This window comes from Ictidomys tridecemlineatus, chromosome 3 (genome assembly GCF_052094955.1).
Source record: "Ictidomys tridecemlineatus isolate mIctTri1 chromosome 3, mIctTri1.hap1, whole genome shotgun sequence".
NCBI lineage: Eukaryota > Metazoa > Chordata > Mammalia > Rodentia > Sciuridae > Ictidomys > Ictidomys tridecemlineatus.
The window spans coordinates 192337932-192459827 of record NC_135479.1 but is presented as its reverse complement, the minus strand read 5'-3'; the positions used below and the strand labels follow the sequence as shown (position 1 = coordinate 192459827).

General features: G+C 35.2%; 1 pseudogene; it reads right to left on the bottom strand.

Moving 5' to 3' along the window:
• Positions 1 to 1646: 1646 nt before the first annotated feature.
• LOC101967468 (glutamate dehydrogenase 1, mitochondrial-like) lies at positions 1647 to 72672 on the bottom strand (annotated as a pseudogene).
• Between the last annotated feature and the right edge of the window lie 49224 nt (positions 72673 to 121896).

The following is a 121896-nucleotide window of genomic DNA, read 5'->3' as shown; positions in this document are numbered from 1 at the left end:
CTTTGATATTTTTTCCCATTGTATTTTCTCTTCTATTGTTATATATGGTGGATGTTAGATAACTAGAGTTGACCCTTTAGAACTCTCAAATTTTCTTTCTTATGATATATTTTTCTTCTAAATATTTTACCATTTATAGTTTTGGATATGAATGAAAATTTTCTTTTATCTCACCTTTGTTCATCTCATGATCATGTTATTCTCAGTTCTTCAAATGACAGAACTGGTAGAAACTCAATGAATGGATAAATAAATAAAATTTATATATATGCTTGGAACCATAATGCATGGAAAAATTCTCCTGGGTTACGTTGCTAGAATTAAGCACTCAGTGATCCAGTGCCTGTTATATGTCAGGCATTGTTAGTAAAGCTGGGGATGTAGTGGCAAGCTTCCTGTTCTTTTCTTCTCTTTCTTTCTTTCTTTTTTTTTTTTTTTGAAATGGTAGACTTTTAATAACTGCTTTTATCACCAGGTAAGTCATGCAGTTACAAAGTAGATAGAAATTTTTGAAAGGGCATTATTATTATTATTATTATTATTTTAAAAAAGCACTCATTCTTACATAAATATTTAGCACTTCATTGGGACACAACTGCTCAAAAGGCCTTGCCCCCCCAAAATCTCTAAACACTAGAACCCATGTTGTTTTCAGCCTGCTGTTCATGAAGCTGAGTGCAGAATGCAAAACCTCCACGTGGAGAGGATATATAGTCAGGCTGGGTCAGGGCCACCGGCAGTGCTCAGAGCAGCTGGACTTCAAACAAGGAGCTCAGTGGGTTTTCTTGGGACACTCTACTTGAATTATGGTTCAATTGGTCAACACAATAGATCTTCAAAAGGGAAGGACAATTAATTAACTTGATAAAGGGGTTACTGCATTCTTTGGACTATGTGTCATAATGGTAGTTAGTGAATTCTGATAATCTTAACAAAAAATAGCCTCCAATGTTTCCAGGTATGAAGACAGACCTCCATCAGGCTTTTTATTTTTGCTGGATAATACATGACTGATAAGCTCTAAATGATACTGTTTTATGTTATAAAAATACTAGCTTTCTTCATTTACTATGTTTATAGGCATTCACTACTTGAGTCAAGGTTAGACTTATTAAGTGATTCAAGGCAATTTTATTACAGCAGCATGTAATAAAGAAACAACTTTTATTTTTGTTTGTTAACTTGTAAAATTGAGTTATTATGCAGATGTAAAGTATCACTAACTCATTTGAGGACCATGCCACCTTCTAAAAATATCATACATTTAATTCTCATATGTGTCAAAGTTACAGCACATACCAGACTTGTCTAGAGCAAAAATGAGTGACTGTTCTTGACTGACTGTTGGGAAGAGCCCTGGTGCAAGGCAACACAGTAAGGTGGAAGAGACTTCATATTTTAAAGCAAAAGGCCTAAAGGGCTTTTTGGAATAGGTAATTTCTACTTTCACACTCATCAGATTGTACATGATCCTCTAAGCTTAATTCCTTTCTTCTTAAGAGGCTGAATCAGGTTGACTTGTTGAGAACAGTGTCCATTGTTTAATGTGTCATGAGAGAAAGATATCTGCAGTTGCATCTAAACTTGTGATAGGTCAGCGGAAGTTACAGGTGAAGAGGGTGGTGAACAAGTTAACAAAGATCTATTTATGTGAAGGTCATGCCAGCTGCATTGTACACTTTGAAGACTTTCTCAATGGCATTGACAGGTAGCTGTTCTCAGGTCCAAGCCCAGGTTATACTTCATGGTCCAACGCACAATTTGCATGGCTGAATGCTCCAGGTATAGGCTAAGCCAGAATGCACAGGGTCTTTCTATCATGCACTCACTATCCTATCCTGGAACACTGTGGTGAGTACAACGGAATTATTCCACCATGCTTTCCAAATTTTCATTCAAAACACTCTTGAACAGACATGAACAAGGGGTAGTTAGAATCCCGTTCATATTTGAAGGTTAATCAGCCATAGCTGACATGATTCAGATTCTTCAGCCTCTCAAAGTAAGATACTGTCACTCCACCAGCATTTAAGTAGAGATCTGGAATAACCATGATGTTCCTCTCCAGGAGAATCTTATCAGCTTCTGGCGTAGTTGGTCCTTTTGCACCTTCAGCCATAATCTTGGCTTTGACTCTGGGTGCATGGGATTTGGTCAACTGCTTCTCACATGCAGCAGGGATCAGTATTTCACAGTCAGCCTCCAAGATACTTTCTTCATATACCTTTGCCTTGGGGAAGCCCAGAATTGATCCATGTGACAATCTGAAATTTTCTAGTTCCTTTGGGTCAATACCATCTGGATTCCGTATATCCCATCAGATTCACCAACACCAATACATTTAGCACCAAAACAATGTAAATACCTCATAAAGTGCTGGCCCATGTTACCAAGTCCCTGAACCACAAATGTTTTATCTCCAAATCCTTGTGTTATTCCTAAAATGCTCCTGTAAGAAGCTTCATTAATGAAGTTTTCAATCCCATAGAAAACATTCAGGCTAGTAGCAGAGATGACTCTGTGGATGCATTCTTGACTGATGAATTTACCAGTAACACAGGCATGTGCATTAATATTATAGTGCCCTATGGTGCTGGCATAGGTGACAGTGATAGAGGACATCTTCCGATAGCCTGTGCTCATGTCTGGGACAGGCACATCAATGCCAGGACCAGTAAAACCTTTTTCTGCACACTCCATGGCAAACCTTCTTGTGATCTTCTCCAATTCATTATCTGTATAGTTCTTGGGATAGATCTGAATACCTGCTTTAGCACCCTCAAAGAACACACACATCAACCACTGCACACTTACAAGTCAGCAGAGAAGCCAATGCTTTTACTTCATCTACACTCACATCCGTGCTGTAAAGGATACCTCCCTTGCAGAACGTGTGGTGCTGGCTGTGCTGGAGTTCAGTAGCCCTCCATAACCTCCAGGAACGGTGGTTGCGCCAAATGAGAAAGGAGAGGCTCGGCACATGGTTGCAGGGTGTATCCACCACGATGCTAGTGCCATGGTGGAAGACGACCTCCATCATCTTGAAGAAGCTGGGGGCGTCTTCAAGGTCAGCTGTACCCTCGCTGTAGTGGCCCTGGGTGGGCTGCGTGAGCCCTGGCTGCAGGGAGTCAGCGGGCTGCCCGCGTGACCAACCCAGCAGTGCAGCCCAGATGTCAGCCGCTTCGCCCAGGAAGCACTACACAGCCGAGTAGAGGTCAGAGGCTGCCTGGGAGGCCCAGCTCTGAGGGAACTCCCTGTTCTTATAAATTTAAACTCTCTGGAGTGGATGGAGGGAGTGGAAAAACAAAGAAATAAATACTAAATATGTGCCAACAAGCACATCTATGTTGAAAAATGAATGTATGAAATATTGAACAAGTAAATAAGGAATGAATTACATTGTAATAGTGCAGTATAGAGAATTAAAGCGAGAACGTTATGCTGGAGATTGGTTAGGTAGTCCCTTTAGATTGGGTTGTCAGGTTCAGACTGAACAGGTGGCATTTAAGTTGAAATTTCAACAGATGTAGAGAGTTTTTGAGGCAGATGGAACAGTTGGGTAAAGCCCTGTTGCGCAAATAGATGATCAGAATGGTCACTGTAGGGTGTGTGTGAGAGAATGATATGACTAAGATAGAAGCATAGGCAGGTGGCACATTCCTGTAATTCCAGTGACTCAGGAGACTGAGGCAGGAGGATTCAAAGTTCAAAGCCAGCCTCAGCAACTTAGTGAGGCCCTAAGCATCTTAGTGAGATCCTGTCTCAAAAAATTAAAAAAACTGGGTTGGGGGTGGGGGTGCAGGATTGGCTCTGTGGTGAAGCACTCTTGGGTTCAATGCCTGGTACCAAAAAGGAAAAAAGAAAGAAAGAAAGAAAAAGAAATAAGAAAGAAAGAAAGAAAAGAAAGAAAGAAAGAAAGAAAGAAAGAAAGAAAGAAAGAAAGAAAGAAAGAAAGAAAGAAAGAAAGAAAGAAAGGGAGGGAGGGAGGAGACAAATTCCCCATGGCTTTGTAGGTCATGGTAGGAATCTGGATTTTCTCCTGATTTCTTCCCTGTGATAGAAAGTCTTTAGGGGATTTTAAGGAGGAATTGGTACAATCTGATTTGTGTTTTAAGATGACTGCTCTTGTCACTGTATGAAGAATGGGTTGAAGGGGATTGGAGAGAGCAGGGGAGCAAGTAAAAAGGTTTTTACAGTAGTTCAGATAAGATATGAAGTTGGCTTTACCAGTCCTAATAAAGATGGAGTAAGTGGTTCATTGAAACCACTGGGCCAGTGTGCATGTGGTTTTCCAATTTTACAAGTTGTTCTTCAAAAAGATTTTTTTTGATTTACCCTCTTCCAATGGTGTATGAGAGTATAAAATAATAATATAAAGCTGGAATTTATCTTAGAGATCCATATTTCAGTTTTATAAAAGATGAAAACAAGGCCAACTGATCTTATATGCATTAGTCCAAGACGGCAAGTACTTTTCCTAGGAAAGAGTCTCAGGGGTCTTCCAAATTCTGGCAATCTATTAAATATCACAGTACTTTCTCAGATTTCTCTTTTGTCTGACACCCCTCTCTAGCACCTCTACATGTAATTTAGGTACAGGTACATGTTCACCAATGCCTTTAGGTTATGAGTTCTGAAGGCAGGCAGTACCTGTGTCATGGTACTCAGCAAGAATGGTGTTGAAAATGGTGTTTAAAAATGGTACTTGAAAGACCCATCCATGTTCAATTGAATAGACCCTGAAAAAGATAAGAAACTAATCATCACGTCTATTTTCTCTGCCACAATCTAATCACTAAAAGGAGTGAATGACAATCCTACCATAATTATTCAATATCTATGCTTACATTTTACAAACTATTAGGTGAAGTAGCCGAAGAATTCCTTTCAGCTATATGTAGAGGAAAGAATTTGGAATTCAGAAAAAAAACTTGAATTCAAGTTCTGCCTCTGCTCCTGTCTGGTGGTGTGACCCTGGGGCCTGGTTTCTTCAACCTTCAGTTAGTCTAATAATATGTACATGTCTTCCTTGAGTCAGGAGGTTTTATGAGATTCTGAACATTGTATGTGAAAAGGACTTGTAAACTTTGCAGTACAAAGAAAGACTGCTATTTAATAATAGCTGTGATTGATTGGGTTCTGTTATGGACACTGTTCTAAAAGTTTCATGTGCATTAATTCAATGTTCCTTATCACATTTCTGTGAGGACTGGACTGTTATTATACCCATTTTTCAGTTGAAAAAATGAAGAAGAAATTATGTACCAGGAATTGCCAGAAGCAAGACTTAAACCGGGGGTATTTGACTCTATAGTCAAACACAATATACAAAATAATATAATGTGATACAATATCTATGTTGAGCCATGTTAATGCTTTGTAAAAGTGGAATTATTAGATCATCCAGAGTGCATAAATCAATAGAAAATATGTGCCAGGCATACTGCTAAACATTGATGGCACAATAAAGGAAAGGGCAGGATTACTCTTAAATAATTGTGTAGAGAATTTCTTTTTTTCTTTTTATTTTCAGGAATTGAACCTAGGGCCTGGTACATGCTAGGCAAACACTCAACTGCTTAATTACACCCCCAGCCCTAATTTTTCTTTTTTAAAATCAGAAAAAAATCTTCCTGCTTGAACAATATTGTGGAAATATTTTATTTCATTCATAGATAATGTTTCAATATTGTAACATAGACTAGTTTTCATTTTATTACATATTTATTTTATCAGGAAATATTAACCTAGCTACATTTTTTTTTCAGAAAAAATAACTTTGTCCTTTAATGTTTCAAAAAGATTAATTTTCTTTCAAGTAAACAATTATTTTATTTTTTTTCTTTATATTTGTGGATATTCAATCATATCCAAGAGTTTAATCATGTTTAAAAATTTGAGCTACTGGAACACCAATTTCATTTTCAATTTAGTGGATAAAGTGACTTTTACTTCAAGAATAATAAAAATAAACAGTCTGTGCAGATGGGTTTACTAACATAAATTTTGATAATTATAGTACCATGGAAATTGGAGTTCTACAGCTTGACAGAACACCCCATCTTACCTGCCAAATGGAGGTATGATGTCTTTGTATATTTAAAAGAATTCTCTTTAGTTCCCTATTATATAAATTCAATCTTTTCTTCCAAAGAGTTTTCCATGACACCACAGATGATTATCCAAGGCCATTTATGTAAGTGAATTGCTCAGTGATATTATCAGCCAAAATTGTAGGTTGAGGTCAAGTGATGTCAAGTCATTATTTAAAGAAAGAAAGACAAAGGGAAAAAGACAAATTGTGGAGAAGAAATTTAATACATTTTGGCAACATAAGTAGGAAGGTCAATAAAGGACATGAGGCTAGAGTGATGTCATTGTAATTGGCTTCAGTTCAGAAGTGGCAGAGTGGCAGTTAGCCAAAAAGGCACTTTGATGTTGTTTGTTTATATACTGCTACTTAGCTATCCACATCCAGAGTGGAGATTGCAGCAGATAATTTTACGGTGGATGACTGAATATTGTGGTTATGCCATTATTTCAAACTTAGTTTCTAAAATGCAATGGCTTTATCTTAGAGCTTCATTTTTAAGAGGCATTTCCTCCATGCATGTAGCCCTGTAGAGATGAAAAGGTTCAACTGCTGCACAGGTATTTTTTGGATGGGGTGATTATGGATATACGTTTTGAGTTCAGATAATACATTTAGGAAGGATTCCCATGATATTTTAAAATTGTGAAATAAAATTATGAAAATTATGAATATGAAATAGGCAAATTTGTGCAGCCTCCATGTCCTGTTTCATGGATGGTGTTTATACTGTTTATACTATTCTCTGAAGAGGGAGAAAGGAATGAGCTTAAGGGATGTTTTTCTTTCTCAGTTTCTCATTAGCTTGCATTGTATACTTTACTTCCCTGCAGCTCATGAGCATCTAAGTAGCTTTTATTCTATGAGCTATATCATATGTATTTAGATATCTAAGGCCCTTTATTGGTTAGAGGTTTTAACCAACAAGGAGTGATTTTTTTTTTGCATGCAAATATTGGAGAGCAAACCTGTCCAATAGAAATATAATGCAATCCACAAATATGAGCCACATGTTATTTTAACATTCCAAGTAGACACAATGAAAAAGTTAAAATTATTTTAATAATATATTTTCTTTAAAGATTATATCCAAAATACTATCATTTAAATATATAATGGAAAACAGACCTAATGCTGTTACTGCTCTGGAGGCTACAACAGATGCTGTCTTGCTTCTACCCATTCTATATCCTTATCACCCTTGATTAGTACCTTTCTTAGTCTCAGTGGCTTTGATCCTCACTTTCACCCTGTGGAGCTATGACTGCTGGTTACCATGACCTTCTCAGATCATGCACCAGCCTAACTACTTACTATAAAATCTTGACAGAGGCATACAGTGGGTATCTCAATAATAGCTATTACTTCCAAAGTCAAGCAACTCACCAGGGGTCAGCCTGGGGTCTGCAAACTACCAAGTATATCTTCGAATGTAACATAATAGATAGAAATAATGATGACTGGATTGTTCCACCTCCTGTTGCATGGTGGATTTACTTATTACCCTATGCCGTACTCTGATATGAAGTCCCAAATGACTTTGCGTTCCTGAAAAATCAACTTTAACTTGAAATTTCTGAGTACATTTTGAGAGGGCCAAGTGTTGTCTTGAAAGGTAGATGCTTCTGTATCATCTAAAAGTAACGCAGGCAGCTCTAGTCTCTAAAAAAGGAGAAATGGACCATTTCTTGAGGGTCTGGAATGTTCAAGAAAATCTGGGTATTTAAGATTTTTGAGTGCAAAGACCTGAACATTCCCATTTCAAGTTTACTAATCCTGGTATTAGTCTTGGCATTGTAGAACTGCCTACATTAGAATTTAACCTTCTCTGGAGTTCTGCTACATTTATAATTCAGTTCTGGGAAAGGTCTTAGCTTTCTTTGCCCTTCAGCTATGGTAGAACAAAGATTCTTTATGTACTGCCAGGGAATCCCTCTGGCTTTCACAATTACCTTGAACTAGTGATTAATTATTTCCAACTTTTTGTTGTTTTTCTCTAATGAAGTCATAGCCCTTAGCAACAGATGTCTCTTCCACAGTCCCTATAATTACTATTTCCTTCAAATCTCCCAAATGGTTGAGATAGATGTTGCCCCCAGACAGTGTTTTCCCTTCTCACTCTATCCAGCTTAGGTGAAAGTGTTAACAATTGCACTGTTACCAGGTGTGCTGCAGGCTAGCATTGCTCCACCTACCACCCATGAGGCATTACTGAGCGCTAGCCATCAACAGATGATTCACCTCTAAAATCCCATTTCAGAATCTGAATTCAACTGCTTTAGGATAGTGTTCTTGGAAACAGACTTTGAGATGGAGATGCAGGAATTTTATTGGAGAATACATGCAGGGATTAGACTTAAGGGATTGATAGAAAGAAACAAGTAGAGGGAGAAAATGAAACTACTTTTTAGTTGCAGCAAGGAAGTTCAGGAATTTATGTGTTTTTTCAGAATTGTCCCAAACTGAGGTATGGGAGATTGGTCATTTTACATTAATCCCCTCACTCTTCCAGAAAAACTTGTCATTGGATGTGTGTGTGTGTGTGTGTGTGTGCGTGTGTGTGTGTGTGTGTGTGTGTGTGTGTGTTTGTCCATATTAACTGTCATACTTTCTTATTTGACGATTGACTTATTTTAATTTCCCAAACATGCTGGTATATTTTATGCCTATTTCACTCATTTATGGTTTTGCTAGAATGCCCCACCTGCCTTCACTGCCGTCTTTTCCTGGTAGTTTCTTTCATAGTTTAAATAAAATCTCTTTGGTTATGCTTTTCCCAGTTTCTCCCCCAAAGAGCCAGTGGCTTTGTCCTCTGTGCATCTGTACCACATTCTACAAGCTTTTGCTGTAGACACCATTAATTTGTTTTGTAATTACAGTGGAAAAGCATGAGATGGGCATTTGACTTATACAAATTCAAATACATCTGCTTGTCAATAAGAAGGAAAATGTAAAAGGTGGAGCAAAAGTGTTCAGCTGTGGATGCACTCCTGTCTGCAACAGTCTATGGATACCTAACAAAAGAGAGTTGTGGATTGAGGATTGTCTTTTTTCTACTTTCCCAAGGAAAAATAATGTGGTGTTTAAGTTATTAGGTAGATGGAAGATGATGGATTTCTGAAAGTAGTCTAGGAATAAACATTTCACAGAAAATAGTTCAAAGCATTGGTGAGAGGAAGTATACAGAAAAAAATTCCCTATTAGATGAAAATGCATGTAAAAATAGCGGGATCTAGCAGGTTGATATTTTTATGATTTTGATAAAGTTTTTAAGTAGTTTTCTATAATTTCTAAATATGATCTAAAAAAATAGATGCCTTAGAGTACCAAATACATAGCATGTTACTATGCATGTATTACAGAATAATATACACATATTACAGAATAAAGCCATTTATACTGTATTTTGCAGAGAATTTACATTTTTTTGGTCTTATGCTATGACTTTAGAATTAAATCTAGTATACAAGTTGATATGTTACCCTCTGCTGCTTCTTCTATTTCTTAGTCCCTCCTGAACTTGTGGTTTTCAACTGAGGAGAGCATATTCTTAGGGGGAGGCATATCAGAATTTCAAAGTGAACTTACCAAAATACCTCACATGCAAAGATTTCTCAAAGATTCTGATATGTACTCTTGGAGAGTAGGGGAAGAGTCACAGAAGTCACTTTCTGTAAAGACTGGTATTACTGATGGGATGGTTATTTTACATGTACACTGTGTAACAAACAGTGGTCCCTTCACCTCTGCATATAGCCCTCATTGCCCTGAGGCTTATTTAAAAAAATATATATTTTTTTCTCTTTTCTCCTCTCTCCCCTTCCCTAACAAGATCAGGGAGACAGTGTTATCTTTTCTTCCTCTAGTTAATTGCCCTTGAACACACCCACTGTAAAGGTAAAATTTCTAAGCTGACTCTAAGCTGCAAGAGTCTGAGTTAAAGTGTAAAAGACTGGGGATTGTAAGGTTTCTAAATTGAAAGGCTTGGGCTAAAAATAATAATAATAGGCCAGGTATTGTTAAAATTCCTCCGCTACCCCCAGAACCTGTAATCTCTGTAGCTGTTAGAACAATACCTGAACTGCCCAGTAAATATTTCCATTGATTCCCTGGTTGTTTATTAGCTAAGGGCTCCAAATAGCTCAGACGTAAGCATCCAGGCCACAAAACCAATCAGTTTAAATGTTACCCCACTCAGGGGTGACCAATCACCCCTGCCCAGACTGTTCCCGCCAATAGATGTACTAATCATGGCTCAGGGTTGTTGTTCAATTTTCCCGCGCCTCAAGATGATTTGTTCTGATGTATGCAAAGCCCCCCACCCTCTCCAAAAAGTGTACTTCCTGAATGAGCCTTGAGCCCCAGCATGCTGGTTCAATAAAACTTCCCCCTGCAATTGCATGAGGCTGGTCTCTTGTGTGGTCTCTCCCTCCGATGCTCCGCCGGACCCTTACACCACTACAGGAAGGAGATGCCTGCTGAGGATCTGGGAAGTGAATGAATATCTCCCAAATGAACAAGTGAATCCTAACACACCATCAGGACACCCACCCTGGGACCCCTTACCAGAGCACATCTGGAATATAACCCTTGAAGAGTTCCTTTTAAACCCCTCTGTCTCTCCTGATAGAGAGAGTCACAGCCTATGGGACAGGAGTCCCCTGTGTTTCTTCTTTGCTAGCAAAGCAAAAAACCTTATTTTTCCTTTTTCTCAAAACCGTGTCCTTATTATTAAATTGGCATTGATTGGCATTGGGGACAGGGACAGAGCTTTCAGTTACAATTGTATGCAGTAAGAGAAAAAAGGCTGGGTTGGGGTTGTAGCTCAGTGGTAGAATGCTTCCCTAGCACAGTTGAGGCTCTGGGTTCGATCCTTAGCACCCCATGAAAACAAATAAAATAAAGGTTAAATTCTTTAAAAAATAAAAAGAAAGAAAGAAAAGGCTGAGACACAGTATCACAGACTTAGCAGGGATTCTAGCTTGTTTTTGGCAATTCTTTTTCCCTAGTATCCACTGTGGTACCTAACATAGAGAAAATATTCAATAATATTTGTTAAGTAATGTCCTTTGGCTCTATTTTTCACAAAACTGCAATTGGGATTGTGTCACCATTTGCTTAGTGGAACATGACTTCTAAATTGGCCTGATGACTTTTGGAACTGTTCTCTCAGCAGTGAATAGGCTTGTTGGAAAAACTTAATTGGTTATTTAATGGGAGAAGAGCATTTTGAGAATGCTACTTAAAACTTGCATTTTTCTCTTTTCTTTTTCCTTTTTTTTGTTTAGTACTGAGGGTTAAAACCAGCACCTTGTATATGTGAGGCAAGTGCTCTACTGGATCTCTGTTCTTTCTTTAATGGAAGTTATCTAGTTAAAATTCTTTTAAAGTTTTTTTTTTTCTTTAAAAAATTTTCCCTTCCCTTCTGTGTCTAGAGCTCTGGTTGAATGTGGTTCTGCCTCTGCTAGTCCTGTCCTGTCTCCAGCTTTCCTTGGGGAGGCTCTCCACTATCAGGCCTTTCCTCTAACCTCTAACCATCATGTCGACCATGCCTGGACTCCTGTCTGCCTTTTCCATGTCAGTCTCTGCCTAGAGCATTAATGATGTGGCATTGTATCACATAACTTATTTTTAAAATTGATAATATTCTGTTATTTCTTATCTATTTCCTCAGTAATTCCCTCATGTAAGTACACAGATCTTCTTTGACTTCTAGAAAAATACATATTATTTCAACCCGTATGTGCAGCTCATTGTATACCTGTAAACATAATGAACATCATTTCTCCCATAACATCTAGACCAGGAGTAGCATACTCATTTGCTGAAAGAGTTAGCCAGGTAACAGTTGGACATAAAGTTGCCAGAGAGGAGAAAAATGGGTGATGTCAGGACTTTGGAAAGAGTATCTATCTGCCTTATCTAAAGACACTAAAATTTAGCTTAAAAATGGAAACTCTTCTCTGGCAAAAATCAACTTAAAAATTGTCTACAGGCTTGATTCTGATTCTTGATTTAATTCACAGACAAAAAACATTACTAACATGGAGTACTAATGAAACCTTTGTTCCTTTATCATTTAACACATTTATTTAATACTGACTGCAGAGTTCCTGTTATCCAGTAACTACTACTAATACTAATAATAAGTATTTGTCTCTGACCTCCAGATTCTCTGGATCTAGAAAAACAGGTGGCAAAATAAATGCCTACTCAGAGTACTATGGGGTAAATATAAGGAAGTGGTAAGTTTCCAGGGGGCCTAAGAATACAGATCAGGAGGTGGTGATACTTGAGGACTCAGTGCCTAACAGAATACTCTTGCTTAAATGTCAAAAAATAAATTTATGACTTTGGTGTATGGAGAAGAGAAGGTTGGGAAATGAAGGCAGAAAACAGATTTTGATAACAGGTCACTCAGTGATTTTTTTAAAAAACAATTTTACATAGTTATTCATAATTAAGTGGAATACTGGTTGTTCTGGTGGTTTCTGAAAGGCTAGGAAAAACTAACTAGTGGCCCACAGGAAAAAAATAGAAGGAATTCATTCATGTGTTGTTTTGGAGTTTCATAATTCACATTTACATATTAAATACCCTTTCCCCACTCTTTGTCCTTATAACTATCAACATTTGTGGAACAGTGTTATGCAGAATAGTGGGTTATAAATTGTTGATCTGTCCTACAACAAAACAATTATTGAAGAGTGAGAAGTCATGGTCATCGAGGGTCCATTTGGGTTGTATTGGCTCAAACAATAGCCCATTTTTAATTCTTTCTTTTTCTTCTGTTATTGGCAAAAACATATTAAGCATTTTATCAGTTAATTCTGTTACTGAGTTAATTTTTTATTGAAGAAGCTGAATTGAATAGTAGTTTTTGAACTATAATAGTCTTTGTTTAAGTAAAGCCAAATGAAAGGTACTTGCAAGGATTGCATAATAGTACTATGATAATGACTAATTGTACTCCAGTGCTATTAGAAAACAGGTTATTAGATGTTCCAAAAATATAAATAAAAAATAGATATTACTGAATATTGTTGAGTATCCATTCAATAAAATACAAATTAGATCTCTGCCTGCCAAGAGAAAATGTGCTCAAAGGCAAGGAAACCACTAAGAAAATAATAGGTGAATCTTCAGGATGGTATGGGCTTCCAAACAGAGCTCAATAAATTTCAGAAAGTAGGATTTTAAAAAGGCTTTTTGTTTTGTTTTGTTTTTTAACTTTGGCAACCACATTTTAGTATTTTTGCTGTGTTACTTGTTACAACATTAAGTCTTGATTGGGGTTGGAGGTCCATTCTGTAAGTGCAACATCTAAACCACAAAATACTTGCTTACCCATATTGTTCTTAATGCTCTGTTTAGAACACCTGCAAAACTCTCTCCAGAGATTACTTTTTCACTAATCTGCATCAAGCAGTAGGCAGGGTCTGTGTGGTATCGAGATGAGCAGCTGGCCCAGAGAAAAGGCAGAACAAAACCAGAACTCAAATGTATGAAAAGTTGCATTCTGCTTTAATTACATATCAAAAAATTAAAAGAAATCCTAAAACCTATTGATAGGGAACTGGTTAAATATATTAATACATACATATAAACTGCTAGCTAAACTGCTTATTAAAGAGGTACTGAGGAAAAATGTCCACAGGAAGTTTGCAAAAAGAGAGTTAAGAAATATTGACAGCTATTATCCATGAAGAATGAGACTAGTGTTCAGCTTGGAAATAAAACTTATTTTTCAGTGTATAAATCCTTCTTTTGGTGTGTATGTGTGTGCGTGTGTGTGTGTGTGTGTGTTCAACAATGACAACAATGAAAGCAACAACATGAAAACAGTCAGGCCACGACAAACTCAATTTGGTGATGGTACTCAGCTGGGTGTCAAAAAGTTTTTCTTCTGTATACTCTGGATGTCCACTGCCAAAAATATTGTGAGCATGCATAAAAAAGACTGTTGAGAGCAATAGACAATGCATGGACTTGTATGAACATGTTTGAACTTGTTAGCATGTGGACTTTCGTTAATAGTAATTAAGTTAGTACAGCTGAGACTTGGATTCCTCTTCTGTAAAATGGAAATATTCTTGCCTTCTAGATTATTATGAAGGAAGTGTCTGGCAGAGTGCCTGTTGTTATGATTTCTATGTATTAGATGGCCTCCCCCACCTTGACTATTTTAATTTTCATTTTATTATACAGATCTCATGCCCTATGCTACTTTTTTTTCTTTTTGGAAATTTAGGGCATTATTTAGAAGATTTTTTAACGTTCTATTTTTTTGGAGGCTCTAAAAATAAATTATTTATTTGACAAATAGAAATTGTGTGTGTGTGTATAATATATGGCATACTGTATGATGTTTCAAAATATGTAAACATGTAAGCTAACATAAGCTAATTTAATATGTATTATCTCAAATACTTGTCATTTATTTCCAGTGAAAACACTTTAGCAATTTCCAAGTATATAACATGTTGTTATTGGCAAGAGACTGTACTATAAATCTTTTGAACTTATTCCTCCTGACTGAAATTTCAATTTGACCAACATCACCCTGTTATTTCCTTCTGACCCCAGCTCCTCATAATCATCATTTCACTCTCCGATTCTATGACTCATTAAATTCTTAATATGTGATATTTTCTCAAGATTTTCTTCCTCCATGTGAGAAAAAAATTTATTATCTTTGTTATTCTCTGTATCTGAACTAGGCCACTAGGTCCAAGAGCACCTTTTGTTATTGAATCACCTAAATTATGAATCCTATGATAACTTCTCTTTCCTCCTCCCCCCCCCCTCCTTCCCCTCTTTCATCCTTAAAATCATTCTTTCTATTCTTTGCTTTAGTAGAACTATGACCCGGAAACCCATTTTCATTTGAGATTTCTGTCCTGAGAAATTTTTAATGTAAAAAACAAATCTGTTCCAGAGATACATTTATGTTCTACTGTCTCATAACCTAAAAATACAACTTTAATACTTCATACATTTTATAATTTCAATGTATGTAATTGTTAGCTTAATGTGGCAATTTTGCCAGGCCCAGTGTCCAGTTATTCAGTCAAAACAGAGCTAGGTGTTACTGTGAGTATACCTTGCAGATATGGTTAATTATAACCAATTGACTTTACATAGAGGAAGTTACCCTTGACAGTGTGGATAGGCCTCATTTAATCAGTTGAAACACTTCAAGAGGAAAACCCGTTTCCCTGAGGAAGAGGAACTTCAATCTGTAGACTGTAGTCTCAGCTCCAGCTTAAAAAGTTCCTGTCCATAGACATCCATTACAGATTTTTGGAATTGCCCAACCCAGAATCCACAATCACAGAAACTAATTCAGTGAAATAAATCTCTTAATGTGTACATATAAATCACACTGGACTGTTCTTTAGAATCCTGGCTTACACGTATTTTGGTTTTGAGAGTAGTAAAGGTTAGAGGCTGGAAATATTTGATAGAAAAAGTCTCAAAGACAATGTTGGTGGAAATATGAATATTAAAACTATTTCTGGTAAGGTCTCAGAAGGAAGCGAGGCACAGATTATCTTTAGAATCTTCAGAGGTACCAACTCTGCCATCACCTTGACCTGATTTTTTGGCTTAGAAGTAATAAGAAAATAAATTTCTGGCATTTTAAGTCATGCTTATGAACCACTAATTCTGTCTCAGAGTTATGTCATGCTTCCGGAAAGTCCTTTTGCTGAAAGTGTGTTTTATCATTTGAACTAAACAATAATTTTGCCATATCTCATGTCTCCTATACTTTGCCTATATTAAGTTGTAATACTTTGTAATGATTGTAATCATTTCTCAAGAGTTTCTGAAAGGGTTTCTCTTGCCAAAGGTTGTTTACTTTCAAACTTGTTTGAGACAATTTAGCAGGTTTGCAGCTGAAAAGATCCAAGGAGATGATGTAATTCTGTGGCTCAAACATTTCCTTCATTGGGATAATCACTGAAGACGATCAAGCTTGTATTTCAGAACACTCTCAGAATCTTTTGATGTCAGAAGCTTTTCAAGGAAGTAAAACATATAGAGCAACAGGTATTTTTTTTTTAACCCAAATAAGCTTTATCTTTTTCCCTTTAGAAACATAGGGACAAAGATAAAATTACAAAGATACAATTACTAAGAAATGTCCGGTTGGAAGTATAATTGAGAAACGTAATTCATAATCATCCAGTTATTGATGGCACATCAAGGCTATTTCGTGAGGTAGACTGTGCTTTGAGTAACTCCATTTTTGCTGTCGACTTCATTTACTCCACACAAAAGCAAATGGTAGTGCTGGTGACTGATTTTCACATTTTGATAAGGATAAACTTGGGATAATTGTATATTTTTAAAAGAAAATTATTTGTATGTCTTGGTAATTTAATTATTATGAGGTAGAACTACTTGCAAAACATTGCCTGGTTGCTCATGATATAACCATGTGTCATAATACTGGGGCTCTGCATTGTTGAACTAGTTTAGCTGCTTTATTTCTGGGAAATAAAAGCTGAGACCTACACTAATAACAGAATTGGGACTAGGGGAGGGAAGGAAATCAAACTAGAACTTTTTTTGTACCTGATACTGTCCTAGTCATTCTATATATTCTCCCAATTTTCATAGCTCTTCAAGGAAGATGTTAATTTTTCCATCATATAGAGGAGATAATGGAGTTCAGAGACTTGAATGATATATGTCAAGTAAGAAAACCAGCAGAGATTTAGCCCAGGCCTAGATGTCTTATTACTCCCATGTACTTAAAGGTAGAACGCTGATATTTTTCTTCAGTTGTGTATACAGCATATACAATTTTCTCCCCTTTAAAGAAGTTATAAAAAAGCAAATATGTGCCTTGTTTAGTGTATTCAAGACATATTACTACTACTTACATTAAATTAGTTTGTCTCTATAATTTGTTACATGTTTTGTTGATTTTCTTCAGAGCAAATATCACTTCTCCTAAATGTTTTTGGGTCAACTATTGACAAACAAACAAACAAACAAACAAACAAAAACAACCTTGGACTCATCAGAAAGGTTTTACAGTAATAGTGACCAAATCAAATGATTGATCATATCTTCCTTCTTTGAAATAATTGAAAGAACTGATTATTTAAGGTTATTTAGGAAAAATTGCTATTAAATAAATTACATAAAGCTTAAGTAAAATTTTAAAAACTTGAATACCTTACCTACTTTGGTATAGTGAATTAGACAATTACTGAACAGCACCCATTGTTTTATCTATACAATCTTTATAATAGGCATGAATTATAATTCCAGTGATATGAGATTTCTTTCTTCTGCTATACCCCTATATAAATAGCCATTATCCAACTTATTTTGGAAGATGAATGGCAAGCTATGATATTTCTAGTTTAACATTGTACTCAGTTATCTTGTTTTTATATAGCAAGTTGTGGCCAAAGCTGTCTACTTAACTGTGCTTATTTCATTTATAAACCTTCCATTGTGCTATTAGCCTCCAAATTTTATTAACACAAATGGCTGAATCATATTATTCTTCAACAGATTCATTTTTCATCTGGAAGTCTGAATTGGCTTAGCTTACTTTTACAATCTAAATCAACAATTATTTTCTCATAAATGTGTTATATTTAACAATCTAACCTAATTTATTCTCCTATCCATAAATAATTGCTGATTTGGAAAAAGCCCCCACCTCCTTTTATTGAGACAGAATCTTGCTATGGTGTTCAGACTGGTCTTAAACTTGTGGGCTTATGTGATCCTCCTACTTCAGCCTCCCATTTAGGTTTATAGATGTTTGCCACTGCACCAGGCTAAATCATCTAATTTCTACTTTCTAAAATTCACTTTAGAAAGTTCAGTAAATCCTAAGAGGCTGCAATTTATTTCAATATAGAATGGAGGAGGGTTACAAGTTAATAGAAAATTCAGTTTTTGCTTAGGAATTATGTTGAGACTGTTGAGTTAACAGAAATAACTTTTTAAGCTAAAATTTTGAGTTCAGCTGCCATAGACCCAGCCAGTTATAGAAAAATATTTTGAATTATAAATAGAATTTACATATTTTTCAGAATAAAACTATAAAAAATTAAAATGAATATTGTTTTTGTTGCAAGGAAGGAAGGACATTATGTCTAACTACTCATATATTTATTTTCCTATATAAAAGCTACCTCGAATCATTTGTGTATTTGTTTAGTTAGAAGAAAGAAAAGAAGGAAGGAAGAATAGAAGGAATGAAAAAGGTCACGGGACATGCTAAGGTTCAGCTTCTCAAACACTATTGGTAGTTCACAGGAGTCCTTTTGGAAGCAATTTTGTTGAAGTCTTGAAGGAAGCAGGTTTGGGAGAGAAAAGTAAACCTATTAGGTTGCAACAGAGATCTTAGCTGCTACATCAGGATCTAGAATTATGCTCTTCAGAGCATTTCTAACTTGAGTCAGAAGCTGGGTCTTCATTCTTCTGCACCATTCACTGGTTGCAGGCTATCCCTGAGCAAACACTACCTTGGTTCTGGTGACTTAGCTCTACTTCCCATGGGCTACCACTCCCCTCACTCCTTGCTGCAAATTGAAGTTCTAGGCCACGGCAAGATGGAAATCATATTCTTAAGAAAGAAAAGGGAAAAATAATTCAATATAAAAAGAGTTGCATATACAGTAGTGTTTCAATAGGACAGAACGTTTAAACACTTTTAAAAAAAGTGTAAATAATAAGAACAAACCAATTGTTCTTTATTTTCTTAAATATATCGATACAAAATTATTGCCTGTCACAGTCTGATTGTACCGTTTTAACAAAATACTTAAGACAGAGTAATTTATAAAGAACAGAAATGGATTTCCTGTGGTTCTGGGGGCTAGGAAGTCCAAAATCCAGAGGCTGACTTTTCTGGTGAGGGTCCAGTTTCTGTTTCCAAGGTGGTGCTTTACACTCTATGTTCTCACAGGGCAGAAAAGTGAAAGAGAGAGAATTTAGTCTCGCAAGGGCTCTTCTCTCATGACTTAATCACCTCAAATTTATTATTGGGTTTCATCACATAAATTTTAGAGACACATTTAGATCACAGCACTGTCTTTCATTATTTTTAAGAGTTCTACCTTCTCTTATAAATTCTGATAAAATAAGGCTACCTTTGCTCTCAATTTGAATTGCTTTACTTTTCTTTATTCATGTTTAAATACAAATTCTATAATCTCTACAGTTTCTTCCCAAATGTGGCTATGTCAAAAATTTCTTGCCATATTACCATGGTCTGCTACAGAGAGAATTGTCTTCTATTTTGTCTCTTTCTTTTCCTTTTGTTCATAATCTTTCTCTTCTCCTTTCTGCCTTTTTCCCTTTTACTGCCTCTCCTTCTCTCTCTTATTTATTCAAAAATTTATTTGTATGCTTCTATCTTTTTCATTATCTTTTTCTCTTTTTCATATTTTGCATTAATTTTCCTACTTCTTTTTTTAATTAAAAATGAGTCATATAAATGGCACAGTATCTTATAAATCACACAAAGTTGATAAGACAGGATTATGGCCCATATCAACTTATATTCTTGAATAGTAAGTCCCCCCCCCCAAACAGCTTTTCTAGAAATAAAAAAAATTAAAATTATGTAAAAATGAAAATTTCCACCAAGACAACAAAAATGAACAATATTATTCTGAATAATGCTAGGTAATTTTTAGAAAAACAAGATTAGTAACATTTACTTTTGTATTTTAGATTCCCACGCAAATATTTAAATTCATTTAACAATGTATATGTATTCACCAACTCTAAATTTTGTGTACTGCTTAAAATCAAATGTTCGATTCCACTAGAAGAGTTTTGTTAAGTCAATTTTCTATTTTGCCTTTTCATGTAAAGGAGCCACCTATGAGTATTATCACACACATATTATGTAAAAGACTTTAGTTCTATTTTCTAACATAACAGGTTGTCAAAAACCGTGAAGGGTTTAAGAGTCTACCCTATTTGCAAGCTCAGAATTTAGACTGTAGACACATAAAGAATTTGACCTTTGTCCCGAGTTCCTTGAATGGAGTCCTAAAACCCTTAGAATTTCTTGAGTAACAGGAACATCTCTGTTGTGAAAATATGATGACAAACATGGGGCCCTTTACAGTTTTAGAATGAAGGTCAGCAGAAAAGCCAGCCTGACCTCTAGGGTGAATGAGAATTTGGAAACTGGGTTCATTCATGTGGCCAGTGATTTAACAAATCTTGCATATGTAAATAAAGCCTTAATAAAACCTTAGGATGCTGAAAGCTCACTGGAGCTTCCTGATTGGTGAACACATTGATATGTTGGAAAGGTGATATCCTCTGACTATGGGAGATGACACAAAAGCTCCCTGCTAGACCTTGCCATTTAGAGTCTCTTCATTTGTCTTATTGTGAGATATATATATATATATATATATATATATATATATATATAATAAAACTGTTATAAGAACAGGATTTCCCAGCAACTTGGGAGGCTGAGACAGAAAGATTATAAGTTTGAGACCAGCCTTAGCAACTTAGTGAGACCCTGTCTCAAAGTAAATAAATAAATAAATAGATAGATAAATAAATAAGTAAAAAGGGCTGGGAATGTAGCTCAGTAGTAAAGTGCCCTTGGGTTCAATCCTCAGTACAAACAAACAAAAAGAATAGCATAAAAATAGTATTTTCCTGAGTCCTGTGGGTAGTTCTAGCAACATGTTGAACTTGAGGGAGGCAATGGGGACTCCTGGGTTAGTGCCTAGATTAGTACTCCTGGTACTTGTGGGCAACTGGGGACCCCTAAGTCTCGAAGCTGGCCTTAGAGGTAAGAGCAATCTTGTGGCAAACTAAGCCCCAAACCTGTGGAGTCTGATGCTAACTTACTGTCAAAACTGGATTTCAATATACCCAATTGTTATTAACCATTGTGATGGAAATACAGTCGTACACAATTGAATAAATAAGTAATCTTCATAGACTAAGTTGGAAGGACATTTCTAGCTGCCTTTACTGGGCAAACATAGGAAGCAGTAACTGAGAAATATATTTCTAGTAGAAACAGAAAAAAGTAAAGAGAAATCTAAATTCTTCTCTTTTTAGAAAGCATTATTCCACTTATGTACGATGTGTCAAGTGCATCTACTGTTATGTATAACTAATTAGAACAAATAAAAAGCATCCTATTAAAATAAAAAAATACATAAAAATAATAAATGCTATCTTATTCCCTTAAGGATTTTCACAGTATTTTCAGTTCAGAAACATACAACATGATCTTAGTTTTTTTTTTTTTTTTTTGTGTGTGTGTGTGTGTGTGTGTGTGTGTGTGTGTGTGTTTACCTCTGTTTCAGCCTCTTAATGACTAATACTTGCTAGGAGTGTAAAGCTTTAATTAAAAAAAAGAACTTAGGATGTATTTTAAGTATTACAGAACATTTTATAATTGACATAATTTCCCCAGATATTTCACAGTTAGATGGAGAGAGGAAGAGATGTGTATTCAAAATTCCTAGCAGAATACTGGCAGAGGCTTCAATCACTGGAGGAATTTTACTCCTTTTTACACCTGGAGCTATATAAAGCAGTAGTTCCCTTGCTAATTGAAATAAAATAATATCAAATGGCTAAAGGTGAAATGTTCAAACTGAATACTTAGCAGCTGAAAAAATATCAGCAGTATTTCAGATTTTTAAATTTTATTTGTTTCTAATAGAAGAACAAATTTTGCCCATCACAGATAGCAAGAAGAATAGAAGACAAACATCACCAATCTCTTCCTAGAACATGTATAGAAATTGAAGAATATTTTATATTTATCTTTTGTCATTAGCACAAAAACTGAGAAAACATAGGATGAAACCATCTTCCTTTATTGACTCTTGTGAATATGTATCTCTATTTGTGGAAATGGTTTGAAATCAACATCTAAGTTATTTTCCAGATAGAACAAAACTTGTAAATAACCTCATAACTCTTGCCATAATTATTCATTTGTACCACAGAAAGTGTTCCCTATAAAATGCTGCATGGCTTTACAATTTAATCGTCTTTATCCTTTTATTGCATTGTTTGATGTTTTACTCAGCTTTTTCATTGCTGTGACCAAAAGATCTAACAAGAACAATTTTAGAGGAGGACAAGATTTTTTGGTGATCATGGTCTTAGAGGTCTAAGTCCATAGATGGCTGACTCCATTTCTCAGGGCCTGAGGTGAGAAACAACATCATGGTGGAGGAGTGGTGGAGGAAAGTGTCTGAGGACATTGCACAAGGAGCAGAGATTGGGGGGTGGGGAAGGAGAGGGCACTCCTTTCACCACAGACAAAATATATACCCCCAAGTCATATTCCCATTGACCCAGCTCCTTCAGGTATACCCTACCTGCTCATAGTTGCCTACCAGGTGGTTAATGCACTGATTAGGTTAAGGCTCTCATAACTCAATCATTTTATCTCTAAACTTTCTTGCATTGTCTCACACATGAACTTTTTGGGGCTATCTCATATCCAAACTGTAACACTTAATTTTTTATTATTGAGTTTTAGAGTTCTTTATGTATTCTGGGAATTCTTGCTCCTATCATTCATATATATATATATATATATATATATATATATTTATTTATTTATTTATTTATTTATTTCATTATGAAGACTGTATTTTCATTTTTTAATAGTCTGTTAAGAGCAAACATTTTTATTTTGATAAAATAAGGCATAGATATGTTCTTTTATGGATTGTTCTTATATACACAAAATTTTGCTTAACTCTAAGCCTCCTATATTTTCTTTTATGTTTTATCCTAGAGGTACCTGCACTTATAGATGTTAAACTTAACTGTATAATTCATTTGACTTAATTTTTGTATACATGTGAGATGTAGACCAAATAAAAATTTTGCATATTAAAGAGTAACATGTAATGTTTTGATACATGTATATATTGTGTAATGTTTGAATCAGGTTAAACATATCTATTCTTCAACCATTTGTCATTTTTTTATGGAAAAAAATTTAAATTCTTTCTTCTAGATATTTGTTACTTGTATTCATTCTACTATGCAATAACACACTAGAATTTCTTGTTCCTATCTAACTTAATTGATAAACCCTTCCCTTCTTCTCTTTCCCACCCTACTTTCCTGACCTGTGATAACTACCATTCCACTTCCAAATTCAATAAGATCAACTTTTAAGGGTTCACAAATGAGTGAAAGCATGTGGTATTTGTCTTTTTGTGCCCAGTTTATTTCACTCAACATCATCATTTCTAGTTCATTCATATTGCTTAAACAACATAGTTTTGTTTCTTTTCGTGGCTAAAAAGCATTCCACTGTGTAAATATACCACATTTTCTTCATTTGTTTATAAGTTGATGGATACTTAGATTTTTTTCCCATTTCTTGGCTATTGTGAATATTGCAGCAAAGAACATGGGAGTGGAGATGTTTCTTTGACATACTGATTTCATTTTCTTTGGCTATATGCCCAGTAGTGGGATTGCTGGATCATATAGTAGGTCTATTTTTAATTTTTTTGAGACATTTCCATCTCAATACTTTTATCCATAATGGCTTTACTATTTTACATTCCCAACAAGAGTACAACTATTCCCTTTTTTTCTAAATCCTCACCAGTACTTGTTATATTTTGCTTTTTGGTAATAGCCATTCTTACTGGGGAGAGGTAATATCTCACTGTGGTTTAGAATTGGATTTATCTGATGACTGGTAATGTTAAACATTTTTTTTCGTGTACCTATTGGCCATTTGTACGTCTTTTTTTCTATTCATATAATTGTCCCTTTTTAAATTTTATTATTTATTTATTCATTGTTTCGAATTCTTTACATATTCTGGATATTAACCCTCTGTGAGATGAATAGCTGGTATACATTTTCTCTAATTATGTACATTGTAGCTCTTCACAAAATTGTTTTCTTTGTTTCCAGAAACTTTTTAGTTTCATAAAACCACATCTTTCAATTTTTGCTTTTTGTTTCCTGTATTTGGAGGATTAAATTCAGAAAACTACATTTGTCTGTACCCATATCCTGAAGTGTTTCCTATGTTTTCTCCTAGTAGTTTCAGAGTTTAAGGATTTACATTACATTTTTTTAAAATGTTTTCTCTTCCCTGAATGGGAAATTTCAAAAGACCCTTCTTCAAATTCAGTCTTTCTTCAGTCAATCTTGTCTGCTGTTGAGGCTTTCAACAGAATTTTTAAATTTCACTTCCAAGATTTCTGTTTGATTCTTTTTTATTTGTTGAATTTTGCATCCATACCTGCATTGTATTCATAATTTTATTTAACTTTTCATCTATGTTCTCCTGGATCTTATTAAGATTTTAGAAAATCATTATGTTAATACTTTGTGAAGCACTTCATTAATTTTGATTTCTTTGGAATCTATTACTAGAGAGTTATGATCTCTTGAAAGTGTCATACCACCTCTTGTTCATATTTCTTGTGTTCCTAAATTCAGATTTGCACATGTGATGGATCAGGCATCTCTACCATTTTTATGTGATGGCCTTCTTAGTAAGTGGCTTTCTTCTGAAGATATCTTGGAGTATTGGTTTTTTTTGCAAAGACAATTTTATTTCCAGCTGGATGATGTAGTAGGGTCTCCCTGTAGCTTCTTTGTGATTAGTGAGTTTGGGCACAGTGCATAGCAATGTCACAGTCTGAAAGACCCAGAGTCTCTGCAGGCCATGCAAGAGTGGGGATATTCTAGCTTTATGTCTTTCTCATTTCAAAGTAAAAAATGACATCATCTTTGAAATTAGGCTTTTTAATTTCTGAAGAAAAAGTTATGTTCTGTTACAATAGAAGTACATTAAAAGAAAATTGATTATTTGGGAAATTCTTTTGTTCATTATTACTATGAAGACGATTTGGTTTATAGGGTTCTATAACTTACTAAAACACTCAAAATATAAGAATATTGAATTTAATCTTTAAACATTAATTTGTAATACCTGGACTTATCCCTTTGATAGCTCAAATTCTTAATTACTTTTGTCCTGTTTTGTTCCAGGACAGATAAACTAATTTATATAGAGTGGATTTCTACCAATGACCTTTCTAAAGCAAACTTGAAATGCTTTCCCTTTTTGTAAATCAGTTTCCTTAGAATTTTTTTTTAATTTTAAAGACAAGCCTTGTCCATTTGTGCTAACCTAGTAAAATGTTCTCAGCATTATTTTTTTTGTAGGGTTGCTTACCTTTTCAAGTGCCAGTCTGATCAAGTTTGCAAAGTTTTGGCATTCTTTGGCGGGAAAACAGCTTTAAAAAGGAACCCCAATAATGTATTGCAAATCCTCCATTTGGAATATTCCTTTTCTCACTTCAAACCCAACTGCAACAGAACACAGTAAGGTTGCTCTTCAGAACTGCAGAGATTGGAACAGTGGAAATTTGTAACTCTTAAAACTGCATCAATTTTAGTTTAGTTTTGATTGATTTCATAGAAGTGTTCAAACTTTTCTTTGATGCAGGGTTTTATTTGGAAAGTTCCACACATGCAGCAGTGAGCTTCAGTGGATTTACTACTTTGTCTTCTGGCAGCTGTTTGGCTATTTTCACTGAAATGATATTGGCATCTTTTTTGGATATTTTTACTAGCTTTTGCCGTGTACAAAAAATAACTTCTATATCATTCGTGAGTCTACTTACAGAAAAAGGTTTTATTTCTCTCTTTAATTAAAAAAGTAATAGATCTTTCAAAATGATTCTGATTTCTACTGTAATTTTATAATAAAGGAGAAGCTGTGCGAGAGATTTTGTGTATGCTTCCTAAAATTAGATTTAGATACAAAAAAGCAATTACTGTCTTTTCTTGAGCATTTGTTAAGTGGAACTTTGTGAGAGTAAGAGACAGTAAGGAATCATAATAAATACAATAATAAATGTGGGGTAGATTAATTTTTTGAGTACTACCATGAGTTTCCTGGCTAAGCTAGATGGAGATGTCAAATAATAAACTGAAACCAAACTAGAATTATAACTTACTCATGTAAGGATGTATGTTAAGTTTGAGTGAAATAGTTGTTGCTTTGGTGGACAAACTGTTCTCATTTTTTTTTAAATTAAACTAGAATAAACATGTTGACATGTACCCAGACATACATATACAGTTTTTCAAGGAAACTTTCCCTAATACTGCAAATTCTTGGCTATTTTCCCATCTAAGGAGAGGTTAGCCAGAGACTAAACTTTACTAAGACCACCCAAAGTATCAGACTCCACCTCTTCTCTGAATCTGTGCCACTGTTCTGCAAATGAAGAAAACTTAAGGGGTGGAGGGAATGAAGCAGAGAGCAAATGGGGAGATGCAGGACAAAAAGAGACAGAAAAGAAACTGCAACTTTTAAATTAAAGATGAGGTTAAAATTTCTTTTTTCTACTTTCTGGAGGGATGAAAGATACAAAACAGCTACATCAGTCACTTCTTAGCATGTGTTTTTTGTTTGCTGCTTTAGCTACAGCACTTGCAATGTTTTACAATAGTCACAGTTCCAAACTGCAGTAAGTGTTATTTGGTCCATCTTAGATTTTAGATTAAAGTACATACACTATTTTTAGAATGTTCTACAAGATTAATCTAGTTCCATATTTGTACTGTAGCATGTCATATGGCAGGGAAGTATAAATGTCCACTCTATGACAACCAAAGTTTTAAAGAAAATCCTCACTCATTTTAACCAATCTTGTTTGGAGACCTTTGGATTTAGATGCTAGGTCCTGCAGAGATTCACTTGTTCTCTTGTTCTGAGACACTTTAAAAGATTCCCACAAATGTTTATGAGAATTATTCAAATGTTTATGAACATCAAAACTTTCCTTTTAATAACTGATTTTTTTTTTTTTTTTTTTACTGGAGATTGAACCCAGGGGTGCTTAACCACTCAGCCACATCCCCATCCATTTTTATTTTTTTATTTTGAAACAGGGTCTCCCTAAGTTGCTTAGATGCTCAGTAAGTTACTTGCTGAGCCTGGCTTCAAACTTGTGATCCTCCTGCCTCAGCCTCCCATGTTTCTGGGATTACAGGTATCCACTATCATGCCCTACTAAATTATTATTTTAATTGTGCAATTTGACAATATAGTATGATAATTCAATACACGTGAACAGTGTATGATGATTAAATCAGTGGTAAACACTTCCATCTCCTTAAACGCTTAAAAATTTTTTTTTGATTAACATATAATAATAGCTGTGTATTCTTAACTATCCTTACTAAGGTTGTGTGGATTCTTTCCTATAAGACTCCTTAAACATGTTTTATTGGGTTTCATTTTCAATTAAATGTAGGCGCTAGCAGTGCACACGTGCTACATCAGGATGCACTGGGTGAGGGTGTCTGCGCTTGAAGATGACCTAGTGAGTGTTCAGGAGGGTGTTTGTTCCTGTGTCTGAGTGACATTTGCCAGTCACTCCTTGCAGAAGCAGTTTTCAGAAATGTTGCCACTGATCAACATGTTTCAGATAACTGGGCCATTGACTGCACCACTGCTTTAGATTGGAACATTGGCCTGGCCCGGGGCCCAAGAGCTGTGAGCAATCTAAGAAATCATGGCATCAACACAGCCATAAGGGAAGACAGGTTTACCAAAGACTTCACCACATTTGACTATGGGCTGTGTACGGAAGAAGGCAATCTGAGATTTTAATAGAACAAGTAACCAAGTTAAAAACTGCAAAGTTAAAATTGAACTACTTGGGAGCTATGATCTACAAAACAACTCATTGAAGATCCCCATCATGAATGACTCTGACTTTGAGATGGTGTACTAGGGATGTGGCAGGTGCTGCAGAGCCTTCCTGGAGACTGTCCCCTGTGGTTGACTGTTCCCAACCTTCTCCCCATCAGAACTCTGCCTCTGTCATCCTGTGTTGGGATGGGATGTCATTTCTGAGTCCCAGACCCCACCTATTCTTATTGTTTCTTATTTTAAATATTAAGGTGAAAATTCATTGTATTTACAAATAAATAGTAAAACAAATAAAAATGTTTGGTTCAGTTTGGGATGGCATAGTAAGCACTTTTAGACTTGTTGAACTTTCCCCTACTTACAAACAGAGGAACAAGTAAAACTAAAACAATGAAATAGACACAGGGAAATAACACAGGGAAGTAAAAATGACCTGAAGGCCCAGATCAGCCTCTGAGCCTAATGAGACTGGGGTACGTGCTCTATCTCCAGCGTGGGCCAACGGCAGACAGGTACCTTGGCTTGCCTGTGTACCTCTTTCTGGCCCTGGCCTCTTGGGAGTCAGAATAGCCTGTCCACAGCAGCTTTCTGTCTATAGTGGAAGTGTTTTTAACTCATACACACTTATAATGTGCACTTGTATATTAAAAAGCTAAGAAAGAGAGAAAGATTGGTAGAATTACTCTTTAGCTCTTTTAATACTTTTTTTAAGTTATATCATGAGGAGATTAGCTTATTTCCTCCCATTTGAACTACTTTGCCTCTAAAACTTTAATTGCATCTAGAAAGAAAGATATTTGTATGCAGTTTATCCTAAGTTCTTTTGAGAGATAAGTCTGTTTTATCTGTACATGTAACCCAAATATCAATTATAAATTGGATCAAGTGTGAAAAAAACAATTTAAAAACTTGGAAAATGTTCTATAATATTGGTGGGCTTAAACATTGATCTGTTAACAAGTAGTCTCTCATTAGCTTTTAATAAAATTATAGGCAAATTTTAAGGCAATCTCAAATTCATATGGTAATATGCCAGAAAAGATCACTTTCAAAATAAGTTGGGGAGTTATAAAAATACAACTGATATATTAAAAGAAAGTTAAATGTGAGCACACTGAAAGATGGGGGGCAGGTCCCTGTGCTGTGTAGGAACTTACAGTCATTTTTTCAGCTTGATATGAAATGAAGAGTATACAATTGTGCTTCAGAGCATCAGAAAATATTCCAGAAGATCAAGGTAGATCCCCTCAAAGAGATCAAAGGAAGCAATTAAGTAAGAGACAATGTGAAGACAGTCTGAGGGGACATCTGAAAGAAAAGACTGATGGAGGGGTCGCGGGCTTCAGTGTGAGGACTTGGAGAAGAGGACTTGATGGCGATTCACTCCAGAAGACATGTGCTGTTGTCCATTGCTGGGTGGAAGAAGGATGGGAGGAGGTTGTAAGAGTAATGACAAGAAGAAAGAAATGAAACACAGCGATTAATGTGTCCTGCACATGGTCACTTGGTTTTTTTCTTGTTCTCTGTGTGCACACTCCCAAGCTTCTACACTGCCATGTGCATAGAATTGGTTGATTCACTCTTTGGGACTCCTGTTCATTTCATATAAACATTCCCTTAGTGGTTTAAATACTTCTGGGAGCAATTATGTTTCTTAGAAGTAATTCTGTGCTTTCCAGTCAAGATACTGTGAAAAATGTTGCCAGTCTTAAAAGTCAGACATTTTTTACCGTTACTGTGAAGGAACTTTAAAATTTTCATGAAGAAATCACTCTCAAGGACCTAAGGTCTTGGAAACTTCTACTTGAATACATCTAAGTACCTATGTACCTATCTATGTATCCAAGTATCTTTAGATGTTTACATTTTGATACAAGATGGCCTATAATACTCTTCATACATTCATACTTTAACATCTTAAACTTGGGGAAAACATGAGAAATGTTTTCTTCTTTTCAAGTACAAGAGGATTGTTTGTAAGATTCTCTACAAACAACAAACATTTCAAGTCTCCATTTCTTAAAATCAAAAGAAAAATCCAGTATTTTAAATATCTGTCACTTTAAATTTTGCATTTTACAAGAACACAGTTAAATTAAAAATTCTAATCCTCAATTCATTGACAATGCAAATTATTTGCCAGCATTTGGAAGTCAAACAGGGTGAGAGGGGAGAGCCTTTACATATTCCAGGTTTAATATCTAAGCACCAGATGGAAATAATTCTACAATGAAAGAAAGAAATCTGTTAGGATATTTTGGAGATCTGTTCAGTTCAGCAGCACGTCACTGGTTATGGAGGCCAATTTCTCAGAGGACTTATTTGAATTGCAGATACTGAAGTAGTGCACTGATTTAACCCAGAAAGTGCTGAATTTTAGGACTACTTAAATTTTAATATTTCTTCAGTTTAAAAAGTGTTTTGTTTTCAATAACAAATTTATCTACTTGAAACAAAGAATTTTGAGACAGAAAAGAATGAAGGGCATACTTTTTCATGTAAAACTAGAATAACAAGAAAAAGTTTCACTGCTTGTATCTGTAACTCCAGCCATTTTAAGGGGATTTAAAAATTGTTTCCGTGCATTTTTGCTATGATTTTTTTTTTAATCCAGGACAGTTTATGGCATTTAATGTTAAAGGATTAGAATAAATTGAAAACTAAGAATAAATAACTTAGCTTAAAGTGGATCTTTCAACCGATGATTTTAAGCAAATCTGAACAGAAACAAAGGGCAAAAAAATGTGCTTTGTAAATAATGGATAGTTGAGTTTGACAATGAAAGATGGAGGAATTAATGGGACACTAAGCCAATAAATCTCAGAGGGGGCCTCTTTCATATTCATACCTGTGTTTTCTGGCAAAATAAGTGTCAAAATTTGCAACTGTATGACAGCAAAATTATGCATCACATGGTGAGTTATAGATTTCGGATGAACTCCAACTCAAACACTTTCATAAGAATTTGACACGATAAAACACATTGCTTTTCCAAATTGCATTTTAAAATAAAAACCAAAATGCTACTATATACTAGAGGATTAGAATGTCAGTCCTCCCCACTCCTATTGTTGAATTTTTACTTCATGAGAAATTGTGAGAGGCTGTATGACTATCTTATTGTCATCCATACACAAGATGCTGAGATATTAAATGGGAAAAAAGATAATAGAAAACAGGAAATTGGCTGCAGTTTGTACATGTATTTTGGGTTGGGAGAATGGGGGTCTTCACCAAGGGGACAGAACATTCAATCTTCAACTCTCTGACTTAGTCCCATCTTTTCTGCTGCATATTTGAGCCAGAGAGATAGAAGCAAGCAAGGAGGAAATAGAATGGGGTTTAAAAGCAGCAAAAAGGGACAGAAGAAACAAGAAAGAGGGAATAATAGTGGGGAAACTGTATTCTTTTGAGGTGGAGTTCTTGGATTCTGGGGAAAGGACCTTGCCCAGTGACCTTTGCTGTCTTCTCAAGAGCATCTTCGGGGTACTCTACCTACCTCCATATTACTAAATTGAAGGGATGAACTGAGACTAACTACAAAACACATTGCATAGTGCTGGGATTGACTCTGAGTAACTTAAGGAAGGGGTCAAGAAGAGTAAACCTCCTCATATAGACTTTACCTATAATTTGTACACTTTGTATTGTTAAAGAAGGTGGGACAACTTTTTCTAGGGACAGTAGATGATGGTCCATGAATTATAAAACCTGCATTCAAGTCTCATATCTCATCTAACTGGGACTAAGTAGAGAGGAACTGAGTCACTAATAACCATATAATAATAATCTCATATAATAGTTGGGAATTTATTTATTTTTTAAAATGGAATGGTTTCTGAGAACGATTTGTCCAGAAACACGTTCTCACAATGTATATTCAGAGAGTTAGTTCTTAATTCTGATTTTGAATAAAAGTTACTGAGATCTGTTCTTCACAATATACGCTTAGTTTTATATTAATAAGGTCTAAACTTACACAGTCTTTCTGCATTAAATCATAGAATGGAAGGATTTTAGGGACAGAGTACATCTTACTATTGATCTTTTCCAATTTCCTACCTAAAGATGGCTACAGAACAATAATATGAATATTAAACTCGGACTGACAAGATGAAGTGTATTCCCCAGCTTCTTTGCTTTCTAACTGATGACTCTGGATTTGGGGAATTTATTTTGGGAGGAATTCAGCTGTATTTATTTACCTATTAACAATTTAAATATCATATTGAGGTAAACTTCACACATTAAGTTTACCTCTTAAAAGTGTATATTCCCAGAGTTGTGCAACCATCATCACTATCTAATTTTAGAATACTTTCATCACTCAAAAGAAAAAGCTCCTGCCCATTAACAGTTCTCTCTATTCTCCTCTACCTCCCAGGTCCTGGGAACTACCTTATGTTTGTATGAATTGCATACTCTGTACATTTTATATAATGCAGTCATACGATATCTGGCTTCTTTCAATTAGCATCAAGTTTTCAAGATCATGCAAATTACAGCATGTCATGTCACTTTTTTTTATGTCACTTGTTTTTATTGCTGAATAGTAGTCCATAATATGGAGAAATGTGAATATGCCACATTTTTAATTTAATCCACATTTAAAAAATTTTTAATACATTCATCAGTTCATTGACATTTGTATTATTTATCACTTGGCTGTTATGAATTATTCTGCTATGACATTTTTGTGCAAGTTTACATGTGGACATACATTTTCAGTTCACTTGGTTATGAATGTAGAAGGAGAATTTGCTAGGTCCAATGTTAACCCTGTTGAACTTTTTGAGAATATAGCAAACAGTTTTTCTAAAATGGTTGCTGCTGTGACTTGAATGTGTTCCTTAAAAGTTCATGTGTTAGAAAACCCAGAGAGTCCTGTGCTCTTGCTTCAGAGCTATGCCGGGCAAGGAAGCACTGCCTAGGCTGGGACCATTAGGAACTTATGGGATGTAGTTTCCATATGGATTTTTGGAAATATGCTTATCATGGTTACAAAGGAATTTTGAACTTGATTCATGGAATCACTGTAAGGCTCAAATTAAAAACAAGTATACATGTGTATTTGGAGGAAAGATTAGAGGAAAGATGCACTTTCCAGAAGTTCTTTTGCACCAGGTGTAAAAAGCAGGAAGATTGATCCTCAGCAAGAGGGGTAACTAAGGGAACTACTAAAGTTCAGTACTGGATAGCAAAAGAAACCATAGAGATCCAGAAAGTTTGAAACTTTGAACATAGTATAAGAAATAATATGTTAGAGACGTTCTAGTTTGGCTGGCGGGGGGTGGGGTCGGGGGTGGGGTGGGGGGGTGGGAGGGCGGGGATATTGGCTTGGGGGAACTTGTGGAATAAAGACAGACTGATCTTAATGGGCCCAGAGTTGGTAGTGGGGTAAGTAGGTGAGCAAAAAGCAACCAAAAGCACTCAGTCATGGATGGATATGGGAACCAAGGTTACTGGCATAGGAGCCATTTATATTAACTGTGCTGTTGGGAGCAGAGACAGGTCAGGACTTTATAAAGGAAGTTGCTAGTTGGACCAAGCAGATTTTCAGTGTGGGTCCCAGAATGTGCTTGGACTAGTGTGACTATACTAAAGGCAAAGAGAATTGTGCCTAGGGCATCCAGGCTCTGGATACTAAGGAGAGAGAGCTTCTGTTATTGCTGGTGCCCCATAAGCTATACCGGAAATAATAATAGGCAGACAGGAATATCTGCACTTCAGGGGTGATCCTGGGTAATTCATATCTAAAGAAGTGACTGTGAGACCTGTAGAGGTTTGGACTCTGTTTAGAGAGTTATTAAAATCAACTTCTTTGGCTCCTAGCTATAATGACTGGTAGTTAGGTGAGGAACAAAAAGATGATGGACTTAAAAAACCTTCAACCCTTGACCCAAGGGTTACTGAGCCCCAAAGCAAAAGTATAAACAATTAAAACCAATCCTTGTCTACAGTTTTAGCCACCTCAGTGGAAACAAGCCCTTTATTTCTTACTAAGAGTGTTTTTTTCTCTTTGTTTTCATAGTCCCATTCTCCATTTTTTACACTTTATTTTAAAATTTAAATTAAAAAAATTTTCAAATATTATTTCATTATATTTGATTATTTTTTTTACTTTTTTTTCTATTCTGTAAGATTCTCTGTGTGTGATCTCATTGTGCAGATTAGTTGAAAAAATATGTATATCCATATAATTTTACTTTTATTTTAATTGCTTTCTTCTTCAGCCATTTATTATTTAGTCTTGGTTTGACTTAGATGTGGTGTAATTATATGTGGGTTTCAGTTGTTTTGATCTTACATTTGCTTGTTTTTACCTTTTTTCCCCCTTTTATTGCCCCTTCTTCACTCTCTTTATTCACTAACAAGTTTTCTGTTCCCCTTTCCTTTATTGTTTACTTAAAACTTAATTTTAGTTCTTTTTTATTCCTCCTGCTTTATAGCCATCACCTGCTATTTATCTCTTGCCTCTTCTCTGTTCACTTTTTAAATATTTCAAAATTTCTCTTTCCTTCCTACCCTATTTTTCTTCACTTAAGAAATCATAATCCCACTATCTGATAATATTATGTAGTTTATGTAATTCCTACTCATTCATGTTGTTGTGATTATTAATACAATGAGTACCTGTTGTTTAATGTCTGATCTAGTTCACAGTTCTATATTATTGGTACTGATATTGAAAGCTGACTCCGTTATTCCTATATAGGTGGCAATTAGTGTTACAGTTGTCAAAGTAGACGCTAGACATTTATCTTAAAGATTGTACACTTGTTCCTAAAATGAGTGTTACCCCTGGCACCCTCTTTCTCTAAGAAGAGCTGGAAAGTGATTGGGACACTTGATCACAGAGTAGAGATTCTGTTGCTGAGAAATACAACTCAGCCAAGTAATAGTGAATCTCACTTCACACTTTATATATTTTCACCCAAGCTTCAACAACACATTAATGCATAGAATTGGGGAGGAAAAAACTCCAAACCAACAACCAGGCCCCAAGGGAGAACAACCAGAAGGGGACCTCACATCTTACTCCTGCAAATCTATTCCTACATCAAAAACAATGAGAAGTCTCAGAATAAAAAAAGATCACAGAAGGACACACATATAAAATAGGAAAGGGAATCCTTCTTGATTAATGTGTAAGTTCAAAACTTCTGAAAAAAATGCAGATACAAGCAAACAGATCTCCCTCCAAAATTCATAATCCCCCAACAAAGTATCCCTCAGATATGGAAATAGATGAAATTCCAGAGAGACTAGAAAGAAACCCCAATTATTAAAATGTTCAATAAACTAAAAAAAAAGATCTAAGAAATAAATTAAGAGAGCAAATACAGGAGATGAAAGAAAAACCAATATAGAAATAGAGATAATGGAAAGAATCCAATCAGAGCTCCTAGAAATGAAAGAGACAATGAATCAAATTAAAAATTCACTTGAGAAAACCACTAATAGACTAAATTACAAAGGAAATAGAACTTCAGGCCTGAAAGACAGAACTTTAGGCCTTGAAGACAGAGTATATAAGCTTGAATACTTAATATGTAATAAAGGAAAAGCAAATAAAAGACCCTGATCAGAATATGCAAAAACTCTGGTACAGAATCAAGAGAACAAACTTGAAAGTCATTGAGATAGAAGAGAACATAAAGATATAGACTAGAAATTTCCCCATATTAGAAATGAGATAGACATCCACATATAGGAACATATGTATCCCAAATATATAAGATCAGAACAGAATCTCTCCAAGACACATAATCAAAATGCCTAACAGAAAATAAGAAAATAATATTAAAAGTTGTGAGAGAAAAACATCAGGTCACATTTAGAGGTAAATCCATAAGGCTCACTTCTGACGTCTCAATTCAGATCCCAAAATCAAGGAGGGCCTGGAATGACATAATCTAAGCTCTTAAAGAAAACAATTTACAGCTAACATTTTTTTAAAAAAATATTTTTTTCAGTTGTAGATGGACACAATACCTTTATTTAATTTTTTTATTTTTATGTGGTGCTGAGGATCTAACCCAGTGCCTCATGCGTGCAAGGCAAGCACTCTACGACTGAGCTACAACCCCAGCCCCTACAGCCAACATTTTTATGTCCAGAAAAGTTATCTTTCAAATTTGATGAAAAAATAAAACATTTCATGACAAGGATAAACTAAAAGAATCCACAACCCTCAAACCAGCACAACAAAGAATACCCAACACACAAAGAAACTCAAAAACAAACTCCAAAGCTCCAAACTAGACGAAGAACACTAGAGGAACAACTAACTACATGAAAACCAAGACAGAATTAAATATAACAAAAAAACTAAAATGGCAGGAAACAACAAACCCATAACCTTAGTAATACTGCATGTAAATGGTCTCAACTTCCCGATTTAAACACAGATAAACAGTATGGATTAAAAAAAAATCAGACTCTTTGATGTTTTCAAGAGTGTCATTACATAGGCAAAGACATTCAAAGGCTGAAAGTAAAAGGATGGGAAAAAATTTCCATGCAAATGAAGTTTGAAAACAAGTAGGAGTAGCTACTCTCATATTTGATAATAGAGATTTCAAGCAAAACTTAACCAGAAGAGACAAAGAAGACCTCTATATCCTGGTAAAGAAAACAATCAAACAAGAAGCTATAATGATTGCAAATATATATGCTCCAAAAGTCAGTGCACCAAATTACAATAAAACAAAATAAAACAGAACAAAATAAAACTTCTTGACATTAAATTCTAGATAGACTACAATATAATAATACTGGGTGGTTTCAACACACACTCATCACCAATGGAGGGCATCAAAACATAAAATCAGTAAAGATATTTCCTACCTGAATAATACTATACATTAAATGAATCTAACAGACATCTATGCAACATTTCATGCCAAAACAACTGAATTTATTTTCTTCTCTTCAGCTCAGGGAACCTTTTTCAAAATAGACCATATTCTAGTTCACATTTTAAGTCTTAATAAATATTTTTTTAAAATAATTAATAAAATCGTATGCATTCTATCCAATTATAAGGAAATTAAAGTATAAATCAACAGCAGGAAAAATAATAAAAACCACATAAAGAAATGGAGATTAAGCAAATCTCTTTTAAATAAAAAATGGATAATTGAATAAATTAAAAAATTTTTAGAAACAAATGAGAAGAGAGATACAACATATCAAAATCTCTGGAACAGTATGAAAGCAGTTCTAAGAAGAAAGTTTGTAGCATTCAGTGACTACATTAAAAAATAGAAAGATTTCAAATGAATAAGCTTATGTCTACCTCAAGGCCTTAGCAAAAGAATAATAAACTGGGTTGGGGATGTGGCTCAAGTGGTAACGTGCTTGCCTGCCGTGCGTGCAGCCCGGGTTCGATCCTCAGCACCACATACAAACAAAGATGTTGTGTCTGCTGAAAACTAAAAAATAAATATTAAAAAATTCTCTCTCTCTTTAAAAAAAAGAATAATAAACTAATTCCAAAATAAGTAGAAGGAAATAAGTAAGATCAGAACCAAAATTAATGAAATTGAGAATAAAAAAATTACACAGGATCAATGCAACAAAGAGCCAATTCCTTGAAAAGATAAATAAGATTGATAAACTCTGAGGTAAACTAAAAAAAGAAAAAAACAAAGATAAAGAAGACCTTCATCAGTAAAATTAGAGATGAAAAAGTAGATATCACCACAGGCATTTCTGAAATACAGAGTATAATTAGAAACTATTTTGAAAATTTATACTACAATAAACTGGAAAATGTGGAAGATATTGACAAATTTCTAGACATATACAATCTTCCCAGATTGAACCAGGCAGATACAGAAAACCTAAACAGACCAATATTGAATAATGAAATTGAAACGGCAATTAAATGTCTTCCAGCAAAGAAAAGCCCAGAACCAGATGTATTCTCAGTTGAGTTCTACCAGAACTTTAATGAAGAACTAACACCCATCTTTCCCAAATTATTCTATGAAATTGAAAGGGGAGGGAAGACTGCCAGATTCATTCTATGAAGCCGATATAACTCCGATTGCACAATAAGAAAAACACACATAAAAGAAAGAAAATTGCAGACCAATATTCTTGAACATAGCTGCAAAAATCCTTAATTAACATATTGGCACATTGAACTAAAAAACATATCAAGAATATACTGTACCATGATCAAGTGGTTTTATCCCAGGGATGTAAAGTTGTTTTGTACACAAAACAAGGAATGTGATTCACTACAGAAATAGAATTAAGGACAAAAATCACATGATTATCTTAATAGATGAAGGAAAGTCCTTTGATATAATTCATCACCCATTCATGATAAAAATGTGGGAAAAACCAGGGATAGGGGGAAGTTACCTCAACATTATAAAGACTATATATAATGAACTGAAAGTCAACATCATTTTGAATTGGGAAAAACTCAAAGCATTTCCTCTAAAATCAAGAACAATTTAACAATGTCAATCTGATCACTTTTATTCAATGTAATTTTAAAAACTCTAGCCCCAACAATCAGGCAAGTGAAGAAAATTAAAGAGATACCAAGAGGAAAAGAAGAAGTCAAATTATCTCTGTTTGTTGATGAGAAAATTCTTTATTTAGAAGACATACTCTCCTAAACAACAACAAAACAAAACAAAACAAGAACAAAAAACAAACAAACAAAAACACTCCACCAGAAGACTTCTAGAGCTCATAAGTGAATTTCGCAAAATAGCAGGATACAAGATCAATATTCATTATCTTTTCTGTATTCCAGTAGCAATTCTGCTGAGAAAGAAATTAGGAAAACTATCCCATTTACAATAACCTAAAAATAAATACTTGGAAATTAATCTAACAAAACAGGTAAAAGATCTCTATAATGATAATTATAGAACATTGAAGAAAGAAATTGAAAAATATCTTAGAAGATGGAAAGACCTTTCATGTTCTTGGATAGGCAGAATTAATAATGTCAAAAGGCCATATTATCAAAGGCCATGTACAGATTCAATGGATTTCTTATCAAAATACCTTGACATTCCGTATAGGACTACAAAACAGGGCTGTAAAACTCATTTGGAAGAAAAAAAAGACCCCAAATAGCCAAATCAATCCTGAGCAAGAAGAGGCATCAAAATACCTGATTTCAAAATGTACTACAGAGACATAACAATAAAATAGCATGGTATTGGTATTGGTATTGAAATAGACACAAAGATCAATGGAATAGAAAAAACAGACACAGGGACAAGCCCACATATCTACAGTCATATGAAACTTCACAAAGGTTACAAAAATACATGTTGAAGAAAAAATAGCCTTTTAAACAAATTGTGCTGGGAAAATTGGTATCCATATGTAGAAGAAAAATTTTTTGACAGTTACTGCCCTGACAGGGGATTAATATTGAGAATATGTAAAGAAATTTTAAAAAAAGAAAGAAACGACAACAACAAATAACCCAATCAATGAATGGACACAAGAACTAAACAAACATCTTTCAAAAGTAGAAGTGCAAATGGCCAACCATACATGAAAAAGCATTCATAATATCGAGCAATCAGGGCAATGAAAATCAAATTTACACTAATATTCATCTCATACCAGTCAGAATAGCAATTATCATGAGTATAAATAATAATAAATGCTGGTGAGAATGTGGGGAAAAGGTTTACTCATACATTGTTGGGGGCTGCAAATTAGTACACCCACTTTGGAGAGTGGCGCAGAGATTTCTTAAAAGGTTAGGAATGACTTGGGAGGCTGAGAAAGAAGGATCTCAAGCTCAATCCAACCTCAACAACTTAGTGAGGCCCTAAGCAATTCAGTGTGACCCTGTCTCTAAATAAAAAATAAAAATATCTGAGGATATGGCTCTTTTTTTATGGCTTAGTAATTGAGTGCCCCTGGGTTCAGTCTCTGGGGCTAGGACTGGAATCATCAAATGATCCAAGTATTCTATTTGATATTTGTCCAAAAGAACTGTAGTTTACAACTTTAGCAGCATACTATAGTGATACAGCCACATCAATGTTCACAGCAGCACAATTCATAATAGCCAAATTATGAAGCCATCCAAGTTATCCATCAGGTACTGAACAGATTAAGAAAGGGTGGTAGAGTTTTACTCAGCCATAAAAAAAAGAATGAAATTATGGCATTTGATGTTAAATGGATGAAAATGAAATGCAGAACATTGTGCTAAGCAAAATAAGCCAGACTCAAAAATCAACAATGGAATATCTTCTCTCATACCTGGAAACTAGAGTAAAATACAGGGGGAGGGGGAAAGGCAGGAATGGACATCATCAAGATGTAGAACTATCAGTGGAGTAGGAAAAGAGATTGAGGGAGAAAGAGGAGGAAGAGCAAAGAGGAGAAAATGTGGAATGAATTAAACAAAATCACTCTATATATCTCACAGGAATTTTACCTTTATGTACGTGTAGATAGCACCAATCAAAAACAAATAAACAAACAAGCAAAAGGAAGGTCAGTGGAGTAGAGGAAGAAGAATAGTGGAAAGGAGGAGGGGAGGGAAAGTGGTGGAGGACAGGGACTGAAATTGACTAAATCAAATTCCATGCCTGTAAGAGTTTGTCAAAATGAATCTAACTAATATGTGTAACTACAGTCTCTAATGGAAAAGTTCATATGTTAGAAAATTAATCTCCAAATTCATACACTAGTGTTATTTTTTAAATGGGGTCTGAGATGCAATTAGATGAGTTCATGGTGGAGAGGGCATGATGGCATTAGTGGCTTTATGAGAAGAGGAAGAGAGACCTCAGATAGTGCAATGGCTCTGTGTCACCATTTGAAGCCGTCTACCACGTTACAAAGCAGCAGGTAGTGCCTCACTGGATGCCAAACAGACGCTGGTACCATGTCCTTGAACTTGCTGGTTTCCAAAACAAACAAACAAAACAAACATGAGTCAAATAAACTTATATTCTTTATAAATTACTGAATGTCAGTTTTTTTTAAAAAAATATATATTTTTAGGTGTAGATAGACACAACACAATGCCTTTATTTTTATGTGGTGCTGAGGAACGAACTGGGTCCTGCCCACGTTAGGCAAGCGCTCTACCGCTGAGCCACAATTCCAGCCCCCAGGTATTTTTTTATAGCAACAAAAATAGACTAAGACAGCTGTATAATATTAAATTTCTATCATCATTTTATGAGGCTCTGATTTTCTTAACTTACACTTGTTTTATATATATATATATATATATATATATATATATATATATATCCTTTTGATTATGACCATCCTAGTATGTGAAATTTTGCCTTTTGTTTTTGATACACATTTTCCTAATGATGGATGATGTTGTCTATCTTTTATGTACTTATTGGCTATTTGTGTTACTGTAGGACTACCTATTGAAATTTTTGAGTATTTAAAAATGGAATTACTTATGTGTTTTGTTGAACTGTAAGAATTCATTAAATACCCCATGGGGACAAGTCCCTTAACAGATATACAATTGGAAAATAGTTCTCCCATTCTGTGTACTTTTTGACTTTCTTGATGGTATCCAGTAAAACAAAAACTAACAAACAAACAAAAAAACAAACAAAAAGTTTGATAATGTGTAATTTATCTATTTTTTGTTACTTTTGCTTTTGGTATATTATCTAAAAAAAGAATTGTCTAATCTAAGGTCAAAAAGATTTATGCTTACCTCTAAGAGTTTTTTTTAGTTTTAGCTCTTTCATGTAATACTATTGTTTTAGTCAGGTTTTTTGCTGCTGTGACCAAAAGACCTGACAAGAACAATTTTCGAGGAGGAAATTTTATTGGGTCTCATGGTTTCAGAGGTCTCAGTCCATAGACAGCCATCTCTGTTGTTCTGAACCTGAGGTGAGGCAGAACGTCATGGTGGAAGAGTGTGGTGGAGGAAAGCAGCTCAGGACATGGCACCAGGAAGCAGGGAGGTTTCACGACTTGCGGGATGTTCCCTGGTTTCCCCAAACTAGGGCTGATGAGAGGTTTGGAAATAAGAAATATAAGAAATGAAGACAAAGACTCAATTATAAGTGGAAGCAGGACTCAGTGGGTGAACCAGCCCTGGTGCGGTCTGATTTCTAACAAGTATTGAGACTGAATATTTTCTTAGACAGGCAAAAATATCAAAAGGATTTATTGTGAGAAAGTCTTCATGATAAACAAAAGTGAGGTGGTGTGGAAAACAGCTCTGTTGGGCTTATCAGCTTGCCTGATATTTCTCCCTCCTCCAGGCAGCTGGCATCTGAAGGCTATTAAGCACACCCATATCTTTTCCACCCCCAGGGCAGCTGGTGTTTGAAACTGAGGCTATTTGAACCAATAAATTCTCTGAGACCCAGAACTCTCTTTGAGCAGGGAGCCCCATGCAACTGAGCAGTCTCCACTCTGCAAGAGAAGGGCATCACCACAGCCTTGGGATGGTCCAAACAAACCTGTAATTAATTCACCACTCCCAGCAGGGAGGGGGTTGGGGAGAGCACTTTCCTCACCAGACACAAAATGTCTGCTCCAAAGTCATGCCCCTAATGAGCCACCTCTTGCAGCCATACCCTACTTGCCTACACTTACCACCCAGTTAATCCCTATCAGTGAATCAATGCAGTGATTAGGTTAAGGTAATAACCCAATAATTTCATCTCTAAACTTTCTTGCATTGTCTCACACATGAACTTTTGGGAGACACCTAATATTCAAGTCATAACAACTATGACCCATTTTGATTCAAAACTTACATACAATGTGAGATGGGAGTCCAACTGCACTATTATGCATGTAGATCAATAATCAGTCGGCTCAATATCAGTTTTCACCCACTGAATTTCTTTGGCGCCCCTTGAAAATCAATTTACCATAAATTGAAGGGTATATTTCTAGATTCACAATTCTATTCCATTGATTTCTCTATCTCTCACTATGCTAGTACTACATTGTGTTAATTATTATAATTTTGTAGTAAGTTTTGAAATATGAAATGTGAGTCCCTAACTTTATTTTTTCTCTTAGAGATTATTTTGACTATTTGGGGGTACCTTGCATTTCATGTAAAATTTAAGATCATCTTGCCAATTTATTTCCTTTGCCTGTTTACCATTGCTAGAACATTCAGTGCAGTGTTGAATAAAGTGCAAGAGTGGACATACTAATCTTGTTACTTATTTTACAAGGGAAATGTTTAGATTTTCACAATTAAGTGTGATATTAGTTGTTTTTTTGTAGCTGGACTTGGGTGGCAAAAGGCCTTTTTATTTACTTAAATTTTTTAAAGAATTTATTTGTTTTAGTTATACATGACAGTAGAATGTATTCTGACATATCATACATACATGGAGTATAACTTCCCATTCTTGTGGTTGACCATGATGTGAAGTTACACTGGTTGTTTATTTATACAGTAAGTTATGCCTAATTAATTCTACTGTCTTTCCCATTCTCATCCTCTCTCCTGTCCTCCATTCCCCAATGTCTAATTCAGCTTACACTTCTCCCCCCTCACCCACTCCACCCTTGCCTATTGTGAGTCAGCATCCGAATATCAGAGAGAACATTCGACTTTTGGTTTTTGGGGACTGGCTTATTTCACTTAGCATGGTAGTGTCTAGTTCCATCCATTTACTGGCAAATGCCATAATTTCACTCTTCTTTATGGCTGAACAATATTCCATTGTGTATATGTACACTATTTTCTTTATTCATTCCATCTATTGAGGGGCACCTACATTGGTTCCATAGCTTAGCTATTGTGAACTGAGCTGCTATGAACATCGTGTGGCCATATCACTGTAGTATGCTGATTTTAAGTCCTTTGGGTATTTGTCAAGAAATGGAATAACTGGGCCAAATGGTAGTTCCATTCCAAGTTTTCTGAGGAATCTCCATACTCTTTCCAGAGTGGTTGCATCAATTGCAGTCCCCACCAGCAATGTATGATTGTACCTTTCCCCCCATATCCTTGCTAACAATTATTGTTTATTATATTCTAAGAAACATAATCAGGAATTGATAAATGAGATGGATTCAAACTAAAAAGCTTCTTTTCAGCAAAGGAAACAATCATTAATGTGAAGAAAGAGCCTATAGAATGGGGAAAACATATTTGCCACTTGCACCTCATTTAGAGCATCAATCTCCAGGATATATAAAGAACTCAAAAAACTTAACATCAAAAAATGGGTTAAGGAACTGAACAGACATTTCACAGAAGAAGAAACACAATTAGTCAACAAACATGAAAAATGTTCATCATCTGTAGTGATTAAGAAAAATATAAGTCAAAACTACTCTAATAGTTTATCTCACTCCAGTCAGAATGGCAATCATCAAGACTAGAGCCACCAATTTTGAGGGTGGTTTATTACATAAGAGCAACTAATCAATATACTTTCATTTTGTGATTATTATCTCAGAGTTTTAAAATATAGTTATTTAAAATTTTTAAATTACATAATATCTAGATTTGTCTAATAGAAAATTTTGTTGTTCTGAAATTGGTAAAGTCAGTTTGGGTCATTTGAATTTTTCTAGAAATCTGTTCATTTTATTTGCATTATCCAATTTGTTAGTATACAACTATTTGAATTATTTCTCTATAAGCTTTTAAAAAATTCTTATAAGTTTGGCAGTGATGTCCCTTGTTTCATCTTTGATTTTAATAATTTGAATCCTCTCTTTTCCTCTTGGTTAATCTAGCAAAGGATTTGGCATTGATATTCTCAAATATACAATTTTCATTTTGTCGATTTTTAAAAGATGAGGCAAATTACTTTTATTTTCAGATTCCATTCTCCAATGTGAAATATTTCTGCGAAAAAGCTGAACAGCTCACGATATTCCTATTATTGTGCATCTCCTCCATTTTTCTTGCTTAATACAAATACAATCCCGGAAAGGTTTTTACTCTGATGATGTAACAAGAGTATGCTTTGTCACATCCAGAGTGACTGGTAATGCTCAGGCTTATCCATTGCTTTATTGCTATAATAGGGTTTGCTTGTTTTTAAGGTCATTTGAGGTCATTTGAGCTCTAATGTTGTTTTTTCCTTTTTTGCTGTTCTGTCATCTCATTTTCACAGATGACTGGTAGAGAAAAAGAGGGATTTGGGGCAGCCTCATTCATGGGCAGACTGACACAGTCACCCATTTCCCTGCAGTCCTGATTCTCCTTGTTAATGATTGACGTGTATGTGACAGGGGTACTTGGGGGTTGTAGAGCTTGGGTTTTACTTTGCATTCAACAATAGGTTTCATTGCTTTTTAAAAATTGTTTTTCTGTTATCCATTTTATTTTTATCTGACCTCATCTACTATTTTCTTTCTTTTGCTTTGGTTTCAGTTTTTCTATTTTTTTTCAAGGTAGAAGGCTCCGTTATTGACATGAGGTTCTTTTTTGACTCATTTTTTTTTCCTTTAGAAATATGTTTGATTTCTACATATTTGTGAATCTTCCAAATTTTCTCCTGTTGTTGAGTATTAATTTCACTCTATTGTGGTTGAGGGGAAATAATTTGTATGATTTCAATCACCTTAAATTTGCTGAGGTTTGATTATGACCTCACATACAATTGATAACGGGGAGTATAGTCCATGCCCATGTATTGTAACTGTTGGGCAATGTTTATAGATTTCTATTACATAGAGTTGTTTCATAATGCTGTTCAAGTCTTTATTTCCTTGTTAATATTCTGCCAAATTGTTCTGCCAATTACTGAAAGTGAGAAACCATTATTAAGATCACAAACTTTTTATTGAATTGCCCATTTTTTTTCAATACTGTTACTTTTTACTTCATGTATTTTGTGTTCTTTTTAAAGTGCATATATATATATATACATTTATATGCATATATATACATATATATACACACACACACACATATATATATATATATATATACAATTGTTGATGAATTGCTTCTTTTATCTCGATATAACTTGTCCTTTTTTTTTTTGCCTGTAGTTTAGTTTTTTCTCTTAAAGGTCGTCACATTTCTTATTAATACAACCATTCCAGCTCTTTTGTTTTATTATCTGCATAGCATGGCTTCCTCCATCTTTTCAACTTATGTCTTTGAATCTACTGTGTGTGTCTTGCACATAGCATATACTTGATCATTTTTCCTATTATCCTTTTGATTGGAGTGTTTTGTCCATTTTCATTTAAGGTCATTGTGATAAGGTTGAATTTATGTCTACCATCTTGGTATTTATGTCTTATTTTTTCCCCTTAATTTTCCCATGACTGCCTTAAAAAAATAGACATCTCCTAGTACATCATTTTTATTTCTCTATTTTTTACTATATTTTGAGTTAGTTTCTTATAAGTTGCCCTAAAAATTACACTTAATAATATCTTAGTTTTTAAAAACCAACTTTAGATTAATATCTATTTGATTTCATAATTATATCCAAGTTTTGTTCTGCTAGCAATGGTGGTGCATGCCTGTATCCCCATGGCTTGGGAGATTGAGGCAGCAGGAACGAAAGTTCAAAGCCAGCCTCATCAATTTAGTGAAACTCTAAGCAACTTGGTGAGACCCTGTCTTAAAATAAAAAAATAAAGAGACTGGGAATGTGGCTCAGTGATAAAGTGGTCTTGGGTTCAATCCCTGATAGCAGGAGAAACAAAACAAAACAAAACAGAAACCCACTTTGTTTCATGACAGCTTTAGTTCTTCAACCCTTTTATGTGTTGTTATTGTCATAAAATTATAAAAATATATTATATACCTGGAGAATTTAAAAAATAATAAATTATAATCTTCAAATGTTTTCTTTAGTACTAAATGACCAATCCATACGATGTTATCATAAACACTATCCTTGGTCTTAGTAAAAACTCAAAAAAAAAATTTTATAAATTGGTGAGGAATGCAGGTAACTGGTTGACCACCTAAAAAACATCCTAAGGGCAGAGAAATTCTCTGATTATCAGTGAGTTTTCTCAGTTGTTCAACAGCCTTGTTTCCACATTCTTGTTCATATCTTTGTTTCATATTTTTTACCCATTGACTCCAGATTAATCTTCTGGAGCTATGTGGATAGTTTTTTGTTCCTTCTACCTGGAAACTGTTCATTCAGCTTGTGCAAAACTCTTGCTCTCAACTTTAATAATATGTTGTTCATAAATTCTTCTGCAAGGTGTAGTCCTTGCACTTATCAGGATTGTTTTGTCCTCCATTTTTTCTACAATTTTCAATGTTTTCTATAAATACAAAGCCTAAAACTAGTCTTATTACAAATCTGAATTAAATTAAATTAGAAAATACTAATGAGATTTCATGGTCACCTAACCCCATTTATAATTATATATAACAGGCAATTTCTAGAGCAAGCCTTATTTTGTAATCTTTGAATCTCTATTTGCTTGTTTTTTTTTCTGTCTCTAATTTTCTCCCATTTTAAGAAAAAACCAAAAGACCTCACAGAATATTAAAAATGTTTTCTGTGAACCTTGGGAGATGTTCATATAGTAGACATTCACATTAGAAGAAAAGAGTACATGTTTCATTGAGGTGTGAAAATTTCTAGTCACTCCCCCTCTTCTGCAGACCCAACTCATTAATCTTGCTTGAAATTTATTGTTTTTCACTGTCATGCTTTGTATTTTAGACATAAAATATATTTCTTCCATTTTATTTTTAGCCATAGAAAGTTATACTGAAAAGCTCCACTGCCTCTCTTTTACCTGTAAGAAAAGATGTTCCTATTTAGTTACATACTGAGTCAAAACACATAGGGTGCTGTGTCCAGCACAGTTGTTAATTCAGAAACTGGTGAGGGGTGTTGGGGGATTAAGAAAATACAAACAAACACATAGAAAAAGAAAGCTGTGACCAGGTGGGACCCTGTCCTCTAACGGAGGCACAGTGACCTAGGGTTAGCTCAGCACATTTATTATATAGGTTTCATCATCAAAAGGTTGTTTGTGAGAAAGTTTCAGTAAATCAGACTTGAAAGTTGTAGTGAAACTTGCAAGACATTGAAGTTATCTTGTTATGCCCAGAATTTTCTTTTCCTGGGATTTGATTCCTAAGCTCAAGGTCCAGACTGATATAGCTCTGCATCTTTGCATGGAGACTACCCAGGCTGGGCATCACCATAGCAACTGGGCAATCTTGACCTGCATCTGTACACAGGAAGTTCCCAGCACAAATGCAGCCATGAGGTATTCAGAGATGATCTAAGGCATCACTCTTCATAATAGGGTGTCACCTACCAGAGGAACTTCTCCTCCTACTCTCTGCTAGATCCCTCTCTACCATACTATCTCCATGGTTTACATGAATCATGGAATCCTTTAATCTTGGATACTCAACCAATGTTGGTGCTTTTACCAAGCTGGCAACCAATTCCAGAGACTCCAGTGGTTTCAAAGTTAATGGTTCTAATAAATCATTCACACTCAGGAAATGGAGAAAGAAGCTGGCACTTTAGCTTCGCCAGTATGGGAGTTAGCTTTGTGTTGCTGTGATTAAAATACTGACAAAAACAACTTAGAGGAGGAATTTTATTTTGTGTCATAATTTCAGAGGATTCAGTCCATAGTTACTGGCTGCAAGGCAGAAACTTCATGGCAGAAGGGCAGGGAAGAGGAAAGCTGCTTAGTTGGGAGAGGGACAGAGGAAGGGAGAGAAGGAGAAAAGGAAAGGGGGGGGAGAGATAGATAGAGAGAGAGAGAGAGAGAGAGAGAGAGAGAGAGAGAGAGAGAGAGAGAGAGAGAAGGAAAGTGGTTGAGGAGAAGATAAACCCTTCCAGGGCACACCCTCCAATGACCTTCTTCTTCCAACTAGGTCCCATCTTCCAGTAGTCTATGAATTGATTAATTTGATGGGTTAATCCACTGATGACATCAGAGCCCTCATGTTCCAATCATTGCCTAAAAGCCCCTGAAACTCGCTACATTGGGGAGCATGCTTTCAACATGTGAGCCTTTGGGATGATTTCACATCCAAATCACAAAAAACCAGGTAGTGAATTTCCCACAAAATCCTAAAATCATTAAGACCAGGAACCCCCTTTGAGTTTCTGGAGGTTAAACAATTGTCTGACCTCAAATGTTTGTTAAAAAAATGATTATCAACCAAGCCAAGAATGAAGAGCTATGCAGGAACAGCATAAAACCAAAGACTCACACAAATATCATCTGTAGCAATTTAAGTTGGCTAAGAATAAGAGAAGGGGTCCAAGAGACAGTCTTCCATAAGATTCTATAATAATCTTTTAATTATCCTTGTTTCATTAAATAGAGGCAGTGTGATGTAAAGAGGAGAACTGCAGTCTCTCTTTTTAAAGTCTTTAAATTTCAACCTTGCCATTGTCTAGCCGTCTAAACATGGACATTGTAACACAGTCATTAAGAAGTAGTGACTATTATAAATAGGAAGAAATAAGGATCTTCCAGATAAGTCCTGGTAGTCCTCAGCTTATAAAATCCCACACAACAGAATTCCAAATTTATTTCTTAAGTGGAATTCCCTGAAACCACTCTATGTCATAATATACTACTGCTTTTTATAACTCTGGAATTTCAAATGAATATAGAACTTTGATGCTGAGAAACAGAATGTAGAATCCATTATGGTATTAAACACTAGACCACACTGAAGCCTTTGTAAATATACATATATATATCTGTGAGTTTCCTAGTATGGAATGTGTGTGTGTGTGTGTGTGTGTGTGTGTGTGTGTGTGTGTGTGAGAGAGAGAGAGAGAGAGAGAGAGAGAGAGAGAGAGAGAGAGAGAGAGAGATATCTAGAGTCCTATCCTAAATTGTCATGTGCTTTGGAGTCCCTCTATTTTGTCAGATGCTGCATCCCAACAGAAACAGGACTGGGTAGAGAAATACTATGTGCCTGGTGCTGCTTTTCTGGTTTGCTTACTTAGGGTCATAGTAGGGATCTGATAGTATTGACAATAACTGAAGAGTTTCTTTAATTGTAATTTAAAAAAATGGCACAAGAAATCCTACATTATGTGATGAACTGAATCCTAATATCAAACAACAACTATCATTAATATATCTTAAGATTCTGATAATATTCCTAATTTACTTTGTTGACATATGAAAATTCAAACTGGATTCTGGTTTTGTTTGAATACTTCTTATTTTTGATTCTTGATTCTCTTCTGCACTCTGAATTAGTCTTCTTCCCTGCTTTTCACTGTAATGTCACATTTGTGTACTTGGTGTCTAACTCTCAGTGTCTTTGTTGGACTTGGGTAAAGTCTAGTCTCTCTCATTCATTGGTTAGAGAAGCTCGTCTCCTGTAAGACTGCTGGTTTGTTTTATGTACTGCTGGTTTTGTTTTAAGTGAATTTCTTCAGTCTGTTTATGTGGCACCTTCTTTCTTTTTTTCTGCCCAGGTGAGTTTGGTCTTTGCTACACTGCACTTAAGGGTACTTTCAAAGTTTGATAGGGAAAATATCTTCCTTATGGGTGTTCAAGCTGCAAAGATATTTCTTTATTTTCCTCAGTATTACTTCCTTTATTAATACCATTAAATGTCTTCTGCATTAAATACAGCAGGTCAGGGGATGCATCTGTGAAAATGTTATATTAAGAGTATTTTAAATGATGTTCCCACAGTGAGTAAGCTGTTGATAATCTAGATTAAACCACATTGAAACAATCCCCAAATGATGTGGCTGAATCTGATTAGAATCCAATTGGATCTTTGTGATCTTGATAAAATAAATTAGAAATTTTATCAAAAACTAAGATATAATAATGATAGTTGTCTACAACTAGGATTCATTTTATCACAAATCCCCCAACCCCAGTGATTTCAAGTAGTACATTTTGCATGTCCATCCTGTTGACTGGAGTGGGGGTGGGGTGTGTTCTTGGCTCATTTTGATCATGTAGGGAGATAGGATAACAGAGGGCTCCGTTTCTATACATGCTTCCACAATTGCCATGTTAGAAAGAAAGCTTAGTAAATTCCATACTGACAATTAAAATTTCTGTTTAAAAGTATGAAATGCCACTTAATGTTTTTGGTGAAAACCACTCACTTGGCTATACCTCATGTAGAGGACAAGAAAGTAGGATCTGCTCTATGTCCTGTGGGAAGCCACCCCTGAGCTATTTGAGTGTCTTCACTCTGCCTTGGAGTCGAGGAGATTTTGGTCTGGCATTGCAAGCTATTTTGTGGCTCCTCCCACTTAATGGATTGAACAATGCATGTGACCTCTGTGGCTAGGAAGACTGATCTCATAGCTCTAGAGTTGTGTGTGACCCATTGGGAAATGGACAGCCTACCCTCTTACCTGAATTGGCTATGAACATTCTGTAGAAAGCCTTTGAAGTTCCCCCTTATAAATAAAGCAAACATGGGCTCTCATTCTCTCTCTTTAGAATGGAAACTTGACTCTTAATGTTGAAGAGCTGTCCGCCCTCTGCTCTTTAAAACTATTTTCTGTGTCCTGTGATTTTTTTTTTTTTTTGGCTGTATTTCTCAACCAGCCTACTCCATGCAGGGGAACCCAGCTTCCATCACCTGTGCAGGCCATGGGTGAGAGTGTCCAGATGTGGGGAGAACAGACACAGAAAAAATAACTGTAATAGCAGATAAGACATCTAACGTCTAGTGAGAGTAAGCATATATATTCAAGATCATCTAATCTTATTAAGTCACCAGCAATGACAAGACAGAAACTCAAATGAAAATTTACCATGATGTGACTCATATGAACTTCAGCTGAAATGGGCTTTATAAAGAATTAGAACCAAATAGCCACATACTCTTTGAAGTGGGAATTAGAAGAGCAATTTCAAGATGAAACAATGGCTTAAGGAATCAGTGATGCATTCGTTCAAATAATGTGCTGAGACTGTGGCTTGCTGGGAAACAAATGGCAGACAGGCAAGTCTGTACACGGTATCCAAGGCTGTGTGCATGGCTCTTTCTTAGCAGAGCTGTGAACTGTCTATAATGCTTAAAGGGAGGAGTCAAGACACAAGTGCTGCAAAAGGCAGGTGGCATGGAGAATCAAGGATCATTTTTCGTGAGTACTAAATATGCAATGACTCTTGATTGAGCCTCTTCATTCCATTGACCCTACCAGTCCCTCCACAGTAATCATGAGCATTTTCCTGAAAGAAGAAGAATTGCCATTTAAATTGATTCTCTTTAACGTGCTGCCAGGAGCACATATTCCTCATAAAAATAAAGCCTTAGAAGATAAAATGTAAAATGAGTGCAACCTTAATTTAAATGCTCTCCTGTTGCTAATTCTACAGTCAAGATGTAAAATTAATAGCATTTTTTTTCTGTCATTTTTGATGATCTTTGGACTCTTTCCAAACTATCCCATCCCCCCCTTTTTTGGGTACTCACTGATGATGATGAATCAGATTAGACTTGCTAAAGTCGAAATGTTTACATTTCCTAAGGAGCCTCATGTTTCCTTCAATATTGGATGTGACATACTTGCTCTGTAATATATTCAGGTGGAATTGAATTCGAACTTCAAATGTGTTTATTTTTACATTCATTATACAAGCTTTAAAGGAAATTTGGCATCCAAATGAGTACAGTTTTATCTCACTAAGATGAAAAAAAAAGTATTTCTAAAAAATGTTATGTCTTCTGCTTGATTTGAAATTGCATATTTCAGAAGATCAGTTTATCTTAAGTTCATATTATCAGTGGAACTCTTTCAAAAATAGCCAGTTGAATTTTGCTAGGGATTAAGTCTTTTTAATTCACTTACTTACTGATTACTATTCTTTCATAAGTTTGAACGTTTATAGAAATTGGAGAGTTTTTTTAAAAAAATGATACAAAGATTGTTTATATAAACGTGTGGATGTTATACCCAGATCTATCATTTTTTATCACACTAATAAGTATTTAAAATGCTCTGAAATCTTGCTGTTTTTTTTCTAACAACATCAACTAAACAATATTTATATCCATATATTCAAGTTTAGACAAGAAATACTGGGAGGTCTGCTTTCTTTTTTATGTGGAATTTTCTGTGCATATTTTCTTTATGTGTTAATACAAAATGTTCATTATTTCAGATGCAACATTTTTGTAATTTTTTTTTTTTTGGTAAAATGATTCCAGTCTATTTCAGAGTCCTCAACATAAATTTCTCTGTTCTTTTAGGAGCAATTTTGAGCTTTCTTTTAGTTATCTGTTGTTGTGTTAGAAACCAAAACTTAGGGATTTAAAAGCAGTGACTCTTATTTGCTCATAATTCTGTGGGTTAAGAATTCAGGCAGAGGGCTGGGGATGTGGCTCAAGCGGTAGCGCGCTTGCCTGGCATGCGTGCGGCCCGGGTTCGATCCTCAGCACCACATACCAACAAAGATGTTGTGTCCGCCGAGAACTAAAAATAAATATTAAAAATTCTCTCTCTCTCTCTCTCCTCTCTCACTCTCTCTTTAAAAAAAAAAAAAGAATTCAGGCAGAGATCCATAAAGATGACTTTTCTCTGTCTTACCTGATGTAGGATAATGTGGTTCCTCTGGGGCTGAAGGATTCAAGGCAACCTCTCTCAGTACCTGGGGCCTTGGTGCTGAATGCTGGCAAGATATCTTGGTTCCCTTCCAAGTGTCTTATCTCTCTTTATATGGTCTCTTGTCATTCAGTTGTCTCCATTGAGTGTCTTTACATGAAAGGTGAATTCATAAGGAACAAAAGCAAAAGTTGTAAGACATCTTAGGATACAAGCTCAGAACTGCTCATATTTGCATCCATTATCCTCTAAGGGTGCAGCCAGCCATGAGGATATCTTAAGTTCAAGGACAGGGAAATATATTGTTTGATGGGAGGAGGGACACACTCACATTGCAAAAGGTTGCATGGGAAAGGAGGGATTGTTGCAATTGTTTTGGGAAACATTAAACCACAAACATAAATAAGTGAATTACATTTCTAAACCTACTACTATATGCTCCTCACCCAAGTTACAGCCTAAATTCTAGCTGTATGAGTTTATATATTTATATTTCTGTTTGGGAGAATCTGAACTCATCAGTAAATTGAACTCAATGGTTTTTCATCCTGTCTTTCAGGCCTTGGTAGTTTGTTGAAAAACAAACAAACAAACAAAACCTTGCTGTGGTCTGGAGTGTGCCACATGGAATGAATGTGTGTGGGGGAACTATTGGCAATATCAGAGGCATTGATACTTCAAATGAGGTCTTTAGTACTCAACTGTGTTAAAGTACAATTCCAGACATAGATCTGAAAATAAAGATGAATAAGAAATGATGTAATCTCAGTGGCTCCGGAGGCTGAGGAAGGAGGATCATGAGTTAAAAGCCAGCCTTAGCAACTTAGCGAGGCCTCAGCAACTTACTGAGATCCTGCCTCTACATAAAATATAAAAAGGTCTGAGGATGTGGCTAAGTGGTTAAGCACCCCTGGGTTCAATACCTAGTAGCCCCGCCTCCCCCAATGAATTCTATTCTATGATATTTACTTATTTGTCACGATCTCTTCTTTTTAGGTATGGTATCATGCATCCACAGCCTTGTCAGGGGATTATGGATATGGAGGATATTTCCCTGGATCTCTGAGGTTGAGTTTGTCCACATGACTTGCTTTTGCCAAAAGGATATTAACAGACACATTGGAAACAATTGCATGAAATTTGCTTGCACAGTGGGGTTTGCTTTATTTATTTCTTCTCCAAAACCATGAGAACTAGGCCCTAGAAGTAATGACCACACCCAGACAAGCAAGGAGCTAAGTCTAGCCTGACCCACAGCTTGATGCAGAGCGGGTCATAGAGTCAGCCTTGATCTGCCAACTACCAAGTTGTTTTTTCTACACACAAAAGCAGCTTGAAGCAAGTTATTTTCTGTCTTGTGCAGAAGAAAGACAAAAACTGATGTTTATACTATAGTGCAGACTGTATAGCCATAGAGATCTCTATAGAAGGCACCAACTTCATTCTCTCGGTATGTGTATGTGTAGTTATTAGAGAACAGTGAGGAACATGTTCTAGAAGGAGGTGACAAAAAGCTGAGTCTTAGAATAAATGAAAGGATATGTGAGAGTTTACAAAGGAGGGGAAGTATTACAAGCCAAAACGCAGTGTGAGCAAAGGTATAAGGATAAGCTCAAGCTTGACTTGAAGAAAATCACATAAACAGTTCATTGTTCTTGGAAGTGAATGAAAGGGACTGTCCAGATTTATCAAGAAATGTAAACCTTTAAATTGGTTTTGCAATCAATTATAATTCCAAGAGATTTCTAGGCTGGTAATAACTAGGATTGACATGAACCTTGTTGATCTGACTAAGCATTTTAGAGAATTTGCCCTACAGCTCCATTGTTTCTGCCTTTACAAATAATAAAATTACATTTTAATCAGAGATTTCAGTTGCATGGCTAAAAAAGGCACAAATAGTAATCACAGTCATGATTTAACAGAAATATGCTTAATTTAAAATTAACAAGAACTACTCTTCCACTGCATGCTATTTTATATAAAAATTCTAGGTGCTCCTCCTTTCAAATAATTTCTGTGCTCCCAAAAAACTGTTTATAAATCAAATGATATTAGATATTATTATAAAAATATTCCAATAGGGAATACTTTCTAGAAATATGGGTGGTTTGTTTCATAGGTATAATGTCTGGGCAAAGTTTTATTTTTGTTAAAAAAAGCTTACCTTTTTATGCAGTTATAATTCAGTAGGTGATTCCTATTTTGATCTTAATTTTAGAACATTGGTGATCATGCTTTTGACACATGAGATTTTCAACATCTTTTCTTCCTCATTTAAATCTTAGTTAATTTTCTGGCCCTGCAGCTATGAAAGCTCGGGCAAATTTGCACTCTCTCTGTCCTCTCAGTTGTCTTCACCTACAAGATAAAGTACATAGTATGTAGTAATTTATTGCTATTTAGACCCTGTGGATGATGAAAATAACATTACAGAGACATTAGTTTGGCTTCCAATTTACAAGCACCCAATAAATGTTATTTACTGTTATTTTCATAATAACAGTAAATAGCATAATTACTAATTACTATGCTACTTTATCTTGTAGTTGAAGAAACAAGAGGCAGAGAGAGGCAAAAGGACTTGGACACTGGTGTTTGCTTAGGAGCTCTATAACCTGAAAAAATTTTCAGTTCCTGAATTTTGTGCCAGTGCTTTTACCTGCCTGGGGCCATCTCCCTGACAGAGTTTCTAAGAACTTCATGATGAAAGCAGAGTGTTTGCAGAAATCGCTGCACCTTTGAAACTGCCTTGAAACTGAAAGGACATGAATTACTAAATGAAAATATCAAAGGGTGAGCAATTGTCCCCAAATACAAACATAAGCAATTTAATTCAAATAATTGCACTGGGGTTAAATTTATCTTCTTGGGAATTCTCCGTATATGATAAGCAATATTGCTTGTAGGTTTGAAGCTTGTGGTCAAATTCCAACCAAAGAAGTAGAAAGTTTTCATATAAAATGACTGGAACATTTACTAAAGTTAAACGAAAAAGGCTGCTATTTCAGAGAGTATAGCTGATGGCACTTTCAGTTTTATCTAAATGACTGCACACAGCCCTACTTCAATTTCATTATACAGGTAAAATTAGGAAAGCTAAACATTAAATCTTATAAAGAATATAATTTAATTTAATGTTATTAGAAGCCAGCTCAAAGTATAGAATATGGAGCTGGCTTAACTGCTTCCATGCTGAATAAAACATCAGCCCTTAAACCATTCACCTCCATGCTCCCAGTTATACCTGTTGGAGCTAATTTCTACTCATTAGCTCAGTCATTTCATGGTATGCCATTTTAGGGGCACATATGTATTCTATTAGCAATAATGAATTAATGGGGGACATGTGGTAATATGATAGCAAAATTCAGTAAAAATTCTATTTGAACTTAATTCTTTGGGATACGAACATAACCCACAAAGGAGTACTGTGATCTATAGTGAAGAATAATTTGCCTACTGCTCTGGTTTGCAATTAATGAAACGTCCTCAGGAAATCCCAATTTCTGATTAAAGAGAGTTGATTACAATTAATGTATCCAAATTAACTGCCAAAAAAAGGAAGGTACCTCATAATGATCTACATTGTTCCTCCAATTTTTAAATTCCCAAGGCTACTCATATCTGTGCCCTTTTAAGCCTTAATGATACATATTTGGTTTTAAAATTTTGGTTTTTGGTCAATGAGACAATGATAGTCCTTTATTCCTTCCTGGAGAAAATATTCAAGATCTTGTGAATTTCCTTTTTCTCTTTCTCTAATTTTCTGTCGAAATAGCATCATTGGTGTTTACCATAAACCTGGGACATCAGCTGCAGCCATACGTGATCTAGTTCTCCAAGCATATCCTTCCTCCAAAGGATTTACTCTCAGTCTTTATGATATGCTGTCTGCCATGGCACACAGGCAAAGATTTAAACAAAAGATATATTTTCAGGCAGATATGGCATGGAAAGCTACCCATTTCATTTTTCATTCTGATTATCTTACTAAGTAAGTAAGCTCTTGCAGACCAAAACTTTGTAACATTATAAAATTTTGCATTTTCCAGGATATTTGAAAACACTTTTATGGGATATTTAGAAATGTTGCATCAAATTCTGTTAATTTGTATGTCGTTTTAAACTGGAAGTCTCCCACATATAGTATTTGTTAGAAATTATTTACTTCTATTGGAATCACATTTGTATTTTAAAAGCAGCAAGAGAGTACTATAATTTATAAGTTATAATAGACTAGGAATTAGTCAAGAGAATTAATGTTTACTTCCTCAAATAATTATTTGCTTATACAATATTTTTTCTCTTACAGAAACTTTTTTTGATTTACCAGTTATATTTTTTTATTAATATATTTCATGAGTGATCCAGAATTTCAGCAAAAAAATTCAAATCACAGATGAACAAAAAGAAAAAGAAAAATTGAATATCAAAAAATCTCATTATCCAGGCCCAGTCATGGTTAACTATTTGTCATTTTGTCACATGTACTTTCATATTAAAATACATGTGTATAGCTTTTATTGTAAAATAAAACTACATTTAAAGTATATATTGGATTTAGCCATATTAATTAAAAATATATACATTCATTTCAGTGGCTGCATAATATTTTGTTGCATAAAAGTACCATCATTTAAGTTGCTTCCATGTGTTTACCTATTTTAAGTAAAGCTGTAAAGGAGGCCAATATAGTTAAACCTTCATGTAATTATCTAATTGTTTCTTTAGGAAATATTTTAAAAATTCAATTTAATAGGTGTGCTTTTAAGCATTCATAATGCAAAATGCTTTGAAAAATAATGTATCATATGTCAAAATACACTCTATTGTCATGTATATCTAAAAAGAACAAATTAAAAAAAATAATGTATCAATATAAACTACCAACTAGTATATGGGAGTATCCATTTCTTAGTAGGCTTATTAATACTAGAGATTATATCCAGTACTTAGCAACTTTATAGGTTTGATATCTCCTTGTTCTTTCAATTATCATTCATTTGATTACAAGTTTTAAAGAAGTATATTGATTATTTACATTTCTTCTGTAATTTTCTTTTTTAATGTTCTTTGACTATCTTCACAGTGTAGTGTTTATTATTTTCTTATAATTTTGCAAGACTTTTTTTTGACAAATCCTCATCAATACCACATTTATATCTAAAATTTTTAAAATAATGGCATTCTGGGGACAAAAGAGCAAGCAAGCATCTTGTTGGGTGACGGAGTCACGTCTTCAGTGTATACATTAGCTGTTTCTGACAGTCTTTTGCAAGACATTGTCTAAATATTGTAGACAATTTTTGAGTTAGATGTTTATTTTTAAACTATTGTTCTGTGGTTTCTGCCCTAAGAATTGAAAAATGCTTTACATGCTCAAAAATCAACCAATTGGCCCAAAGTTATTTACAAATTTTCATTCCATTATTCCCAAATATACTTACTACTCAGTTATGTGTGCTTCATTCCAAAGATAAGCCCTGAATCATGGGTGAAGTATGCAACCTACAGATGGAAACAGTGATAAAAACCACTGCCCTTTGGAGGCACAGAGGGGAGGAGTGATGTGAATGGGAAAGAGTGCAGGGGCAAACTACACAAATTTTCACGGAACACATTTTTAGGATAGGAAATCTTAAAATTTCAGTATTAATTAGTGGATAGAAATGATAAACTTTAAAAAAAAAGAAAAAAGAAAAAAAAAGAAATGATAAACGTAAGCTCTGAACATTTATAACTAGAAAAACTCAAAATATTATGTCATTTGAATTAGAAGAGTCCTGACAATGAAAGTTGTATAGCATGCAGGCAATGTGGCACACCAGGAGACGGCTGGAGGAAGAAAGCAAATTTGAACAGGAGGAGAATAGAAACGCCATACTTAACTATTCCTGGCAAGCATCTTATTTGTTCGCTGAAGCAAGCCTGAATAAAAAAATTAACAACAGGTCTTTACTATATCATGTGTTAAATCTACTGTATTAAAATAAAATGTTTGTCTTTACTAGTCCATAAACTACTTTATTTTTACTTTAGAACAACTGTCCAGTGATTCTCAGCAAATTATTTTATCTTCATTAATCCTGACTGAAAGAAGGCCTCTGTGTATTGCTACAATATAAATAACTGGAAGGACCTGTTATTAGAACTGAATTCTGGTGCCCAGAGTGTGCTAAATCAGTAAGAACAGTCAATTAGGGAAAGGTGACTTGATAAGGTGTATTCCTGTCTGGGTGTGCTGCTGTGGCACAAGCACAAAGATCCAGCCTCCCAGGAAGAAATGTGAACAATGTTTCATGTTTATTCAGTTCTTTATTTTCCATATTTTTATGATTTGGTGATGCATCATTAAGATTTCTTTAAAATGCTGAAGACTGTCAGAAACAGCTAATGTATACCCTGAAGACGTGACTCCGTCACCCAACAAGATGCTTGCTTGCTCTTCTGTCCCCAGAATGCCATTATTTTAAAAATTTTAGATATAAATGTGGTATTGATGAGGTTTTGTTAAAAAAAAATTAGTCATAAATAAATAAATTATTCTACTGCTAGAATTAATGAGATGATCATGAATAATGGGTGATTTAAAAGTCTATTTTGTAATGTATTCATCGAATCAGTATTACATCTGTTACTAAAACAAACTAGAAATATCTATTTAATGTAGTCACTTATTTTCCCTTTTTTTTCCTTTGTTTGAAGGGTGAAAATATTGGGCTGGGGCTGTAGCTTAGTGGCAGAGTGCTTGCTTAGCATTTGTGAGACACTGGGTTCGATCCTTAGCGCCGCATAAAAAACTAAACAAATAAAGGCATGATATCTACAACTATAAAAAAATAATTAAAAAAGTGAAAATATCAATAAATAAACATCCATAGCTTCATCAGCATGTCACTGTTGCCAGAACGTATTGAAGAGGAAATGCAGGTAAGCTCTCTCTGCTCTAGTTTCTTCATTTGTAAAATATGAATTATGTATCAAAAATTATTAGTGTATGATGTTCCATTTGTGTCACATGAACTTTGCTTTTTGAGGAGCTACATCATAACTCATTTCTTTTCAGGGCACCTCTAAGCTCAGCCTGCTCACATTATATCTACATTTTTTTTCCTAGACAGACTTTTGCTATATAATATGTAAATTGGTAAACTGTTTAGAGCATTTATCATTTGTACCATTATTTAGCAATCACAGTCTTACTGATTTATGGCATATCTTTTACTATCATCTGAATTTTTATTTTAATATTTCTCTTATATTGAAAATTAATGAACTTAAATCCTTCCTTCTTCATGGGCAGGACCTATGACTTTTTAGTGATTCCCACACCACAACACAGTCTCTATATGTCCAATGTGGTATTTCTCATGTCAATGGATTCTAGGCTTTCACAACTGTTGCATTATTGACATTTGGGACCGGATAATTCTTTGTTGTAGGGGGGACTGTTTTGTGTATGTTTAACAGCATTCTTGGCCCCGTATATGAGATTCCAGTAACACCAAACTTCCTTACCTGTGTTGACAGCCAAAATGTCTCAAAGGCTTTGATTGTCAAATAGCTCTATGGGGTGGGGATTTATGCCTCATTGAGAAACTGGAGATTTCATGAAGAAACAATGAAATTCATCATCTAATGAGAGTAGAGCTCCACAGAAGCTTTATTTATTCCATTTAGAAATGAAATGAGTGTGCTTCTCGTGGTCTGACTTTTTTGGAGTGAATGTGTCTTTTCTAGCTTAACAGAAGATGAAATGGTTTTCATCTTGGTGCTTTCTCTAGCTCCTCTTTCTCTCTAAGTCACCTGAGTTTTTGTCATCAAGCTGCATTTCGTCCTGATTAAAACTATCACTTACATAAAGTTGTTCACTAGCAGCTATTATTAGAGAAAGGTTAGAAGGAAATATAGAACCAATGTCTAGTAGTGTGAGTTAGATGATCTGTTCTCTCATTTATCTAATCACCAAGTTCTAGCAGTTTTATTTTTGAAATATCTTTCAAGTCTTTTGATGCAATTCAATCCACATTGAGTTGCCCTATTTCAGTCCACCATCATGTCTCACTGAGATTGCTGCCCTACTTACTGGCTCTGGTATTTCTAATGGGAGTAAAAATCAGGTACACTCTAATGGGAAAGAAGAGATGTCTAAGAGATGTATCTTAAACATGCACTTGCTTAAATTTATAATTATATTGAAAATTAGAGGTAAAAATTAGAGACATCAAAGAGTTTTTTTTTAGTAATTACTAATCAAGAACATGTAATTCTGCATATAGAAGGTTATTAGTGTAGTGATAATGCAGATAATAGTAATGATAGCTTTATTTAGGAGGATAGTGGGAATGAAGGATTGATGGAAATCACTTACTACTTAGTAGCACCATGATTACCCAGCCTTCCAACAGATATTTGGACATCCATACCTCCTCTTCTATTCTCCAGTTCTCACTTCTAAGGTTATAGAACACTTAGGGTGGGTTGGAGTTAGAAGATCATTTTGTTAATGAGATAAACAGATTATCTATCTGTCAATCAATCTATGTGTGTGTATATACATATGTCTGTCTGTCTCTTTATATGTAAACACATGCAAGTACAGTAACACACATGAATGAAAGAAAACACTATCACACAACCATAAATTTGTGTTTTATTTTTGAATGCAAAAGACCTGTAGTACTCTCTAAATTGTTTTTTGAGTTTTATATTTTGAAGAGCATTATTTTATGCAATTGCTCTCTTTGTAAATGCATTATAGTATCACTATTTCAAATAGAAATGCTTAAAGTATACTATTTTTATTAAAATATTTGACATTTTTTAAATTTTAAAAATATTCACTCATATGTGATTGGCATGGGTGCCTACAAAACGGATACATTAATTGACAGAGATATTTTTCTATTAAGATATGCTATTGCCTGTCACAAGGGTGATGGTTCTTTTGGTCTTTTCACATCCCTGAAATCACCATGTGACTCCATCTATAATTTCTTTTGTCTTTGGTCAACCCTCCAGGCTGTTTTACAGCTTGCTTATAGGTAGTTTATTCTGAAGAGATCCCCAGTAATAGCTCTAGGGACTATAAATGGTAAAGCAGGGGACGAGAGGAAATTAATCTAAGTGGGCTTTATCATCACTATATGGGACTGAAGTTCAATCTTGCTAGGGACCTTTGAGGAGCTGTGTGAAGCAAATCTCAGAACTGCCCAGCTGAGAGAGGATTCTTCTTTTCCCCTTTGGTCAAGAATTGCCCTTTTAGAGTTAGTTCCCTCCCACCTCACATATTTGTGCATGGGTCAGAATGGCTTAGAAAATTCTAAGGTATTCCCACGAGATAGCAGCAAAGAAGTCCCAGGAATAAAATTTCAGAGACATAAGAGGCATCTGAAGCAGCTATTGTCAGGTAACAAATGTATGCAGATAGTTTATCTTTTACAAATGTGCAGATGGTTGTATGGCAATGACTGTGATAATAAGTTATGAGGATGTGAGATGGGGCCTTACTGTGGGTCATCCAGTACAGGTGCTTTAGCCATGGATGGATCATCTTTTTCCTCATGTCAAAGAAGGTAAACAAAGTCACCATTATCATTCAACTGGAAATTCAGATTTGAATGACCATTGTCATTCATTTGCATTACTGTGACTTGTGAAGATCTCTAAAGAGAAAAAAATTGACTGTACTGTTTATCCACATAGAGTTTATAAATCTATGCAAATATATAACTTAATAGGAGATGTTTATTAGGTTATCAGGAATGCAATAATTTGGCATTATTTGGAGATTTACTAAGTGAAATTTACAGTACTGGGAACCTCCTTGAACAGGAAAAAAGATTGAAAAGAACAGGGAGTAAGAACATGGAGTTCGACATTCAGATAATTCATAGTAGATTAAGAAAGATCATTGTTCTTCCTATAATGATGTTACAATATTGGCCGAGTTAAAATAATATTTTTCCTTAAAACTGTCAATGAGGTGTGGATGCAAAAATGTTGAAATACACTAAAGTATCAAAACGGATGGCCCCTTCTTGGGTGAGAAAAGAGTGGAAGCTACTTTCACCTATGGATGTAATTACTGCATCTGGGTACGCAGGCAGTTGGAGGAATGTGCTTGAAATGAACAGAGAAACTTCAATGGGAGAAGGAAAATCCAGGCCTTTATTAGTTGCACATGGGCTGGCATGGTGGGTTGGCATTTGGAAGAGCTCTAGACATGGAACAAATCTTCCACCCACTAATTCTCCCCCACAGGACTTTTGCTGAATAAATGGTGGCTTGGGAACCTTAGGACTGGATGGAAAGGAGAAGAAAAAATCACAGGGTCTTGCAATGCATAGATCAGTTCTGCTACACTTGTATGACCAAACATGAGACATTCATAAAAGTAGGACTATGAGACTCATAATCAAGAGAGAAAAAAAATCACTAAAAATAGACTTACAAGGGATCCAGATGTTGGATTTAGCAGACAAGAATTTTAAATAATAATTATAAATAGTTTAAAGAATTTAGAGGAAAGATATTTAGTGTGGATTCAAAAGATGGAGGATTACAGCAAAAAAAAATGGATATTGAAAAATAATCAAATGGAAATTATAGAAATGAAAAATACCATGTCTGAAAAAACAGAAATTAACTCACTCTCTTGACCCATTGAGAGTCCCTGGAAAAATGATACTAAGACTATGTTTTCTGTTTTTCTCTATTTCAAATACTTGCACCAAAACTCCAATGCTTGAATTACAATGACCTTTCATATGTGACCCCTTCTTACCTCTTCATGCCCTCACTCAGGCTTCTCACCCCAAAGGTGATGAGCTGTCCCCGAAGGCTGTGTGGCATACCCTGGGACGGCACAGGTCAAGGAGGACTGCTTGGCCCATGGTGCCAAAGGTTTACTCAGAAAAGTACGGCAGGAAAGGTCTGGCTGAAGGGGTCTAAAAGTGTCTCTTTTTGCTCTCTCATGGTGACAGTGACTTTTATCTGCAACTTGTTACCTACAGGAGTTGGAAATGGATTCATGTTCCATGGAGTCCAAGAATGAACACGGTTAAAACCCCTGAGGTAAGCAAGCAAACTGGGGTTTTATTAAAAAGGAAAGTGAGGGAAACATTCAGAACTCCTGGTGCAGTGCTCCTGGGAGAGGCGAGTGTGCTGTTTAAGTCTCACTTCCCTCCTCCTTTTAAAGGCAAGTAAGAAGTTGATAAGCTCCTCTCGGTTTGTTTTTGATATTTCTATTGTCCTGCAGTGGGTGCAGGCTGGATTACAGATTATGCAGTCCTTTTTGGCAAGATGGAAACTTCTGCCCTTTTTGAGAAACAGGAAAATCTTATAACGGGCTGTTCAAATAAACGGCTGTCCTTGAGTTTGCCCTCTTGTGGACCTTTACTGTCCCCTCCATATTCTCCACTGCCTAGCCTTTTCTAACGCAGACTTGTTACTCATTTTTACCTGGTCAACTCCTATTCACATTTAGGGTAATTTATAAATCACTTCTTCTAGAAAATTTTTAATCTTTTAAGTCAGAATTAAATATTCCTCCTCCTCTTTCCTTCTTCTTTCCTTTCTCCTTCTTTCACTTCTTTCCTTCCTTTTCCCCTCCCCCCTTTCTTCCGTCACCCCCGCCCCCATTTTTCTCTTGGTGCAGCTATATTTGCTGTGAATTAGCATTATCCATCATTGCAAGAAACCCTAAGTTAGATCCATGGGTCATTTTCTATATACCAAATTCTTATTTAATGTACTTTTTTTGTTGAAAAAATTCCATGCAGTATTCTGTTATCCTAAGAAGCGGCTCTAGAGAGTAAAGTAACTTGAAAGTTTCCCTTATTGTCTAGGTTTGTATTCTTGCAAAATTTTTGCTTTGTATTTCTATCAGTGAAAAATATTTCAGTAAGCATACACCCTGCAATATGAAAATAGTTGTTTATTCATTTATAACATATATCCTGAAAGTTTAAGTATTAAACATTCTAAAAGTTTAATTCTAATTTTTGGAAAAAATATTATTGGAAGTTCTAATACGTTCTTCACATACCTCCATGATCCCTCTCACATTTTTTTTTCTGGGGTGTATGTACCCTACTTTATAGCCCATTGGTTCCAAAACAATTCTGACTGGTGTACTTTCACCACTGATAACATAGTTGTGAAATTTTATTCCAATGAATATTGTGTCTAGGATGAGATTCCCATGTAATTTCCTGTTTTCATTTCATTGCTTACTTAAATCCTTGGTGATATCATTTATCAGATAATTCCAGAGTTGAGGTGAGATTACATGGTGGGGGGTTGAGTAAAATAATTCTAAGTTGCTTCAATATAAACATATTTTTCTTAACCACGAAGCAGATAGAAATAGAGGGATATTTAAAATATTCACAATACTGTAGATCCTGTGCTCCCAGGAATAGCACTAGGGGGTTGTTGCAACGTATAACTTTGCTTGATAGACACATACTTGTGGTTGGGAAGAATAGAAATAGTCTAGCTTAATGATTATCAGATATGTAGCATCCATCACTTAATAATTCTAAAGGAATAAGATACAAAAGCATGATTACTATAACACGTGTTTCAGATTTTAAGACAATTAGCTGGAGACCTCAAACTTTCCTTTCTCATTCAGCACACGCAAGAAAAATAGTGCTTCATATTGGGTAAGCATTTCGTACTTTATGAGGTACATAAATATTCATTGTTTCATTTCTTGTTTATAACAAAACTGTGAGGAAGCCAGGAATTTTTATCCAATTTTTTTTTTTTACTTGAAAGAATTGATAAGGAGCAGATGAAATAAATGGCTTAAAGGTCATACAGCAAATCTGGGTGGAGCACACCAACTCAGTTCTGGGTTTCCCTTTCCTTAATTTTTTTTTTTTTTTTTTTGGTTAGGCAGGACTTTAATGATTTATCCAATTCATTTACATATTTATGTAAATAAAGTTTTTGTAATGTCAATTATAATCCTAAAAAAAAACCCCTAACATGCAAACCACTCCTTATAAAAAAAGTGGAATAAATATTATTTGTAAGTCTGATGCCCCCGTTGATTCTCCATCAGGACAAGCAGAGAATTGGAAGGAAACTTATACCATTCTTCCATGGATTCTCCTATGCTTGACATGATGGATGTTCCTATTTTGTTCTTAAACTCTGCTGGGATAAAATATGCAAGTAGCTCTGCCTAATATTCTTGTTGTCTTTTATAATAATAGAATATAAAGTTAGATGTACCCATTTGGCAACATTTCTTCAATAGAATGATAACACTGTATTTAAAAAAATGGTGTGAAATTTAACAGGGAAAACTTACATTACTGAAAACTCAAGGCAGGCATTCTGGCTGGCCTGCCTTAGAAAGGTAGGAGCTTCTTTAAAATAAAATTGCTAAGTCAGCTCCCTGAAACACCTACATGTGTCTAATCACTAGAAAAATTGTTATTTATAACTATGCAGTTACAATTGCTTTAATTGTCTTCTTATCTTTAGTTATAATCCATTATTTTCTATGGCACCACCCAGAATCTAAGGCCTTTTGCACACTAAACAAGTGATTTACATCCTCCTTTCTTCAGCACTTATTGTAGGACTGACTTTTTTTCTGAGTGCATAAAAAATAGGATCTGTCAATTCAGTTAATGAGCTTTTATTTATTATCCAGAGATTGTGAGAGGGATAAAAAATACAGTAAAAACTGATATAGACATAGACATAAGAATTATGTTTAGTGGAATGTATGCCGATAGATTGACCTGAGAGGGAGCTGAATTTCAACAAAATCTTGAAAGATTGCCAGGATTTTCTTAAGTCAAAATTGATGAGCACCAACTTTAGGCCAAAGCATGAAAACGAGAAAGAGTGGGTGAGTCAGGTATAATAAGTCATTTTTCTCTTCTAAATTATATTTAAGCTTCTTAAAATAGGCATAACTATCCAAGTCTAGTTTTTAAACCACAGTTTCACAAAGTTCTTTTGTATTGTCTTTATAAACTATTCATTATGTAAAACATCACTAGTAATTCTCTAAGAGAGGAAAATATGAATTGTTCCTATTATGAAGAATTGCTACAAAACCCCCTAAGTCTGTGTTTTTGTGCAAACCTGGAAACTATTCCCACTGACAGAAACTATTCACTGTACTTAATTCTCTTCTAGCAGCAAGTGCCACGACTTTTTGAACTTCCTGTTCATTTGGTTATAAATATTGCCTTTAAATGTTTTCAGATATCATCCCTGTAAGCTAAAACCATATGTTACATTTTACAAGTTATTTTTTTCTATATAGCACCATATTATTATGTTAAAGTTTTGCAATTATATCTTTTGACAGGAGATTCTGAAATGGTTGAATGCTATGTATTATCCTTCCTTTTGACAGAAACTATTTTTTTTTTTATCACAAACACATTTCCACTATTAAAAATATAAAAGAAACCAGATTTATTGTCTGGATTTTATTGAAAGAAATGTGAAAACAACAGTTTTACAGTGTGCTGGTTCATGGGATAGATAGCACATTCCTGAGAGTTCCTGGTAGCCAGACACAATAGGGGTCTCCGGACACGACAGAATCATCGTGTGGGCAGTGGGATACTTTAGAGATGTGAGAGGCTTCCTTGCTGATTTTTCACTGGGGAAATTAGTGTCTTAAGAAGAGTTTGATGTCCTTCGCTTATTTTCTTTTTGGGTTTAGAAAACATTAGGGGACAGGAAGTTGGGAGAATTGCAGAAAGACATATGGATAGTTCATCCCTGTATTTTAACTGGAGCATATAATGTTGGGCAAAAAATTTGACATCCCAGCTCAAAGAAGCATTTCCTCTTCATTTACTGTGTAGCTTATGCATAAGGAAGACCCTGAGATGGGCATTTTATCTTCCAAGAACTGTGGTTAGTTAGTAGTATCTAACTTAACCTGATGTGGATTCAGCAGAAAGAATATTTGCATCCTCAGTATACTGTACTGGCTTTCTATAAACCCAGTTTATCCTCTTTTGGGTTCATCTGTGTTACTGTTTTACTCGCTACATGACTAAATGGAAAATGTATGCTTGGGTAGAAGGATGGTAAAGAGAAGATGAAAACAGCCTCTGACTCTATTTTCCAAACCTCAACCTGAAAGATGAAAAAGCTTTGGTAATTGTGGTGTGCTTTCCCTTTGGACTCAAGTTCAGATCTGAAGGAGAGTGTCTGCAAGGGTTTCATGGTATTCATTTAGGGTGAGGGTGACCTTGTTTGTAGATGGCTTCTGACATGTTCTATTTGACACTGCTTCCTCGGCCTAGCAATCTTTCACCTGCCAAGAAAACTTTGCCTCCACACCAAAGAAGACCTTGAATGTCAAGCCCAGGGGATGATGGTCGGCAGCTGCTACTGAGACAAGTAGATTCTCAGCTTTGCAGAAGCTTGTCCAGCCCACTGATGACTAAGGACTGACCTAAAAACAACCATGATTGGGCACGAGTTGATTATAGGAGTCTGATTTTGGGGGAATTCCAATGACTTTGAAGTTTTCCACAAGCATGGTTTTTCCTTTATTGGAGCAAGGCAAGTCAAAAGATATGAGCAAGACCCATGTGATCAATAAGCAGAAAGCAAAACAGGTCAATGTGTAAAACATCCCTGGAAAAAAGTGCTCTTTATCTTTTATAGCACATAAAAATTTTTCCATTTGGCAAACCATGTCCTTTAAAAATAGCATGGACTCATGGTATAAAATGGGAAAAGAGACAGGAAAGTATTATAACATAGTTTTAGAAAGTTATGAATTGGATTTCACCTGTATGCTGAATCTGGAAAAAGTTGCTCTAGAGTTTTTTTAAAAAGTTTTTTTCAGGTAATTGTAATGCTTTATCTTTACTTTTTACAAAAGTTAAATAAAGCATGCCTTAAAGGAATTTACATAAATTTTGGCAAGAAGTAGCAGTTACTCCACTTGATTGTCTGCTTCTCAGAATATATTGGTTTTGTCTTATAATAATGTCAACACCACGACTTCAGTAACTTAAATCAGTCCCCTTTTGTCATCTCTGCAATGATTTGTTTTTACTGACTTTTTAAATTATCATGAAAGTAAATGTCAATAAAATTAAAAATCCATTTTAGTATGGGAAATCTCCCGCATAAATAAAAAGTAGAGAGAAGAGTAGAATGAATTTGTATCATTCACAGTCAAAATTCTCCACTCACAGCCAACCTATTTTCAACTGTTTTTATCCATCCCCTTCATATCCCTCTCTTGGATTATTTTGAAACAATCACAAGACACAATATCATCTATACTTCAGGCACCCACCTCAGTATAGTGTTATCTATAAAAGAATGTCTACTTTAAAATTTAACTACATTTTAATTATACTGTATTATTATCACACTAAAGTTTAATCAGATTTTTAAAAGTATCAGATGTCCATTCCATGCACAAATTTCTCTATTTGTCTTGTAATTCTTAAACTTATTTGCTTGAGTTATTATTTTAGAAAAGGTCCACCACACGCTGCATTTGTAAAAACATAATGTTTCTATATTTCCTAAGTCTTTTTTATCCTTTGCTTTGCTCTCTGTGTCTTTGTCTGTCTCTTTCTTTAGAGCTTATTTTTTGAAGACAGTGGGTAATTTTGTCCTCTGGAGTTTGCCACATCCTGGATAATGTTAATTTTATCCCTTTTGGGTCACGAAAGCTCTTCTGTCTCCTATAATTTCTGAAAATTTATGGTTATATCTAGAGGCTTGATCTGACTCAGGTTTGATTTACATCAGATGGTGTTGTCTACTTACATCAGGAGATACAGAGTTTTTTTTTTTTTTTTCTCTCTGGTTTTTACCAGCCATCAATGATCATTTATTAGACTCATTGCAGATGAGGAATCTTGTAATACTATCAATTCTTCTTTATTTCTGGGTATACACAAAAGTACCAAACAAAATTTCCAATTGTTTGGATGTGAGGCAGCTAAGAAAAATTAGGAATCAATGATGAATTTGATGAATTTGGCCAGAGCAATTTGAAGGATGGGGTCACTGAGATGGGAAAGATTTCAAGTTTAGCAATGGAGGTGGGAGTAAAATGTGAAATTTACTTTTGGATTTAAACGGGCTGGATGATATCTGTAAAGGCATCTGAATCAGTCAAATTCAAGCTGAAAAGCAGGCCTCCCTCCACACAAATTTCCCTATCAAATCCCTTCATAAATCTCTCTATCTTTACCTACATATAACAGATATATTCAATATAAATACATGAATGGATTTTGTTAGAGACTTGACCTTGTGCAATTGCAGGAGTTGTTTAAACAGTTTCTTCTGTCTTAAACTGAAGTTTGAAGTCCACAGACAGACAGTTGGAAAGACAAAGATGCAAAATGAGAGAGTGAGAGAGAGAGTGAGAGAGAGAGAGCGCAAGAACAGAACGTCCTAGAATACATATGCAACGTCAGATTGCGGTGCCTCTGATCTTGCTAGTGTAGTTCTCTTGAAGAATTCGGAGCTTTTTTCCAGACAGATAACACTTGGCCCCAGCTAAAAGATATGCCAAGAGCAAGTGGAACAACTGCATATCTCGCCCCTGCCTTATGCCAATACAGAGAAGTAACGGTAAATGAAAATGGGTAAGAATTACCAAATAGCTGCAGCTTCTTCACTTTTGCTTGCAAATCTCTTACAAGACTCTCTTTCACAGTTTAACCAGGAAAAAAAAAACACATACAAGTAAGGAATTCTGAGAAATGTAGATTAAATCTCATGAAGTTGATAAATGAAAAACCATCACGACATCCAAACAGATGTTGAATAGCTGATTTGCTACATATATACATCTGGTGTGTGGGGAAAATAAATGTGAATAATAGAGATTGTTAATAATAGAGATTTTTCTTAAAGCTCCAACTGAATTCAGTATCCAAGGGAATAAGAGTAGGCAGAGAAGTTAAATTTAAAGGACTTAACTCTGGTATTCTCTGATTTCAGATTGAGGAAAAGATGGGAATAAACACTTAGAAATATGGTAAGTATAAGAAAAGTAGTGGAGGAAGATGTCCTGGAAGAGTTATTTACAAAGCAACCAAGGGTGAAGCAGAGAATTACCTTCTAAGGAACTGGAGACTAATATTCACCTTGTTAGGAATTGTGGCTGCTAATGTATTAGTTTGCTAGAACTTCCTATAACAAAGTACTACCAAAAGTTCTGAGACCCTTGGTGTTAGGACTTCAATATATGAATTTTGAGTTTCTAATTCTTCTATGTTTCTGATGTATCTTATGCCAGGGCTAAGAAAATCTCTATGGATTGGTGAAAAACCTGTTAGAGAATATCTGCGTGACTCAGCAGGGTCTTCAGGTAGATGCTGTGAGGGTTTGTGGCAATTTTTCACTACAACTGCAGCTGGATTAGAAGCAGGCCAAGGAGATGGATTTGGGGGCACCCATAACATACCATATGTACTCATGTCACTTTAATTTGTGCCTACTAACTTAGCATGGGTTCTTGCTGCCTGACAAAGTTGGCTAATATTTGTACATTTTCTTACCAAGTTTTTTTCCACCTCTGCTGAGCACCTATGCATGCCTTCTGTTTTCTCTTTCAACCTACAGCACTTTCCTTCCCAGCTTTCATCCCAGTGTATGAACTTCTTCCAGTTTCATTAAGAAAATGGAAACAATTGGAAGAGCACTTTTATGAGACTTCTCCATCCATACTAGTCCTTGTTGTGATACCCAAACACCACAACTTCTCTCCTGCTGTGTGCAGCCCAGCCACTGTTTCCCATCTCCTTTTGCCCAAAGACATGGCTTTAGTGTTTTACTCCATCTTTGTCATTTTTTTAAAGAAGTTTTCCTCTGACAATTCCATTAGCATACAAACAAGTTATTCCCCTCCCATTCTCCTACTATCCCATTTTTCTTTCCTTTCACAGCAGAATTTCTTGGGATTGTTATCTTTACTTCCTTTGCCCCATTTCTCCCTGATAGTCTCTTTTGATTCCTTGCCACTCAGCCTACCTGGAGTTACTAAGCCATGAGTGCATGGTGTTCAATCCATGCTTAATGGTTACTCCTTACTTACCTCCAGCACCTGACATTACTCTCTCCCTTGCAACACTTTCCTGGCTTGGATTTCACATGTCCATACTCACCTGTTCTTCTGTCCATCTGGCTGCTTGTCTCTGTTTCCATTGCCAGTTCTTCCTTAATTTCCCCAACATGTCTTTAATCAAACTGTTCCGAATTTGAGACCTGTATGTGGAATAATGAACAAACATCTCAAAGTTAACATATCCAAAATGGAGCTCCAGATAATTTCCCACTAAAACTCCTCTTTTGCAGTTTTTCCGCCCTACTTCAATCATCCTGGTTTTCCACATCAGAAGGCTTTGATTCATCTTTTGACTGTCATTTTCTTACATATACAATAACTCAATCCTTTAGAAAACACTGTTGTCAACTCCACTATATCTAGAATCCACCACTTCTGACCACTCCTGTACTGCCATGCTTCCTGTGGTACAATTATCTGCTGGATTATTGCAATAGTACCTTCAGGGCCTCCCTGCTTTTGCTTGCACCTATAGCTTATTGACAACAAAGAAGTTAGAATGATTTCATTAAATACAGATTAGATCCAATCTTACCATTGCTTGGTCTTTGAGTGGCTTCTCATCTCACCTAAAATAAAAGCCAAGAGATACTATTATGGCCTGGTTTTCTGTTCTTTTTTGACCTCATCTCTTGCCATTCCCTTTATCTTTCTCCACACTTTCTGTATGGCATTCTTGCTTGTACATGCCAGTTATACCTGTGCCTCAGGACCTTTCACTTGTTCCTCAACCCCAGAAACTGTTTTTCCTTAGATAAGACAACTACTTCTTTCAGGATCTTGATCAAAAGTAACCTTTCATTAAAGTCTTTCCTAAACTTCCTATTTAAAAATTCAAGTCCTTTTCATAATATATCTTATTTTCTTTTCTATTTTATATATTTTAACTTTAAGTTTTGAAGAACAAGCTCTTTGGTGATCTTGGCTGAACCAGTTCATCTCCCTTTTATATGCAATTTGTAGGCAGAAAGTACACAAATGCAAAATGCTAAAATAAGGAGAAAATGTCCAGAACAACTTGCATCGTGTCCTCGTTCCTCCCAGAACATGGTGTTTTTTATAAAATTTGTGCACAGTGAGTCCAATTATACCAGGGTATAAAACCCAGGGCAATGTGCTTTTGTGTTCTCTCAACTGTGCTGTAATGTGGGGCCCAAAGACACAAGATTCTATCTTTTATGGGTAGCTTTCTTGAGCTTTAGGAGACTGGCTTATCATTGATCTGAGGTTTTCGTTTATCATTTTGCCTATCTGTGAGCAATAAAGTTGTTTTACTTGACCTGTGGTGTGAGTGTTTTATTTCACCAAATCCTATGGTTGAGATATGAGTTGTCCCCCAAAAGCTTATATATGAGACAATGCAAGAATTTTCAGAGGTGAAGTGATTAGATCACAAGAGTTAGTATAACCTGGTCAGTGGTTTAATCCACATTACAGGTTTACTGAGCAGTAACTGTAGGCAGGTAGGGTGCAACTGAAGGAAGTAGATCACTGGTAACTGGAGGTATAACTTTAAGGTATGTATTTTGTTCTTGGTGAGTGGAGCTCTCTCTTTGCTTCCTGATTACCATGTCCTGAACAGCTTTCCTTCTCCCTGCCCTTCCTGCATAATGTTCTGTATCACCTTGGACTCAGAGATATATAGTTGGCCATCTATAACCTGAGATCTCTGAAACTGTGAGTTCTAAATAAGCTTCCCTTCTCTAAGCTGATCTTGTCAGGTCTTTTGGTTGCAGTGATACAAAAGCTGATTAAAACATCGAACTAGACTAGGACCTTTGCAATTATCATTATCTAACACAGTATATCATTTACTGATTTATATTGATTATTTTTGGTTTCCTATTAGAGTGCAAACTCCAGAGGGGCAGGAGTATTTTGTCTGTTTTTGTGACTTCTGTAACATCAACATTTATTCCAGTATCCTCAGGTAGTAAGTAATCAATACATGTTTGATAACAATGAATGAAGATGAATGGTAACCTACACCAAACTCTACTGAGAGGTAGTGAAACATGAGTTTGGATTTTGTAAAATGATAGTCATCAATGACTTTGGAAAACACATGTAGAGGGTCACAGCAGGGAAAAATGCTGATTGGAGTAGGTTGGGGAGAAAGAGATCATGCACCACCAGCCTTTTGTTCACATTCGGAAGAAAAAAGAGAAATCATGTTGTAACCAAGTGGGTCTTGGTCAAGGAAGATAGCTACAGTAGGGCATGGTGGTATGCCACTGGGATACCTTCTATAGAAAGGGAGAAGCTAAGATACAAGAAAGAAAAGTTTGAAGTCTGTATAGGAAAAAACAGGCACATGTGTCAAGGTTAGCCTTGGGTGGGACAAGGGGACTTTATCAGTTGTAAAAATGTAGAGAAAGGTATTTAGTACCCATAGCAACAAAGTTGATAAGATAAAACCATTCCCATCTGATATTTTTTCCCTCAATTTTGAGGAAAATTAATCACAATCAAGAGAGTATTGTACTTGGTGTTAAAGACAGCCTTATGAAAGGAGTTGGATTATGAAGAAATGGGGAAAATTACATAAAAAACAGGCTATATTAATGATATTGTGAGGGTCCTTTGTTATTATACCACATGATGAATATTTGTGGAGTGCAATAAGCATTTTAGTTGAGGGTAAAATAACAGGGGAAGACAGGCAAAGTATTTGTCACAGAACTGTTATCTGGACTTAATTTCAATTTTCCATGTATGTTGGTTAAGCTATTTCTAGGCACTTACAATTATTTGAAATTCTATGGTCCTATCTTTTTTTTTTTTTAATTCAGATCATCCAAAGAAAATTGGGTCAAGTTGGTCAAATATGCCTGTGAAATCTAGTGCCTGTCCTCCAATCCCTATATACCAAAAATAACCAGCAATCTTTCATGGTATTTTACTTTTATGTGTACAGATTTGACATCATATTGAGACTCAGACTCCTAGAGAAAAATGGTAGGTAAACAAAGAACAGATAATAAAACCTTTCCAACATGTATTTTCAACAATTGCTCTAATTATTTCATTAATTTGTTCATAGTTTTAAAGAAAAACTAAAGAAATTTCAAGCCAATGCCTCCAAAGTAATAGGGCATAATATATAAATAAAAACAATGCCAATTTTGTGTAGTTTTCTTTCAAAGGTTTAATCTGTGGTGATTTCAAATAATTCATAGACTTGGTACACAGACATTGGGAACCAGCATAACAAGGCAAATTCAACTGATTCATTGACAATAATGAACTTTTGTGTTTTAAAATAGAAAATGAAGCTTACATGATTCTACTCAAAATGTTCTTATTTGAGTGATGTGCTAGTTTTGACACATTGACCCATAAGTCAAGTCAATATGCTCTCCTGTTTCACTATTTTTACTATGGTGTAGAAAAAAAGCTCAAATAGAAAAAAAGAAGTTCTTAATAACTTAATTAACACAAGCTCAGATACCTGGGAGACCAGGTAAATAAATTAAGACATTGGCTTTGAATCATGCATGTTGTTAAGCATTTTCTGGGGTACCTTATATAACTTGACAACATTTTGGGGTCAAATAATAGAACTGAGAATTAAAATTTGTAGACTCATATTTTATTGTCTGGCTTTGCTTTATTTAATATGAAAGAAATCCACAAATGAAAAAAATGGGTAAAAGATGCATTTTGTCGTTGAAAAAAGTGATAAGAGAAAATGAATTATCAATTGTTAATTCTGGAAAAATGACCACAATCTCTTATCTATGTTTTATAGGTTGTTTTTGCAGTTTATGTCACCCACAATTCTTTTCTTCCTTTCCAGTTAATTGCTTGGAACTTCCAACCTGCTGTTGTTAGTGCCATTCGTTTTTTTGAGACATTTTTGTCGTAAATTGTTTAAGAACTCCCATGTTTATGTAAACATAAGAGCATACATTCTGTCTTGAAAAACAGGTATATTTGACTTGCATTTCCCTGAGAAGTTATTATATTGAGCATCTTTTCATGTGTCTGGTTGGCCATTTCTATGTCTCTCTTTGAAACCTTATTCAGACCACCTCACATCAATAGAATCAGCTTGCACCTATTGGAAAGATGGTAATGGAAACAAAACTAAACCACATCAGTAATGGTGAGGATGTGGAGAAATTGAACTGCTGGTACAAATAACTTTCTCTACATCTTTACAACTGATAAAGTCCCCTTGTCCCAATCAAGGCTAACCTTGTCCCACCCAAGGCTAACCTGGTGTGAATGTAAAATGGGGTAACACCTATGAAAAACATAGCCTTAAAATGAATAAAATCCTGCCATATGCAATAACATGAATGAACCTTAATGATAACACCGCTCTTTTCCTACTCTAATCACTTTGTAGTGCCATGCATTGAGCTTATATTCACAGCCCAAACTCCCCTTTCTCTATTTTAGAGTCTAATTTTGGAATTGCTGCTTTGATTTATTTTTTCACTACCTGACCTTAGGTCAGTTCTTGTACGTGTCATCAGTTTTACTTTAGTATGAATCTTGAGAAGCAGAGTTGGCTTTTAGTACCTTTCTTTCTTCATGTTGATTCACTCTTTATGGAAATGAGTTCATAATTCCCATGGAGATATTTATGTAGAGTGTAGGGGAGGTGATATAGGCCCAAATTTATATATCTAGAACCAAAGTAGACCAACATATCGAATAATTTTTATCTGTTTGCATTAACTTGGATTGATTAATTTGGTTCACTTAGGTAATACTTCTCTGAGCAAATAAAATCTATTTCATGTATTCTGTGTCTATCTTATCAGAAATCAACCTATAGTAATAATCAAAGAGAAATAAGAAAATATGCACGTTGCTAAATATCTTATAAAATGAAGGATATGGGGATATATGATATCCTACTGCTACTAGACAATGGATGGCAACACAAATTGACGAAAATATGTCTATGTGTTTATACTAAACAATGTGGCATTTAGCTCTTGCTGCATGATAATCACAAAATATAATAATCCTTTATTATTTCTCATAAGACAACAAGTCAACAGGAAGTTCAAGTCCTGACTATCCTCAATCACATATCTTTGAGTAGCTACAAGTTGGGAGGGGAGCTTCGTTTATCTTGGCTGGGCTCCTCACATGTCTTGAACTGGCTAACTGAAAGCTCTTATAAGGTGGCTTCTCTAGGATGAATGGGCTTTCCTCCATATACACAGCAGGCAAAAAAGGGCTTGTTCCTCTTGGCAAGGATTTCAGGAGAGTGAGAGGAAGCATGCAAGGCCTCCTGAAACCCATGCTTGGAATTTGCAAAATTATATTTACTAGACAATTTAAAAAACCCAACCCAAATTATTCACTGTTCTTTTCTTTCTTTCTTCCCCTTTCTCCTTTTCTCCCTTTCTTTCTTTCTTTGTATGTGCTGGGAATGAAACCCATGCCCTCACCCATGCTATGCAAGTGCTGTACCACTGAACTATACCCCAACTCCCCTAAGTTTTACCTTTCAATGACAGAAGCTTCATAATTACATTGTAACAAAGGTTTGATTCATCTTTTGATGTTTGACTGAAGGCAGATTTTAAGCCTCAGCCCTATCTCTTTCCCCTCTATCCCACATCTGGGAAAGCTGGTAAGAAAGCCACCTGTCTCTTTTGAAGGCAAGGAAGCTCAAATCACAGAACACCCTATCTATGCAGGTATCTTTACTCAGTTGTGCACATAAACATCATTAACAGATCTGGGTCAGTCTTCTTTCCTTAATCTCTCAAGGTACCATTGGACCATCATAGGAAAAAAGTTTCATTATCTAAGTAATAAATATTTTTATATTTTCTTGGTGTGTGTCTGTGGTATTATTAATCTTGATGCCAAAATCAAAATTTGAGATCCATCTGGAATAGCATAACAGCATGGATATAGGGTAATGGATATAAGTGCTGCCATTTGTAAACTCTGATAGTCAGTATTTATGGTTATATCAATTACAAAACCCCACAAATCTAAGTAGCTTAGAAATCAACCAAATAATAAAATAAAAAGATAAAAAGGTATTTTCTTGCTTGCATATGTATTTTCTTTTTATTTATTTGCATGAGTGCTTCATTGAATTCCTACTGGCTATGGTCACAGTTATATCTACCAGTTAGATATCACCATAGCAGGCTGGTACTTCACATAATTCTGGTGCATGAATTTTTTCCTTCTGGAATCCAAGTTAGTGGAACTGCCCTCAACTGGGATTGGCAGTTGTAATATCATAGGGAAAGGAAAAAAGAGCCAGGGCAAAACCACAATGGTTCTTTTTTTTTTAACCATTTTTTAAATTTATTCTTTTTAGATCTATATGACAGTAGAGAGTATATTGACATAATATACTTATGTGGAGTGTAACTTCCCATTCTTATGATTGTATATGATGTAGAGTTACACTAGTCATATATTCATAGATGAACATGGGGAAATTATGTCAAATTTATTCTACTGTCTTTACTATTCCCATCCTCCCTCCTTTCTCTTCATTTCCTTTTTATCTAACCCAATGGACTTCATCTCCTCCCCCTTTGTGAGTTAGCATCTGCTACCAGAGAGAACATTTGCCCTTTGGTTGTTTGGTATTGGCTTATTTCACTTAGCAGGATATCCTCCAATTCCCACAATGGTTCTTAAAGCTTTTACTTGGATATAGTAGAGTTCACATCTTCTCATATATTAATGACTGAGGCCAGTTGTTATGGTTTGGCTCATTAATGTCACCCCAAAAGCTCATGTTCTGAAAGCATGTTTACTAATACCATGAGGTTCAAAAGTTGTGTTTTTAGTCAATGATTAGATCATGGGGTTTATAACTTCACCAGTGGATTAATCCACTGGATAGATCAATAATTTAAATAGATTTTTGAGTGAGAACTGTGGGTAGTTGGGTAGAGCTGGAGGAGGTGGGTCAATGGGGACATGATCTTAGATATTATATCTTATCCCTCTCTTTCTTTCTGTCTTTGCTTCCTGACTGCCAGGAACTGAGTACCATGATGTTCTGCTTCACCTCAGGCCTAGAGTGACAGAATTAACTGACCATGAACTGAGATCTCTAAAATCATGAGCCCCACATAAAATTTTCCTCCTCTAACTTGTTCTTATCAGTTATTTTGGTCATTGAAATGAAAAATTGACTAACATACAAGTCACATATCTATATCCAATACCAATGGGACAAGAATAACTACTCCTTCTGATAAAGGCATAGTAAGTCATGTGATGGGGTTAATAATCTTCTTAACAGAATGAAGGAGGTGAATGGGGAAAAATGTCATAATCTACCTAGATTTTAATAAAGTAGTAAAATGATCTAGTTTTCCTGCTTAGTTTATGGCCCAATAATTCTCTATCTAGAAACTTAATAAAAGCAAACAAGATATCTGAAATTATGGAGCTTTAAGGATTATCATTATAAGTCTAAAGAAGAGATATTCCCATCAATAGAAAATTTGCTTATTTTTTGGCCTTTATTATGATACATATTGTTTATTCATTGAATTAAATTATGAACAAACACCCAGTAATCTAGAAAAACTTTTACAATATTGCTGCATGGCAGACATTTATTTAAGGGGTATATATAAAAAAGCCAGTAAGAAAAATAATTTATATATTTATATATTGGGAAAATTAGGATATAAACATATTCATCCCTTCAAATAGTTATCATTCTTTCTGGTGAGAATATTCGAAATCCTCTTCTCTTGCTATGTTAAAATATACAATAGATTATTGTTAACATTTGTCACCCTACTATGCATAGAATATCAGAATTTAATCCTACTATCAAACTATATCTTGGTATATTGACCAACTTGCTCCCCCCCACCTCTGATAGCTATTGCTTTACTCTCCACATTAAAAAAATCTTTAAATTTTAAAAATTATTTATCTATTTTTATTGTTTTATAATTGTAGATGGACAGCATGCCTTTATTTTATTTGTTTATTTTTATGTGGTGCTAAAGATGGAACCCAGTGCCTCTACATGCCAAGGTAGATGCTCTGCCACTGAGCTACAGCACCATCCCTCTCATCCCTACTTTTAAAGATAAATTTTTTTTTGATTCTCTAGTGGCTCTAATTTTTAAGACAAGTGTGTTCACTTAGAATGAAAGAAGTATAAAAGGCATAATTTTAATGAGTATATCAATGATGATCTAATAAAAAGTAAATGCAAATGAAGAAACATTTAGAAAATTCTTCATGGTCTCTTTATTTTTGATTGCTTTTATCTTATAAAGATCAGGTTATTCCGTGAAGTGATATGGAGAGGTCTGTTGTTATTTGTTGTGCTTTCCTTTAAGCCTCAAAGGTTTCTTCCTACAAAACCTTATGTGGGAGTTTATTGCATGGAGCTGGAGCAGTGGTATAGGAAAGGCATTTGATGGCTGTCCATTTGGCATTCTTGATTCCTTTTTACCTGTTTTCCCTGATGCAACTTCAAATATCTCCTGGACTCCACGAAAATCTGATTTGAACCACTGATTTGAAATATAAAACAACACAGCTTTGCTCTCAGAAGTAAATCCATATATCATACCTCCTACTACCAACACTTAAAAATAGCTCTGCTAAAGCACACCATGAGCTTATGAGCTGTGGCCAGCTTACAGGAGTTTACAATTTCTATCAAGAAAATGTTTGAATTTCAACATTTCCATTAAAATGACTGTGCTATCACATTTTCACAGGGAACATCTGTTGGAGTTAAATTTAACATGGTATTACCTGTAATTAAGCCCACAAAAGATTTATTCAGGCTCTTCACACAGGGTTCAGCATGCTGCACACACTGGCCTCTTATTTGAATGTGAGAAAGGGTAATCTACAGCTTGGTAATATGCAACCAAAGGTTGCAGAGTAAAGGTAACCTGAGGAATAGAAGACATAAATTTTTATGTATGGAAAGAGGCAAATTATCTGGAGTTTTAAGTCTTGGCAGAACAAAGAAAGCTTTGAGACTTGCACGAAGCAGTTCACATTTGGAACTAAGCTGTGTTTAGGAAAGGACAGCAAGAGTGTAATTGAATTTCTCCCAGGTTTTGATGTTAATGCAACCCAATTCTGTACCAATTATCTTATGTTCAAACCAATCAGCTGGTAGGTGCACAGGGCCTTAATGTAATTTGTGGGGCCCAGTCCAAAATGAAAACGTGAGGCTCCTTGTCCAAAAAGCAGGGGAAATCTCCTGCTAAAAGTACTTAAATATAAAGCTCTTTACTTCTTTTTATTCATTTCTCTAATATGTCATGGTATTTTTATTTAATGTCATATTTTTTGCTAAAAACATTAAAAAACTTAAGTTCATCTGCATGAATTTTATTTTTTATCTTTATCCTGTATGATGGCAGTGTTAATACAAATTAAAGACATTTCAATTCTTATGTGGAATCACCAAAACTATATAGTTCATATTTTGCAGCTCAGACAAACTTACATATTTTGTTTCTGTCAGAATAGAAGAAATGTTACCCCCAAGTTACTCAACTCTTTTTATATCGCCTTTTGCTATATCCACCTTCTACCAATACTTTCTACTTTCAGCTCACTAATGTGTAAGAAAAGACTGAAAGGAGAAGTGATTGTGGTTGCCTGAACTTTCTCTTTCCTCCTCTATCATCACTCCCAGGATTAATGTGGAGAAGTAAGATGAGTATGAGAAGATGCAGTAGGGTTCCTTTGCCATTTCTTTTTCTGAGAACACTATTTCCTTTTTTCTTTATTGTAGAAGAGTTCTATTTCAAATGGAGAGTGTGGGCTCTCTAGGCAGTTAACACCTTCGTTGTTGATAAGTAAAGGAAAACATGCTTATACTCTCCTTAAATCTTGCCGAACTCACACATCATGGGTCCACTGGAATTCTCTGCCCAGCGGCATCTTGTAAACGGCAAAGAGGGCTAAGTGATGATTACCTAAGTAATGATAATTACTTCTGTTGTTTGTTCACAGAATTTCCTCACCTGGGGATGGCCGTGTCCACGTATACTGGTCATAGGTGTTCTCTGGCCATCTGATTCTCTTTGTTTAGCATCACCTATTATAGTCACTGGGTCCAGTGTTTCTCATTCTGGGTGGCTTATTGGTTAAAGAAGAGAGTAGAATCAATGGGAGCAGGAGACACTTAGAAGGTGATAGTTACAACTTCTCCAGAAATACCACTTTCTACCCTCCCACCCTCCTGTTTTTGTTTTTTACTTTTGTGAATCTTAACAATTCTATTTAGATCTTTCTATCCTGTTTAGAGTTCTTCTGTTGCCTACCTGTAGTTACCACTCGGTTCATTCTGAGTACTAACAAGGATGGACTGATGTTATGGTTTAGAAATGAAGTGTCCCACAAAAGTTTATGTGTGACAAAGTACAGGAATTTTCTGAGATGAAATGATAAGATTATGAGAGCTCTAACATGATTGATTCAATGGATGGTACCTGTAGGCAGGTAGAGTGTGGTTAGAGGAAATAGATCACCAGGAGTGTGACTTTGGGGTTTATATTTTGTCCCTGGTGAATGGAGCTTTCTTTGTGCTTCCTGATTGCTAGGTCCTTTATTCCACCATACCTTTCCGCCATGATGTTCTGCCTCATCTCAGGTCCAGAGCTATGGCATTGGTGGGCGATGAACTGAATCTCTCAAACCATGAGACAAAATAAACTTTTCCTCCTTTTTTTTTTTTCTTTTTTTTTTTTCTTTTCTTTTTTTTTTTTATTGGTTGTTCAAAACATTACAGAGCTCAAGACATATCATCTTTCATACATTCGACTCAATTGGGTTAACTTTTCCTCCTTTAAAATTATTCTTGTGAGGTCTTTTGGTCACAGCAATGAAAAAGCTGAGGAAAACAACTGCTTAGGTTGTAACTCTCAAAATTCAATCATTTCACTTCCCGCATTTTCACCGGAGCTTTTGGAGGACACCACATATCCAAACCATAAATTTTCACAAGTAGAAAATTATGCTGAATCATTTGGGTGGTTCCAATATTATCACAAGGGTCCTGATATAAGGGAGATAGAAGAATCAGAATTAAAAATAGAGAAGTTAAAGATGGAAGCAAGCATTAGAGAAGATGGATGTTTTACCACCAAATTTGATGGAGAAAGAAGGAGAGATGAATCTAAAGATGTAGGCAGCCATTACAGGCTGGAAGGAAAAAGAAAACTGATTTTCTCCTAGAGACTCCAGAAAGGACCAGTCCTACTAACACCTATATTTTAGCTCAGTGAAACTAAATTTGGACTTCTGACCTTGAGAACTATAAGATAATAAATTCATGTTGCTTTAATTACCTAAATTATTGGAAAAATGTTATAGTAGCAATAGAAAACAGATGCACATCTTTTCTCAATACTTAGGGTAATAGAAACATTTCCTTTCAACAGATAAGTTATTTACCTAATAAAATAAGTCTTAATATTGTGGTACTAACAGAAGAATTCTGATATGGGCATAGATTATCTGTAGAATGGTCTGATGGAAGGACATGGATTAAGATCAATTTATTTGAAATATTTAACAATTGAAAAATATAGTTCATGAATTTATTAATGAATTTATTTATTTATCAAAGTATAAATTTATGTTATTCTATCACCTAATTTAAGCATATTTGATTATATGACTAAGAAGATAAGACACCAAGATCACAAATTCATGGATTTTATAATCTGCTAGTGAAATAAAATTAATGCACAAATAATTGCAACATGAGTCAAAATATAAGTGCAGTGAGGGAGATACAAAGTGATATTCTAGCTCAAGATAGGAAAGATATGTTCTAGATGACAGAGGTCATCAGAGTAGTCACTCTGACACAGTCATTGCTTTCGTTGATGGTTAGAGTAGGTAGAGTTGGGAGGAGCAGCAGGAAAAAGGATGTTTCAGTGGAGAGAAGTAACGTGACTTTGAAGATGGAAACAAACAGAACAAGCCTTAGCTGAGAAGCAGAATAAATTGGTTTGTTTGGAATAGTATACTGAAAGGCCTCTCAAGAGGTAGTGTGGAAGGAGAGGTAGTAATTCAGAGTTTCAGAATACTGAATCCTGGGCTTAGACATTTTGAACTTGAGTCTACAGGCAAAGCAGTATGTTTGCAGAGCCAAAGGGAATCATAGGTAGAGATTTTATAGAAGTTGTTAAAAAATTTTTTATAGAAGGTTGTTATGTGCCTAAAGAGTAGAAGCTCCACTCACTATGGACAAAAATATAGAGTCAAAAAACTGGATTTTATCTCATGCCTTTAACTTGGATGAATCCTTTGTTGATTCATTCATTTGTAAACTTATTATTTTGAAATGAATTGTTTATTATAGTTTAGTCATCTGTGGCTGTGATATTGGGGTATTTTGAGGTCATTTGCAGAGAGGTCATAGTTTTTCTTTTATTTTTTAATTTAATTGTTAGCTCATATTGATTGTACAAATTAATGTGCTTCATTTTGACATTTCCATACGTGCATCTAATGTGCTTTGATTTTTATCCACCCTCCCTCCTTCCCATTACACTCTCTTACCAACTCTAACCTTCCCCCCAGTTCCTTTCCTATACCCTAAAAATTCCCCTTCTACTTTCATGTTTTTGGGTTTGTTTGTTTAAAGATAAAATTGTGAAAACAGCTGAGAGTGTAAAGGCAGCAAATAAAGAAATTAAATACAAGAATACCAAGCATAGAATGTTATCAAGTACATAGATATATAGAAAGTACAGGAAATGGTACCAGAGAGTGATAGCAGAGATATGAAAGGCAAGAAGAAAACTCAAGGAAGTCATCAGAGAGGACATCAACAATGGCTAAGGACAAGGAAATTTGAGCTTGTTTGTGAAACAAAGAAAAATTCAAAATTACAAAACAACGTTAGAAAAAAAAAAGACTAAAGAAAGATTTCAGATGGGGAAATATTTTCTAAACAGATGGAGGAAAGAAACCTAGTGGTGCCATTAGCCTTAGCAAGAAGGAGGTCCTCTTGCTTCTTATAAGAAAGGCAAAAAGGACAAGGATGAGGATTCCGAGTTGTCTGAGGGGAGAGCTTGGAACTTAAAAATTTTTTTAAGATCAACATAAAAAAATTCAGTGTGTCACAGTCTTGACATGTGAAGAAGACTGAATTTTCTGAGTAAACAATATTTAGTGATAGATGGTGTGAAGGACGAGGAAAGCTGTTTTAGTCAGCTTTTCATCACTGTGACCAAAATACCTAAAAAGAACCCCTTAGAGGAGGAAGAGTTTTTGTGGGGTTGTTCATAGTTTCAGAGGTTTCCATCTGTAGAAGGCTGACTCCATTGCTCCGGGCCCAAGGAAAGGCAAAAAATCATGGGATATAGTTCCAGTAGAGGAAAGTTGCTCTGCTCATGGCGGGGTCAGGAAGCGGGGTGTGGGGAGAAAAGGGAAGGGGCTGCAGTAAGAACAATCTAGCCATTCGCCATTGCCTACGGTTACCACCCAGTCAGTCCATTCAAACTAGGATGGACTGATTAGGTTACAGCTCTCATAATTCAGTATTTTAGCCTCTGAATAGTCCATTAAAAAGAGCTTCTTTTTTTTTTGGGGGGGGAGGTTACCTAATATCCAAACCATGATAAAAACTAAACAATTATTGTTACAAATCAAGAAGAGAATTACCTAGGTGGAAATTTTAAAAAGCCACCACAACAATAAAAACAAAAAAACTGTGGGTTGCAATGAAGAATAGTAAAGGAATATGTGCTTGATTAAATATTACAGTATTTAACAAGATGCAATCACTATTGCATTATGGGTTTACAACATGACTTGGCTGAGTGATAGAGGAAATCAAAATATGTTATCCAAAAAAATGCATAGTACAGAAACAGATTTGAGTAAATAGAAAAAGATAGCATGTAATGAAGATGGCATTAATGGACAGAATAAGGAAAAGTGGATTTTTCAATGTATCATGTTGAATCAACCTTGTAACATTGTAAAATTTTCACAATAGTTTAAAACAAGGCTAACCTTAGAAAAGTAATGCACTTGTAATCATTTTCTTATTTCATATATCAAAATTGCATGTGATTGTTTCAATATGAAAAATGGGTCTCCTCACCCAAATTGGAATTAAAGGGCACTCTGGGTTTCCAAATTTTACCTGGCAGATTGTAGGACTTTTCAGCCTCTATAATTACATGAGCCATTTCCTTATAGTAAATCTAATCTTACTTGTAGATATATATCTTGTTGGTTTTGTTTCTCTGGAGAATATACAAACAGATTTTGGCATAAAAAAATTATAAAAATGAAGGAAATGAAGATAATGAATATTTTGATAATTCCTGAGGTGGATGGTTCTTTACAAGCATGAAAAAAAAAGATCAAGTTAAAGAAAAAAAATGATAGATTTGACTCTATTTAAAAAATATTTTTGAAAGGAGAGAGGAGAAGAGAGAGAAAAAAATACCATGGAAAGGAGTTAACTGATAATATTAACTCCCTCTAGAGGGTGGCATTTGGAGTCATTTTCATACTTTCCTGCATTTTTTTAAAGAAAAGAAATTACTATGTGTAAACTCATTTTGCATTTTGATAACAATAAATCAAAAGTACTTATCATTTAGAGGTGTTTAGATTGTTAGTATTGGAGGCGAAGCGAGTCATTATATGGCATGGATTTGGCTGACTATGCTTTAAAGTGGGAAACTAGGTTGTGAAACACACTAAGTATTTAGGGCTAGGTTAAATGAGAAAGTGAAGAAGGGCTTCTCAGATACCGGTAAGACACTCAATGAAGGGATGATCTTTGGGCTCCAAAGCACACCCAAAGGCAATGAAACTTTCAGAGAAATTGACTATGGAGATGGAGCATCTAGAGGACAAAAAACAGTGGATTCCTTGGCTTGAACTCAATGATGGGCTAAAGGAAATTCTAGTTCTGGATTTCCAAAGTGAAAAAATTCAGACTGATGGTCAGGTACAAAGAAGAGTGTTTCTTATAAGGAGCTGAAGTAGGTTGGACAAATAAATGTCATTTCAGTTGTTCAGCATGAGTAATTGTCACTCAGTATTTTCATAGCTAGAAAGGATTCTTTGAAGAAAAAAAAAAAACTGAAAGTGCTCTTAAAAGTGTTAAGAATTGGAACACCCTGTTTTATATATATATCTCAGCTCAATAAATTCAAGTGTCCTCAAGTTTCACATTGTACTATACTAACTCTATTTCTTATTTCTTAAATGACATTTAACATTCCTTCAGGATTTCTGTCGGCCACATTACTTTGTCAGCAGAAACATCTGTGCAAGTAAAAAGTTTTTCTTTTTTAAGTTTTCAAGTTACGCTGTCTTGGCACACGTGAAAAATATGTTAAATTGATTGGTTTTGATGTGATCAGCACTAGTGCCTGTGTTAGTTGACTTCGATAGTTTGTCTTAGTTGAAATATAGCTCTATGATTTAATAAAGGATCCAATGAAAGAACTATGAATTGAATTATTGAATTTGTTTATACATCTGCAGCAGAGAGGAGTATAAATGAATCTTACAAAAATTAACAACCTTTCTCTGTTGATGGTTCACTGTCCCTGCCAGTCCCTCATAAAACTCCATTTTAATATCTTAGGGATCTTTATCTTCTGAAGTTGGTTTTCATTACATTTTATGTGGTTGTCTATTTGTAATCCACTTTCAAATATTGTCCTGTGTTAAAGGCAAAAAGTCAGTCTTATTATCTTTTTAATGCACATAATGAAATTGAAGCTTGGCAAGGTTAACTGATGAGAACAAGGATACACAAAAATCATAAATTGTTATGTGCTTAGAGCTAAAAGTGCAATCTATGTTATCCCACAGACCACATTTTGAGAATGTTCATTATGTACATGTAAATATAGTTTTTCCTACACGGTGCTAAAGAACATGTTAAATGAATAAGCAATGGTCTTCTTAAAGCAAATAATTATTTTGACATAATCTCTTCAGTTTGATGAGGAGTAAATTCTAAATTTTAATATCAGATACTTTTCACTTGGAATTTTCCTCTTTGAAAAATATTTTAAGGATAATTCAGTCATGCATCCTGCAAAAATTTGAAGCAGCTAATTTGAACAATATAGACAATGTTCTAAATTTCCTATTCAGTGTTTTCTATTAAAGTCCAAAAATAAACTTGAATCAAAGAAGATTTTCTATAGTTAGAAAATTTTCTCATACTTGAAACTACTTAAATTCCACATGTAGACTTCATGATATTGTTTGGTCTTACTTTTGAATGCAAATTCTTTTCCATTTGTAGATCTGAACTTCAAAGACACACTGATGGGACTATGACAGTTCATTCACTGTCACAGGCTCAATTGATTCTCCTGAAATTCATATGTTGAGATCCCAACCCTCTATATCTCAGAATCTAACCATATTTGGAGCTATGGCCATTAAAGAAATAATTAAGGTTAAGTGAGGTTGTAAGGGTGGGCCTGAATCTAATAGGACTGATGTCCTTATGAACAGAGGGACACAGGATTTCATGTACACAGAAAAAAGGTCAAGTGAGGATGCAAGAAGACACCATTTGTAAGATAAAAAGAGTGGCCTCAGGAGAAACCCAAATTGCCGGCACTGTGATCTTGGATTTCTAGAACTAAAGAAATAAATTGCTGTTGTTTAAGCTGATCTTGGACTTCGAGTCTCCAAAATTAAAGAAATAGATTGCTGTTGTCCAAGCTATCCAGCCTGTGGTATTTTGTTATGTCAACCCTAACAGATGAATGCATTCACTAAGAAGTGATGGCTTTCAGAATATGCTACAAGACTGAGTCTCCAAATTCTATAAATGAATCTGTGCTCATGATGGTATTGCTCTAAGGGAAATGGAAGGTTATGCTTCCTGGATTTACTTCCATGAAGGGCCTGTCTCACTGTTCTCCAGTATTCAAGTGTTAGTGTATGAATATCCAAAATTATTTTCCCCTTGCCCATGTGATTGTGGAAACAGGTAGCTCTGTGACTGACTATTTTTATACCTAAACTTTTATTCTGTGAAACCACCGACATTGAGAAAGGAGTGTGTCTATTAACACAACATAATTTGTCCTTGTAACAAAACTGTGTGCTAAATTTGTTAAAAATATTATAAGTCACTAACATTTTCCTGCAATTAAGGAAAACGTAACAAAAAAATCAGGTATTGGCCTGTGGATACATGACCAGAAAAAAAAATCCCAATACTTTGTTTATGCAAATTGTTGCTGAATTTACAGATAATTTGATCATTCTTCTTCATCTCCATGGACAAGGTTAAAAATATTTTATCCATATCAAGGGAAAGATATTTGGGTGATTAAAGGCCCAGAACTGGCAAATGTGACTCTTCACTGTTTATAGAACAGGTTTGGCAAGATTCCGGAACATCATCACCATTTATAAAATCATAAAAACCCTCTATTCAGTATGAAACAAAGCCAAAGTTCATTTACACAACTTTGCTGCTGTAATTGAAACCACTTAGGGATGTTTATTGTTCTAAGACCAGAAACAATAAAGACAGCATAAACAAGAAACGGACCCAGTGTGATGCTATCGGATGAATCAAAGAAAAACAACTAAGTTTCTACATACACAGTTGAGATCATTCTCTCCCTGACTGTGATTAACTTGCCAGCATGACGCTTTATAACTGTCTTTTTTGAAACTGGGCATGAGGGAGGGGGCAAGTCCACAGTGGTTGTAAAGATGGCTCTGTTTTGGTATGTTCCTCTTAACTCTCTTTTTAATTTATATGTTATAACATAAATCTGACCAGGAAAAAAAAGGCAGCTAATATTTTAATGCAGCTGATCATTCCATGCTTTGTGGAGAAAAGACAAAACTTCTCTTCTGTATTAAAAAAAAAAAGTTATGTTAAGGAATTTAATGTGCCTTACATGAAGATAATATTTATTAAGCACATATAACAACAGAGACCAAAGATTAAAATGAAAGAAACTGATTCCCAAATACCAACTGTTAGGAGACACTAGCAACCTGGAGCGGGCAAGTGAGTTGAGAAGGTAACAGAAAGCAGCTGAGTGATTTTAGTTATCCTAAGAATAAATGCACCAGCCATTCCTTGTGTTTTGATTTCTGTTTGTGTTGTAGATTTTCAGACTCAACCCCATGGGTACATGTGAATGAGATTCAGTAAGAGAAAAAGATGGCAGAAGGAGATGATGGAAGGTGTCCAGCAAGGCACAGAGGCCACTGACTGCTCCTTGGAAGTAGCCATTAGTGAAGCTCATCAATAGCCAGACATTAGCTGCAGTTAGACTTGAGAGAGACCAGGGTTTTATTAGCTAGACTTCAGAAGGGACAGAAACCAGCTGTTGGAGTCCTGACCAAAGAAACCACCCACAGTTGCACAGCAGTGAAGGCCTAGGGGACAGTGAATGATAAGGGCTTTTCCTCCTCTACATCTTGACCTTAAGTTGTTTTGGTTTGTTTTAGTTTGATATTTATGGAGTATGGTTAGGAAATTATCAAAAGACTGAATTTAGTAACTTGGTTTACCTGAAAGAGAATATTTTATTATGAGACATAGTAAGATAATTATTTGCATTATGTCATCATTATGTAATTTTCTCCTTATACTCAGTAGAAGATTTGTTGGTGGGTTATATAAATAAGAGCAACAACAAACGTGCAAAAAATTTATTATACACATTATTGTTCCTCCTATAAATTTTTTTTATATTTGTTATACACAAGGCACTGGACATTTTATTCATTAGTGATGTTAACTAAGGACTTTTCATTATTTTTTAGTACACAATTTATTGTGACTGTAAGTTGATTTTTTACTCCTCTAATTATTGAAGTATAAACATTTAGAAAGATTTAATTTAAGATTAAAGGTATAATTTGTCATCTTTATTTGGGAATATGCCCTGTCTATGGAGAGCTTATCAGAATTATAAGTTCTCAATTTTTTGATTACTGTTTTCCATCAGAATACCAATTAGATCTCTATTTCAAACTCCTACCCCTCCCTGTTAAGTCTACCACACTCATTTCAATGGCTGTAATATTGTTTTGGTGAGTAAAAGAATGAATATGTGATTTTTAAAGACTATGTTCAGTTTGAAAAAAGATTACAAATATCATTCAATTTAGAACATATTCTCTGATTCAAAGCAATCTGTTTAAAAATGAAAAACATAGATCATAGATTGGTAAATTATAAGCGTGGAAAAAATCAGGAAATGCAGATAAGAAAAGTGTATATAAACACCCAATTTCTGCTGTCATATAACTTCTAATTATTCTTTTTCTAGCAATAAGAGATACATAAATGATAGCTGATAATGGCTAAGATAACAACTATTCAAGTGAACACTTTTGAAGGGTAACCCTTGGAGCCAAATCTCCCTGATTCTACAAAATGACAATGCGTTAGCTAAAATCTATTCAATTCATGTTTTGGTTTGGGATTAAAAATTAAGAGCAGGAATGCATACTTAATTATATTGTCTCAACATAAACATTTAAATGAACTTTCTTGACTATGATTTAACATTTGGTTTTCTGTAAATATGCTCATATCATGAAATGGGGCAAAAATATCTCAAATTTACTCTCCAAAGACATTGTGGTACAGTAGTTAAGATGGAGGCTGTAGAAGAAGAAATCTTGAGTCTAGGTCTAAAACTTACTAGGTGAACAAGTGCAGGCAAATTATTTAATCTTTCAGAATTTTAGTTTGCTCATTAGCAAAACTGTTGAAAATACTTGGCTGTGCCTTGTAGAGTTGCTGTGAGGATTGAATGTACTAATAAATGCTAAATGACTCAGAACCCTGATATTGGGTTTTCTAATCACTTCAAATTTGGAAACAATCTTGGAGGAGAAGGACTCAGAGAAGAGCCAAAGAAATCATCTTCTAAATAGAAGAAGTAATTTAATGAGGGAAAAATGAAGGATATAAAAATATACCTCATCCAGGAAAAGGATGAGGAGAACATAAGTCTACCCATCTTTGAAAAATTTAGATAGCAAAGAGAATTATTTAACAAAGGAGTAAAACTAATTAATAAGACAAGATCTCAAGAGAAAAACATTTTGTTTAAACACTAAGAACACACACAAAAACAGACACTTGTTAGTAATAAGAATGATGTAATTGTTGGAAACCTCCTTGGAAGGTGAGTGAAGTTCTGCGGATGAAAGTGTTTTAACAGTGCCGCATACAAGGCACTAAGATGTCACTGTCTTGTCCAGCATGAAGGGCCCAAAAGAGCAATTTTCAGTATCAAAACAGACCCAGTTTTCCTTTCTACCGTGTCATTAGAGAAAAGGGTCCATCAGTAGGAGTTTCAGAGTTTTGTCATATTTATGTCTTTAGGATCCAAATCTTTGATCATGGCAGGAATATAAATGCTTACAGTGTTTGGAACATATAATTTGACAAGTATCATTTCCCAGTATTTCCCTTTGCCCTCTCCTCCTCCTTCTCCCTGTCCTTCTTCCTCTACTCAACTGATGTCTCTTCAATTTTCATGAGATCCTCTCCCACCTTTCCTTTCATTTTTCCTCGGTAGGTTCTATGTAGGAGAGAACATATGACCTTTGAATTTCTGAGTTTGGTTTATTTCATTTAATATAATGTTCTTAAGTTCCATCCATTTTATTGGAAATGACATAATTTTATTTTTCTTTATGGCTGAATAAAACTCTATTGTTTCTCTCTCTCTCTCTCTCTCTCTCTCTCTCTCTCTATATATATATATATATATATATATATATATAATTATATTGTCTCAACATAAATTAATATTAATATATATATCACCTTTCTTTATCCTCCTGTTTTTTGGCTGTTATGAATTGTGCTAGTGTAAACATGGGTATGTATGTATTGCTATAATATTCTGACTTAATATTGTAATAACCAGTTCCACTCTTATGTAAAATTATAATGCAACAATTAAAACATACAGAAAAAAGAAAAATAAAAAGTAATAAATATAGTATCCTGTGCCTAAAAATATGTTTAAAGTAAAAAATTAAAGTAAAATGTGTTTTCTTCTAGGGAATATTATAGTAACTCCAATTTTATAGGCAATAGATAATCTAGATTATTGTTCTTTATTCCTAAGTGTTGTTTGTTCTCTTTCCTCTGGGCTACTTGGCATCCTGACCTGCCCTCACCTTTGCTGGCTGGCCCTGGTTTGGCCTGGCCCACTCATGTTTATATTGAACCTGTGTAATGGAAGAGTTATCAAGCCTTCTTCCTGGAAACTTGCTCTATTTTGTTAAGAAAAGTAAAGCTAAATTATCATATCAGGTGAGAAAGATCAATTTTCAAAACCAGATATCCAAGTCAATATAGATGGTTTCTAGAAATTGAGAATGAGGAAAAAAAATATATCATTTCCGAAATAGAATGCATCAGACAAAAAAGGAAAATAAAAATAGTGCACCAGAACTGAAAATAAAATAAAGCACATATTACTCGTAGCAAATTTTTTTAAAAAAAGTGATTTGAAGTATCTATAAACATTTACCTGTAACACTAGATAGAAAATAATTTATATTTTGTTTGCTTTTGTCCCTAGAATAGACTATGTAGAGAATCCATTGAAGGCAATGTAAGCCAATGGTCAGTTTGGAATGATGAAAAGAAAGATCTAGAAGATGTTGTTCTTCAGGTGGTTTGGGTTATGTAGTTAAATAATAATGTCTTACATACTACTTTTTCATTTTCAAATGATATCACACATTCTCTCATTTAATTATTTTAATTTATCTTTTAAAGAGATCTTTCAGCAAAGGTGTTATAATTCATGGCTAAGAAATACATAGACTGCTTTGTTTCCACCTTGCTTTAATATACAAAGATTTCTGTGTGCAGACAATTAGCAAAATTTCCAGAGAAGATTAGCAATTCTATGAATCATGATGTTTCTTCCAGCACTTGCATTCCCAAAGCTCATTCTCCAAGTATTTTAGCCCTTTGAAATTGGAGGCCAAGAGTTGCTATTTTATATTTATAAATCTTGATTTTACACTGTAAGTCAGGGTTCTCAAATATTCATATGTATTAAAATATGATTAGAGCCAAAGCCCTAATTATACACTATGATTAATAAAAGCAATCCACTGTTTACAAAAACAAAATTACTGTTTCTGAAATTGACTTTGGTTATGCTGTGGCTTTATGCATGAAAACAAAAACAAACCAAAATAACTGAATCTATCCCAGGTGGAATTAATCTTAGTAAATAAAAATGAGCCCCTATTTTTAGTCATATTGATAACTGAAAGTGAGACATTAGTTGTTTCACATTGTTTAAAGATAACAGCATGTATTTTAGATAGAATTTGAGACAATAAATTTGCTAATTGGTTTTCCCTGCCACTATTATTCTATGTTTGGCTTATAGCCATCTTACACATGGAAACTACAAAGCACTAAAAAGTGGTTGTATAACATTGGAATACTCTCTTCTTGCTCATATTCTGGAATTAACCTCTTAATTGTAGCACTTAAACAAAGGGATCTCTGGGTGCTAACACTTCCTGTTGAACACAGGGCAGGGAAGCTTTATAGCAACAGCTTTTTAAAACAATGCTCCAAATGGTTTTATTCTTTTTTTTTTTTCTCAAGCACTTTGTGTGATAATCCCTTCTAAGACCAACAATTTACAGCACAGATCTTGTCTCATGATGCAGTAATTGAGGGCAGTGAAAGGTGCCATGGCAGGGAGAGATTAACTCCCATGATCTGGTCTGCAGTGGGAGTCAGAGAAAATGTTATGAAGAAGTGACTCTTGGTCTGTGTCTTGAAGGAAGAGGGGGACTTATTTCTGCAGGAGGATCAAGAGACAAAGGAGGGCTAGATGTAAAGGCACACAGACGTGGGAAGAAGCAGTGTTGGAAATTCTGCATTGCCAAAGAAGTCAAATCATGAGTTCTAGATTCAAGTCTGGGGCCCATATGGTGTACAGAAGTGTGCAGGCCTACTGGGCCAGTGGGTTGTGGTAGAGAAACAGTTCATAGGAATTTGAAATTTAATTCAAAGAAATCTGAGTGTGTTTGTGGTTTCTGTATTTATATTTATTCAGGGATCCATTTTTTTATCTATATCTATTAGTTTCAGGTTAGCATCATACATATGGTGGGATTCATGTTATAGGAATTCATATTATATTCATAATCATATATTTTATGATTTACATATATATGTAGGGATTCAGGATATGCTAACCCAAATTATTTTAAGTTGAAGGGATTTGGGAAAACTGGAAAAGCAGGAAGTTCTCTCTCTAACCTTCCTCTACTCTTTTCCCATGAGGATGGCCACGAAGACCTTCATGTGAAAAGTACCCTCCCTGACCCTTGAGGGAAAAGAACATCCTTATCTCTGAAGACATGGGATCTGAACAAAGAGGCCTGGCTAAGTTTCTCCAGCTTATTATGATTAGATAAAATAAAACTCTATGTCCAATCATACATCTCCACAACTGTCTACTTCTTTGTTGAAAGTCACATAAAAACACACACAGATCCACCTGCCTCTTCAGGTCTTCATTTCCTTATGAAGTCTCTTACTTCATGTTAAACTTATATTCATGAATTGTAGGTTTTCTGAGGTTAATATTTCTTTTTTTTTTTTTTATGGGGCCTCAACTATGAGCCTGGGTGTGGAAAGATCTTTTTCTCTAGGAATTGTACTCAGCAATCTGGGGTCATGGAGAAGTCTGAGAGAACTTCTCCTTCAAGAATGTTGCAGTCTACCGGCCACAAATACATCTTGCTCACATCAAGTTCCTTGGTGTTTCTTGACAGGTTGAGTAGGAGCTTTCACAGAACCGCTGTGACTTGTGAGAAATCAAATGGCAGATGTCTAATTCTGATGGCTGCCCAGTAGAGTGGGAGGGGGAATGTAAACAAACCCTCTAACTTCACTTGCTTTTAGTTGTTGAGGGCTGAAATCAAGGCAAGATGGCGCCTGGCACTTGGCCAGAAGAAGTGGTCTGTGAACCAACGCCAGCGAGCCATTAAGATGATGAGGATTCCTTATTGCTTGACTGCTGTATCTAGTTGATATTGATTGGGTTAAGCTGTGTGTAATTAGTTGAGTATATATACCTCTGCTGTGCGGCAGTGAAGCGGCTCCTGCTATCTCAAGTGCCCGCTACTTGGAGTTCTCACTCAGTTCCTGATGAGTTCACTCGCAGTAAAGTCGTTCCCGATTCAACTTTCAAGTTGCTTGTCACCTCTCGGGTATTTAACCCAGCCGGACTATAGCATTTAGTGGACTTAAAAATCACTAGTTTCAGAGGTCACACAGCTGGGCAATATGTTGTCAGAATGATGCTAGCTTTGCTGTAGATTAGACCTCTGATGTATGGGTCATGATGACAACAGCTGCCTTGGTTACCTTTTAGGGACATGAAGCTGAAAATGCTGACTCTTCTTGTGGGCCTAGGGATGCCAATGGGTGACTGGGATGAGATGAAAACGCTTGACATCTCTGTCTTCAGATTGTGTCTGTCTCCTTGTCAGCCTAACCTTTGGGTTGGATTTCACTCAGCTCTGCATGAGACATGTTGATCATCTGAGAAATGTTTTGCCCAAAGCTGTAATATAGGACTAACTTTATCTAGACTTGCCTAGTCTCTCTCCCTGCTTCAAGGCTAAAGACACCTACCAATTACCAAGACTAGAAGTACTAATCCATGAAAGGAATGAAAAGAAGTGGGACCAGAGTTCCCAGAAGATCTGTTTCTATTCCCAGAAAAGACATGAATATTCTTCTCTTTCATTAGATTATCTTTCTCCCTCATTATTCATAGCCTATAACTTCCTAATTCTTTGGAGTTGAGAAGCTGATTTGTGAGAAAAATCTCCCTTTGGGCCATTTATTAAAGCCTGTCTCCTCAACAATTGATCCTCAGAGTTTGGTTTTTCCATGGAATGAGTTTCTGAACCTGGGTCTAAATTTAATAACAGTGTCAACTTTTCATACAAAGAACAATTCATTAACACTTAGTAATCAATTTATTGAATAGTCACAAAGAAATTCCTTGAAGCCTCATCTGTGACTTTGTGCTTTTAATTTTTCCTTTTAACCCAATGTAACTTCAACTCAAACTATATGGCTCTTGCCCAGAACAGTGTGGTAGAAGAGAGATGTACTTGGATTTAGGAGACCAGTGTCTGATTCTGATTCCACTGCTTTTTGGAAGTCTGCATCTAAAGCCATTAAATTCACTTCCCCATTAGTAAAAGCAACATCCTTATTCTCCCCTGCTTCATAGGATTTTTGTGAAGAATAAAATGGAAAAAAAGACTTATGTAATGGCTTGTGCAAATGGTAAAAAACATTATATAGATATAATGAATTAGGATTCGGCTCAGAGTTGGGCATCTGTTGCAGAGTGACGGTTCACTACAGTTACCACTTTCATTATGGTGCATAGACTTAAAAATTGAGCTAGATAGCAACCTCTGGATTCTATCAGGTTGTTGAGAAAATAGCCTGCACTATCTGAATACAAAAGTATACAGATTATGAAGAAATACCATTATAATAAGTTATCTCTCTTCAGTATTTAGATAACACTTTGAGGGCCTTCTATTTTATTAACCTCAGCGGATAAAGAATTGAGAATTACATTCCTGTATTATATGAGAAATTTCACTTTATCAATATCTGACACGACTTTAGAAAACGCTGATGGTTTTGAAACAGTTTGTTACTCAGTAAGTCTCTCATCACTTGAAAGCATTAGAGACCCTTATCAAATAAGAATTGATTAAACTTACAGCTTCCCAGAAAGGCTATTAATGCTGATTAATGAGTTTCTGGGAGATTAGAGTTAGGGAGTTTTGATATAAAACATGCACTAAAATTAGCAAAATGTCACATCAGGAATGAACAAAGGAAAAACGGCATTCAAAACTTGCTATCTGATCACGTAGTCTTTACTTAGTGTGCAGAAATAGGAGGGGTGATACTTTTAAACCAGAATGATATTAAAATACCATTAATATTGTTTAAAAACTAATTTTTAGTGAATCTAGATATCTAATTTTATCCTTCGAGATGAAAAACTGTGGTTTGTCTTCAAATAGATTTAACTCTCTGTATTAAAGATGGCTATAATTGGTGCTGGACTAAAAATGCAGTGCCCCTAAACAATATATTTCAATGTGTTTCTGTATCTGACCTTCTATTGTTGCTTTTTGGGGGGAGATGAGGAGATAGTGGGGATTGAACTCATGTTGTCACCTTTTGAAGAAGATACCAAACACTCAAACAGTCTAGGATAAGATTTCCTAGCTAATATCCCACTAAAAACATTAGAATCAGATAAACAAAATCTCTAAATAGTAATGATTTTTGAAATTGTATTATTTGAAATTTATTGGGGACTTTAGGAAAGAATTAATAATTTTATATTGCCAATACAACAATGAATAAACAGTCACTAATATGCCATTATGTAAAAATGTGAGTATGTAACAGATGTGATTCTGCAATCTGTATTTGGGGTAAAAATGGGAGTTCAAAACCCAATTGAGTCCTTTTAATGCTTTCTGCCACATTCAGGTTGAGAGGGAGAGAGGTAACCTAAGCCATATTTGGTTCTTTTCCAGGCAATGTTAGGGTGCTTCGGGACATGTTCAGAGCAAACAGCTTCTAATACAGCAAGCTGGATCGACTTCTCATTTGCTTACCTGAGCAGCTCTGGTGTCAAAAGATAATGTATTAACAGCTAAATCAACTCTGTCAGATCTACTGATTTTTTTCCTTAGTGCTCACTCTTGGAGGTTCTTGTCTTAGACATGCCATACCCTTTTGGCATTTGATTTTATAAACATTTTACTGTATTAATTATTTTTGGTATATTTCTTCAGATGATGAGCAGGAACATTCTGAATAACCCAAAGTTTATTTTTTATTTAGTTATTGCGAGGAGGAACACTAGTCAGATACAGTTGCTTAATCCCTGTTGGTCTTGAGGTAGTTTTGTCTTGTTTTATTTTCTTCTTGTTATAGGACTAGATCAGGTTCATGTCCAGACCCAGATGCTCTGTCTGAGCCGGCAAGGATTCCGCCATTTTCTGGGAGTGTGCTGCTCTGCTCCTTGCTCCTAAATCAGGTAACAAAGCATGTGACCTATGAAATGTTCACGTAGAATCAAAATTTCATAGGTCACATCTGATTTATTCTGTCACTACTTCTGTGTGGCATGCTATTTTTGATTTCTTTTTCTCAGAATTTATTTCAGCATGGCACAATCCTACATGTATACTCTTCTTGTTGAATTTTAAATCTTGTTCTTTTGTAAAAGTTGATTTTACTGAACAAGTTCTTACTAGCTTTGAAAATCTTGGCCCCGAGTGTTAAATTGGAAAGGAAGGGTGAGTACAAGAAGAAGGTGCATGACAGCAGTAAGATGTAACATCTAACCATGATGACCAATGGCAAGGGGAGAGACAAAAAATGACAAAGACTCAAGGCATAAAGATTAGCAACCTGGTCATTTATGCCAGGTCACTAAGCAATCTTCCAGAAGTCTTAGAGCACTTCTGCACTAAAACATGAAAACAACGTGGTTTTAAAGTGTTTATAATACTTCACGAGTAAGATCTCAAAGAATGCCCAATATATTTCAACTTCAATTGTGGGAAGTGCCCATTCATTTCACAAATATTTCACCTTAAAATAACTCTAATTAGATGTACTCGTAAATTTGCAGATGATAGTTTCAGTTATCTAAAAAACTAGCTTGAATACATTTTTTAAATGAATGATTAAAGGTTATTATTCTACTTTTAACTGTCTCTTAAATTGGCATTCTAAACATTCATTCCACTTCCTTTTGCAAGATATTTGGTATTTCAAGCACTCATTAAAAACCATTTAAAAGCTTTGTGTCAAGTATTTTCACTGAAAAATCTAACTTTTAAAATTCAAATACCAAAGGGAAAATGTCTTGATACCACGTAGAATCAAAATTTTTCTCCAGGAAAGTCTTAAAGATATCTTAATGAAGATGTTAGATCTAGTACACTTAGAGGCTAAGATTTAATTCTTATTTAGCCTCCTTTTTAATTTTTAGCAACTTCTAGGATAGCAAATGGGTCTCATGAGCATTATGAGAACCATTTCATCATTAGTTTTCTAAGATGTGTTACGAAGAATAAATTTGGATGTTAGGTTTCACAGGTGAGAAAGCAGAAGGCAATGATCATTAGGTGGACTGTCCAAAGGTCTGAGAGAATTTATTTGAAAAGAATGAGGTTCTTACTCATAATATCTATATCTGTCATTCCAAGATATGTAGAGTTTACCCCCGTCATTCTGATCTCCACAAACAAGATCTGTTAAGAATAGTTGGATATAGAATTGAAGAGTCCACGCTTTTCAAGTTGAACATCATCATTTGTTACTCTGAGTAGATGCCTCTTTTCATGGTACATGTATTATGGCTAGCATCAACCTTGAACTTGAACTTTGCTGACTTTCTGGAATTCAGACAAGGAAGACTTTCTGAATGTGACTTTTTGTTCCTCTAAATACCAGGATATCACTGATAATACTGGCTCTAGATTGCATTTCTCAGGGCATATTTCTTCTAATTACTATGTTTATTACATGGAAATTCATCCCAACTTGTCATGAACCTGATGTCTTCCCAAGTTTACCTCCTTCAAATTGTTTTGCTCTCTCCCCTCAGAGACTGGGAATCAATTATAAGAAAGAAATTCCCATCTGCTTGGTGTTTGTACTTTATTAGATTGTGGCCTTTGTGTTCTTTAACAGGCTTCACAAAGTGTATATTTTCCACATAGAAACAATTTTATATCACTTGATGGTTATGTAGGGTGTGAGAAGAACATGTGAAAGGTGGAGTCTCTTTGTCACTTTTCCTATGAGATGAAGCATCCAAATATTTTTCTTCTTTGGAACTCTTCATAGCTGAGTAGAGGAAATTGTGGATTTTCTTTGAACTTACTGTTCTCTATTCTCCTACTCAGAGGAAAGTCCCAAGGATTCAAAAAGAAGTATGATTAAACCATGCTCAGTGAATGAGAACCTAAAAGACCTATAGTAGAATAATATGTCATAATAAATATTCAGCAAGTCAAAAAGATGAACATGTACCCACTAAGATAGGAAAGGAGGCCATGATCATGTGGCTTAGCCTTCAAAGTCATTATAATTGCAACCCAATAAAATAGTGGTACTCATGGACCAGAAGAAAAAATTTAATGTCTAGCAGTTTCTTAGAGACTTTTAGTGACATCAAGTCTTAGAGTGTTAGGAGACTCTCAATTGTTCTACAAATGAAACCATGCTTTCCTTAAGTTTTGATGGTTCCTGCTTCAGCATTAATAATATTTTATGAAAAACTCCACAAAAAATTTAGGAAGCATTATCTCTTTTCATCCTGTCTTCCAAAAGTAACAGTAGCCCCAGAGCTTATATAGAGAATGGGTCCAGGTGGCTGGAGGGTAGAAAAGTAGGGGATGTTTCTTGAAGATGCTTATAAAAAATATCATTGGTAGCTATGTAATTGGTTACCATTTACAAATTATGTTAAATCTTCAAATAATCTTTTTTATTTATTTTTTGGTACCAGAGATTGAACCCAGAGGTACTTAACCACTGAGTCACATTTCCAGCCCATTTTTTAAAAAAATAGATTTTATTTAGAGACAGGGTCTCACTGAGTTGCTCAGGACCTTGCTAGGTTGCTTAGGCTAGCTTTGAATTCGTGATATTCCTGCCTCAGCCTCCTGTACCACTGGGATTTTGGGTGTGTACCACCACATCTAGCAAAATATTCTTTAATATGCAGTACAAAATTAAACATAATATAATATTGTAGATGTATTATGATCAGATGAGGTTACAATGGAAGTTTTAATTTTTTGAAGAAAAGGATGGACATAGTTGGATTCAGGCAGAACTATCATGGTGTAGTTAATTGAAACTGTTATTATTTCCTAGATAATAGAAAGACCTTAGGATATCTTAATTTTGTTGACTACATCTCCAAATCTAAAAGGCCTAATTTTTATCTAATATTTAATCCTATTTTTAAACTTCAAGTGACATCATTCTTATTTTATATAGTCATTGTTTCTCTCCTGATCTTTGAGGATATTTGGTTAAATCATGTGAAATTGATGCTATTTTACAATTCTAACTGAAACAAAACTGGTTCAATTTTGTTGCCTCTCTTCCTGCTCTCCGTGGAATATCTCTGTGGAATAGTTCAACTGCTGAGTAAATGAATAGCAAGTGGACTGAAGTGCAATTGATCTGTAGGCAAATATTAGTCAGTGACAAAATACCTGAGAAAAACAACTTAAAGGAGAAAATATTTAGTTTGGTTCACAGATTCAGAGGTTTCTGTCCATGGTTGGCCAGCTCCATTGCTTTGGGCCTGAGGTGAGGCAGAACAGGGAATATCTGGCTATGGGAGAGTTTGACCTGGACTTTTTTCTTTTAGCAGAGAAAACTGTTCATTCAAGTGCTGTGACCAGTCAAATGCTGTGGTCAGGAACGAAATGAAAATGCTCAAAATCTAGTTTGGCTGCACAGAAATTATCTTAATACATTGGTTTAATCAACTCTTTGTCTCTGTGACCACAAATCCTTGCAAGAATAATTTGGAGGAGGATAAGTCTATTTGGCTCTTGGTTCCAGAGGTTCAGTCCATGGTCAGCACACTTTATAACTCCAGGGCTGCTGAGGTCAGGCAGAGTATAATGATGAAAAGGACACAGTGGAGGAAATCAGCTCAGTTCATAACATCCAGGAAGGAGAGAGCGAGAGCGAGAGAGAGCGAGAGAGAAACCAGTGACAAGATATAAACTACAAAGGCACATACCTAGAAATCTGCTTCCTCTTGCTGCACACCCAATCTGTTATGACTACCACCCAGTTAATCCACTTAAGTGGATAAATCCACTGATTAGGTTACTGTTTTTATAATCTGATATTTTCACCTCTGTACATACTTGCATTGTCTCACACATAAGTTTTTGAGGAACACCTCATATGCAAACCATAGTAACATTCATTAATGTTTATTTTCTGATCATTTTGATTGATTTCCTTGTGCATAATCATCATAAATATATGTTATATTAATGAGTTTGTGTGCTACATTTAATAAAAAAAAGGATTAGGAATATAACCATGAATGATGCATACCTATTCCCTTTCTCCTGACACTTACTACCTTCTTAAGACTTTGAACAATGCCTAAATATGTGAATGTTAGACTAACTAAGTAAGGGAACTAAGTAAGAACTGCACGAAAACACTGACTTTATCTGTAACTGTTGTGCAAGTCTAAAATTAGTTCTAAAATATTTATGGAATAAATTTATGAAAATAAAAATTTTTGAAGTACACATAACAGTTTTAACATGGTAAACTCCGTGTTTTTAGGAACATTTGATAAATGGGGAGAATCTGGGGTTCCTGGAGAGAAGGGGCATAATCAAATCCAGACCAAGGGACGAGTATGTGGAATGGCCCTATGGCGGGAGACAGAGCTGGTACAGTGGTGAAGATTAATGACATTCAGGAAGGCTGGAGGATCAGGAGTGAGAGGGGAATAAATTCCAGTCCACTTGGCTATCCCCATCACGGGTTCCTGTTCTCGTGACAAGGTTTTTGGAAAATAAGAGCTGCTAATTCGTAACATGCAATTTTGGTCTGAGTTATTGATGCAAAGCAGATGCTCAAGGTTTACATTACACCTTACCCACTTCCCTTCTCATATAGCCAAGCAACTAGATTTTGCCAAGAGAATATGAGTCTGTAGGAAATTGGAGCCATAAGAAGACCAAGTCTCTAAATTACCACATGAAAGATACTCTTCTATCAACAAGGAACACTTGTATTAAACTTCTGCTTTGTTAGGCTACTCATATTTTGTTTTTACTTATTACAGTAGCTAAAGTTGACTTAACCAACAGAAATATTAACTTAAAATTCTGGGGTTTGGTCTTGAGGATCTTGCTGTTTCCAGATCTCTAGACAATGCCTCTGTATGGAACTTGGCCCTTACTCTTGCAGGCATGCTTTATCTTTGTTTCAATTTAACAATAATTTGTTGAATATCAACTATAAGTAAGAAAGACAACACAATAGAGTAGATGGGAGCCCTGGATTTGGGATGGGATGATCAGCCTTCAGGCTTTTTTATTTACTTCTGGTTGAGGGGTATATTCAGTAGCATACTTAATCAGAACCTCAGTTTCTCATTATGTTGTGAATGAGAAGTTAAGTCAAAGTTATTTAGGTCTCCAAATATTTATATTTATATGATTTAAGGTATTTCTTAAAAGAAATCATTTATCATTTATTTGATATAAGTATTCTCATCCCATCCCCTTTCAATGCCAACAACAATAAGAAAGCTTAACTTGGTAGTGTCAAGCAATTTTGCCACAGTCAGAGGACTAATCAGTAACGTAGCCGTCATCCTAATATAGATATTCTGACTTAAAATCTCATGGTCATTCCTCTTCCCCATAATATCCTATCTCCTAAAAGATGTGAGAATGGTATAGAAAAAAAGAGAAAAAAATTACATGAAAACTGACTTGATTTTCATTATTTTCTTTCTTTTCTGGGTTTCTGATCTTCATTTCTCTTGACTTCCACCTTTAATGGTCAGGTTCAAGATTATATTAAAAGACAGAAATGTGTTCAAGCCTCTTGATCTGCCTGGAATTTATAGGAAATGTAGTTACAAGAAAGACAAGGGGCAGAGTGACTGCTACATGGAGTTAGTTATTCTAGTCTCATTGCTATTTCATGATCACAACTTAATGATAAATAATTAGGGGAAAAAAATCCACAAAGAGTGGTATGGACTGAATGTTTGTGTCTCCCCCAAATGCATATGTTGAAGCTCTAAATCCCAATGAGGTGATATTTGGATGCTGGGTTTTGGGGAGGTAATTAAGTGTAAGTAAGTTAACGAGGGTAGAGTCCACATGATATAATAATGACCTTATAAGAAGAAATGAATGGATCTCTTTCATGCTCTCACTTTTTTCCTTGTGAGGATACAGTGAGAAGCAGCTATCTACAAACTACAAAGAGTACCCTCTCTGAACCTGATTACAGTGACACTCTGACCACAGACTTTTAGCCTTTATAGATACTAGAAATAAATTTTTTTCTTTTCTATTACATAGTCTACAGCATTTTGTTATGACTGCCTGAGCTGAGACAGAGAGCAATACACATTTATACATGCCTTGTTCTATTTGTCTCTTTTGCTTCTCAGCTAAACTTGAAGAATTGTATCACCTAATTATTCTTCATTCAGTGGGCACACAACTGTAGCCCTATGAAATTTCAAGAGTTACCCATAATCTCTGTACTAAAAAAACTGAGAGTCTTCACTTCAATCGTTTTTTCGCTTATTATTTCCTTGGGATTTATTATTGTTGACCAGTGGTTACAACTGGATTTTGTTGTAGGAAATGAAAAATATTCTACATATTTTCTTCTTAGCTTCATTGGCTGATTTTTTCACTGCTTTTGCCTTTAATGTAAATATTCCCCCATAAGACAAATTTTACTCTTTTCTTGTTGGACTTCACACAAGTCTCTGAATGACCTCAATCTTGTCCACAATTTCTACCCTTCTCAAAATCCAGTTTCATAAATAGTTACTAATTCTCAAACACATTCTCATTTCTAGACCTTGATTTTAAAAGCGGGACTAGCTACAGGCCATCACCATCTCTATCTCTCAGGAAACAAACCCAACATTTCTGAGATGGTTCTAAAATATGTACATATATTTCCTGATATTTCTCCCTTCAAGGCTTGGGGCTTAATTGCCTTTAAATATGGGCTGGATTTAGTAACTCACTGTAATGAATGGGATATAGAAGAAGGGATGGAACAGAGCTTCTTAGGCTAGGTCATAACAGGCATGGCAACTTCTTTCTTGCCCTCCCTCAGATTACTGAGCAAGCTAGTTGCCATGTTGTCAACGCACAACTCAATGGACAGGTCCCTGAAGGGAAGAACTGCAACCTCCTGACTAAGCCATGTGGGTGGATTTGAAAGTACATTCTTCAGTTCCAGCTATGCCATGTGAAGAAATTGAGAGAATTTATGCAATGTCCTGAGGATAAAGGGGTCTTTTCCTTTGATTCTATAAATATTTTCATTTTTGGGGGAGAAAAGGCTGTTTGAGGCAACAGTGAGGTGACCAAGATAGAATGAAATGAACCATTGTACAAATAGTTCAGTTGGGGTAAACCCAACTACTATGTATAACCATAAAGTTGTAATTAAAAAAATAACCATAGTTTATAATAGTGTAAGCTTTAAATCCAAAATGTAGATTCTTTCTTTCTTTTTTCAAGCATCTATCAAATTTACCCCACAATCATAATTCCTACAAAGAATTATTTTTATTAGATAAAAAACCCCACATGATTAAGATCATTTGGTATTAAGGCAGACCACAGTTATTTCTGCAAATGCTATAGACCCAGGATCAACCTTAGACCAAATTAACAAAGGCTTGTCCAGATCAGCAAGTGCTCCTCAGAGTTGGTTTCACTGGTTGCTCTTTGAACTACTAAGTATTGGTCTAGATAACGGATAACAATAGTCCTATTACTTCTGGAATTAATGAAATTTGCCTAAGTTTGCATATTACATTGCCCCAAGGTAAGGAAATACCTGTGTTTTGGACATCTTCTTCAAGTGTCTATTTCAGTACTTTCCCATAGAGAATTGTTGAATTTAATCTCAAGGTTATCAGAAAATCATGATATTTCCCCCCTCCAAACTTGAATAAAACAAAGGAGAAACTCTTGACAATCTCTGGATGGGTAGGTACTTGAGCCTTGCCCAGTATTTGTCTAAATGTTATTGGTGGTTGATTGATGACATCTGAACTGTTGCTGCCTCATTTTTTTTTTCCAAAAAAGATTATTATTTATCAGAGTTTGAGCTAATATGTTTCTCTATTTCAAAATGACATTTCACCTCTTCATCCAATTTTGTACAGATTTACCTTTTGGCTCCTATGTAAAGTAAAAGTCTTCTGAAAGGTGCAGCACTATATTTAATAGCTATTGCTAGGCAGAGGCAACAATAGCATTACTGAAATCAAATTAATTGGCCAGAAGGGACTGAGCCTGGAAGCATTTTGGATTAAAACTGTTCTCTCTGCTGCTGTCTGGAACAATATATTTCCAATAAAACTGCTTTACATAAAAAGTTCTGTTGCAATTGAATCCTATAGAGATTTTTTTTCCTCTTCTCACAAAACATCTAGAGTGTTTTTCCAATAAAAAACGAGTTGGGATTCTGTTTTATCTTCTTTCACATTAACTTCACATATTTCCCATGATAAAATTAAAAAATAGCTCACCTGTTTTATGCATTGTGTTATAAGCACCTTTATATAAGTACATTATTAAGGTTTATAGATAAGTATGTGCATATTATCATGATGTATGAGTTTGTAGCTGCTAGGGCATTTGTGAGATAAAAGAGAGCCTTTAAATAGCAAAGAAAGAAACAATATTGGAGGAATATATGCATGTTAAAATCTCCCTGAGTTCTATGACAGTGTCATTGGTTCAGAAAATGCACCACAGAAGGTGAATCTTCACTTATGAAAGAATTGACACCTGAAATTAAGAGAAGATGTTTAAAGGATCACACACATATCTAGGGGCTTGAAGCTTACAATATGAATATATTATTTTGATATATTTTGTCTGCACGAATTACAGTGAAGCCTTTGAATATAGAAACTGAGAGACAAAAAAATGTCCTAGAGATCTTACAAGATGATGAGACAGAGAGTTACTGCTTTGTTTTATACCAGTGATAGAAGAGTTTTTCAAGTCCTGCTGGATACACATTGAGACATATTTGTGTTCTTCATTTTTTTCCCTAATCCTTCTGAAGATGGCTAATATGGAAGTATAGTTTTACTTTTTGTTCTTTTCAAACACAGGTTTGACATGTGATCCTAATGAAATGAGGTAATGAGAAGGGAACATGTTGCTCAGAAAAGGGAAATTGAAAAAAAAAAAGATGTTTAAAAGTTTTGCTTTTCTTTTCTCAAAAGTAGTTTGAGGCTCTTCTTTCACTTCAGTCAATTTGAAGTAGATTCTTAAAACCTAAAAGATGTCAAAGGAAAACATTTAGTGAAAATGACTGGAGTTGAAGATTTCATTTTGACAGTTATAGGAATTTGTCATGGTGAAAATGACTGTTAAAAAAAAAAAAAAAAGACCTGGGGCTGGGGATGTGGCTCAAGCGGTAGCGTGCTCGCCTGGCATGCGTGCGGCCCAGGTTCAATCCTCAGCACCACATACAAACAAAGATGTTGTGTCCACCGATAACTAAAAAATAAATAATAGAATTCTCTCTCTCTCTCTCTCTCTCTCTCTCTCTCTCTCTCTCTCTCTCTCTCTCTCTCTCCCCTTCACTCTCTCTTTAAAAAAATAAAATAAAATAAAGAAGACCTGGATGGGAGTTATGGAAATGTAGTAAAATAAGTATGATATTGTTTATTTTTTTCCTTCAAAGTCTCTTTGCTTTTAATTCTAGAAAGAAAAAATTAGTTTAGGGAAGCTCATAATCAGAATTCAAAATGTAGTTAAATTTCATGAACACAGGCATCTTTTTAATAGATTGGTTGAGGTTGGATCAGGACTTGGGTTGAAGTTTAACTTCAGAATATTTCCCCAATATGTTTCGTAAAACAATTGAAGCTAATAGAAAAATAAAATAATATTACAGATGTCCATATTACCGTTATTTTGATTCACGAATTGTTATGATTTTTGTCATATCTTTTTTTTTCTTTTTTTAAATTTTGGTCGTTCAAAACATTACATAGTTTTTAATATATCATATTTCACAGTTTGATTCAAGTGGGTTATGAACTCCCAATTTTACCCCGTATACAGATTGCTGTATCACATCAGTTACCCTTCCATTGATTTACATATTGCTGTTCTAGTGACTGATGTATTCTGCTGTCTATCCTTCTATGTTTCTCTTAAAAATATTTTTAAAAGTACATTGGTGATGAAAATTCATTTGATTCTTAAATATCTTAAATATCTTATTATAACCATGGTATAATAAAAATTGTATTATCATACTCAAAAATTTAATATCTTTTATGTAATACCCAATTGATGAGCTCAAAATGCTCCCTTTAGCTGTTTTTGGATAAATAATAAAATTGTCCACAATTTTCTCATGTTTGTTCATATTCTTTCATTTTTTGTTTTTCATAGTTATAACATTTTTTAAGCCTCTGGAAACATGGTGTTGAAACTAACACACAATTGGCTTTGTACAATCATTTTCTTATGATTAGATTCAAGTTAAACATTTACTCAACAATACATACATGTCATTTTTAAATGAGAAGAGTAAGAGTAATGTCCTGTGTCTGTCTATTTCTTTCTCTCTGTCTTATTGCTGTTAAGTTTGATTATTTGGTTTTTATAAGAGCTCCCATATCAGGGTGCTGTTTTCCCCTTGGTATTTAAAGTGTATTCTGAAACTCTGAAATTATGTGAATTTCTAATCTAAAACAAATTCTCAGGTAATAGCTTTTACAACTAATGGTAACTAAATCAAATAGTTACATAAAAATTTGAAAATGGTGATCTTAATTCTTTTAATTCTGTCATTCTACATCAATTAATTGCCATTATTCTACAAAGAATCACTTGTAGCTTTCTTCCTTTCTAGTATAACTATAGAGTCTTGGATTATTTTTTGTTCAGTATCTTAAAACTCATTATCATCATTATTCCTTTGATATTTATATTAGCCTAAGATTAGCATGTGTTTCAGCTTAGTTTCCATGTCTTTTTGACATGGCTCCTTAGTACTTAATTCTTCAGTAATAGATGTGAGTCTTTGTCATCCATATTCCTACTTTAAAACCAAAGTATATATTCCCATTATTCCAAAGTATAACACTCAGCTGTCCACACATTCTGGGAATTGTCCTTGGCTAGAGATTGCTAGCTTGATCAAGGTCAAATCTCCTTTCTGGGGCAAAGTAGCCTGTGGGGAAGGTATATAATAGGAACTTATATAATGACTCCTTGGTGAAAGGATAGAAAATCCCTGCCATCTCTTTTTAACCCAGGACAGCTCTGAAGAGACTCACCTACTTTAGAGCTCCCTTGAATTTAGCTACAGGTCATGGTCCAACTTCATCTACTCAAATTTGCTTCTGCACTTTTCCCACAATTGTTGATTCTAAAATTGTTTTATTTCATCTGTTTATTCTAATGGGTATATATTGATTTCTTTCTTTTATATTTTATTTTAAAATGATGCATAGTAATTATCCATGTTTATGAGATATAATGTGAAGTTTTCATGCATGAATACAATTGGTCTTCACTATTCATTTAGAGTTGATTCCGGAACCCCTCTCCAATTCCAAAATTTATGATTACTCAAATCTCCCATATAAATTGGCATAGGATTTGTATATAAACTTTGCAATCCTCCCATAAATTTTAAATCATGTCTATATTACTTATAGTGCTTAATAAAATGTAAACATTATTAGTTGTTATCCTACATTGCTCAGTTAATGTCAGAAAATAGTCTGTACATGTTTAGTACAGATGCATTTTTTCCCCTGAATATCTTTAAGATGAGCTTGGTTGACTCCACCAATTCAGAATCTATAGACATGGAGGGCCGGCTGTACATTGTATAATAACCAAGTCAAGGTAATTAAGCACATCCATCATCTCACATTTATCATTTTTTTGTGGTAATAACATTCAATATCCTGTTTCATAACTACCTTGAGATATAGAATATATTATTATTAGTTAAAAATCACTTTATTATGTAATAGAACACTAGAATGTATTCTTCCTATCTAACTGTGTCTTTGTACCCCTTCTCTAATCTCTTCCCATGCCTTACTCAGATATTCTATTATCTACTTCTATGATACCAACTTTTCAGATTCTATATATGAGTAAGCCCATGTGCTACTTGACTTCTCATGCCTGGCTTATTTCACTTACCATTCTCCAGGTTACATATTGCCACCAATAGCAGGATTACTTTCCCTTTTATAGGTGAATGGTATTCCATTGTGTGTATACACAACATTTTCTTTATTTATTTATGTATTGATGGACATTTAAGTTGTTTCATCCCAAGAGCACATTTGTAATGAACCCTCAATTCGTTAATTTTTGTTTTCAGAATCTACTTCTTGCCAAACTAAGCCCGGTAGTAGGTCTAATAATGGTTTGAAAAAGAAAACTCTAAAATGAGACTGCAGAGCTTGATCACTCACTGCTCAGTGGGCAAGGAAGTAGAATACAGAGATCCCCTGGAAAAAGGTGGAAATTTTACAGCTGATCTACTAACGAAAGAAAATGCTATAGTGGGTTTGATGTACTAAGTATGTAAGATACATGAGGGAAATTGTAATAATTAAAGCAATGGCATTGGATAGTGCTTATTGGGGTGATTGGTCTTTTGGGAAGAGAAAATGAAAGGCTATAAAAGATTAATGGTTAATAAAAGGTTAAATATGAAAGCTAAAGGGACTCCTTAGCAATCATTAAAATATTCTCACTTCCTAAGCCTGAGGAATGGGTAAGAACCTGAATGGGTAAGAACCCTGAGAACCGGGCTCAGGAATTAAGGATAGCAGAGTTCCACAGAAAATTACATTCTCCAACTAGTTAGGACTGCCATGACAAGAGCAAGGTACAGCCTCTCCAATGAATGGGAACAAAGATATCGGATGACGATATTTGTTTGATGCACTTGAAAAATCATAAGCCTTCAGATTCCCTGGGCCTTCTGATTCTGCAGAAGTGCCCGTCACTCCTTTAATAAAGGACAGCACTTCAGTCTTGCTTGAAGTTGATGTAGAGCCACTGTTTCATAAGACAATGTACATGCTCTACAGCATATGTCTCTATTGCCTCTCTGGCCATTAGGCTACTAAGTAGGTTAGTATCATGATAGTGAAGTACTGGCCAGTAAAAAGTATTTCACATTGGCTGGAAGAGCACAGAAAATATATGGACTGGATATTGGGACCAGATTCTGAGATCAGGGGATCAAGAGAAGTAGAATATAAGTCTGCATAAGGAAAATGTTATGGTTGCACTTGATTAGGATATGGCGTTTACCGTGCTATCAAAAACACCAATAATTAAATGGATGCAGTTGGAGCAGATAATGCTAAGTGAAGTTAGCCAATCCCCAAAGCACAAATGGTGAATGTTTTCTCTGATATAAGATGACTGATTCATAATGGGGTAGGGAGAGGGAGCACTGGAGGAATAGACAAACTCTAGATAGGGCAGAGAGGTCGGAGAGGGCAGGGGGTTAGCAATGATGGTGGGATGTGATGGACATCATTATCCAAAGTACATGTGTGAAGACATGAATTGGTCTGAACATACTTTATATACAAACAGGGATACAAAAATTGTGTTCTATATGTGTAGTAAGAATTGTGATGCATTCCGCTGTCATATATTTAAAAAATAAAAGCAATTAAAAAAAATAAAAGAAAAAAATAAGAACACCAATATTTGTGCAAATATGCCACTGGAATATCTTTTGGAAGCTTGGAAAAACAATAAAATTGTTAGGAAAGTTTTATTAACTGATATATTTAATGTTTACTTTGAGAAATAATGAGACTTCATTGAATCGTGTTTGCATATATTTGGGTAGAAAGAAGACACGGTTTGGAGGCAATGTATTTGGAAGATGGTAAAGAACTGCAGCAAATATGTGAGATAATGAAACTTTCCCTGGGAATTCTCATAAGTGTTTAGATAGAGGAACATGATTTCAACTAGATTTTATTCTGCAGTTATACAAGCTGGGGGAATATTTAGATACTTTGAGAAGAAAATTATTAAACACTCAGAGAATTAGGGAAATAGATTGTGCCTATTTGTAAAACAGATAGAAGTAGTGGTTTCTGATTGAAATGTGATACAGGAGGCAGGATATATCTTCCTATCACATTCTTCTCCCTAAGAAAGGATATTACCTATAAAATCCCTTGGGAACCAGGGACTGGAAACGCTAAACTAAATCCAATTCCCTTTTAGTTCTACAAAATTAAAACAATATTCTTTGCTACACATTTCAGTGATGTAAGTTTCCTGCCTCAATTGTACTAAAATTATTGGAGTATGACTTATGATTAAAGATAGTTTCTAGCATATCCTAGATAATTTGTAACAGAAACTCCTATTCATCAATTTAAATAAATCAAGAATAAGAGACTTTTGTGTCTCAAGGACTTCCATTTATCATCCTGAGTTATTATTTATAAAATGTACCCAGAAGTTCTTATGCTGCCATCTAATTGATGGAAAGATTATGCCGTAGTCTCTGCTGTAGAAAATATTAAAATAATAAGAAAATACAAGAAACAAAATTTTAAAATTTTTATCTAACAAATCAGAAAATTCTTCTAGAAAGAAAGATATTTCCTCTATCAGTAGTAGGTGTTCAATGAATATCTGTGTTTTCTAAAGACTCGGAGTAAAAAATCCTAATCCCGGAGGTGATGGTTTTAGGATGTGGGGGTCTTTGGAAGTTAATTTGGTTATGAGAACAGAACAATATTGAATTTATTTGTGTGTTTGTTTTTAATGAAAGGACCCCATAGAACTTTCCAGCCCTCTTTCCACCAGGTGAAGCTACAACAAAATGTCAGTAGTTTGCAACCAGAACCCAGCCATGTTGGTAGTCAGTTCTGGGGCTTCCTTAGAATTGTGGGAAATAATTTCTCTTGTCTATAACCCATCCAGCATTTGGTATTTTGTTTTTGAATGAAGACAGTGTTTCTTATTATGATTAATTCAAAGTTAACTTTGAAACGAAAAAATTTGGGTTTTGGTATAAATTTAATAGATATGAAGGAAAATAGGTAATTGATGGGAGAAAACAAGTAATATATTATTGGTTCAAATATGTGGAGCAATGTAAGACCAAAAATTTTAACTGGAATTTCTATAATTCTTATGAGAGAAGGACTTGCTTGGGATAAAATGAAGAGATTGCAAAACATAAAAGACTTTATTAGTATTTGGAATTTCCAAGTATTTTTGGGAAGAATTTGTTTTGACGATTAAGTTCAGACTAACGCTCCCCAAGTATCCTAGTCTACGGAAGAAACACAAAGGAAATTGAAAATAGTTTACATGAAGGAAGATGTACATGATGCTTATAAGTATATGATTTTGGAAATAATATATACTGATCATCTTTTAAATTCATATCTTTCACCGGAAGGCATTTGAGCTTCACTGAAAATTAAGAAAAAGCCAAGTGAGAGGTTGTGCATCTGTCTCATTGCCTGGCTGGATTAAACCAGGCACAATACCATAAGACTGTTGGCTTCAAGCCAGAATTTTTCAAGATTAAGGTTGACGGCTGATTTATATCCAGCCAAAATTTATTATCTGTAGAAACAATATGCACGTCTTCTCCAATTATGGAAATTCTACATGATCCTGGATATGGAACTTCATAGAAAGAACTGAATTCATTTGCTAATCATTACTCTGATGTGGTAAACTGATTTAGAAGGGAAGAGCTTATTTACTGACTGAAAAGAAATTACAGTTAGGGAGCTGACATCCTGTGTAAATGCAGAGAAACTTAAAATGCAAGGATTTTGAATTATGGGGAAGGACAGGACATCCCCCCTGCACACATATACATATACCTTTCTCCCTCCTCTTCAGGCCGGTGTGGACAGTACCTGAGAGACAGGAACATAGGTCAGCTTATAGCATCTGGGATCAGCTTACACATATTCAGTATAATCATTTTTTACCCCCCTGATGGGAATTAGAATCAAGAGGCAGGGAGCAAATTTGGCTGTTATTTTTCCTCCTTTCCTTGAAAGTAGTGAAAGATTTAGATTTGTGGAACACAGATTATTTCTGCATGTGTTAGAGGGTGGAATGAAAGGTATAGAGTTTGGAATGAGTACAGAAATTGAAGGTGAAAGGGAAAGACAAGAAGGGATATAAAAAGGCTGATTTGACTTGTGCAGAGAATTTTATATGGTAGTGAAAAATAAGGCTCTGCAGAGTTTGTGGGAACAGGTGACTGAGAACTATGAATTCTGCCCAATAAAAAATAATCGAGGATCTCCAAACTATAAAAGAAGAGAGTGTCATTGTCAGAGTGGGGTGCACAGTGCAGGGGAGCTGAGGGAGATGCACTTGCAAATGAGAAATTCCTAAGACAGGATAGGGGTCTGACAGGGAAGAAGCACTCTACAAAGCTTAATCTGACACTGTTATTGTCTCACTCTTTCACTTTTTCATTCTTTCTTCCATATTTTACCCCACTTTTCCATGCTCCTTTCTATCTGCTATCCTTAATATCCACTATTGTAAAAGGTCTGGAGTAATGACTTCTGTCTCATATATTGTTGCTGTTCTAACCTTGCTAGGTGGGTTGTCTGGAATTTTTTACTTCTTTCTCTCTCTCTCTCTCCCTTTCTCTCTTTACTTAAGCATATATTTTACTCTAAAGTAGGAGAAGTGCTGCTTTTTCTTTTTCTTTCTACTGAAGATTGAATTCAGGAGTGCTTAACCACTGAGTTCCATCTCCAGCCCTTTTTTTGTATTTTATTTACAGACAGGGTCTTGCTGAGTTTCTTAGGGCCTTGCTAAGTTGTGAGGCTGGCTTTGAACTCACAAGCCTCCTGCTTCAGCCTCCTGAGCTGCTGGGATTACAGGCATGTGCTAATAGCGAGAGGTGCTTTTTCCAGGATATAGAAGGTTCGTGAGTTTTCATGAATATGTTTTAGCATGCTTTTGCATTGCTCTGACCAAAATACTGGGCAAGAACAACTTAAATGAGGGGAAGCTTATTTGTGGCTCATGGTTTCGGGGTTCTTAATCCATAGACAGCTAACTCTCCTGCTCTGGGTTAATCATTGAAGAAGGGCCCAGGGGAGGAAGGCTGCTCAACTCATGGGGGAGGGGCTCTGGGAGCAGAGAGGGTCAGGGAAGGGGCCACAGGGAAGATGACCCTTTACAGGGCCCTCAGCGACCCCCTTTTTCCAGCCACACCCCACTTGCATAGGGTGACCACCTAGTCAGTCTATTCAAATTTAGAATGGACTGATTAGCTTCCAGCTCTCATAATCCAATCATTCAACCTCTGATATTCCTGCATTAACATGAGTTTTCGGGAGACACCTCACACCAAACTGCATCACACTATAAAAACGTTAATTCAATTTTCCAAGATTGTTTTAGTACTGTTTAAATTTCTCCTCCATAAATGTTTATCTACTTTGCTGCTTCATATGCTATTAGACTGAAAGGTATACACATCAGTCTTTGATAAATATAAATGAATACGAATGCCAGAAAAACAAATCATAAGACAAAGACTAATAAAATAAGGCAAAGAAAGAAAAGGCATATCTAAGTCTTAGAAAACCTTTTATATATGTGAGTCTTAGTGTTATGAAGGGATTCCTTTAATGACTCCTCCTCAGGTTCATTAAAGCCTTGCCAAATGATTATTTTCTGACTGTAAGGCTAAGACACAAAGATCATTAAACCCCCAAAGCAGGAAGCCCATTGAAATATAATAGGAAAGGAAGACAAAATAATAGATATTTTAAGCAAGCTAATTGGAAATCCAGAAAAGAATCTGCATTTCACCCTTTTACTACTTGTCTGTGCCTGTAGTGAGTTCAGCAAGAGTCTTCATGTTCATTTTGTGAATCCACTAGGAAGGCCTGCTTCACTTTCTCAACTACTATGCAAATGGATGAAGCTGGTTTTCATGTTAGAGTGGTAAGGAGATAGATTCTTTTTTTTTCTTTTAGTGGGATTTAGAGAAAGTTAGACTTTTTAGCTCATTCATATTCTAGATCGTTCTGAGCTCTCCTTCTTACCAGTGAGCTATAATTAAGGGACAAAGGTATTGTTAGCTGACTCTGACCAATTAGAGAACTAACTGTTGTATTTGGACCTCAACCCTGTTATGGCCTGAATTAATCAATACAACTAATAAGTTATAGATTATAGATTAAAAATATAGATTCATTAAATAGTAAGTATAGCCATAGTGACTCCATCTTTATGGTTCCCATGGGAAACTGTTATATAAGCTGTTTTAAAAAATTGTTTTTCTGTGCTTCATATATCCACAAATATACTCGAACCCAGGACATACAGCCACAATTATGCTCAAACCCAGGTTGTGGTTGTCTGACTTAGCTCTGCTAACTGCTTTTTCAGCCCTGTACCCTGCTCGCTTGCTATTTGCAGATTCTATAGGATGTGGTTTTCTTCCTTAAATATTGGAACCACAGACAGTCTGGCACACTTCTGTTAGAAGGCTGTTTGGGCATTGCCATGCCCAAAGCATCCCTGGCTAGGTAATAAAACTCTCTAATTTGTTTCAAATTCGGTCTTTCAGTGTTTTCTGAGTGGTCTCCCTATAACAACCCCACCCCACTTTCCCTTATATAAGGTGGAGACCTTCAATTCTATTGCTAAGTGGTTCTACTCTGTGGAACATCACAGGTGATGGGAGTGTGTGTGTGTGTGTGTGTGTGTGTGTGTGTGTGTTTGTATGTGTGTATGTGTGTGTGTGTGTTACTGGGGTTTGACCCAGGGTCTTGTGCGTGTAAGGCACGTACTCTACCAACTGAGCTATATCCCAAGCCCCAAGAGATGGTAGTCTTTGATTTCAAGAGTGGTGGTAGGGAGATTGTATTTGGCAAAGGTATCGCCAGGTTGTTGGCCCCTGGGTCCCTACAAAATCTTGAAACTGTATTGATTGACTGTGAGGTTACATAAGTTGACTTCATGACAGTTATATTTGTTTTTTTTTCTCTGCACCTTCTGATTTTGTTTTAACATTTTTAGATCTGCACTTAATACTGAACATCACTTTCTTGTCTGTGCATTTTCCATTTTCTACACCAAATCTTATCTTTCATGGCTGTCAAAATTTATCTCAAAATTAATTTCTAACCAGGAGTTATTCACGATTATCCTGGCTTGATATTGTTGATAACTTTATTGCTACAATATTAAAAAATAAACTTTAAATTATATTGAATCCATGTACATGGTGTCACCCCACAATGCAATTTAGTTATTGTTTTAGTGTAGATACCTGCCTCTATAGATAGTTTCATCAAGAATCCCTGAAGTCAGGAACTGTGCAATGGATTTATTATCCCTCCTTGTGTCTCCACAATGTCTTCACCACAAAAAAGAAACATTGTTGGCTGACTTCCCAGGACCAGAATATAGCAGTCTCTCATAGAAATGTCTTTGAATAGGGAAAAAAAGGTGCTTTGGAGCACCTGGGAATTTTCTGGGGATTTCCCTATGTGTCTGTTTCAGTCTTGCATGTATTCCTCCTGAATGTTACACTAGAGGATCACCTAACTGTATCATGTTCCAGCCATTGAGGAGAGCCTGGAAATTCTGAGCTGCTGCGGTTTTATTTATTTATTTATTTTGTCTGCATTTGCTTCAATAGCAGAGCTTGCACACTGCCAAACATTTCCATAATATGACAGTATGTGAATGTTAATATTACTCAAATTAAAATGCCTTTCTGTTTCCTTGTGCCTAATCCTCTCTGATCCCCTGCTGAGCTCTACGACTGGGCTGTGAAAAGTCCCCTAAATTGTGCAGCTGTTTAATGGCTCTCACTTATTCACTGCAGCATTCATAAATGACAGATCACAGACAATCAGAAACTGAAATGTCAAATCAGACACTGAAAATTTCATGAAAATCCAAAAGGCCAGAACCTTCCTGACTTTTTTCTCTTAATTGCATCAGTGAAGAGACAGCGCAATTTGCCTTGGCCAACACCAAAATGCAAATGATAATGAACTTGAAAACCCTCAGGCAGACTTTTCCAAAGCCAGTTAATGGGACTGCTAGCGGAGAATGTGAAAATGTACCTCATTCTACTAGATTATCTATTACCTTGTACCAAGCACTCTATGGTGCACTTTTATATAATTATCTTTTAAAACAAATATCCTCGTACCTGAAATTTGTTTTTTTCCACTTCATATCTGGGTTCCATCTTTCCCCGAGATAGTAACCAGAGCACTGTGTTGCAAAAAGTCTCTGAAGGCTTACAGAATTTTACTTACACTATCTGTGGACTCTCAAATACAATTGTCTATGATAGTATTGTAATTTAAATAACCCTCAAAACAAAGTTAATGACAATTGTTTAAGAGGAAGGAGAACAGACCCTATAACTTTTGAGATTCTTGCATCATAAATAATATATTTTACATATGTGATTTGTTTGTTACAAAGTGAACAATAAATTTGGAAAGAATGTGAAGCAAAAATAAGAAATTAAAAAGCTTTTGTGTTTTGTCAACTGAGACATGTTCAACACTATAGAAATCTGTTCCTATCTAAGATTCACTATAAAATTGGGAGATTTAAAGAAAGAATCACTAAATTCACTCTTGACTACGAGCCAGCTTGGGATAAGCTGATATGGGCTGTGTTAAATTTATTTCCTGGTCTCAGGTCTGTCTGCTGAATGGGGATCTCTGTTCTACCTTTTCCTCTAGAAAAATGGGCTGGTCAGGGCATGATTTCAATGCAAGGGAGCAAGTAGCCATGGGAAAGCATGTTTCAAGTCTTTATGCCACTCTACTAGCATCCCATCTGTCAAAGTTAATCATAAGGCTAATTCTGAAATCAATAAAACAATGAACTATGGTTATGGTTTAGATATGAGTACTAAGGACTTTACAAAGAGATAATAAGAAAGATGAATTGTAGGAATCTGAGGAATTGGCAAGACCACACCCATCTCAGGCTCAAGGGTGTAGAAGTAAAAATTCTGTTAAGAAATCATGGGGGCACTCTGCTTGTACAGGGAGGCCTAGGAAGTTGTTTCACTGTGCTCTGCCACCCAGGAATTCCGAGGCTGCACCAGCCTTGGTCCTAGAAGCCTTGGCTACTGCTCGCGGCAGACCTTGGTGTCAACCACAGAGTGCTATTTCAGCAGGAATGCTGTTGTTGGAGGTTCATGGACGCTTCCACCTGGATTTCAAAAGGAAGGCCATGAAAAGTGGAGTAGAGTCCGATTACCTGCAGGTAGCCCCTGGGAGGACAATTAATAGAGATGTGAGTAGGAAGCTGAGGCTACAGTAGAGACCCCTGAGATTAAGAGGCCAGTAACATGGAATGTCTGCTGAGGAAAACTGCAGGAATCCAGTGGAGAATCCAGAAGGGAGGCCATGTGCATTGTAATCAGAAAAACCACGGGGCAGAGCTACGAAAGTCCCTTGGAGAGAACATCATGATATCCACAATGTGCCCCCCAAGCTGTACCTGGAGCCACAGAACTTGTTTGCCCAGCTGTATTTCTGTCTTCCCTTGGTCCTATCCCTTCTTTCTAGGTCCTTATTTCTCCCTTGTAGAATAAAAACATTACTCTGTGTCATTATATATTATATATCATATAATATATATATTTTTTATATCACATAATATATATATTTTATATCACATAATATATATATTTTATATCACATAATATATATATTGATGTATATATATATATATATATACATCAATATATATATATATTGAATATAAATTTTTATAGGGGCTCACACAGAGTTTACCTTGAGTCTCAGAGGAGACTTTGGACTTGGACTTTTGGGTAATGCTAGAACTATTAAAATCATGTATGCTTGAAAATGGACTAAATGTATTCTATATTGTGAGATGGGCATGAGCTTTGAGGGGATAGGGGTGAAATGTTATGGTTTAGATATGTGTTGTTCCCCAAAAGCTCATGTGTGAGACAATGCAAGAATGTTCTGAGGTGAAATCATTAAATTATGAGAGGTGTAACTTAATCAATGGATTAACTGGGTGGTAATTGTAGACAGATAAGATGTGGTTGGAGGAGCTAAGTCATTTGGTGTATGCCTTTGGGGATTTTTTTTTTTTTGTCCCTGATGAGTAGAGCTCTCTTTCTGCTCCCTGATCTTCATGTCCTGAGCTTCTTTCTTCTGCCATACCCTTCCACCATTGTGTTCTGTTTCATTATGGGCCCAGAAGTATGAAGTCAGCTAACCATGAACTCTGAAAGTGTGGTCCAAAATAAATTTTCCTTTTTAAAAAATTATTCCTGTTAGGTATTTTGATCACAGCAATGCGAAAGCTGACTTAAATAGAGATACTATGCTCATAGCAGGAAAAAGAAGGAAAATAAATATTTCCTGAATAGTAATCCTAGGTGTTTCTTCTCCTAGGTTTCTGTGCATCTTATAGTGTGACTATTTTATTGGATTTGTAATTTAGCTAAATGTTCTTTCTAGCCTTCTGACTCCTTCCAAAGCAGATCCCTCTGCCTGAAATGTCCTCCTATCTCTCTGATTAAATCATACTTATATTTCAAAATTTCCTTGGCTTCATCTCCTCTAGGAAGACTGGACTAAGTGCTCTTCTCACT